The sequence below is a fragment of the Mustelus asterias genome, chromosome 15 (assembly GCF_964213995.1).
Source record: "Mustelus asterias chromosome 15, sMusAst1.hap1.1, whole genome shotgun sequence".
In the NCBI taxonomy this organism is placed as follows: Eukaryota; Metazoa; Chordata; class Chondrichthyes; order Carcharhiniformes; family Triakidae; genus Mustelus; species Mustelus asterias.
The window spans coordinates 36271391-36382569 of NC_135815.1; the positions used below are offsets into that span (position 1 = coordinate 36271391).

Here is a 111179-nt window from a genome sequence, read left to right on the forward strand (position 1 = left end):
TTCAGTTCACTGTAGATGTAGGTCACAAAACTGGCCTTGCTTTTCACAGTAATCTTTAGCCTAAAAGTCAATGTAAGATAGCAGCACAATCCAGATAGGTATGCTTTTTTAACATAAGCTGGTAAGGTCTTTGTCTCATGAGCACTATACACTATGAATCATAGAATCCCGACAGTGCAGAAAGAGGCCATTGGGCCCATCAAGGCTGCACGGACAACAATCCCACCCAGGCCCTATCCCACAACCCCACATGTTTACCCTGCCAATCTCCCTAACACTAAGAGGCAATTTAGTATAACCAATCATCCTAACCCCCACATCTTTGGGCTGTGGGAGAAAACCCACGCAGACACAGTCACCCAAGTCCAGGATTGAACCCAGGTCCCTGACACTGTGAGGCAGTAGTGCCACCGTGGGTTGTTGTAGCGTTGCTGTCCTTATACTGTTTTTCTGTCTATCGTGCAAATAGATACAGTGATAGGAGAGAAAGAATGGAAACTTATTTAGGTCCTATATACTAACGAATGGGCAGTTGGCTATCTCAAATCCAGATCAGCAGTGGGGTTATTTTCCATTGGTTGATTCACTCTATTGATTTCTGATCAGAATCAAAATTTTTATATTTGAAATCTTGACACATAAACACACAAACACGCACATCCAGTCCAAGCTGAAGCATTTGGCAAGGGTACCCTTTTGAAAAAAAAAATCATATAAGTTGACGCCCATTGCAGGGCAATTGAATAGTTGGACTACTGTTCTACCTTTCTTCATCAATTAGTAGGATTATATTTAACTTTAGAAAGTACGTTTTTGCTTGAGGTGGTATTAAAGACTATTCTTAATCAGCTTTGGCGCAATTGAAGAATTCTTGAGTGAATGACAAATATCATTGAATTATCCCAAACTTAGATTCAACACTCGAAAAAGAATTGAACATTTGAGAATGCACGGTGAGATATTGTACCTAGTTGACAGGTGCTACCATCTAATAGTAATAGTTGGTAAGGCCACTGTCTACCTCAAAGCCATTGCCTTGAATACTGGTTAATGGATAAAGGAAAATGTCAATGTGGTCAATTGCTTATAAAAATGGTCAGTTCCGTTGATCAGTTGGATGAGTTAGAACATCTTTCATCTTGTGGGCAAGATCTGTCTTAGTCTGCAATGGCTTGCATGTTGGTTCATATTGTTTAAGCATCTACTTATCTTCTCCAGTTAGAAGTTCAAAAACATGCCTATTATTTCATCTGGGGGGGAAAGATGGACTAAACTGCAGACTTCTCACAGTCTCCAAGAAACATTCAATAACTTGCTACTACACTGAGCTAGTATCTAATCACTTGTGAAATGGAATATCTTGCTTTCACGCTGCACTTCCATCTAGTGGTCTAGCTGAGAAGGGACAACATTCATGAAACTAATGGCCCCAACTCAAAACTGTGGCTGGGTTTTGGATGGGTGGCTGGTGGGGTGACCATACAGCTCATCCACTTTCCCAGAAAATAGGTCAGGCCTATTTTCACTACTGGGGCTCGTTGGAATCGCATGGGTGAGTTTCTGAACTGAATTACCAGAAAGCCCACCCAGTTTGAATTTCCAATCGGTCAGCTTTTCTTAAAATGAGGCTGCCTTGCCTTCCAGCTTCTGGATAAATATTGCTACACAAGGGAGGGGAACACCATCAATGTGGCGAAAATAAACCTCAAGTTCACTAAAATCTTCCTGAAGGTTCTATGTGTGAAGAGGTTAGAGTCAAGCACGAAGTTCTCTTTCCAACCGGGATCCTGACAAACCAAACATACTATGGAGAGAGGTCAATAAGAGTGTTCCCCACTCAATCCAGTGCAAGAAGAGCTTTGTTGACCACTTAAGAATAGCAAAGTGAGTACAGCTCTTCATTTCTCCATCTCTCAACAGCATGTTGCAACAAGCCTTCACCCTTCCCATGCCAACCTCAACAACTCCCTTAGAACAAAATATTACCCTATATCTCCTCATGTTTTTTCATTATAAGCACCCACTTACCTCGTGCTTGCTCCCTTTGCAGCTGCCATGAACACAGTTCTCTCTTCACTTCGTTGCCTTTGCAGAATCACTGACTTCTCTCATGGTCCCTTCCTCACCACACTCAAACCTTTTCATTCAACACTTCTCCCTCCTGTTGTCCCTTTCTTCTTCTTCCTCTCGACAATTACACTACACACTCCCTCTAACTCTCCCCCTCACTCACTCTGCAGGACAACGCGAAAGGAGGGAGCAAGGCAGAAAGAGGACCAGCCAACCCCATGCACATCTCTGACCTAGAGACACAAGGGCTGAGTGAGAGTTGGGTCCTTTTTGAGTGTCAGGGTCGGAGGTTTTGGGACCAAACTTTTTTGGAACAACATTTATGGCTATTTCTTTCAGGTCTTTGTGCATGTTCCAGGAATTCACAATCATACAGCTTGACTGCATCTAGCTGCATTAGTGTACCCTTCATCTCCACAGTCCCCCTCTCAGTGCCATCCTAACTCTTCACCATTTTCGTTTTCCTCCAGGACCTTTCCTTTAGCTGTCAGCCTGTGGAAACACTCATCTCTGGGACAGGACATTGCTGGGGCAAGTGCCACTCCAGACACTCCAGCTGACACTGCAAGGCTGCACTGAGAGAGTGTGGCCCTATCAGAGGTGTTGCATTTCGAATGAAAAGTTAAATTGAGGCCTCAACTGCCCCCTCAAGCGGACATAAGGTATCCCACCACACAATTTGAAAATAAATCAGGGGAGTTTGATCCTCTTATCCTGGCCAGACTGATTATCAGCTTATTATTTTCAAACTTATTTTTCTGAGACCTGGTTGAATTGGCTGTGGCATTTCTTAATGCAGTGACTGCATCTCAAAAATATTTCACTGGTTGGGAGTGCTTTGGGAGGTGCTGTCATCTAGAAAGGTGGTTTGCAAAAATGAATCCCTTCTTTCACTTTGCAACAACTAAAGCCCATTAAAGAAAATAGAAGAAAATTCTTTTGATGGGACTCTTTCATGCATTCCATCAGTCTGAAGTGCCAGGAGAGATTGATTAGTTTGGGCCTCTACTCATTGGAGCTCAGAAGAATGAGAGGCAACCTCATTGAAACATATAAGATTCTAACTTTGTATGGGCCATAATGTCGGGAATTCTCAATGCAGAGAATCATAGATCCCTACAGTGCAGAAGGAGGCCATTCGGCCCATCGAGTGCGCAAACTCATTCACAGGCTTACCCCGTAACCCCACATATTTACCTTGCTAATCCCTTTAACCTATATATCTTGGGGCAATTTAGCATGGCCAATCAACCTAACCTGCACATCTTTGGACTGTGGGAGAAAACAGGAGAACCCAGAGGAAACCCACATAGACATGGGGAGAATGTACAAACTCCACACAGTCACCCAAGGCCAGAATTGAATCCGGGTCCCTGGCGCTGTGAGGCAGCAATGCTGACCACTGTGCCACCATGCTGCCCAATCAAGACATTGGGCTTTTAATTCAATAGGGCAGTGGTACAGTTAATAATTGGCATTAGCTCTCAGTTGCAGATGGATGATAACACATAAACCATGTTTGTAGGGGAGAGTTATCCCTCCAAACCAGGCAGCAGCAAGACATTGACTGTCCTGGACTGGGTGGAAAAGTGTACAGGTGGAAGAAGACATCATGCCAGCAGCTGGTAAGACTGACACAAACTTACATTGTCCTACTGTGGTGATCAGACACCAGTAAAAGAGAAACATAGAAACTAGAAACGGGAGTAGGCCATTCGGTGCTTTGAGCCTGCTTCGAGCCTGCTCCGCCATTCATTCTGATTATGGCTGATCATCAAATTCAATATCCTCATCCCCCCTTTCCCCATATCCCTTGATCCCTTTAGCCCTTAGAGCTATATCTAATTTCTTCTGGAAATTAGATAACGTTTTGGCCTCAACTACATTCTGTGGTAGTGAATTCCATACATTCGCCACCCTCTGGGTGAAGAAATTTCTCCTCACCTCAGTTCTAAAAGGTTTACCCCTTATATGACCCCTAGTTCTGGACTCCCCCACCATTGGGAACATTCTTTCTGAATCTACCCTGTCTCACCCTGTTTGAATTTTATAAGTTTCTATGAGATCCCCTCTCACTCTTCTAAACTCCAGTGAATACAATCCTAACTGACTTAATCTCTCCTCATGTGACAGACCTGCCATCCCAGGAATCAGTCTGGTAAACCTTTGCTGTACTCTGTCGCTAGCAAGGACATCCTTCCTCAGATAAGGACACCAGAACTGTACACAGTACTCTAGGTGTGGCCTCACTAATGCCCTATACAATTGCACCAAAACATCCCTATCCCTATACTCAAATCCTCTTGAAGGCCAACATACCATTTGCATTTTTTACTGCCTGCTGTACCTGCGTGCTTACTATCAGCGATTGATGCACGCGGAGAGCAAGGTCTCACTGAGTATTCACTTCTCTCAATTTAGACCCATTCAGGTAATAATCTGTCTTCCTATTATTGCTACCAAAGTGGATAACCTCACATTTGTCCACATCATACTGCATCTGCCATGCATATGCCCACACACTCAGCCTTTCCAAATCATGCTGAAGTATCTCTGCATCCTCCTCATAGCTCACCCTCCCACCCAACTTTGTATCATCTGCAAATTTGTAGATAATACATTCAGTTCCCTCTTCCAAATCATTAATATATAATGTGAACAGTTGTGGTCCTAGCACAGAGCCCTGCGGAACCCTACTAGTTACTGACTGCCAATCAGAAAAAGACCCATTTATGCCAACTCTTCGCTTCCTATCTGCTAACCAACTTTCTAGCCATCTCAAGACATTATCTGCAATCCCATGTGCTTTAACTTTACATAGTAGTCTGTTATGTGAGACCTTGTCGAAAGCCTTCTGAAAGTCTAAATAAACCACATCCACTGGTTCTCCTTGGTCAACTCTACTAGTTACATTCTCAAAGAATTCCAATAGAATCATCAAACATGATTTCCCTTTTGTAAATCCATGCTGACTTTGTCTGATTACACTACTGCCTTCCAAATGCTGAGTTATGAAATCCTTGATAATGGACTCTCGCAACTTCCTCAGTACTGATGTTAGGCTCACCGGTCTATAGTTCCCTGTTTTCTCTCTACCTCCCTTTTTGAATAGGGGGCTTATATTAACTACCCTCCAATCTGTAGGAACCAGTCTGGAGGGCAAGGAATTTTGGAAAATAACCACCAATGGATCAACTATTTCCAGGGCCACTTCTTTAAGTACTCTGGAATGATGATTATCAGGATCTGGAGATCTATCCACCTTCAATCCCATCAATTTCCCCAAAACCATTTCTCTGCTAATGCTGATTTTCTTCAGCTCCTCACTAAAACTTGTTGCACTCAGAACTTCTGATACATTATTTATGTCTTCCTTTGTGAAGACTGAAGCAAAGTATGAATTTAATTCTTCGGCCATTTCTTTATTCCCCATTATGAATTCTCCTGTTTCTGACTGTAAGGGGGCTACATTCGTTTTTGTCAATCTCTTTCTCTTTACATTCCTATAGAAACTTTTACAGTCAGTTTTTATGTTCCCCACCATCTTACATTCATACTCTATTTTCCCTTCTTAATTAGTCCCTTGGTTCTCCTATGCCTCAGGCCTATTGCTTTTTCTTGACTACTTCTTCCTTGAATCTGATAATATTTCTAACTTCCCTTGTAAGCCATGGTTTGGCCACAATTCCCTTACCACTCTTGCGCCAAACAAGAATAAACAACTTTTGGAGTTCACCGATTTGTTCTTTAAATGCCTGCCATTGTCTGTTCACTCTCTCTCCTTTCAGTAATGTTTCCCAGTCCATCATGACCAATTCATGCATCATACCATCATAGTTACCTTTATTGAGATTCAGGACCCTGGTCTCAGAATCAACTACATCTCTACACACCTTGTCAAAGAAATCTAACAAGACTTCTCTCACAACGAGATTGCCAACTAATCCAGTGCAATATGGCCTGCTCCCTTGTTGGTTCCTCAACGTATTGCTCCAGAAAAACATCCTGTATGCACTCCAGAAATTCCTCCTCTATTGTACTGTGACTAATTTGATTCTTCCAATCTATATGCAGATTAAAGTCACCCATGAACACATGTTCCTTTAACATATGCATCTCTGATTTCCTGTCTAATGCTTTTCCCAACATTATCACTGCAGTTTGGTGGTCTGTATATCACCCCCACCAATGTTTTTTGCCCCTTGTTGTTTCTTAATTCAACCCATACAGATTCCACATCATCTGTGCTAATATCTTTCCTCAATATTGTATCAATATCATCTTTGATCAACAATGCAACTCTCCACCACCTTTTCCTTTCTGTCTGTCCTTCCTAAACACTGAATAGCCCTCAATGTTTGGTTCCCATCCTCGGTCATCTTGGAGCCATGTCTCCGTAATACCAACTATATCATACTCCTTTACATCTACCTGTGTAATTAATTCATCCATTTTATTTTGAATGCTCTGAGCATTCAGGTACAAAACCTTAAGGTGAGCACACTTAACATTTCTTTTCCCTTTCCCACTATTTTTTACTTGGTTCTTATCTGACTCTGGTCCTTGAATTCTCTGCCTATCACTTTCTTTATTCTCTTTACTGTCTTTTCCTCTTGTTCTTAATTCCCCTTGCTCTGAATCCTTGCAAAAGTTCCCATTCCCCTGCCATATTAGTTTAAACCCTCCCCAACCACTCTAGCTAGTAACCCAAGGACATCAGTCCCGATCCTGCCCAGGTGTAACACGTCCAGTTTGTACAGGTCCCACCTCCTCCAGAACTGGTCCCAATGCCCTAGAAATCTGAAACACTCCCCCTCACACCATCTTTTCAGCCACGTATTCATCCTATGTACCCTGCTATTTCTACTCTGACGAGCACATGGCACAGGTAGTAATCCTGAGATCACTACCTTTGAGGTCATACTTTTCACCTTGCTTCTAGTTCCCTATATTCTGCTTTAAGGACCTTATCTCTTTTTTACCGATGTCCTTTGAAAAGTGTGTAATACGGCCACTAGCTGTTCATCCTCCCCCTTCAGAATGTCCTGCAACCGCTCCAAGACATCCTTGACCCTAGCACCAGGGAGGCAACATACCATCCTGGAGTCTTGTTTGTGGCCACAGAAATGCCTATCTATTCCCCTTACAATCGACTCCCCTACAACTATTCCATTCCCACACGTTTTACTCCTCCCCTGTACAGCAGAACCAACCGTGGAGCAACGGAGTTGGCTGTTGCTGTTTTCCCCTGAAAGGCCATTCCCCTCAACAGTATCCAAAAGGGTAGTAGTTGATGGAGCGTTTTGCAGGGGAATAGCCACAGGAGATTCCTGCACTGCCTGCCTAGCTCTCGTGCTCTGCCTGGTGGTCACCCTATCCCTTCCTGCCTGTGGTGTGACCACTTCTCTATACGTGCTATCCATGACACTCTCCACCTCACGGATGCTCCACAGTGTCCCCATTCCCTGCTCCAGCTCCAAAATGCGAGCTTCCAGGAGCTGCAGCTGGAGACACTTCCTGCACACATGCTGGCCCCGGGCACTGGAAACGTTCCCGGCCTCCCACATGGAGCATGAAGAGCAGACCGCAGCTTGGAGATCACCTGTCACGTCTTACCCCTTTAAATTAAACTTTAGAAAGATGTTTTGTTTCAGATTATATCCAATTCTCTGGAGCACAGGCTTGGAGGGCCGAAGGGCCTGTTTCCTGTGCTGTACTGTTCTTTGTTCACTTATTTCCTGCTCCTTGTTACTACCGGATATAAGTTTTACAAATTATAAACCATAGTAGTAATTGATGGAGTGGAGGCCCTTTGCTTTCACACTGGCTCACCTTCTGGTGCTCTGGTAGCTACATGACTATGATACTCTGGACATGAGGAAAGCTAATATTGCTGTTAATCCCATTGTTCTCTCAATATGGCTGGGGGTATCAATCATTAAGACAATGTATCAGTTTGCTCTGGCAAGGGAGGTATTGGTGACCTGCTTGATGCAATTGTGCATTGCAGGCTGTGAGATGCATGTGATAGCTGCTGTAATGGATGAAACCTGTGGCAAAGTAATTAAAGGTAGGTTGGCTTTGACAGCTACTGGCAAAAGATGACACACTGGACATATTGCATAGTTCAGCAAAAGTGTGCCTGCAGAAGTGCAACTCACTTGCCTCTAAGAAATATGCAAAAACTCCAGTCTTGGCTTGTAGAATCTGCAAACAGGACCCTTCACCTACTGTCTTCTAACAGATGCATCTCACTTGTCCTGGTTGATCGAACCACTCTTTCTCCAACTGTTAAACCATCCAAAGTTGTGAGGGTTTATAAGGCAGAGTCCGGGATCAGTAAGAAACAAAACTGAGCTGCCTTGGAATTACACTCCTATTGACAATAGTGTACATAGCTTGTGTGCCCACAAGTCAGTGCTCCTTTACATTCAGCTTTTAGTTATTTCAATAAGTTTGTCAATGCCGTTTATTCAGCAGGTTGGTCATTGGATGGGAACTCTGATCCACCCAGCTCAGCATCATGGGACCCTATCTGAATGTATTCTCAATGCTCCTGCATTGGGTCCTCAGTCAGGTACTTAGTCAACTAATGCACAATGGGTTTCCTGTAGTAAGCTGGTTAGACGATTTGAACTGCTCGCTTGTTAAAATGAGGTCCAGTATATTCAGGTATGAGTACAGGTCAGTCCTGAAGGAAAATGGATTCCGCTCCAATGATGTCCTTCTGGTTAAAAGGAAACTTGCTGCTGATTGTTACCTTCATTAGTACGAATTGTGTATCATAAGCAATAGTATTGTAATGACTATCAGGAAATTCGGCATATCCGCGATGACTCTCACCAACTTTTACAGATGCATCATAGAAAGCATCCTTTCCAGTTGTATCACAGCTTGGTATGGCTTGGTATGGCACCTGCTGTGACCAAGACCACAAGAAACTACAAAGGCTTGCGAATGTAGCCCAGTCCATCATGCAAACCAGCCTACCATCCATTGACTCTGTCTACACTTCCCGCTGCCTCAGAAAAACAGCCAGCATAATCAAGGAACCCTCGCACCCCGGACATACTCTCTTTCACTTTCTTCCATCTGGGAAAAAATACAAAAGTCTGAGAACGCATACCAACCGACTCAAGAACAGCTTCTTCCCTGCTGCCATCAGACTTTTGAATGGACCTACCATATATTAAGTTGATCTTTGTCTACACCCTATCTGTAACTGCAACACCACACTCTGCACCCTCTCCTTTCCTTTCCCCCTATGTACTTTATGAATGGTGTGTTTTGTCTGTATAGCACATAGAAAACAATATTTTTCATTGTATCCCAATACATGCGACAATAATAAATCAAATCATTTTGCAATAAATTGGAACAAAATTCCCCATGAATCCTTAAAGCATTACTTAAAATGTCCATGCCCTGGGCACACGAAGGTCCTCCTCATTTATTAGATCAGACAACACAAATGGCTGAAGCAGCCTGGTCCTCACTGAAATGAAGGGTTCTCCTGTTGCTGTACTAATTCTAATTACAGAACAATCCACAGTGTTTGATTGGATCCTGCTTCGATAACCTGAATTTGTTGCTATTGGCAGTGTTCATGTTTCCTGCTGTCACTCAGGTTAGCAGAATGCATGCAGTATGAATCCTGGCACTGGAAGCAGTCAGCCTCACTGTTTACTGCTTCTGACAGTGTCTGCATTTTGCAAGTTTGACTGAAAGTGAAAAATGCGGCATTGGTTGACACTGGCAAAGGCAAACCTCGCCAAGTCCCAATTTGCACAGATGACAATGCTCAGAACAAAAATACACATTGTTTGTTGAAAACTGAATTACTCCAATGTCCACAAAAATATTGCCCCTAAATCTGATTTTCAGTATAACACTCAGTGAAAGCTACAGCACTGCATTTAAAATGAGTTTTACTTGTCCTGCTGTAAATGTAAGAATAGCTGGCACAGACAGTGTTACAAAGCAGTAACATAGACAAATGACGCAAAGAAACATCTACCCCATATCCCTGGCTGTTTCTATTGGTGTAGACAAAGTAGTTCAGCGATGAATTTCACTGGTACTTAGGTGGGGGTGGGGGGATTTATTTTTGTATTTATTCGTGGGACATGGGCAGCGCTGGCTGGCCAGCATTTATTGTCCATCTCTAGGGCGGCACGGTGGCACAGTGGTTAGCACTCCTGCCTCCAGTGCCAGGGACCTGGGTCCGATTCCCGGCTTGGGTCACTGTCTGCGTGGAGTTTGCATGTTCTCCCCATGTCTGTGTGGGTTTCCTCCGGGTGCTCCAGTTTCCTCCCACAGTCTGAAAGATGTGCTGGTTAGATGCATTGACCAGAACAGGTGCTGAAATGTGGCGATTAGGGGAATTTCACAGTAACTTCATTGCCGTGTTAATGGAAGCCTTACCTGTGACTAATAAATAAACTTTAACTTCAGTTGTTCTTGAACTGAGTGGCTTACTAGGCCATTTCAGAGGGCAGTTTAGAATCAACTACATTGCAGTGGCTCTGGAGTCACATGTAAGCCAGACCAGGTAAGGGTGGCAGATTTCCTTCCCTAAAGGACATTAGTAAACCAGATGGGTTTTTCTGACAATTGACAATGATTTCATGGTCAACAGTAGATCCTTCATACCAGATTTTTTTTATTGAATTTAAATTCTACCATCTGCTGTAGCAGGATTTGAACCCCGGTCCCCAGAACATTAGCTTAGTTTCTGGATTAATAGTCTAGTCATAATACCACTACCCAGATTGGAGGTGGTGGCTGGGGAGGGGGGGGCGGGGTGGTCTCAGGGAGGGGGTGGTCTATCCATATAAGATGTAGTATATTTCCATCTAGAAAGTTTGTCCCTGCTGAATCCTTGTGTCTGGTCAGAATTGTTTTTAACATCTGACATTTCGACCATCCAAATTCTAGATGGGAAGGGAGAGAATGAATAAGGCACATCTATATGCAACAATGTATATTAATATGCACACACATATAAAACACTGCTGTGTTTTACCCCTAAACTGCTGTTTTTTACCCCTTATGTGAATACTGCTGCATACTGATAATATGAATAATCAATATTATTTTAAAATGCTGATCATTGTTTCATCTGAAGTCCTTTGTTTTTCTAAGTGATATTAATTTAGGTTGTCAACAAATGCCAGTTGTGTGTTCTGAAAGTTTTCCATTGGAGTGCTCTGTCCAAGTTTGTGGTATCTTAAAACAGAAAAATAAACCATGATTAAATGTAAACCCATGCTATTTTTACCCTGCATTCATCACTCATGAGCGAAAGTGGCTTAAAAGAGCATTGTCTTAAAAGAAAAAGCGACTGGCACGCTTCAAACAAAACACGAAGAGCCATGTGTTCTGATCTGACTTAAATTAAAATGTTGTATGTTTGGAATCAACTGAAAGAAACATTTCCAAAAGATGATACTCTGTGTCACAAACATGAAAAAGGCATATTTTATTAATCACCATTTCAAGACACGAAGACAAGGCAGATAGAAGTGGAAAGTTTGGATTGCAGGGATAGTGGCATGATACATGGTCCTTTGGAAGCCCAAGTACATTTGATATACGTCGGGCTTGTAAAGGAGTCAAAAGCAGATGTGCCTGAATCAGGCAGGTAGGGGGCCTTTAAATGTAAATCACGGGCTTCTATACTCTGCCCTTTTGTACCAGGGAAGTGGCCTAACCGGCAGTCCCTGGGACAGTCAATGTTTTGCTTTTATTGTGCTGGACTTTGGTAAACAGCAGCTGAATGAGCAGTTCTTTCTTATGCCAGGTTGCTTCCACTGCTTCGCTGGTGAAATCATGAATGGACTCTTTGTTTGGTTGGCTGTGCTATTGCAATAAAATGTCAAATCTCCAGCCTCGAATTTTGCAAAATGAAGAATGCCGGCATTGGGAAGTTTACCGGTGCCGCCATAATGCACTCCCTGGTGACTCCCCTCTTAGCCCAGAAACGTACCTCATTTCCAGCTTCAGAAAATCATCCAGCACTCACCAGTGTGAAGTTTCCATTTCCAACACCAGCCTCACTATGGTCTTTTTAAAAAGGTTGCCAATTTGTGCCAATAAAGGATCGTATTGTGTTGATGGCCTATTTTCACTAAATACTGAGCTAAGGCAGGCTGATCTTATTTCAACTTAGATCCTCACAGCTAGAAAATGGAGGCTTTCATGCTCAGATCCTAAGGTAAAAAATTGGATGCTAAACCAATCCACCAATCCACCAACCTATTTACATTCATTTTTTGGAAACTAAGATAATAAGCCAATGCATCGAGTCTCTGTAGTATAAGGGTCTGACACATAAAATCATAGAATCCCTACAATACAGAAGGAGGCCATTTGGCCCATTGCATCTGTACTGACCACAATCTTACCCAGGCCCTATTCTTGTAACCCCGCACATTTACCCTGGTAACCTCCCTGACACTTGGGTCAATTTAGCATGGCCAATCCACCTAACCTGAACATCTTTGGACTGTGGGAGGAAACCCACGCAGCTACGAGGAGAAAGTGCAAACTCCACGCAGACAGTGAACCTGAGGCTGGAATTGAACCTGGGTCCCTGACGCTGTGAGGCAGTAGGGCTAACCACTGTGCCACCGCGCCGCCCATGTAAGGTTAATGTGGAACTGAGTACAGTAGCATCCACACCCACACATGTAAGACAGCACATGACCCACACCCAGGATCAGTCGAATGTTGGACAGAGCCGTGTGTCCCAAGAAGCATGGAGATAGCTCCTAGCCTCGACTCCTTACTGTATATTTGTACGTAGTTCCAAGCTACCGAATGTTGGACATCAGCCGAATGTCCAACACTCGACTGATCCTGGGTGTGGGTCATGTGTTCTCTTACATGTGTGGGTGTGGGTGCTACTGCACTCAGTCCCACATTAACCTTACATGGGCGGCACGGTGGCACAGTGGTTAGCCCTACTGCCTCACAGCGTCAGGGACCCAGGTTCAATTCCGGCCTCATGTCAATAAAGACTTACAGGGTTAACCTACGTATGACTATGAAGGCTTTGTCAACAGACCTACTGAACTGAAACCAAGACCCTACAACAAAGCAGAAGTTTGTGGAAAAACCCACGACCTCCCACAAAATGCAGAGGAAAACTAAAATGCTGGAAGACTGAAAACATTTTCAGCAGAGCAGTCTGACCTGAAAAGAAGCTCGAGAAGCAGAAGTGCAGAGGAAAATCATTACCAAAAAAACTCCAATGAAAGGCTTGGAAGCTGAAGGTAGAAATTTAAAATTCCTTACTGCAGCAGAAGACTCCATTGAATTTCCTTTGGAAATCCAGCTTCAAATCCCAGAGTGCAGAATCAGCAGTTGTATCGAGGTGAGCTAAGCCTTTTAAAACTCCAGGCTATATCAAGTCCTGCAAAATCAGAGGTAGAAGTGCAGTTTGAAAAAAACCCATTGCTAAAACCCAATTCCCAAGTCAGTGCCTGAACACGTGGCATCCAGGCTCAAAATGGAAAAAATAAACTGGGAGAATCGCGACTCCGAAACTCAAAGAAAGCAAAAGGCAAGGTTTGACAAATTTGAGACTTTAAAGTAAAACGCTGAGCAAGAGAACTCTACGGGCAGTCGATCGAGGCAGCCATTGCTGATTTTTTTTTCAAGCTGTGCGTGATTGGCATTGTAGCAGAGCCTGTCTAAACGGACAAGTAAGAAGTCTCACAACACCAGGTTAAAGTCCAACAGGTTTATTTGGTAGCAAATACCATAGGTTTTCGGAGCGCTGCTCCTTCGTCAGATGGAGTGGAAATGTGCTCTCAAACAGTGCACAGAGACACAACATCAAGTTACAGAATACTGATTAGAATGCGAATCCCTAAAGCCAGCCAGGTCTTAAAGGTACAGACAATGTGGGTGGAGGGAGCATTAAACACAGGTTAAAGAGATGTGTATTGTCTCCAGACAGAACAGCTAGTGAGATTCTGCAAGCCCAGGAGGCAAGCTGTGGGGGTTACTGATAATGTGACATAAATCCAACATCCCGGTTTAGGCCGTCCTAAAAAAAAACTGAAACTGATAGCCAAGTTCCGCACACATGAGGACGGCCTAAACCGGATGTTGGATTTATGTCACATTATCAGTAACCCCCACAGCTTGCCTCCTGGGCTTGCAGAATCTCACTAGCTGTTCTGTCTGGAGACAATACACATCTCTTTAACCTGTGTTTAATGCTCCCTCCACCCACATTGTCTGTACCTTTAAGGCCTGGCTGGCTTTAGGGATTCACATTCCAATCAGTATTCTGTAACTTGATGTTGTGTCTCTGTGCACTGTTTGAGAGCACATTTCCACTCCATCTGACGAAGGAGCAGTGCTCCGAAAGCTTATGGTATTTGCTACCAAATAAACCTGTTGGACTTTAACCTGGTGTTGTGAGACTTCTTACTGTGTTCACCCCAGTCCAACGCCGGCATCTCCACATCATAAACTGACAAGCACAGGAGGAGATCTCTTTGTCTCCAACTAAACAGCAACACCATCTTGAAATCTTTAAAGTTTATTTATTAGTGTCACATGTAGGCTTATGTTAACACTGCAATGAAGTTACTGTGAAAATCCCCCAGTTGCCACAATCCAGCGCCTGTTCGGGTACACTGCGGGTGAATTTAGCATGGCCATTGCACCTAACCAGCACGTCTTTCGGACTGTGGGAGGAAATCGGAGCAGCTGGAGGAAACCCACACAGACACGGGGAGAATGTGCAAACTCCACACAGATAGTGACCCAAGCCGGGAATCGAACCCGCGTCACAGAACTTACACTTTTAACAATTGGACTTATCCAAAGGCCAAATATAATGGGAAACTGGGAACCAACTGGTTTTTCAGCTCTTTAAAGGCCACAATGTCTTTGGGTGCATTTTCTGCCTGCAGTTATATTTGGCTGTATTTCTGGTTGAGTTTTCCCAACTCCTGCTTTGATTTGCCAATGAATGAATTAAGAGTTGTTATTTTCTACTGGCACTCTTGTGACACCTCATAAAACTGTTTAATTTATCATGTGTTTTCAAAGGTGCTTCAAGTCTGCTTTGATGTGAACATTTTCCCAACTTTATTTCATTTTTCTTTTGCAGGGTTTGTGTATTTTTTACTCCTCCAGATAGCTTTCCTTCATTCACAGTCAGCTGCTTACTCTGCATTGCCTCTTATTGTCGCAGTTCAGGTAATGGGGTTTTTGTTGCTTCCGGAAAGTTCTTTTTACTCTCTGGCACCATCATGTGGTTTGCTTGGGTAATATCTTTTGTCCTTTTGTAGCTTTACTAGGGGTTTTCTATCCATTGTTCAAGTTCTGTGCACTCTGCAACTTGAATATTATATTTGTCAAAGGCTTTTAATATTTCATTGAAGCTGGTTGAGGATTCCTCAATGTAATGCATCAGGATTACTTCCTCTGTAAATTCACCAAACCAGCATAAAAAGGTATTAATCTGGTTTTCTTTTCTGACTTTCCACTTAAACTTGATGTACTCCAATAATTTAGAAACTCTCTTCTCTATTTGAAGCACCTTTGACAGCACGCAATAAACTAAAGTCCTCAATTATAAAAGGAAGTTTATAAAAGGAAAATGAGAACTGGTGAAAACACTGGAATGTCACCCAAACGAAGTAGAATATAAAACAGGACTTGAAATGGTTAAAAGGCTAAATCTTGTCGAAGCACATTCAACAACGATAGATCTTCAGTTAAAACTTGATGAAACTTCAGGCATCAGAAGGCTGTAGTAAGCATTGTGCAAAAAAATGCTTGGAATACGAGAAGAAATTGTTGATGAATCAGAACAGTTGCTTGAAAGCAGAATTAACAACCAACACTGATTACCTTCTTGGACTTTGGTCCAATCTGAACAACACAAAGGGTGGAATTCTCCAGCCACTCACGCTTGGAAACCGGAGAATCCCACTCGAGGTCAATGGACCTTTGCGTGTTCCGCACCCCCAGCCCCCTCAACCTACTACGCTTCCTGTGGCAGGCGGGACGGGAGAATTCCCCCCAAGGTTTGTGATAGGCAATATGGAAGAACAAATGCAGACTTTGAAAGCAGAAAGGAGAAATTAAACAGATTGAGGATCTAATGAGTGAATTGAAAGAGTCCATGGAGCAGTCAGTGACCAAGGGGACAAGATTCTGAACAGAATTGAACGCCCAAGTGAAGTTGTCAAACTTATGTAAGAGTTTCACAGATAATTCTGAAAGAAAGACAACACAACTTGCCAGAGTTGTTGCCAAATGAAAAGATTCATAAGCTCACTGCCGGCATGCATAAGCTTGGAAAACAACTGGTAAAGAAGCAAGTGCTCATAAATTTGGATAAAATTGTGAAACAAGTGGGAATGAGCATGCAGTTTGGGGTCAGGATCTACAGCTGTTCATATGCATAACACGTGGGCAGAGGATGTTACACCTCTACTGGACCCCATATACAAGGTTGATGAAGGCTCCCTTTGTGGAACATGGTGCTGTCTCCTGGGCAGCTATCGCCCCAATTGGACTTGGACAAGTGTTGGGGAGTGCTTGGAAGGCGTTAGAAAGGAGCATCCCACTGATTACAGAGATTAAGTTTTACCGCGGCGAGTGAATCAGAGACAAGTTGCCAGGAGCACGGTGTGAAACTTGTGAACATTTTTATTTTTAAAAGTGGCTGAATATGTGGTGATTTTTCTCACCAATGGTGCCAGTGGGATTCTCTCCGCTTTAGTCGCCAAGATCGACACTGAGAAAAGTATTGGAAAATTCCCCCCTATGATTCATTTTTTCATAGAATCCCTACAGTGCAGAATGAGGCCATTCAGCCCATCAAGTCTGCGCCAACTCTCCAACCCCACGTATTTATCCCACTAATCCTACACTTCTTTGGACACAAAGACGCAATTTAGCATGGCCAATCCACCTAACCTGCACATCTTTGGACTGTGGGAGGTGACCAGAGCACGTGGAGGAAACCCACACAGACACTGGGAGAATGTGCAAACTCCACACAGGCAGTCACCCAAAGTTGGAATTGAACCTATGTTAAGAACTGTAGTAAATTATGTGAAGGGGTGTAACAAGACCAAATATGTCCATATAATCAGGTTTGTGCATGACACTGAGGCAGACACAATTCTGATTGACAACAAATAATGCCAGCAGTTCAACTGGAAAAGCATCAATTTGCTTTATTTCCCTCTCCACATATGCTGCCTGACTGGCTGAGTTTTGTCCAGAACTCAGCTTTTATTGTGTATTATTCTGTAGGTAACAGCACTTCTGCAGATATTTCCTTTATAAATGGAGACAAGAAGCCTTAAAAATGGTTGCCAAAAACCATCTAACCTTTTGGTCAGGCTTCCGGAAAGCTCCGAGTGGATTGCAGTTGACACATCCAGAAACTTGAAGACATTTGAAATTCAATTCACATTTCCACCAGGATAAACAGAAACTCGTTGTGGCTTCCCTGGAGGTGTAAATAACTCTTTCTTATCTCAAACCGGGGAGAATGGGAACAATTAAGTTAATGGCTGAGACTATTAAAAGGTTAATTATCTCGGCTGAAAAGACATGGTTAGGACTGTGCACATACTAATCTAATGCTTAATTTGGAGGCATGATTCAAAGATTTGACGGTCTGGGCTAGCAGCCATTTTAAGTTTGGAACTGTATAAAATCTGGCTGCGAACAGCCATTTTGTGTGCAGAAGCAAGCATCTTGAACATCTTGAGACAAACCCTTGAAACACAAACTGCTTCTCAACAGGGAGAGACTGAAGAAGGTTTCCAGAAACAGCTATCGGACTGCTGCACTAAATCAAGCAACTGAGAGCCATCACCTGCAGTACTGCAAAAGTGAAAACAGGAACCTGCGCTCCCCGGATCTACTCCGCTTGTTGAGCCATTTGCAAAGGTTAACCCCAACTCTTCGACTGCAGAAGCCATCGCAGCTTCTGAGCTGAGCCTCAAGTTTCAGCCCTTTCACTTCAGAAAGAAGGAACTCAAGTGACTGGCCAGCAATCTCACAGGAACCGAATTGAGATCTCATCTTTAGTATCTTTCTTGAAATTATTTTTCTCCTTTTAATCCTTGCATCTGTATTTTATTCAACAACGTTATCGCTTTTTACCGAAGTAACTTGCAGCAGCAGTTTTTGCAATAAACTAACCTTTTACCTTGTCTAAGACTAAAGCTGGTCTGGTGGCTTCATTTTAAACTGAACCGCTCATAAATCAAAAAGAGGGCGACATGGAGACACACAAAATTCTTAGCTCACGGACTGCTTCTTTAAGGAAACGCCTTTTACACAAGGTCGCGGCAGCGGATTCGACTCCTTTTTTCATGTTTATTTCGTGGAACTGTTGACACCTGGCAGAATGACATTTTGACCTGCTGATCTGTAGCACTGACAACCTGCTTTACACCAGGAAAAAAAAATAAGGCCTAAGTTCAAAACACTTCAACACGAACAGACAAATGAAGTGGATGATACAGGCTGGAATATATTTCCTCCACACATGTGGTAATGCTTATGTGTATTATGTTTTTCTATGGCTCACAGATGATTGTACAACCCATAGCCTGCGTTGTGTTGCTGTGAGTTGATCTTGCGTGTAATTCAGTAGCACTCTTCGCCAGCATAGTGGTTGAATGGAATGAAATGTCTGTTTTCTCTTCTTACAAAACTACGTCCTGACTTGAAATGCAGGCTCAACCCTCTTTATCCCAGTGATTGAAATGATAATGAAAACCAAACTTACATCATGCTCATATCCGTGCAGGAAGGGTTTGATAAAATTCTTAAACTAAAATGTCATCAGTGGCCAGGAAATGATATCTGTTCAGAGCCACAGAGTAAACAATTTTTTGCACAGCCAACGCTGTTAGTAGTGACTCCTCGAAGCGGCTAAAGGTTGTGCCCGTGGATTTAAGTCGCTCGCCCTGGAGATTGTCCCAGCTCACAGATCTAAACAGGCTAGAGAGGGGTGGATAGGATTTTAAGCATTTATGACAAGTCAATTTTCTTTAATGTCATAAAAATTAAATGTGTCCCTCGATTTCCTGGAATTGAGAAGGGCGGGAAGCAACAGCTCTGCCTGTGAGGGGCCAGGGAATTGGGATAGAACCTATTGTGGCAGGATTCCTCCCCCATTCGCACTGGCCGGTTCGATTTGGTAGGAGGGCCTTGAGCAGGGTGCTCGCCAACGGGGCAGATCTGAGAAATTCCTGGAATTTTCAAGAACATTCTGTCCAATTCACCCTTAAAAGGCCTCGGCCTAAGCCCCAGAAACTTCTAACAGTAGGGTAATCAATCGGGGGCATAGAAAGGGAATGCCAGCCAACTTGTTTCTGAGGAATATAACATCCATAACGCACTGGTGGAGTGAGCCTCATGTGTTGTGAGGCCTTTCTGTTTCCGATTGGGTTATCTGATATGTTAATTTTATTTCCATGGGGTTATTTTTAAAATCAACCACTCATAAATCAAAAGAGAACACAAAATTAAGATGGCGCAGTGGCATAGTGGCTAGCACTGCTGCCTCACAGCACCAGGGACCTGGATTCGATTCCTGGCTTGGGTCACTGCCTGTGCGGATTCTGCACGTTCTCCCCGTGTCTGCATGAGTTTCGTCCGGGTGCTCCAGTTTCCTCCTACAGTCTGAAAGACTGCTGCTTAGGCCATGCTAAATTATCCCTCAGTGTACCCAAACAGGCACTGAAGTGTGGCAACTAGGGGATTTTCACAGTAACTTCATTGCAGTGTAAATGTAAGCCTACTTGTGACTAATAAATAAACTTGCTTACTTAAGTAAGGGAGACCGAAAATGTTGGTGTTTTACAGTGGCGGGAAAAGGACCATTTTCATTTATATTTAAATGGTTGTCTAATGACAATTGTCAATGAAGGAGGCATCTGCTTTGTAATCATTCTAGTCCAAGTATGTGAATTGTACAATGTATTTTACAGATGACTATTTATCCCATTGTAAAGGCACGCAGCAGACTTTGCAAAGGAGAAAAAAAGAAATGAAAATTAACTCAAAGTAATGCAAATGGAGGGAGAAGTGGATCGTGAAAAAAAAATGTTGAGTTGTATTTAAAAGAACATTAACATTTGGGTGCCAAAGAGTTTTCAGAATTTGGAGTTTGCCCTCAATACACATTAAGTTATCAACCTCAGACATGCCTGACAAGGGTCCAATACTGGCCTACAGACGGAAAGCGGAAATTCAATGAAGTCATCCAGGACGATACTTCTGCACCTCTTAGCAAACAAAGAACAGCTTCGGCAAAAGGCCTGGGGATAGGTCATCTGGCTAGGCCTGCCATGCGGATGAGTGAGCCAAATGTAAATGCTGTTAAAAAGCCAAAAAGAATTATGTAGATGCTTTCTGGAATATTCAGCAATGTTGTGTCAAATAGAAACAAATACCTCTGAAACAATAACAAGAAGTTGCATTTAAACAGCATCCTTCACTTGGCAAAACATCCATAAAATGCTTCGCAAGAGCATTATCAAAAGAAATTTGACGCTCAGCCACTTAATGAGATATTCAGGCAGATGACCAAAAGCTTTGTCAAAGAAATAGGTCTTAATGCTGCAGGAAAGGAGCAAGAGCATTGTAGACACACAAAATTAGGGCGGCACGGTGGCACTGTGGTTAGCATTGCTGTCTCACAGCACCAGGAGCCTGGGCTCAATTCCTCCCTTGGGTCACTGTGTGGAGTTTGCACGTTCTCCCCGTGTCTGCATGGATTTCCTCCAGGTGCTCCGATTTCCTCTCACAGTCCCAAAGACGTGCTGGTTAGGCCATGCTAAATTCTCCCTCAGTGTACCCAAACAGACGCTGGACTGTGGCGACTAGGGGATTTTCATAGTAACTTCATTGCAGTGTTAATGTCAGCCTACTTGTGACTGATAAATAAACATACTTACTGACCCAAGGCAGGAACTGAACCCAGGTCCCAGGTGCTGTGAGACAGCAGTGCAATGTTCCAAGAGCAAAGAGAGATACAGAGATGAAGCATAGCACAGTGGTTAGCACTGCTGCCTCACAGTGCCAGGAGCCTGGGCTCGATTCCTGGCTTGGGTCACTGTCTGTGTGGAGTTTGCACATTCTCCCCGTGTCTGCGTGTGTTTCCTCCCACAGTCTGAAAGACGTGCTGGTTAGGTGCATTGACCCGAACTGGTGCTGGAGAGTGGCATCTGGGGCAATTTCACAGTAACCTCATTGCAGTGTTAATGAAAGCCTTACTTGTGGCTAATAAATAAACTTTACTTTATTTTTACTTTAGGTTTAGGGGGGGAATCCAGAGCTTAGCGTTAGTCAGCTGACACCACAGCTATCAATGGTGGAGCCATTAAAATAGGAGTTGCTCAGGAGACCAGAGTTGGAGAAGCACAGATATCTCAGAGGGTTGTAGGGCTGGAGGAGATTACAGGGATAGAGAGACCTGAGGCCTTCAAGGGTTTGAAAACAAGCTTGCAAAGATTAACATTGTGGTTTTGTTCAACCGGGAGCCAGTGTACGTAAGCAAGCATAAGGGTGATAGGTTATCAGGGCTTGGTGCGAGTTGGATGCAGGTGGCCAAGTTTCAGATGAGTTTAAGTTTACGGAAGGCGAAAGATGTGTGGCTGGCTGCGTGTGATCCAGTCGGCCTTGCAGTCTGAGGAGCCATGCTGTCATCTCTTCCTGATGCTCGCGACTCAGTCTTTGCAGCTCCAGCAGCTGTGGGATGACTGGGCCCAAGGGCACATCACTGGCAAGGGGCTTAACAGCGTCCTGGCCTCCAGTATCCCTCTGAGTGCCAGTTCCCTGGGACATCCCTGTCTCCGTCTGCTGTGGATCTTCAGCTGTGATGTGCTCAACAGTGAGTGACAAAGAAGCCTGCCCACTTATTGAACCCACTGAGGTGTGAGTATCTGTGGTGGTGCCAGGTGTGGGTGATAGCTGTGACTCCTCTTCCATGGTGGGGTTGGAGAAGTCCCCCTCAGAGCTGCTGGAGTTACTAGGTTGATCCTGAGTATGGGCAGATTTTCTGATGAGGAGAAGTTGAGTATGTTGGACCTGTGCTCATTGGAGTTAGAAGAATGAGGGGTGACCTTGTTGAGACAAATAGGATTCTCAGGGGGGTTGACAGGGTAGATGCTAAGAGGTTGTTTCCCCTTGTGGGAGAGCCTAAGACCAGAGGACATAATCTCAGAGCAAGGGGTTGTCCATTTAAGACAGAGATGAGGAGGAATTTGTTCTCTCAGAGGGTAATGAATCTGTGGAATTAATTATAACAGAGGGCTGTAGAGGCTGATTCATTCATTATGTTCAGGGCTGAGATGGACAATTTTTAATCAGCAAGGGAATGAAAGATAATGAGGAAAAGGCAGGAAAGAGGAGTTGAGGATTATCACATCAGATCAATCATGATCTCACTGAATGCTGGAGCAGACTCGATGGGTCAAATAGCCTACTTCTACTTCTACGTCTTATGGTCTTATGGTTTCTTAGGCATTCCGTTAGTATTCTTGGGAAGTCAAAAGGGTTCCATGGCTGGAAAAGTTTTGTAAAACCTGGATTAGGGTTGCAACAACAGGTGAGCTGAGGCAGTGGAAGGGTTGGAATATGTTATGGAGATTGAAGTGAGTCGGAGACAGAACCGAGACATAGTCAGAAGCTCACCTTGGGTTCAATTGAGTACTAAACCAAGGTTGCAAACATCTGGTTTAGCCTCAGGCAGTTGGAGGGAGAGGGATGGAGTCAGTGGCTAGGGAAGGAGTTTATGGTGGCAATCGCAGACTGAATTTTCATGGGTGGATCACAATGCTGATGTCTGGCTGAATTCCAAGTTGGGAATCTGGAAGTGTCTGCAACTGAATGACCGATGTAACTTGCCCAAAGGCAATTAAGGAATCCCATCCAATTAGCTGTAATGGCTGGATTCCAGAAGTGGGAGGTCCATTCAGTGTTGCTCGTAGATAGGGCTACCAGCATCCTTCACAGCGTGGGCTACACCTGGCCATCAGCAGGAGACATAGAGGCAAAATGGAGAGCACTCAACTGAAAGAGAAGTAGCAACTATTGAAGCAGGACAAGCATTAACAGAGACATCAATCCCCATGAATTGGCTTCAAGAACATGCTTGGTGCCTGGAGTTAGATCTCCTTTGTGAATCATTGCTGTAAAAATAAACTTTAACCCTCAGCTTGGATTTCCCACTGCAAATCGACCTGCTGACCTACTTTCAGGCTTCTGACACAGCCCAATGTGCTATTGGGAAAATCTTTTGCAGCCTTAGGTGGATTCTTGCTATGACTGGGTGGGTGCTCTGAGGTAGAAATGAATCATAGAATCCCTCCAGTGCAGAAGAGGCTATTTGGCCCTTGAGTCTATACTGACTCTCTGACAGAGTATCTTATCCAGGCCCTCCCACCAGGCCTTATCTATGTAACCCCACATATTTCCCATGACCAATCCATCTAACCTACACATCTTGGGACACTAATGGGCAATTTAGCATGACCAATCCACCTAACCTGCACATCTTTGGACTGTGGGAGGAAACTCGAGCACCCGGAGGAAACCCATGCAGAGACGGGGTGAATACAGACAGTGACCCGAGACCGGAATTGAAGCCGGGTACCTGGAGCTGTGAGGCAGCAGTGCTAACCACTGTGCCACTGTGCCACCCAATGCTCGTTTTTCCAAATTTATTTGTACTCCTGATTCCAAATGTGTATCCATAGACATAGGAAAATCAGTCCAGGGATTCAGTCTTCCCCATATTTAGTTGCAGGAAATACTGGATGGTACACAAACAGTGTTACAAATGCAAGGCAGTGGAGGTGCTGACAAAGGTGGCAGTGAGGTACAGATGAGTGTGTCACCAGCGTACACGTGAAACTGACAGATTTGGATGATGCCACTGAGGGTAAGAATGTGGACATGTTGTAGAGTAACATCAGAACAAAATATATTGATCATTTTAGTTAGATGTTCAATATTTCCCTTCCTTCTTTAACATCATTATAATTTTTTAAGCAATCCAAATTGCATGTATTCTGGTCCAAGATATTTATGCAGGCAGGTGTGTGGGAGGAATTGGGTTATTTTCCACAATTTTAAGTTTCAGTTGGATTCATCAATATTCCGATCAAACGACCCCTACTCCTCAATATCCTGTTCGTCGATGCTTAATTCAGTTACCACCAGAAGCACTTGGCTCCAGTTCTCATCACAGTCTCGATTCAAATATGGGCACAAGAACTGATTGTCAAGGGAACAATAACTGCTGCTGACACTAATGCAGTGCTTTACACAAAATAGCACCAAGGGGCCCCCACAAAACTGAGGTATGGAAAATATAAGCAGGAGTAGGCCATTCAGCCCTTTGAGCCTGCTCCGCCATTCATTGTGACCATGGCTGATAATCAAATTCAATCCTGATCCTGCCTCTCCCCATCGCTTTGGCCCCAAGAGCTGTATCTAATTTCTTCATGAAATCAGACAAATCTTTGGCCTCAACTACATTCTGTGGTAGTGATTTCCACACATTCACCACCCTCTGGGTGAAGAAATTTCCCCTCACTTCAGTTCTAAAAGGTTTGCCCCTTATCCTCAAACTATGACCCGAGTTCTGGACTCCCCTACCATTGGGTACATTCTTTCTGAATCTACCCTGTATAACCCTGTTAGAATTTTATAAGTTTCTATGAGATCATCTCTCACTCTTCTAAAGTCCAATGAATATAATCCTAACCAATTTAACCTCTCCTCATATGACAGACTTGCCATCCCAGGAATCAGCTTTGCTGTGCTCCTTTCATAGCAAGGGCATCCTTCCTTTGGATAAGGACACCAAAACAACACACAATACTCCAGGTGTGGCCCTATACTATTGTAGTATAACATCCCTATCCCTATACTCAAATCCTCTTGCTATGAAGGCCAACATACCATTTGCATTCTTTACTGCCTGCTATACCTGCTCACTTACTTTCAGCGACTGATGCACGAGGACACCAAGGTCTCAATGAGTATCCACCTTTCTCAATTTACATCCAATTCAAATAATAATCTGTCTTCCTATTTCTGCTACCAAAATGGATAACCTCACATTTATCCACATTATGCTGTACCTGCCATGCATATACCCAGTACTCAGCCTGGTCAAATCACTCTGAAGCAGCTCTGCATCCTCCTCACAGCTCACCCTCACACCTGACTTTTTATCATATGCAAATTTGGAGAAAAAACATTCAGTTCACTCTTCCAAATCATTAATATATAGTGTGAACAGTTGGGGCCCTAGCACAGAACCCTGCGGAACCCCACTGATCGCTGACTGCCAATCAGAAAAAGACCCATTTATGCTGAGTCTTTGCTTCCTATCTGCTAAGCAGCTTTCTATCCATCGCAAGATACTATGTGCTTTAACTTTATATAGTAGTCTACTATGTGAGACTTTGTCAAAAGCCTTCCGAAAGTCTAAATAAAACACATCCACCAATTCTCCTTGGTCAACACTACTTGTTATATCCTCAAAGAATTCCAATAGATACTTGAAGCATGATTTCCCCATGCTGACTTTGTCTGATTATACCATTGCGTTCCAAATGCTGAGCTATGAAATCCTTGACAATGGACTCTAGCAACTTCCCCATTACTGACGTTAGGCTCACTGATCTATAGTTCTCTGTTTTCTCTCTACCTCCCTTTTTGAATAGCGGGCATACATTAGCTACCCTCCAATCTGTAGGAACCAGTCCAAAGTCCAAAGAATTTTGGAAAATGACCACCAATGGATCTACTATTTCCAGGATCACTTCTTTAAGTATTCTGGGATGAAGATTATCAGGCCCTCGAGACTTATCCACCTTCAATCCCATCAATTCCCCAAAACCATTTCTCTACTAACTGATTTCCTTCAGCTCCTCACTAAAACTTATTTCTCTCAGAACTTCTCGTACATTATTTGTCTTCCTCGATAAAGACAGAAGCAAAGTACGAATTTAGTTCCTCAGCCATTTCTTTGTTCCCTGTTATGAATTCTCCCGCTTCTAACTGTAAGGGGCCTACACTCGGTTTTGTCAATCTTTTTCTCCTTACATAAATATAGAAACTTTTACGGTCAGTTTTTCTGTTCCTTGCTGGCTTACTTTCATACTCTATTTTTCCTTCTTGATCAATTCCTTGGTCCTCCTTTGCTGAATTTTAAACTGCTCCCAATCCTCAGATCTATTTTTTTTTGCCTATTTGTATGCTTCTTATTTGAATTGAATATTATCTCTAATCCCCCTTGCAAACCATCGTTTGGCCACAATTCCCTTATCACTCTTGCGCCAAAACAGAAATAAGCAACATCTGGAGTTCACCTATTTGTTGCTTTAATGCCTGCCATTGCCTTTCCATTGCCCTCCCTTTCAGTAATGTTTCTCAGTCCATCATAGCCATAGGTCAATGAGATTAGAGAAAAACTCCTGGTTCACAAAGATAGTTTATGGTTTTTATAGCCCAATAATTGAAGTCCAAGGACATCACTGCCGGAGATCCTCAGGGTCGTTTCTTTAGCCCAGTTATCATTGGTTGCTTTATCAATGGCTTTCCTCCATTATATGGTCAGAAGTGAGGTTGAACACTAACAATTCCAAAGTGTTCAGCACCATCTGCGTTCCCTCTGATAATGAAGCAGCCCATACCAGCCTAGGATATGGATAACATTTGTGCTTGAGTGGACCAGTAACTTGTAACATTCTCAACATGTATTTTGGAAGTTGGAGAAATTTTGAAACAATTGTCATTTGAAAGGCTGATTTATTGTCAGATAATGAAACAGTAAAGATTTCAAAATTGGTGGAGGGGTAATAATAGTGCAATGGTATTTTCACTGGATGAGTAATCCAGAGACTCGGTAATGCTCTGGGGATCTGAGTTTGAATCCCACCATGGTAGATGGTGAAATTTTGAATTCAATAAAAATCTGGTATTAAAAGTTTAATCATGGAATCCCTACAGTGCAGGAGGAGGCCATTCGGCCCAACAAGCCTGCATTGATGACAGTCCCACCCAGGCCCTATCCCCATAACCCTCCGTATCTACCCTGCTAATCCACCTGACACTAAGGGTCAATTTACCATGGCCAATCAACCTAACCCACACATCTTTGGAGTGTGGGAGGAAACCGGAGCATCCGGAGGAAACCCACACAGACACGGGGAGAATGTGTAAACTCCACACAGACATTCACCCGAGGCCAGAATTAAACCTAGGTTCCTGATGCTGTGAGGCAGCAGTGCTAACCACTGTGACACCCTGCCACATGATGATGTCCATGAATTGATTGTCGCTAAAACACACCTGGAAGGAAATCTGCCATCCTTATCTGGTCTGGCCTACATGTGACCCAAGATTCACAGCAATATGGTTGACTCTTAAATGCCCTCTGAAGTGGCCTAGCAAGACACTCAGTTCAAGGGCAATCAGGAATGGGCAATAAATACTGGCCCAGCCAACAACGCTCACATCCAATGAATTTTTAAAAATGGATTACTTGTTTCTCAACTCTGAAGAGAGAGAGGCTACACATCAAGCAAATGGATTGGTCCTCCCAGCAGTAGGATGCATTCAACCGTGGCACATTAAAAATAGAAGCACAAAAGTCTGTTGACTTCAATTGTATGTAGTTGAGATCCATTACTAATATCGATACATATGTCAACTGTCTGTCTCACTTCATATGGCTCTGTTATTTCGATTAGTGTCATCTGTCAAATGTATTACACTGAAAATTCAAATAATTCTGCTGATCAGTAAAGGGCTAATCAATATAATTGGAATCAATCTAGCAGATATTAGGTTGAAAATGCCTGCTAGATTGAATTTGAAAGATTGCCTCATTTTAAAATTTGTATTAACTGTTGTTAATCAGTTACAGTGGCACAATAGTTAGCTCTGCTGCCTCAGAGCTCCAGGAACCTGGGTTCGATTTCGGCTTGGGTCACTATCTGTGAGGAGTTTGCTCTTTTTCCCTGTGTCAGCGTGGGTTTCCTCCGGGTGCTCCGGTTTCCTCCCACAGTCCAAAGATGTGCAAGTTAGGTGTATTGGCTGTGGTAAATTGCCCCTTAGTGTCCCGGGACGTGTAGGTTAGAGGGATTAGCGGGCTAAATATGTGGGGTTACGGGGATAGGGCCTGGGTGGGATTGTTGTCGGTGCAGACTCGATGGGCCAAATGGCCTCCTTCTGCACTGTAAAGATTCTATGTTATGCTTCTATGTTGTTAATCAGTTATAGAATAGCAATACTTTGGGGACTTTCCACAAATGCTCCAAAGATTCAAAGAAGACCTTCCTAAGTTTTCTTCCAAATTTCTATTGCTATGGTAATTAACTAATCAACCCATTTAGGGCAAAGCAGACACTAATGGTGATCTCTTACATTCAAATTAACTAATTTATTCATTAAGATGCAGCCCATTTGTTAATCCAATAATTTACATAATAAGTCTTAGTGAACTGAGATGAATGGCATTTAAACTAAGTGTTTTAAGCCAGTTTTCAGTCAATAGACACCTGGATTATGATCTCTCCAGTAATCTGAGTAAGAACATCTTGGACCTTAGGCTGTTGCACATCTGTAAAATACATTTTTTTTATAATAAGTCAAGGACTGCCAAAAAAAAGTAAAACTGAAATAATTTATTTAACCACTAGAGCACCACAAAATCTGCAGGCTTCACAGACATACCATGTGTTAAAATACATAGTAATTAGCCAACAAATATGTATGTTTGACCAAAATGTACGATTGGAAGATAAAAACGAGGAAAAAGCACCCACCCTCCCACCCAAGTGGTAAGATCATCAAATGTCCAACATTTACTAAGGATCAAGAAATAAGTGTACAGTTTTTAAAAACAATAGTTTCAAAAGACGTCAGCATTACAAGAGGAAGCTTTATACTAGTATCAGTGCAATCCTGAGGAAAAGAAACTTCATCCTAATGGGGGCAAAAAAAAGAACAGCAGAAGGAAATACTGAGCAAAATACAGAGATACGTTTTTTTTCTAAAAAAAAGCATTCAACATTTGGTTGCGTCCAGCGCAATCAAGTATAGTTTGACATTCTGGCATCCCATCTCCTTCTATTGGAGCTAAAAGACAAGTTAATATGCCATTCAGATATAGGATCCCAAACAATGAATGACACTCTTAAAGAGTTAAAGATAGGCTATCCCCGACAAAAGTGCTTACGACTGGCATTCCAGATGTCAGAAGCTATTTTCATGTATTTATCTACAAGGTATATATTGTGAATTTTCAAATGATGTTTAAAAGTGTTAGAGCTAAATTGAGGCCACTGTCTTCATGAAAACAGTATTTGGCAAACATTTTTTTTTCATTTCATCTGACACAATTACCTCATAGATGTAAATCCAGCCAAAATGTATCATGGTGTCATTTGCAGGCAATATTACAATGATGAAGATGATGCATGAGTCTTCTCCTTTGCCAAATTAAAAAAAAGTTGGCCAGTGACTTTTTTTTCTTGAAGGCAATGGCCCTTTAAAATGATTCACTCTTTATATCCCAAAGAACAATGAAAATCATATGGGAATTAGTTCAACAAATCAAAAAGATCTGAAATGAATAGACAGTATTATAAAATAGGTAACATGGTTTGATCATCGAGTATGATGAGCATCACAGAAGTAGGGGTTTCCAAATGGTTTTAAATGAATGTCCTATTCACATCAGTGAGTCATGAGAAGTAATAAAGGGGATCTGGATATTTATTTTATTTAGACAACTACATCAGCACATTTTCCACTGTATATCTTAAGAAAGCTGTCAAAGGTCACTGCTTGTTTCCATGAGTTAACTTGTGAAATTTTAGCACACAGTTTCTTGCATATTTTTCTAGTGACGTTTATGTTTACTTTCCACTTACCAAGTGAATGGAAGTAGTCACAACAGAGGGAGATTCCCATGGTTTAACATTGTAAGACTTCTTGACATTACTAATAAAATGACATCTGTATTAAAATGTTGGAAATAATAAAGGGACTATATCTGATCAAACTTGGCTTTTCGTAATTCCCCATGTAAGTAAGTCCTTCCACCCCCCCACCCCCCCCACCCCCCCCGTTCTTGTGTCCTTCTCAGCTGGGAGGTACAACCAACAGAGGCGATGTACATTGTTCCCCATCTATACCCGAAGTGCTGCTCCATAGTCAGCCATCAGGAACTGCAAGCACTAAAGCAATGTGTAAAACAGACTCTCTCCAGTAGTTTCCCACTGCCTCATACAGCCCAGAAGGAGGCATTCGGCCCAATGTGCCTATGTCAGCTCTTTGAAGGAGTTACCCAATTAGCCCCAGCCCCCAGTTCTTTTCCTTCCTTAACCCATGACGTTGACTGGGTTAGGCTTTCTGAGCCAACATTTCTAGTGAGGAGGCTAGGATTTCTAGCACGATTTACAGTCACTCTGCTGCCTCTTGTCTGGGATTGAAATTGAATGCCCTCCTGAGGAGACAGCATTTGTCTGTCTTGGCAGAAGGACTAGTTTGCACATGATAGGGAATATAGCTGAACAAAAAGTGTACCATTGTTTATACACCAGAACTGGAACATGGATCTCCTGTTCAAGACACAGTGCTTCAGTGTGAGGGGAAGGGGGAACATTTGTGGTCCACTGTCCTTTAATCTAAACCCTCAGCAAACATGCTTCATGGTTCGCCCTCCTGCAGAGTGTTTCCGGAAGATGTTCCTTCTCTTTCTATTGCTATGCAATCTGAGGAAGGTAGGAAACTTTCTTGGGACAGAGGATGCTCTCAGCATCCATAAAGCTATGAAAGGGCTCGATTAAAACTATAGGAGTTCTAACGTAGTTTCTGTGAAATTATGAATCATCTGGTTTTCTTTTGCTTTCCTGTGAGGAAATGCTTGGTCCCCACTTATAAAAAGGAGCTCACCAGATGAAGAATTGCTGCCAAAGACCCACATTCTCTCATTCCATGATGCAACATGTTACAACATCCCTAATACGGCCCTGGACCAAAAATGCAATGTCCTAGTACTGCACCTAACCTAAAAAAGGAACTCAAGTATTCTAATCAGATGAGTGTTACAGCTATGGGCTACCCCTTACAGATAAAATATTTCGCTTGGTGTAAACAGAAGCATCACTTTTGTATTGTTGTGCTATTTTCTTTATTTTTAACAATACTGTACACGTTTCATTTTTGTGTTTGCTAACTGTTCACTCATAAGTAACTGATAACAAAAACGCATCACACAAGTAGATTTAAAAAACAGAATAGTTGGGCTGATGCTCAATTTAGAGGAAGGATAACGCCAATATAATTTAGCAGATATCGTATCTGGCATTTGGGAGAAAGGGCTATTCCCTTAATTGCTCCTAAAGATGAAGGTTAAATATGGAAATCCAAAAGCAGCAAACATCAAAGGGCACAAGTCCCCGTATTTTGCCCTCTGCTTTTGTTTCCAAAAATTCATAAAATTATTAGCTCTGGGGTTGTAAGAGTTTGTTCTTGATGTGCTATCTAGCTCAGCAGGAGTTCAGATTGAAGACTTGGTGGAAAGGTCAGTGTGTCTGTGTTGCTGCATTTCTATTTTGTTGGATATTAAGACTAATGGCTAGAATATTATGAGCCCCACAAATTATGCATGCTGACCTCTGCACCTCGTTCTCCGCTCTTGGCTGAGGCAGAGTTTCACAATTTCCAGGCTACTGTCTGGAAACTCATGTACCAAACCAGTGCACAGTGGAAAATATCAGCAAAGGTGCTTTAGAAAGAAAGATTTGCCATTATGGAGCAAGTTCGACGAACTTCCAGTCATTGATTTTAACAGTTAGGAAATTAAATCAACCATTCCGACCTCCACAGATAATTCTCCAGTAAACACTTCTGTTGAATAAGACTGCACCAGGAGAAGAGTTTACAATTTCCAGGCTATTATGCTTATGAATTTGTTAGAGTTAATCCAGAGTGTAAAATATTTGGCATTTAGTGGAAAGGGCATTAAGTCTAACAAGCCTGTACTTTCTTTTGAAAAAAAAAATCAACCCCAACATTCAGCCTTCTTACCATATCACTCAATCTCTTCTCTCTCCAGGAATGCATCTACTTCATCTTAATTGGACACTTCTCCCACAAACATGCTAACCTTTGGGTTTTCAGTGTTCCGCCTGATGTTAATTCTTACTTGTAACATATTCATTTTTAGGCCCAAATTGTAATCGCTTGCATTCCCTAGACCAATACTTGTCTGATAGCAAGTACACACTTGTGTGTTGTTGACAAGTCTGTTATTGTCTCCTATCACTTCACCCAATAACACATCCCCTCAATGAACATATCAGCAATACATGTAACTTTGTTGGTGCCCTAGGAAAGGAGTATATAGGATGCCAATTGCATAACAATACACAAGATCAAGTAAGGCACGGGACCTGTACAGCATTTCCACTAAGTGGGACTCTTTTTATTTCACATATTAACACTTACAATTTTTCCAGTGTTTTTATTTAAATTTAAAGGTTCTGTGTCTCATCTATCACACTAAAATAGTAGGTGAAGGATAGGAATAAAGGCTTCAATGTACGTTTTTTTTTCCTTTTGCTTCTGTTGGTAGTTAAACGAAAACAAATGTTCCAAAATAGTTCAAACTAGTACCATGTATTGTTCTTTTACTTAACACTGATGAACCTGGGATTTTCAGGGGAGTTGTGTTCATTCTTAGCTGCATTTGCAAGACTTAACTACCATGTTCGAAAGGTGTTCAATTTTTGGAACTTTGCCAACAAAGTAGAGGATGGTGAGTGGCTCCAGGTCTTGAGAAACGCAGCAAGGGGAGGCAGAAGCTTCAGGGTTTATATTGTTGTACAGACTAAGTATCTGAAATAAAGAAAACACTGTTTAGTCTGCCAATAATCATTTAGAAAAACAGAGTCAGCTGCCCTCAGGTCATTCTGGTAGGAAGTTTATACATGACTGAAACAAAAGAGTAAATGGTCACTTGAGGAATAGCCTGGATAAATACTGCCACACTGGGACAAAGGCACTTTTGCAGCTTGACCACTGACCTATTGAGTAAGCAAAAGAGAATTGTTATGCAGTTTTCCTAACACCATAACATGTCCTATTCTGAAATATGATTTTATAGTAACATTCTACCATTAAGAGAGATACCACATACAGAGTATGTTTGCCTTTTAAAGAACACTCAGCCCTATTGATGGACACAGATGGCAGTGAAAATATTTAATATAAATCCATGGCAATGTGTGAAATGCTGAAGTAAATTTTGCCATTACTACAGTATGTCACCTTTTGGCATCTAGATATATTTTGACTGTCTCCCAGGGATAAAACAGGGCCTGTGTTATATCTCTAATTTCCTTACTTTTAGGAAAAATGGGGATTTTCTTTAAATAAGCTGAAAGCGATTCTAATGATTGGGCTCAAAATGTAGTTATTCAGGGCTTAATGTGTTCAAAGTGACTACCATAATATTGGTGGCTCAATGACGTTTACCACAATCAACCACAATCTACCCGTCACTACCCACAGAACAAAACCCAACACCTCAGATTTCCTGCCTATTAGCTTTTGTAAAACCGGTGCAAAATCAACCAAATAATAGACACGGTGCTGATAAAAATATTTTGGGAAGTGGGAAGAGTGTAAATTTAGGGGCACGACATTACAGGAACAAGTTGAAATAGAGATTTTCCTTAACAGAAATAGTTCAGATGGTGGAAACTTAGAAGAGCATTACAAAGTAGTGATATTGCTCTATTGGAACAAAGTGGAATAATGGTACTGCTCTACAGGAAAATGGATTGACTGCTATGTGGCAATGGTATGGAATAAATATACTGCTGAACAGGAACAATGCGAAGGGGCTTATCTGCTGTATAGAAACAGTGTGGGGTTAGTTGAGTGTTGGATGAGAACAGTGTAGGGTTGGCACACTGTGCATAGGAACAGAATGAAGTGGGTACACAGTTGTCCATTGACAACATGGAGTAAGAACATTGTTGTCTTGGAACCCTGTGAAATGGATACTTTGCTGTATCTGAACTTAGAATCATAGAATCGCTACAGTGCAGAAGGAGGCCATTTGGCCCATCGAGCCTGCACCGACTCTCTGACAACAATCCCACCCAGGCCTTATCCCCGTATCCCCACGCATTCACTCTGTCAATCCCTCCAACCTACACCTCTTGGAACACTAAAGGGCAACTTAGCATGGCCAATCAACCTAACCCGCATATCTTTGGAGTGTTGATTGGTTTAATTAAATTTCATACAACAGATAGGTTAAAAAGTCATCTTATCCTACCTTATACTAATGCTTGTCCTATTAACAGTCCTAATAATTGGTTTGCAGCCTTAGATATGTATGATGAGAAGACCAAGGACATGGATTTGACTTATTTTGTTGTTCTCCCACTTGGGTTGAATATACTGATTCTAAATGATTATATTATGTACCAGATTGCATTCTCAAGCATCCAGTTTTCCAACTGCATTGTGGTTTCCCACCAGTTGTTTTTTGAGTTCAGAACAGTTAAATTTACAGAGCACTACGCAAATGAAAAGTGATACTGTTCCCAAACCAACAAGACTTCCTGATTCTAGAAACTAATTTCTTAGAAATTGGGCCAAGGTGGACCAGGCCATAACCTTTTCCTCTTTCACAAACAAAGATCACATTTTTAGAAGATAAAGTTAATTAGTATTTCTATAGAATAATGTCCATTTTTACACATCTTTAATTTGAAGAGTGTAGAAAATACAAAGTGAGAACATATAGCTGTTTTCCTTGCAACAGCACAAAAATGAATCAAACTGCATGGCATAAATGCAACTTAACAGCATTGTAAAAGACCAAAAATGTTTAAACCATTCAATCTCATTGTGCAATTGCATCCATTCATTCACAAACAGTGCTTACCCTGCTGTGTTGAGTATCTGAGCTCCACAAGTAAGGACAAGCCCCAGCACAGAAGTTAGCCTGATAGCCCTTAGGTTCATGAATCCATTTCCACCCTAGGTCTCTCCGGAAGTCAATGTATAGTGGGCGGAGGCAGCAGTTGTCCTGCACATTTCTATTTAATAGACAAAAATTCACATTTAAGTGACAGGAAATTCTCTTTTTCAATTTCTACTCCTTTCTCCCCGTATCTCCTGAGATTTCTGACTTATGCAAGAGTACATCTGAAGCAGTTTTGCTTTAAATAGTTCTCAGGATGCGGGTGGGGCTAGAAAGGTTGACATTTATTGCCAAGCCCAAGTTGCCCTGAATCTGAGTGACTTACTGGACCATTCCAGAGGGCAGTTAAGATGATAGTGCGAGACTGGAGTCTCTGTTAATTACGAAATAAAAATACTTTAAAACTGTATGTTTTTTTCTAAATCTAGCAAGACTCATTGGATAATGTGCACCGGCTGTGGAAAGATTTATAAGGCTATCAGCCCAGCGCTTGGCTGGAATAAAAAAGGCAAACAAAGTCATGTTTTGCATTAACAAAGAGATAGAGTATGAATCAAAGGAGATTCTATCATTCCTGTACAAGGTGTTGGACAGTACCCATCTTGATTACTTTGCTGTGACCTTGCTGAGTGCATTTTGGCTGCCGTGTTTCCTACACTGTTACAGTGACTGCACTGAGGCAGCTGATTTGCGTGCATTCAGTCAGGAATGCAGTTCTAGTTCAGTAGTTTCCTAAATCTATTATTAAACATAATACTTTTGAGTTTAATGTAGGATCTCACTTGCACTCGCTGGTTCTCCTGTGGGCAACTACGTTACGTAAAAGGTGATGTTTCTGACTCATGTTTCCCAGCTTTGGTGGGACAGAAATGAATCTGCACAAATCAAATCTGTTCAGATGAAAGATAACAAATAATGACAGTAAAAGTATAGCCTGAAGCTGTCCCTAAGTATGCTTTGGAAAACCAAAACTATGCGCCTGCTGGAAAGGTATTTGTTTTCATTTATCACATTATCAGATCAATAAAATTAAACTTAAACAGGCCGGGGAAAGCTTGCAAAATATAAATATCAGTTTTGCAAGTTGAGGAAACAAAAAACACAGAGGCATTTCACACTTTTGGTCGTCTTTACTAATTTGAATGTGGAAAATGAGATTGATTATTTTGTGTTTCTAACAATGCCTACATTTTCAATAAAATTGCCAAAAATGTAAATTTCAAACACTTTCATACATAAAATCTCTCCTGCAGAAGGACATGCAGGTGAATGAGAGGTCCACATCCACTTCTGATACTTTCCAGCCTAACTGGTAGTAATTTGAAATGGAACTATTAAGTTTATTTGCAGAAGATTTTTCGTTATCTGACTATTCTTTGAAATTTTAATCATTACTATGTTGGCAACTTCCAGACAGAAAAACAGCTCACAAATGCTTTAAGCACAGAAAATATGAAGTCTTGTTGCAACATATTTTGTGGAAGACTTTGATGTTTATATCTTGGCTGGAAGTTTATGAAAAGCACGTAATGTGATGCCATCTGTTACTGCTCCAACTGGCTACACCAGTATAAGCTACAATATAGGTTGAGACTGCACAGTTCCCACAAACAGCCTCTCCAATCGCATCCAGCCCATGAGAGGAAGCCACAGCACAGAGGTTAGGCTTGTTGAATATCAAAGGAGAAGAAATTGCTGGTTGAGTCACTTGCTGGTAACTGGTTCAGCAGTGATATTAACAGAGACTTACCCAGTCCTTTGGCTAGAAAGTGAAGCATGTCACCTGGGAAATTAAAGGGCGGGATAAGTGCTTAAATATTTGGTATGGTGAGAAGATTGGCTTTCGAATCACAAAGACCCAATTTAGCAAAAGATTCTGTCCTTTTATTATGTAACTATTTTTCCTTGTGAAATACTTGTAACTTAAGTCATATAATGGCCGGAATTTTACCACCCCGCCCACCACAGGAATCGGAGTGGGTGAAGGGCAGACCATGAGAAGGTCCGTTGATTTTTGGTATCTTTGGGATTTTACGGTTTTGGAACAAGTGAGGCCATAAAATCCTGCCCAGTGAGTAAAAATGTAATTTTTTGGAGGTTGATCTTTACCTCTGAGGAATGCCCATTCCCCAAACACAAAAAGCCACTGCTTCATCCAATATTCCATCAGCATTCTTGTCAGACTTTGAGGGATGGGGTGGATAACTTACAGTTCAGAAGGAGGTCATTTGGCTCATCGTACCTGCACCGACAACAGGCCCGCCCAGGTTCTATCCCCATAACCCCACGGATTTACCCTGCAAATCTCCTGACGCCAAGGGGCAATTTTTATAGCATGGCTAATCCACCTAATCTGCACATCTTTGGAGTGTGGGAGAAAACCGGAACACCCAGAGGAAACCCATGCAGACACAGGGACAACATGCAAACTCCATACAGACAGTCACCAAAGGCTGGAATTGAACCCAGGCCCCTGGCGCTTTGAGGCAGCAGTGCTGACCACTGCGGCGCCAGAGATTTAATCTCTCTCTCATCCTTCAGCAATATTTTAAGTCTTTTGTTGAAGCAGTCTTTTTGTCTACTTGGCCAAAGATGTTCCTCTGTCGTGTCGGACAAAATTCCTGGACAAAACTGACATAAATGGCATTCATGCCTGGATTGTACTGAATGGCTATGAGACAAAACAAAGTAGCGCAGGGTAGGCAGTCAGAAGCAAAACCAACTCATTACCGGGGTAAAAATACTAAAACCAATGAGGACGGTCTGTTACTGTTCATCGAATCCTTACGGTACAGAAGGAGGCCATTTAGCCCATCGAGTCTGTTGGTGGATATCCGATAATTAAGAGAACTAGAAAGGCATTTTTTTCAACAAAACCTACAGTTCCAAACAGAATGTTACATTTCAGGTGGTAAGACACCAGCAGAGTGTGATCAGCCAAAAGTTGCAGTTCATGTCAGAACTAACAACATAGGAAAGAGTGTTTTTTTTCTGAGGAAATTTGAGGAAGTTAGGAGCTAACTAGAGTGAGTAATCAAGGATAGTATCGCGGGATTGCTCCATGCACTCAGGGACAGAAATGATACAGACATCAGAGTTTAGCTCAAGGAACGGTGCAGGAGTGAAAGTTTCAGATTCCAGGGCATGAGCAAATTCTTGGAAAGGTGAAAGATGTATGGAATGGATAGACTTCATTTGTCATTGCTGAGAGGGCTAATTAAATAGTCAAAGCAGATTTAAATCTGCAAGGAAGGGGGAGGGACACAGAAGGCTGACCAACTAAGGCATCTGGCGACCACCGAGACTTGCAAGAGGTTAGCTGTAGATAAAGGAGGCCTCAAAAGTATCACAGAGGAAGGGAAAAATAACACAAACCAGATAACACTAGAGAGGTTAGTGGCAATTGTGGTGAGATTTAGAGTAGGGGGACAAAAGGAGAAACAAAAGTACTAGCAATGAGAAAAAGAAAAGATTTAGCAACTAAAATAAGCAGTAAAATGCATGTAGACAGAAGTAATAAGGAATAAAACAAGGAAACCCCAGAGGAATATCGAACAAGTAGAGTGAGTTCAACTAAGAGGTTAAATCCAAAGGGATTTCTACAATACTGGCTGTACTTTTCAGAGCATCAAATTGTTTAAAACATAAAAAATGAAAGTTGCAGACAAGGGGATCTGTGGAAACAATAAGTAGATAATACTATATGAGTGGATAACCAGATTACCAGAATATGGGGGAGATGACAACATAGTGTAACGCCACTGGACTAGAAATCCAGTGGCCCAGGCTGAGACGTGAATTCAAATCCATGTCTGTTTATATAAGCACAAGTGAATCCCCAGTTAATGCCCACTAGCTGTACACACTTAAACATAATTAATATCAAATTAACAATAGATGAGCGGCAATTAGCGTGGGATAGAATACATGTGGTAGAATGTTGGGTAAGGTAGAGCTTTGGAGAATGGAATGTCAACAAGAAGAGCTTTGAGGTAATTGAGTGCAAGGTGACACTAGTCTGAGAGTCACAGAAGTGTAACAGCTGAGGTAGAAACAGAGAGCGGACAGCGTTACAGAGGTGGAAGCAGGCCATTGTACAGGAGAGGATATGATTTCAAAACTGAGCTTGGGGTAATCAGGACACCAAAGCAGGGAACAGCTTGACTCTGATTCAACGGCTGGAGTGGATGAGCTTGGGGTCAGTGACAAGAGCACAGGAGGGATAGCTGAGGGAGAAGACAAGTATGACTTTAATTTTTCCAGTATTTAGTTGACTTTCATGAACATAATATTCATCCCCCAACATTAGATGTCTGTGGAAGAAAGGCTAATAGTAGTTGTAACAACTAAGGTGATTGATAGGGCGATGCTCTCAATGATTACACTGAATGTAACACTTCAAACCTATAGGTGAGTTCACAAAGATATGTGGAGTGTATAACATTTGCAGTGACGTTACCTAAAACAAAATGCAGCATCCAATGCACGTTTCTTCCGCCGACTAGATTGTTGTGACTCGAGTCTGTAGGTTGGTAGTAGCATTAGGAGAAGATGTGCCGTTTTCTCGTTATAATGATTACTTTTTTGTTTTCTTATATCACCACTGGGATAATCTTTTGGAAAGTTGTCATAAATTCCTTCAAAAGTAACAACAGCTCCAGTTAGAAAAAGCAGCAATGCATACTCCTGCCTTCAGCACATTTCTTTATCTCAATATATCAAAAGGCCTTCTGAAAAATCAGACCAGACACCCAACGTCTGTGATGTCAATGACTGAAATGTTCCCATGTATTGAGTCCAGATTAGATGCTATAGTAACAAACATTTTATTACAAAGAACAATGAAGAGAACAGTACAGCACAGGAACAGACCCTTCGGTCCACCAAGCCTACACCGATCATGTTGTCCTATCTAGGCCAACCACCTGTATCCCTCTATACCCCGCCTGTTCATGTGCTTATCCAGGCAAGTCTTAAATGTCGCCAATGTATCTGCCTCAACCACCTCACTTGGCAGTGCATTCCAAGCCCCCACCATTCTCTGCGTAAAAAACTTCCCCTGCACATCTCTACTGAACTTTTCCCCCCTTACTTTGAACTTGTGCCTCCTTGTGTCTGTAATTTCTGCCCTGGAAAAAAGCTTCCAACTGTTCACCTTACCTATGCCCTTCATAATTTTATAAACTTCTATCATGTCGTCCCTCAACCTCCGTCTTTCCAGGCAGAACAATCCTAGTTTATTCAATCTTTCCTCATAGCTAATACCAGGCAACATCCTGGTAAATCTTTTCTGTACACTCTCCAAAACCACCGCGTCCTTCTGGTAGTGTGTGGACCAGAATTGGACACTGTATTCCAAATGTGGCCTAACTGATGTTTTATATAACTGTAACATGATTTGCCAACTTTTATATTCAATGCCCAGGCCGATGAAGGCAAGCTTGCCATATGCTTTCTTCACCATATGTTTAGTTGTGTTATCCAGAGTTTGAACTTGCCAATGCATACTGGGTGAATTCTGACCATTCCTGAATCTGCAGTTGCCATCTATACAATTAGCCCAATCCTGAATGCTGATGAAAAGTAAAAGTCTCCTGTTCCCAATGCCCCTAGTCATAAGCCGACATGCTGCATCTTGTCCCAGTGGTTAGGGGCAGATGGGGCACTTTTTGGCAGGATCAGCGTGAAATGAAAGACAGGAATTAGAACCGACAAGGTGAAAAGGTTCAAAGTCATCCTTGTGCAGATGATTATATTTCATTATTTGCTGACATCAAGTCAACATGAGTGAATGTCATGTGTCATATTGCTGTGTGATGGCTAATTCTGTCACCAGATATCTGGGAGACCTCCATTTCTCCAACTCTAATGGACTTGCATTCAGGTACTCCCCTGATCTCCACTGCATCCTCCTCTGCAGCAGTCAGAGAAGGTCACACCCGGTCCTCTGCCTCTCCCTGATATTCTGCTCCAACTGCTGTTGCAAGGGAAGAAAGTGGGATTATGAGTTCTCCCCCATCTGCGTGGGTTTCCTCCGGGTGCTCCGGTTTCCTCCCACAGTTCAAAGATGTATAGGTTAGGTGGATTGGCCATGCTAAATGCGCAGGTTACAGGGATAGGGTAGTGTGTGGGTTTGGGTAAGATGCTCTGTTGGAGAGTCAGTGCAGACTCAGTGGGCCGAATGGCCACCTTCTGCACTGTCACGATTCTTTGGTTCTATGAGTCTGAAATATTTTTTTTGATTGGATGGAAGGACAACATTTGTGAGAGATGTGTGTGGCATGGCAATCAGATCAGGGTGGCTGTTATATAGGTTTAATATATATATATTATAGGTTTAAGTTTATTTAATTTAATTTCAATTTAAGACATAGGTTTAAGGTGTGTGGGGAAAAGTTTACAGGAGATGTGTGAGGCAAATTTTTTACGCAGAGGGTGGTGAATGTCTGGAATGCGTTGCCCGGGGAGGTGGTGGGAGAAGGTATGATAGCAGCAATTAAGGGGCATCTAGACAAATACATTAATAGGATGGGAATGGAAGGATACGGACTCCATAAGTGCATACGGGTTTAGTTTAGGCAGGCATCATGATCGGTGCAAGCTTGTAGGACCGAAAGACCTGTTCCTGTGCTGTACTGTTCTTTGTTCTTTTTTAGTGGTAGCTTTCAGATGGAGATGTAAAGGGTTGCCTTGAAAGGGAGGGCTGGATGCAGCTGCGAAGTATGTTGGTCTGTGGAGCGCTGTGCCAGGGAAGGTTGGGGAAGTCAGAGTCAGAAGGTTGGCACTGGAATGTGGCATGTAACTCACCTTCTCCGTCCCTCATGAAATCACTGAATCTCTCAAGGCGCTGTATCTATGAGTGAGGGGCCACACTCCTGTTACTCACCTCCTCTGCCTGCTGGGTCTCAGAGGCTGGCCACTTTCTGGGAAGAATATTTCTTTTTGCGAGCCTTTACAGCCGCAGTATGATCCTCAGTGGTGCCTCCAAGGACCACAGTGGAGCCCTTCCTGCGTTGAGACTCCATCTGTATAGCTGCTGTCACTGTCCTGACAATTGTGGAATGGATCCACTTTAATGCCTGCCCAGGTCCCATTCAATATTGAGGTTTGAACAGTAAAGTGCAGATTGCCATCCTGCCAGCCTACTCAAATTGATTGAGAAACCTGCAAGCAGGATGCTTACGGATTGGCAAAGCCATAACAAAGCCCACTCTATGAACCTTTGGCTTCCCAACCCAACCCATTGCCAGCCGCCATGCAAGTGGGTCCAAAGATTAAAACTCTGCCTCAAGTTCTGTTCAAACTAAATGCAGTATAGAGGTGAAAAATGATGTTTGCACAAGAGAGATATTTCAGCTTGTGGCCAGGGAAATAATTATTATAGACAATAAAAAAGCAACATTTGCTGTCATATGTCAGACTGAGGACGCTCGTTGCTGTGAGCAGTGTTTCCCCACACTCCCTGGACCCCACCTCAACCCTTGAACTTAAGAGTTACTGAGGCCAATGTTACCGTCACAGGTGAGTCAAGCTAACTCAGTACAAACCAAGGATTGAACCTGAGAGTTTCTTAGCAACAGAAATCAAACACATACTGAACTGGGAACTGCATATTTTCCACTTGCCTGCTGATAGGCAATAGTATATTATTATTTGCTTTCTTATGAATTTGAATAAAATGAGCACTGTCCTGAGGTAACATCCAATCTGTAGATACAAAGATGGCAAGCCCATCATTTGCATGGTAATGAGGTGGAAGAAGATTCTCCCCCTTAATTCCCTGTGGTTGCACCCCAAGGGCTCTCATTTTCACTGGCATCCCAAGGAGTTGATAATTGACCTTGCATCTTAAACCTTTTCTGAGGGTGCCAAGCAGAAAGGTAAAATTGGGCAAATGGCAAGTAGCCTACCTATTATTCAATTCAATTTTCAGGTTTGCAGATCACTTGGCTGTTGTTTGCCAATGGAAGTTCCTAATGTCAGCAATTAATTTTGCAGCTACATAACCGTTTCTGCTCCTGTTTCCTGGTACATGATGCTGTCAGAGGATGGGCCTACACCAGAGGCATGGCCATCTCACTAATTACCACAGACTGCCACGTCCCTGAGCAAAAGGGCAGCCAAGAAAATCAGCCCCGTTGAGTTTGTGTGGACATGTCGCTTTATTTTCTTAAGAGGATGAATCACCCCAAATTTAAGGGGCCTTAAATGGATAAAATCTGACGTTAATGAAACAGTATGGTCAATGCTCACAATTCTCCAAAGAAGTGCCAACACAAGCATCAAAGCAAAAAACATGAAAGGCACTGAACCTGAGCTGAAAGGGTCATCGCTAATTTCTACTGTGATCCTTCAGTCCTGCCTCAAGACTCCCATTTAGGCACTGCTGTGGAAATCATTTCAATAATTGGTTGCACTAATTAAAGCCACAGAAATGCCTCAATTCAGGTCTCTTAAATTTTCACTTGGGTTTAAGTATTACCCCTAGTAACTGAAATGCTTTACTTAATTGTTAGAACTTAAAAGGTTCAATGTAACATTCTGTGAAATTCCATAAATATGACCTAACTAAGGTCTGCTAACTTAAGGAATCTCTGGAATGCTTACTGTTTCCAGTAGCAAGATCCATTTTTCCAGCAACTGTAATGTACGTTACTGCATCGCTGTACTAAATGTAGTGCTGCTCAAAGTCCTGAATTCCAATGGTGGTCCGAGCAACGATGGGGAGAGGTTATGTCAATAAGATGGAGTCTTGAAAAAGTATGAATGTAAATTAAAAATGGCTTTGCCCGAGTATGGACATCAAACAAAGAAAATCTTAATGAGTTTATATTTTGGCATGCAGTTGTTTCTTTTTAATACAGGAATATTTAAGCACTATTCCATATATACTGCTTTGGCACTAGTCCACTTTTGTTACCATTTTCTCACTGCGATTAAATAGCAAGTTTGATTCATTGGTTTGGCTTTGTTGGAATACTTATGTCACAAAGAGTTGGACAATTATTGTTTATCAAAGAAACAAGCCATATTAGAGCAACAGTAGTAAACTCACCAGTCAGACAAGTTATCCCCATTAATATGAACCTTTGACCCCCACTGTCACAAAATGGAAAAATATTTTTACAGTAATTATCTATTTCTTGTTTTAAGAAGTTGTTGTCACTGACATTGGAGAATGAATGTCCTCAACCCAAAACAGCTACAAGGAAAATATTTGGAGAACTTCATAAAAATTCTTGGCTGTACAAATGATCTGTTTCAAAATCTATGTAAATATTCAGGCCATTTATTTTTGATGTCGAGAGAGTTCCCTCCATGGGCCCTGACTGATCAGTATAAGATTAGGAAAGTCTTGGATGCATGATTTAAACTTAGTCCTTTTCCTTTAAACAATCTAAACAATGTTGATGAATGTCTATACAGGATATAGCTGCTGTTTTCTACCAACATCTCACAACCCAACAAGAAAGTAGGCTCGGCTTTAATACGTTATTAGTGGTGAGTGATGTATCATGATCTGTGTCGTCAGAATTGGCCAGAATTCTCCAATGCCCGCCACCAGCAAGAACAGAGAGTTTGGCGCTCAGCCAAGTCTTCATTCACTGCAACGGGATTGGAGAATCCCAGCCAGAGATGAGATCATAAAATTCCAGCCATTGTTTCTAAAGCTTCTGCATTGGCTACCTTCTTTCCCACAAGCTCGGGACTACACAATTCTTTCCCAGTCCTCTTCCCAGTGGTAGTGAGTGATCAACTGTGTCACACTCTTGCAGAGCAGGTTATGAATATTTTGCTACGAAGTCCATTCAAAATTATACTTGTAATAAAATTATAGCAGGTGGCATTGGGTTTGTTCCAACATCATTTTAACTGATACCATGGGGCGGGATTCTCTGGTCACGCATGCCCCAAGACCAGAAATTTCCACCTGAGTTCAACAGACCTTTGAATGGTCTGCCGAATTTTCTGTCTGGCCCGGTACGATTTACGCGGCGGACGAGACAGGAGAATTTCACCCCATTACTATAGCACTGTCGATGTATCAACTAACAAAACACACAATAGCCAAGGTAAATGTCAAGAAGCTGTGACAGACACAGGATCAAAGAAAATTTTATATGGACTTGCAACACAGATAATTGAAGCTGAAACCAAGGATATCCAGAGCCAAAAGAAGTGACATTACCCTTGATAAGAGTGCATGAAATATTATAAGAGTTGCTGTGTTATTTACCTGCAAATCTGGCTTCCAGCTCTTCACTCTTATTTGGTATAATATAATTATTAGAAGGCACAAATGTGCAACACGGGCAATGTAGACTTATCTTAAATCCAAGGTTTCTGTCTGCAAAACACAAAATATTGAACTATTTAATGGCCAGCATATATGATTTTGCAAAATCAAAAGCAAAACTCTCAAAATACACTTAGGACGCCATTGCCATCTAAGTAAAAGGTACAACTACAAACGTTTACCTCGATGGAGCAGCCATTCATTAACTGTGTCAGTCACATCAAAGGACAGCCATTCCCCTTCTGTTCTTGTTCGTACTACTTTACTGTCTATATACCGCTGGGATGGAGATGAAGGTTCTTTAGATTTTAGAATCTGAGAACAAGAACGTAATAATGGTAAATTTTTCTGGTCACATCAATGTTGATCAAAGGCCATGACTTTTTTTAACCAAGAATGCAACAGGTTTTTGCTATTCAATCAGAATTTCGATGTAATGGCAACAGATGGATGCTGGCAAACTGATAACCAGCATCACCTTAACGAGTTCATTGCAAAACACTTCTTCCAACAAAGGATGCCAGATATATCAGAAGGATGCAGTCAGGAAGCTGGTTGTGCACAGAAGGAAATCAAAAGGAACCTTTCTTGTAGAACTAAATCGAGGCACTCAGAGTAAGGGATCCAAGGCCTGCACTAGAATGGGCCCATAACTAACCTCATTTTGCCTTTTGGTATCAAATACCAAAAAAAACAAGGATGGGAAAGCAGGGCGGGGAATGAAATTGGGAGCCAATAATTGAAATCTTATCCAAAGAATAATTTTATTACAATGGGTAGTGGAAAACTGGAATGATCTCCATCGACTAAAAGGCTACAAATATCTGGCCAATTGAAATTTTAATGACTAGGATCATGATTTTCATTAGGTCTGATGGATACAGAGAAACGGTTGATAAATAGAACTGAGGTACAGGTCAGTCATGATCTAATTGAATGCTCCTGTTCTTCTTCCCCACCCACTACTACTGTACTTTTACTATCTGACTGAGCAAAAATTGAGCTTAGCAGTTCTGAATTTGATTAATATATTTATTAATTTATGAATGGGGGTGGATCATGAAGAGCATCGTGAAGGGGGACCCTTTGGAAGGGCCCAATGCTCAATGCCAGCTATTTTTGTTGGGGAGGGGGGTGGGGAAACATCCCTTCAATGAGGAAAGGGTGAGGGGTCGGCCCCAGCGTCCGTGGGTGGAGGAAGGGAGGTCCTCAATTTCAGTTTGAGATTGGGGCACCCTTTAAAAACGGTGCCTGATCTCTGTGAGGCCAGGCTTACCGGCATGTTTAGGCCCCATCTCTCTCAGAACCAGTGCGAAACTCACTACGCTCCTAAAACATGACTAAGGTGGAATTCTACCACCCTGCCTGCCATGAGAAGGGCGGACAATGGGAACCTCTGTTGACCTCGGGTGGGATTTTACGGTTTTGGGACAAATGTGGCTGTGAAATCCCGCCCTAAGTGTTGACACTTAACTAAGTATGTCCCATCCCGCCCACCGCAGGAATCATAGTGGGCAGATCAGAAAATTGGGTGGACCGTTTAAAAATCTGCTGACCTTAGGCAGGAATTTCTGGTCTTGGGTTGCAAGGTTGGAAAATCCTGCCTATGGTGATTTTTCTGGCAAAACTCCACCCTACATAAATCAGTATGAACAGTAACGTATTTCCCCTGTCACCTCCATGCATCGTTCAATGTTGAAGCACTCTTCACATGGGCGAAAAAGCTATGGCTGCCGACAACTGCAAAACAGAGTTGTCAGTTTCTTGTTTCAGATCTCTTCACTGCAGACTTTCCTGGACAATGTACAAACAGTAAAACAGAACCCAGCCACCAAATTACAAGCATTCAGCGCACCAAGCAGAAGAACTAAGGGCCAGCAGTATGATTGGATATTTTGCTTTTGGACTGGGCCAGCTCTTAGTCTGCAACTGATTGCACTATTTTACTCGGAAGGCAGAATAAGCAGGCACCAAGGATTGAAATTAATGTCTCTCCCGAAGATGAGTCTGGAGGCAGGGGGGCATTTAATGAGGCAAAGTGTGCTTGATGGAGACCCCATCGCCTTCCTCCCCTGCCTTGATTCGGACTCGGTGGGAGATGTCTTCCTACCCTGCCACCAATTGAATCTGCCCATTAGACGATCTTGTTCCACCGCCGCTGGTAATCAACCAACAGTGGGCAGAGCTGACACCAGACAGGAACCCCAGAAAGCAAACTCAGTCATGTTTGCTTGTGGGTTCCCAGCAGGGGTCCGTTGTTCCACAGCACTTAGGTTGCTTGACCTTGCCTTGGGAAGGGGGCCAACTGAGAGTCACCTCCCCCCAGCCTTTGTTTCAGCAGTTATTCTTGAAATATCTTTGAACCCTTCATTCTTCTCTCATCAGGGTCAGAATCCTTCTATGTCAATACTGTTTGTAAGTTATACTCCATTATTCTTTCTTTTGTCCCATGCAGTTTTCCATCAATGTGCACTTTCCATCCACCTGTCACTCTGAGATGCAGATGCCAAGAGGTCCCAGAAACCATGGCAATGGAGTTGTGATAGACAAGAAATTCACATTAATTGTGGTTGTCTTAAACTAGTCCATTTTCAGTGTTATCTTACATATGGGCCTGAATTTTATGGGGTCTCTAGGTACAGACTGGGAGGTTGAGGAGTGGGCTGTAAAATGGTGGGAGGTGGGGATGGAATGTCTAATGCCTTCCAAAGCCACAGAATTTTATCAGTGATGGTGATGGCGCAGGACCACTCTCTTGTCCAGAGGCCAACTGAGGCCATTAAATTGCTCATTAAGAACTTCTTCCCACTACTGTTGGCATGGTAACAGTGACTGGTGATCCCTGTGCTGTGTGGAGAGGCTGCATGGTAAATGCTGATGGTCTCCCTATGGGCTCAGAGGAGGTGGAGGAAGTAGCCCCATGAAGGACCCCTGCCCCACAATGGTAATGGGGACCTCCATGAAAACACCCCCATTTTCCCCCCACCAGCCAAACCCTTGCATCTTTGTTGGGGACTGCCTGACTTGCCCCAGTGATCCTGACCCCATTTAACATCTTCTGAGGTTGGTGAACATGCTGCATCTCCTGACTTGGTTCAATGAGTGCAGTTGAGTGTGCCTCCTCATTTGCTGCAGGGATGGAGGAGCTGCCAGATCTCCTTAAAGGGACTGGAGCCCCGACAACAGCTAATAACTGCCTGGCTGCCTCAGAATCCAGTCGGGCCTCCCCAAAAAAGGCCAAGACAGGGTTGCCCCCTGCTTTCCGGTCTGCCATAGGGGCTACTTTTGCCCAGACAAAATCCAGCCTATGGAACCAAGGCCAAATACAGTATTGTGAGGGTAAAGGTGGGGAGATAATTGGACTTAGGGGAAGGAGGAGGAGTGTTGGAAATGAGGAAGAAGGAAGACAGAGAAAGAGGTGAGTGAAGAACATGGGGAAAAGAGTAGGGGAAGAGGAGAGAGGAGGAGGATGTGAGAATAGGCAATGGAGAGGGTAGAGCGTGATGCAGGGCTGTATTGTGAGCAGAGATAGTAACATTGCTTCTTCAGATTATATCGATGGAGATGGAACAAAGGGAAAGGAATATTTGCAATTCACTTCACTAGATATTTAAAGGTTATGAGGGTAAAGATGAAGAGTATCCATTCATTGCTCAATGGATTTGGATGTTCACCTCAATGGCTATCAAATGCGATGAAGGGGAAGTACTGAATCAGTATAATTGTGCTCTGCTGTACTTGACGGGTCACATAACTTGACCTTCAGAGTGTCACCAGTAGGCCTGATACTAATATAATGCTACAATACCTCACCATTTGTAACGGTATTTAGATAAGTATATAACAGTATAAAATTCCTGTTGTATCGAATCTGGTTACAATTTAAAGTTTGGTGTCACCGCAAGATATGCCATAAATCAATGTTATTTATTTGGCGAATGCAAAGTCCCTAAGCCAAGCAATTTCATCTGATCCTGCTGCGTTGAGTGTGGATAGGCCTCTGCTGAGTCTGTGGATTGCACACTCTTCTCTGATGCGGTGCATAGTTTGCTCTCCCACAGGCACGTAGGGGGCTGGCACTAATGCCCCATTTTTGTGGAGATTGACCAAGCAGGGGCCTTGGCCGGTCCTTTCCCAGAGTTCTTCACTGTTAAATGGTCCAGGGATCAGCATATCTTTTCATGTGTCGCCTTATTCTTGTGTTTCATAAAGGTTCATATTTTGGACTGACGATGAAATGGGTTAAGAGCCAAGCATCGGTCACAATTGTGAACTTCCTAACATTTGAAAGTACTTTAACATCTCCTGGCTTTATTTTCTCCATGCAAATTAAATGAAGAGGACATTGTCACCGTGTCAACATCGTTCCACCGTCTCCTGACTGTGTTCACTGAGCATGATAATGCTGAATAACCACTGACACTAGAAATCCTGGGCTTTCCCGAGCTGTTATAAATGTCTGCTTGACCGCAGCAAGGCTGCTTTGAGGGCAGCATGGTGGCACAGTGGTTAGCACTGCTGCCTCACAGCGCCAGCGAGCCGGGTTCGATTCCCGGCTTGGGACACTGTGCGGAGTTTGCACATTCTCCCCGTGTCTGCGTGGGTTTCCTCCGGGTGCTCCGGTTTCCTCCCACAGTCCAAAGATGTGCGGGTTAGGTGGATTGGCCATGCTAAATTGCCCCTTTGTGTCAGGGGGACTAGCTAGGGTAAATACTTGGGGTTATGGGGATAGGGCCTGGGTGGGATTGTGGTCGGTGCAGACTCAATGGACCAAATGGCTTCCTTCTGCACTGTAGGATTCTGTGATTCTATGACCTTTAATGTGCATGGACATGGAACAAAAACACCAATGAATGTAAAGAGTTAATAGAGTGATTCCCAAGATCTCTTAATAGAAGAAAAAATGTGACTTCAGTGTAAGCCTGGTTTCTATTTCATCAGAAATGGCATTTGGTATATATCGGTAAACACCCTAAGTGCTGGTGTAGCAAGATTTATGTTGCCTGTACCTCCCCACGCCTGCCTCGCTTATCCTATTCTAAATGTTTCACCACTCAGTGCTATCTTCAGTTGTCTATGGAGAGAGAGGAAAAAAAATCCCTCTCTATTTTAAGCCTTCAGTCATTTTGAACTCTCCTTGTCTGTCCTGTTCTGGCTCTGTATTTTCCATTCCATTCCATTCTTCACACAGAGAGACGGAGAAGTATTCTGAAGCACACTTAACATGCAAGTTAAATAATGGAATATCCAACTAACATCTGATTCGGCATTTTTTTTGGAAATTGAGGAAAACATCTGGTGGGCAGACAATGTCTGCTGCAGGGCCAGTCCGACAAACCACGCTTCATCTTCTTATTCAAGAATGGTAAATAGAAAAGATCTGCACATACAGCTGATGACTAAAGCAACAGTTTTAAGGGAAGTGCAGAATTCTTTTCTGGTTCCAGTTTTTATTCCATTCACTTTTCTAGTTTCCATTTCCTCTCCCACAGTTGGTTCCAGTAACACAAAATGGATAAGTGCACACACATGCACATGGTTAAGTACCACGATTTTTTTCTTAAATGAGCCTCTCTATTTTTTAAATAACTTTGTGCAGGAAACCATGAAGAGCGGAAAAGGAAAGGAAGAAATAAATGCCACATAATTTTTTTTTAAAATCGTTCTTGGAAGAAGTAAGGTGATACTGCTGACGGTACGATAGCTTTTATCTTCAAATGCATTTTAGTCCATTTATTATACTTTCCATCACTGAATTTGTTCTCTGATCTGGAAACTATTCTGAACATCTCCTGCGAGACAGCAAAACAATGGAATGACACCGATATGTGGAGAATGTATGCGCAAAAAAAAAAACCTTTAATCCATCTCAGAGGCACAGGTGTTTGGTAACAGATTGTACATTTTTAAAGTTTATTTATCAGTGTCGCAACTAGGCTTACATTACCACTGCAATGAAGTTACTGTGAAAATCCCCTAGTCGCACATTCTGGCGCCTGTTCGGGTACACTGAGGGAGAGTTGAGCATGGCTAATGCCTAACCAGCACGTCTTTCGGACTGTGGGAGGAAACCGGAGCACCTGGAGGAAACCCACTCAGACACGGGGAGAACGTGCAGACTCTGCAGAGACAGTGACTCAAGCTGGGAGTCGAACCCGCGTCCCTGGCGCTGTGAGGCAGCAGTGCTAACCACTGTGCCACCATACCATCCCATTACATAATGTGACAGCTTTAACTGATAGTTCAAGAGGACAGCGATTGAGAAAGGGGATGTAGGATACAGGCTAGTAGCAATTATTAAAAAAGCTTGATTCCACCCAAGGAATGTAAACTTCAGTGGCAAAAAATTGGGGCTGAATTTCAGGAAAGGATTTAAGGTCCTGATGGCAGAGTGAAAGCAGAGTTCCAAGTCCCCATTTCCCACAGTGTAACCCACTGGGCCATTTTCCTAATTGGCTGTCAGTGGGCATGTCCTCCAATTATGGGTGACAGACCAACTCTTGATGCTGTCGGCTCAGTCAGCGGGGCTGATAGCTCTGAAGCCTCAGTCGCGCCGCTGAGGAAGGTGGTTACAGCTGAGGAATGCAAGACATCTCACGCCTACAGAAGGTCATTAAAAAGGGGAAAAAAAAGGGGTCTCTGTATCGGAGGGGAAATCTCTTTCGGGAAATCGTTAAGGGCCGCAGGAACTGCCTTCCCTGCCCGCAGCCCCATCTTTATTACCCAAGCTGCCACTGGAAGATCATCTCATTTAGCGAGCAACCAACTCATAAGTGTAGCATTATGAAATGGTCCCTAATTAAGCCTTTATGGAAACTGTCTGCCTGCTTCCTTAAAGCAGGCAGCCTCTTCACTTCTGCTCCGACTGTCAGTGAACTGCCCTGGTGGCAGAACCATGTCAGAGAGCCGATCTGATGCCGGGGGCCTGTAAAATCCTGGCCTTGCTGATTTGGAAAGTAGAAATCATCACTTTGTGGAAAAGGAGTCCTGCACCACTGGCTTAGAATGGGAAAATACAAGCATTTAAATGAACTAGACTGCTCCATAATACTGAGGATACACTTCTAAAAATATCTAAATGTCTTTCTTTGTAGGCTCCCTCTACTTGGAGAAAACATTCGCCACGCAAAGCATTCAGCTCTCTGTACTGCAGTTTTATTAATATAATTGAAACACCACACAGCACTGACTCACTCCCAGGTTACAGGGTACAATGTAGCAATGGAAGACCAAACAAAGGATCGAAAAGTGAAAGATAGATTTTTAGAACTTGCGGACATGTTGAGCTTAGAGGTGGACAGACTTCATTCATTTCATACATGCAGCAGTGCAGTGGCACAGTGATTAGCACTGCTGCCTCACGGTGCCAGGGACCTGGGTTCAATTCCCGGTTTAGGTCACTGTCTATATGGAGTCTGCACATTCCCCCTGTGTCTGCTTGGGTTTCCTCCAGGTACTCCGGTTTCCTCCCACAGCCTGGTTAGGTGCATTGACCATACTAAACTCTCCCTCAGTGTACTTGAACAGGCGCCGGAGTGTGGTGAATAGGGAATTTGCAGTGTTAATGTAAGCCTACTTGTGACACTAATAAATAAACTTAAATGAGAGATCCAGATTTGTAACTTTAAACAGACCCAAAAGAGAAATAACATAATGATGTACAGAAGTAGAAATTCAGGTATTTGGAGATGAAGAGAGACACCACAAACTATTATCTTAATTCATTACCACAGTGTTTAATATTTTTCTTTACAGTATTCATTTTTGTATTTAAAGGTCACATGTTTTTAAATTTACTAACTGCAAAAATGTTGTTATTGGCCTTTAGCTCTGTTACTTTTGGCAATAAGTCGACTATGGGAACAGGAAAGCGATATTACAGTATTAGAAAGGCTTGATGGTTGGTATTAAGACATAGCCTGCGTCGGGCTTTCCATTAAAGTCAATAGATTCTGAAGTAATCTTTGGAATTGCTTGTATTAAAAAAACAGCTCACACACAGACTGTTGCACAATTGTTTAAAGAAAATAGATAAAAAAAGCAGATATCATTTTCTGCAGACTATTACACAGTGGACAGTGCACATGTCAAGCATTTTATATGGAAAATGTCCCATAGATACCCCTAAAAGGCAATAAAACCATGAGGGATTTTCACCACAACTTCCACTCCCCCCCTCGCCCCCCTTAAAAATGCTGACTTAACTTGGAGCCCAGTTCCTGGGCACTAGTGCCACCCCAGGACATTACCCAGTTTTTTCTCCCCCCATGTTTCAATCTACATAGTGTCAGCAGGCTAAATCCCAAATCCCAATCCTGCTTTCATTTCGCTTGCAAAGCACATGCAACTTTTCAAATTGCACTGAAAGTACTTGCCTATGAAAAAGCAACTCATTCAGCTAAACAGGAGCAGAGAGCAGAGCTGGAAAGGATTCCAGCTGCGATGACAGTTGGTGTTTGCAGAAAGAGAAGAAAAGGAGTAGGGAGGAGAAGCCAACTCTTGATGATTACAAGTATGGTTGCAAAGTCATCCTGCAACCATACACTGCAGCGGCCCAGACCACACACACATTATAAACAAAACACTATCAGTGCTCGAGTACAAGTCATTCGTTACAAGATAATAGATGCCTGTAAGTGAATTATTAGGTACTCCTGCTCCTCCAAGTTCATCATTCTGCACACCCATCCTATTTTCTATATCTTACTGTCTGGAAATTATAACCCATCACACTTACCTCTAGCCTAACTCATTCTTTTCCAGGTATCAAACCTGTTGAACTTCTTACAACCCTTGATATTCCCTTCCTCTTTTGATCTACAACCTTTTCAAATCCAACCTTGATATCACCCACCTACTTTATCTGTATTTTTGCTCCATTTTGCAGCCTTGGTGCTGTCACACATTATGGGCCTGGCCTTGTTAAAGAAACAAAAAAATCTAATCCCAGAGTTTAGCTGGCATCCTAAGGACCTCACATCGTCATTAGAGTCCATTACAGTGAATACAGCACAAAAGGGGGTGATTCGACCAACTGAACCCATGCTGGCAAAAGATCTATGAAAGGGTTAATACCCAGAAGGGAAAACGTGTTTGGACTAATATTCTTAATTCCCAATTTTACTGGTGTTCCATTTTAAATTATACAAGACCAATATTCTTATTTGCCCCTTTTAATGCTTTTTTTCCCTTCTGGGTGGCCGACTTAAACCTGCTCACTGGTATTGGTTACATATAATACACACCGGAGTCTCTCTTCTTACCCCATCCCTCTCCTGAAGCAGTGATTCTGGGGCACATTCATGTGCAAATCTGGCAAGTGACTGTTGGTGGACTTTACAATGTTACTGCCGAACATGAACCTATCCCTGTGTTCACACGCAGGTACTTCCAGGAAGAGTCAGTGAGCAGAAATGGGATGGGCTTTTTCCCTTCTTTGTTGCAAGGTGCTGTTGCCAATTTTGGCATACCTGCTGTAAACTGGCTGATATCAGCTATCTCAAAATAATTCACTATCTTAGTGTATATGATTCAGATTTACCAGAAAACAGACTGAACTACTGAGCTATTAGAAAGCAGAACACCAACATGTATTATTATAATGTGTACAATATCATTGTACATTATATATTATACATTTTATATTATATCATATATTATAATATATTATGTTGATGTTTACAACAGGCACTATTTTAAAAATCATTGCTTATTTAAGTAGACGTCACTGATTCCCCTTGTATGACTTAGCATCCAACGGAAGCAGATCTTTAAAAAATAATTTCACAGGATGTGGACATCACTGGCTAGGCCAGCATTTACTGCCCATCCTTCAGAAGCTGGTGGCGAGCCATGCTCTTGAACCCCTGCAGTCCAAATGGTGTAGGCACACTGACAGAGCAGCCGGGAACAGAGTTCCAAGGTTTTGACCCAACGACATGAATGAACAGTGATATAGGCCGGGTTTTTCCAGTCCTGGCGCGAGTGGAAATGGAAAATTTGGAGAGGTGGCCATAAGTCCATTGACTTTCGACGGCACCAGAAAACCATGTCCAAGGGCAGGGCGGGAAAATCTCGGCCATAATTCCAATTCAGGGTGATGTGTGGCTTGAAGGGGAACTTGCAGGTGATGGTGTTCCTATGCATCTGCTGAGCCTATTCTTCTAGTTGCATTTTTTAAGGGAGGAACATACAATACACAGTAGGCATGATAAAAATAATCAAACTCATGCTGTCTATTAAGTATATACGTAACGTTCAACACAGGTACTATGATGGGATGACAGTGAATATTGAGGCGGGGGGGGGGTTTCTGGCTGTTCACACCCCGCTGCCCCTACAAGCTAGGACTGAGTATTTGGCGCTCAGCCAAATCTTCATTCACTTCAACAGGACCAAAGAATTTTGCTGGCCTGAAAATTCCAGCCCAGATTGTTCAAGTAAATAAACAGAATGGATAGAAATATTTTCCTTTTGAGGTGGATTTCCTGTGACAACACAATTCTATTTAACCTTCAATTGTATACTCCACTAACCAACCCCTGCACCAATTTGTACATTGGAGACAAATAACATTAATCACTCTTTGGGAAATCCCTGATGTGTAATTGAAATCGCTAAGAAGAATAAAGGGAAAGAAATTCAGATGTTAATTTTATTCCAAACTTTTGCGCTATAATAAATATCAACAAACTTCAATTCAGGACCTGGATTTTATAAACACATTTTTACTTCCAAATGGACAGCATATAGCTAATAGAAAGTGGGTTCAAAGGCTGTATATTCATTTTAAAATAAGAAAAGCATTGATTGAGAATTGTCTGGTGCAACTATTATCTCCAGAAACAATATTCAGATAGACCCGAGACTTGTGGGCTAAGTATCTCATATATGAAAATGATTAGGCAGCATGGTGGCATAGTGGTTAGCACTGCTGCCTCATGGTGCCAGGGATCCGTGTTCGATTCCAGACTCGGGTCACTGTCTGTGTGGAGTTTGCATGTTCTCCCTGTGTTTGAGTGGGTTTCCTCCGGGTGCTCCGGTTTCCTCCCACAGTCCCACAGTCCAAAGATGTGCGGGTTAGGTTGATTGGCCATGTTCAGTTGCCCGTTAGTGTCAGGGCGATTAGCAGTATAATACATTGGGTTACAGGGATAGGGCTAGGGTGGGATTATTGTCAGTGCAGGTCGATGGCCAAATGGCTTCTTATTGCACTGTTGGGATTCTATGATTCTTTGTATATCACTTCCTAATGACTATGGGCCTACAACACAAACTTAGCATTAATTACCAATTTATGTAGAAGAATCTACTAGAAATAGAAAACCGCATATTGGTGCAAAAGACAGTGCCCATTTGGGACAGACAGATTAGACAGAGTTTTCCCTTATATCTTGCTGTGGTTTAGTTGATTTGAGCATGCTTGATGCTGACACAGGGGGCAGTGTTTTCATCCCCAGATGGCGGGCAAGTATGGAAGAAGGCAAGTGTGAAAACTCATGCAGCTAGCCGACATACCAGTTTCCTGGCACCATTCTGCCCCTGGTCCATTTTCCAGAAGGTGGGATGGAGGCCATAAAGTTTATCCACCCACCGGCACCAGGTGGCCATTGAAAGGCCAATTAAGGCCAACAGAGACCAACTGGAACTACTTGCATTCCCTCACTTCGTTAAACAGTTTTAAACAAAGGTTTAGAAAAGTAGGTTTAGTAGAAAAATATACCATTATTTTTTACTCATAAAATGGACTGACAGATGAGTTAAAATGCTAAAAGTGCACTTTAAATGCTCCCTTTCCTCCTCAAAAATGACCTTTTAACCTTGCCTTTGAGCATTTCCCCTAAATCTTCTAACCCTGTGCATCCCACCATCAAATACCTTGGCAAATTCTGTTTCAAGTGTCATTTAAGTGCAGCATGCTGTTGTTTTAGCATGGGGAAAGCCAATTATTATCGTAAGTTTGGGCACTTGCATATATTTAAACGTGGTTGTGGTGTTTGCTTGTGCTAAAAAATATCTGTAAACAACACATCCACTACATGATTGTAGGACATACATACATTTCCTGATTTATAACATCCAGAAAGGAAATAGGCTTCTGTTAGTTCTAAGACGAAATGAATCTGGTGGAGCTCTGGGGTGGCGGGGGGAGTGCGCGGCGGGGGGTGGAGGGGGGTACTTATCTGGTTACTTATCAGGTTACATATCTGCTTTCTCAACTGGGGATGGTGCCAGTCATGAGCTTCACACTTTGTTCTTTCTCTCTGGATTCTCTCATTCTTGTGGCTGGGTATACTTTCTTCACTAAACCACATACTGGGGAGTGTGAATCTAAATTCTTTCACTGCTAGTAACAATAATTACATTTATTTAGACTTATCTCTTCAACCTTCCTGATTGCAGAACACCCAGCACGTTCTGAGGCTCGGAATACTACTTTTGTGCCAAAAAAAAAAGAATGCGTGTATTTACGCAAACAGTATTTTAAGTTAAGAATTTTCCCAGAATTCTAAATGTTTCTCTAATTCTATAATATACAGCTTTAGAAATGAAAGTCTTACTCCATTCATTAGTGAATGTTGAATACTCCAGCCCTTCGATAGTTAAATCATTTTGGCTTATTCACTCAAACAACATAGCCATGTATGAATATTTGTGGCCGCTTGAACATACAAAGAGTTTGCCTTCCGAGACCACAACGGAGCCAATTTTCTCCCCGATGTGAATGGCGTTCCTGATATTTCATTCTTACAACGCATAAGGATAAGGTCTCGCAAGAAAACAAACGCAGGCCCATTGAACTGAAAGCCACAACAAGAGGCAACTAGGTTTTCCTTCAGGAAAAGCCATCTTCCGACATTAACCTAGAAGGAAGTAGAGCATGCTTAAGGCACTCTTTTGCCTGACCTCCCTTCTGGTCCTACCCCATAAAAAGTGTCTCCAAATTAGAAATACGTAAACCGTCAAGGCCCTTTAACATTGCACTGGAGAATCTTCCTGGTGACAAGAGGAAAAATTTCAAATCATTCTGCTCATTAGAAGTGAAAGCATTTGATGAACCCGCTGGGAGTGGCTTTTTCGGCTATGATTCCTGGGGCTGGATCTTTAACCTCTGCCAGGGTCAAGAACAGATGGGCAGATATTAAAAATGGTGACATAAAATGGGGGGATCTCAGACACACATAGGGAAAACCCAGCTCCTGATGTTTGGAATTCGAAGCAACTATAAGTTACTGATACACAAAATTAAGACTTGAAAATATACAAAATCTACCAGCCTGTGGGACCAGCAGTTGTTGAATGTCTTTGGCCTATCAGTTGTTAATGTCTTGTCAATTACATTGTTTAGGTTAAAAGAAACGGGTGATCATAGAATCCCTACAGTGCAGAAAGAGGCCATTCAGCCCATCAAGCCTGCACCGACAACAATCCCACCCAGATTCTTTCCCCTAACCCCACATATTTATCCTGCTAATCCCCCTGACACTAAAGGTCAATTTAGCATGGCCAATCAACCTAACCCACACAACTTTGGAGTGTGGGAGGAAACTGGAGCACCCGCAGGAAACCCACAAAGACACAGGGAGAATGATGGGGTATTAATTGTCTTTGAACCCACATGAATGGGGGATATCACCTCTGGGAATGATAATTTGGTTTAGTTAGTTAAGTTTCCTTTGACATTTTGATTTTTCTTATAGTGCCCTACCAGGGGTTGTCACTCACAGTAAAAATTGAAGTTAAGATTCACAACTTACTTTCCTCACTGATATAACTATGACCTCAGAAGAAGAATACAAGAAGTCCCTAAATCACATTCCTTTAACTAAAACTGGTGTGAAACTGACAGGTTATTCCAATAACAGTACATGTGAAGTGCATGTTAGGGTGGAATAGGATGATATATTTTGTTACGTGTCATTAGTAGTAGCAGGAGGAAAGGAATTAGCTTAACAAAATCTGGTGAAACTGGACTGAGGTATTCATAGTAGGAATCAGTAAGAGTACATCTCTCATTGAAGAATTACTAAGAGAGCAAAAAGTGATCTTTCTGCAAGAAGGACCAAATGATAAAGTTAGCCAACATTATGATATTAAATATCACGTCAGCTGATCATGCAAATGCAGACAGTCATTGGAGGTTTCCTGTAAAAACTGATTCATTTCCAACCACTGAGTTACCTGTGAATTACATTGTATACACAAATTATATGCTAGTGTCTTCCAGCGAAACCAGTGAAGAAACTGGCAGGGATGTGGTGCTCAGCAAAGTGCTCAATTATGTCATAAATGGCTGGTCTAAAGAGTGTGGTGATCAGAAATTGCAGGAGAATTTTACACATAGAAGTACACTCAGTGTAGATCAAAGCTGTCTCCTTTGGTATTCAAGAGTTATTATTCCACCAAGGTTTACAGAGAGATTGTTAGAGGAGCTTCATCAAGAGCACAAGGGTCAGTCCAAATGAAAACAAGAGCACAATGTCATCCAAAGGTAGATAGAGCTTTGAAGATTTGGTGAAAAATTGTGAAGTGCTTCTCAGAATGAGAAAGGTCCAACCAAGGTGCCTTCCATTCCGCGGCCAAACAAAGGGTCAACATCAGATAGATGTTGATTCCTTTGAAGTGGAAGGGCAAGAGTACCTTGTTTTGATTGATAGCCACGGCAATATGCCTGAAACCACAAGTGCCAAAAATCTTAACGTTTTGAGAAGCTAGGTTACAATTAGGGCGGCATGGTGGCACAGTGGTTAACACTGCTGCCTCACAGCGCCAGGGACCTGGGTTCAATTCCGGCCTCGGGTCACTGTCTATGTGGAGTTTGCATGTTCTCCCCGTGTCTGTGTGGGTTTCCTCCGGGTGCTCCGGTTTCCTCCCACAATCCAAAAACGTGCGGGTTAGGTTGATTAGCCATGGTAAATTGCCCCATAATGTCAGAGGGACTAGCAAGGTAAAAATGTGGGGTCAAGGGGATAGGTCCTGGGTGGGATTGTGTGGTCGTTGCAGAACCGATGGGCCGAATGGCCTCCTTCTGCACCGTAGGGATTCTATGATGATTTTATAATCTATGGGTTGCCAGAAATGTTGGTGTCAGATAATGGTCCACAGTTTATTTCAGAAGAGTTTGAAATATTTATGAGTGAGAATGAAGTCAAACATTCTAATGTTACCACAACACCCAACGGCAAATGGTGCTGCAGAAAGAAGTGTAGGTGGTGAAGAAGACTTTGCAGAAGTATTTGCTCTGTGATAAGCTAGGCAGTAAATTCCATGTTTCTCCTTGACACAAACTAAACAATTTTCTGCTCTCTTACAGATTAACCCTCCAGTTTACAACAGGTTGCCCACCTATGAGTTAGTCATAAACATGCTCCTAGGACAATGCTTAGTTTGCTTAAGCTGGACGTCAAGAGCAAAGTAAAAGAAGGTAGGACAAATTTAAGATGAGTTATAATACATCAGGCTCGAAACTTAGCAAGTTCAGTGCTGGTTAGATGGCCACGTGAAAAACCACTAAGATAAGAAGTGTAAGATTGGAGTTGTATAAAGAGACTCAATGTGTTCACTCTACTGAAAATTGCAGTGAGACTCTATCAGTGTCTTTTCGATCATTTGCTTGAAAGGGGAAATCTGACAATGTGAGAGCATGAGAAACCTCTTTGAGTCCAAATTTCTCATATAGTCCAAAGTGAAAGTGAGAAAGAAAGTGGAAGTTGAGCCGGAAGTTTGAAAGTTTGCTGGTCAGAATTCACCGGTAGAGCAAAGTGAGTCTGGGCCTTTGATTAAGACAAATCAAAAATCAATCAATGTCACAGTTAACTGGCATTTGTAGTCCAAGTCAAAGTTTAGGTTTGATAGTCGGAGATGTTGAGAGAGCATAGTGAAGCTAATGGAAATGGAAGGAGATACCGAGATAGAAAAAACAGATGGGTTGATTGAAAGTATGAAGGAGGAAAAAACAAAGTTGTGCCTTTCATTATTTCTAGCCAAATGATGATTTTTTTTTCTTGTTAAATACATGCTGGTGCTAAGGAAAATCATTGTTTTAATACATAAATTACACTGGTAATTTTGGTCACATCTATGTTTTGGTTGTGATTACAGTAAAAACAAATCTGCAAACCAACCTGTTAAATTTCAGATATTGTCAATGTTAGTTTTGTCATATTGTATCCTGAGGGATTATGTGCATGCACCATTTTACATTTTAATTTATCTGTTGCTTTCAACTTGGGAGGGAGTGTAATATATTGCAAGATTGGAGCATTTTGTTATATTGCCCACTTTGCTGCCATCTCTGTTAGGGAGGTATAAATAAATTTAGTTCATTAATGGCTGCCTGAACAAAGAACAAAGCAAAGTACAACACGGGAACAGGCCCTTCAGCCCTCCAAGCCCAAGCTGATCATGATGCCCTAACTAAACTGAAAAAAACCCCCATCTGCCCGTACTCAGTCTGTATCCCTCAATTCCCTCTCTAATCACGCACCCATCCAGATGCCTCTTAAATGTTGCTAATGTGCCTGCTTCCACCATCTCCTCTGGCAGCGCGTTCCAGGCACCCACCACTCTCTGCGTGAAAAACTTCCTCCGCACTTCAAACGTCCCCCACCTGCTGGTGGGGTTTTTGCAATGAACAACAGCAATCCAACTTTCAGCAGAAATTGGCAATCGACTAAAAACAAATGTAAAAATGGATTGTGTAAAATTGTGCAGAACAGGCTGGACTTTATTTTCCATTCTGCATAAGTTATTCTAACAAAAACATAATCAATGTAAAAAAAAACCCTGTAGTTTAGTTCTACTGCGCTGAGCCAAAACTTCTGATCTTAATTGGTTACACTTAACGTCTGCCAGTCAATGAGACTAGTTTATATTCTCCAACATTCTTCTCCATTTGCTTCTCCTTTCCTGAAGGTGTCAACTCAGGTGGGGATTTCGTAGATGCCTGATGTCCTCCAGTACTTCACCAAAGTCACCATTCTTTAAGCTTAAACCCATGAAATAAGTGTCAGCCTGTTTTTCAAACCATGGAAGTATTAGCATTGAGCTTGATTCCACTGTCTGCATACAAATTTTCAAGTAGGACCACGCAACTGGGTGTGTGGATCCTGGCTGATTTTCGTCCTATTTAGCCTGAGACACTGGGTTGGATTTTTGTGGAGTCGAGAAGACCCTGTGGACCTTTAAAAATGGTGGTTGGTATTCAGATACAGAAGTCCCATCCCCATTTCCAATGGATCCAATTTTTCTCATTGGGGTCAGGGGAGATGAGCATTATTTACACTGGCAGGAAACCCAATTGAGCAGGGACATTTGAACTTAGTGATGAGTTCACGCATGCCCATTTTGGCTGTCCTTTTGTGGAACTTCCTAGTTTCTGCTGCTGATGTTGCCACCTATCTAGTGTTGGATTAGATAGTCTTGTTTCTGAGAGGGCTGTCCCGAAATATCTTAAGATGTAAATCAGACGTCAAAAGTCTGATTTTTAAAATATTAGTCTCTTCATTTTCTCATACATGTTTGCATCTCACAATGTGGAGATGTTAATTATTGAGGTTATGAGGGGCCTTTGCATCATCAACACACTAATGAATCTAAGAATTTAAACCATCGTCCCGAATGGGAGTCGCAAATTGATGAAGTAGATGTACGCGTTCGTGAAGGATGGATAAGGTCTGTTTAAATGTCATGATCTAAAGTTTAAATTCTCTGATCTTAAACATGAGAAAAACAGGCTGAAGCTGTCATTGAGAGTTACAAAGAGAACTCTCTGATGGGCTGCTTTGATTAACAGGCCATTTGGTGTAGGTTAGAAAAAAAGCATTACCGTCTGGTCATGCAGTTTCAATAGAGTCCTTTGTTGACATTTCCTCAATGACTATTATTATGTCATTATGAAAGTCTGGCTGAATTTCAGAAGAAAGGAGTCCTAATTTTGTGGCCTGACAGTTGAAAAGGCTATTATTATCTGTCCTAGATTTGGGGTCTGCCTAGAAGTTCATTTGTTTTTATAAGAGATTATCCACCTGAGGAGATTTAAGAGCTTTGAATTGGTTTCCTGAATGGGAGTTTTTTTCGCTATCAAATGGATTGTTAGATTATTAGCAGTTTATGTTTTTTTCATCTTCACATAGCCCCTGAGGTCAACCCATGGTGGATACTGGCTATGGCGAGGACATTGGGGGGTTTGAGATGGCATGGTAGTGGGCGGGACACATGAATTAGCATGAAGGTGGTATGAGGCTAATAATTGCATGAGGGTGGGGATGAGAGATAGAGGGCTAAATAGTCTCTGAAACAGTTGAACCGAGGTGGGTCTTCCAGCCAGCCCACCACGGCACCCGATCACCCCCTCCCCGCCCCCCCCCCCCAACCCCATCCCCGGAATGGCTGCCTAGGATCTGTTTCCGGGGTCAGACAGCCCAAAGCGTTCCCACTCCCCCTCCTTTATGGAGTGAAAACTCTGCCCATCAGGGCCCTTTAAACTGAAGTGACTCTGCTGAGTAAATCCCAACTCCTGCCACCCATTGCAGTAGCTAAAATCCAATCCACTAAGGCCATATGGAATGTACCAAAATGTTTTCATGGCAAACTAACTCAGCAGATCAGTGATTGAACCTCTGGCACTTAAGCTTTTATGGCTTTGTACCACTGTGTGGTGTATTAGAGATGAGACATGTTTAAATGATGCTGCATTTGAAATTAGCGCAGCTAAATTCGCTGAACTGAGAGGCCCCATAACAAAGGAGCCACTGGGAGATACAATGCCAATGAAATAGGATACGCATTTGGTTGATGATTAAATGTTTTCTTTTTCTGCCTCTTAGTTGGCTATTTCACTGGGATTTTAGTTTGAATATTTGTTTCTGACCCTTTGCTTTCCTTGTTTGTCTTATCTATAGAAAACATCTATCAAAGTCTCATCCATTTGTTCACATGTTTCTGATGTCTTTGGACAGGAAGTTGGTATCCGCAGCAGAAATCTAAATCAGGTACGCAGGGGCAGTAATGGTTAGAAATATCAGACCTGCAACTTGAACACTATCAACTAAATTATTCTAATATAAAGGCAAAATATTGTGGATGCTGGAATCTGAAACAAAAACAGAAAATGCTGGAAAATCGGAGCAGGTCTAACAGCATCTGTGGAGAGAGAATAGAGCCTATGCTTTGAGCCTGGAAGATCTAATGAAGGATCATCCAGACTCAAATGTGCTGGAAAATCTCAGCAGGTCTAACAGCATCTGTGGAGAGAGAATAGAGCCAATGTTTCGAGTCTGGAAGCTCTAATGAGGAATCATCCAGACATGCAGCTTTGGCTCAATTCTCTCTCCACAAGTGCTGTCAGACCTGCTGAGATTTTCCAGCATTTTCTTGTAATAAGTCCTCGGAGGCAGAAGTCCCTTCACCAAAATCCCTTTATTTAGAAGTCTGACAACAACATACAGAGTGCTTTCAGTTAGCAGCCTACACTAGGAGTCCCAGAGGAACTGACACTCCTGGTTAAATACAAAGCAAGAGGCTCCCTGATTGACCCATCAATTTGACCCGTAATCAGGAAGTTCATATTCTAACAGGCCCACCTCAATAGCCCGATTAAAGTCATTACATTCTGTTTTTGTGAACTGAATTATTCTATTTAGTTATTTGGTGCAATTGGCTTCCTTTTAGCAAGAGGCTAATGGTGTAAGGAAGCAGGCTCTCGTGGTGAATTTTAGACAAATGCAATTCATTTGGCCATCTTCTGCCAAGTTCCAAACCAGACAGGGGGTGGAATTGGGGCAGGAGACAGTGTGTGGGACCATGGCTTAAATTCTTAGATTCATTAATGTGTTGGTGATGACAAGACCCCTCATAACCTCAATAATTAACGTCTCCACATTATGAGACACAAACATGTATGGGAAAATAAAAGGGACTTATATTTTAAAAATCAGACTTTTGATGTCTGGTTTACATCTTAAGATATTTCCGGACAGCCCACTCAGAAACAAGACTGTCTAATCCAACACTGGACGGGTGGCAACAACGGCAGCAGGAACTAGGAAGTTCCACAAAAGGACAGCTGAGACCATTTGAGAAAAGAATGTTGTAATATTGTAGTACATTCCACAGGGAAGACAGCTGGAGCTGTGAAAATGAACCACGATTAAAACAAAAAAGAGGAAAGCACAGAATAATAGCAATTAAATGGTCTGCTAAGAAAATGGCAATGGGCTTGCTGCATGATCTGTACTATTGGCTTTCGTTCAACTCAGGGACAACTGGAAGGCTGAAGAGTTAAGAGTCTGGTCCTGCAATTGTTCAGCCAAGTGTTAGTATGGCGAGACAGGACACACATGCCTCCATTATACTTCTTCAAAGTTGGGATCAGTTCATGCCAATGTGCTGCACACATGCAATACCTTTTCCACTATGTGTTGGATGTGCGCGCCAGAACTGACTGTCTGGACCTATTTTAATCTTGGTAAATGATTGGCAACTGATTGAAGGGCCCAGAAAATGAATGTAAGCAGATATGTACACCTTCAGTAATTCAGTAAAAACAAGTGCTGCACTTATTTCAAACACCTTTCCAGTTGCTTCTCTACAAGCTTTATAATACATTGAGAAGCTAGTGGAACAACAATCCCAAGCAAAGCTACTTATAAACCTCCCCAATTAATGTGGCCGGAGCCATTGCAGAACATTGAAAAGAAGAAAGCAGAAAAGGCTTTACATTTTCATCGTGCCTTTCCCAGCATCAGCGCACCCCAACACACCAGTGAGGTGCTCCAGAAAAGTAGTCAGTGTTTTAATGTTGGAAAATTGACACCAAAGAGAGTGCATGTCTGAGTGCATGTTAGAGCATGTAAGCATGTGTAGTTGCATTTTTCTGGTCCAGCCATGGCAGAACCTGGAACAGGGGATGCAGTGGCCCAGCTAAAAGTCCATTGACTTTCGGTTAGACTGGATGATCTCAATGGCGGCAGCGCCAGAAAATTCTGCTGTTTCTGTACATCCGTGTGTGTGTGTGTCTCTATTTGTGTGTGTGTGCGTGTGCGTGCGTGAGTCTGTGCATGTGATTGCCTGTGTGTGAGCATCTGTGTATTTGTGCGTGTATGTGTGCATGTCTGAGTGTGCGTCAGCATCTTTGTGTGTCTCTGTGCATGTGCTTGTCTGTGTGTGAGCATGTATGTGTTTGTGTGTGCGTATGTCTGTGTGTGTGTCAGCATCTACATGTGTTTGTCTGAATGTGTTTGTGTGTGTTTGTATGTCTGAATGTGTATCAGCATCTGCATGTGTTTGTGTGTGTCTGTGTGCATGTGTTTGTCTGTGTGTGAGTATGTGTGTGTGCGTTTGTGTGTGTATATGTATGTCTGAGCGTGTGTCCGCATCTGCGTATGTCTGTGTGCATGTGTTTGCCTGTGTGTAACCATGTGTGTGTATGTCTGAACATGTGTCAGCATCTGCATGTGTTTGTCTGTGTGTGAGCATGAGTTTGTGTGTGTACATGTGTGTTTGTCTGTCTGAACATGTGTCAGCATCTGTGTGTGTCTAATGCCAGGCAGTCTGGCAGAAGCATGGAAGAAAATAGTGAAAGTTTTTAGGATGTCTGTCGGTTGACTATGACATGATTAATTTTCACACACATTTGGCAATAGCAGAATTTCATAACCCCTAGTCTAAATCAAAATCTAATATGGGCTAAATGCCCAGTCATTAACACTGTAAAATTGTTACCATTTTGTAGTGGATTTTTAAAGTAAACTAAAAAGCTTGCAATTGGCACCTTATGCACATGCTGGCTGTAATAGTGTACAAAGAACTGGAATTGTTTTGAAATACAATCCATAGAAAAATATTCTCAGAAATTTGGGATTTGAGTATAATTTGTATGAAGGACACAGCTGCACTATGAACCCGTAGCTAAAGGGAAAGACATTTGGTTGATATATCGAAGCTCAAAGACAGAGGGAACAAGCACGCAAGAGGGAAAGCAGGCAAAGTGAAAGGTATTAGATCCTCATAGAATTCCTGTGGCTTGGGCATATCTTCTGGAATTAGTAGACACGAGTTCTCCTTCCTGTTTCTCCGCAGAACACACACCTAGTCAGCTTACTACAAATAGTCAATCTGACTTCAATCAGTCTCTGACTGGAAGGCAACTTCCGCATTTTCAGGGTGGTCGTGAACAGAAACTGAATAGAGACCTTCATGAGTAAATGGGGCCAATTTTGAGGATCCGAAGGCCCTGTTTGTGGTCGCAGACAGAGCATCCTGGACTATGGAATCCACTGGAAGTCAGCTCTGCAGGTTTAACTTTTGCCCTGTCCTATTATAGAACTATGTCCGGACTGGGGTGGTGAAAATTCCCATCTGAAAACAGGTGGGAATTTCATTAAGGTTTTTAAACAGGGGGTGTAGGTCACAGCTTTGTTCTCCAGCTTGTGGGCGTGCTGGACACCAGATCCAACAACGCTGCCAGGGGTTCCAATGTTTCACCTCCTCCCCTTCAACAATTATTGAATAGAGCGCTATTTGCATTTGACGGCTTAGAAAGGATTAATACCAAATCTAAATCATTCCAAATTGACTTGGATGATAATCAGCCCCCAGTCCTTAGTACAGTCGGATTTAATTCAATCCCCCAACGCTCGGTATTTATATTGGAAGCAAGACAAATAAATATATCCATCATATATTCCTGCTTCCTCCTTCACTTGGGTTACAGTTTGACACCTGCTGTATAAAATCTGCAATGGAAAACTTCCTACCTATGAAAAGGGGTTACTTACAGCACAACTGGTGGGTCATCTTGCAATCAATAACCAAGTTTCTATGTGAATGCATGTGCACGTCAACAAGTCAGGTATTTGCTAACGTGACAACATTTAAATAAATGATCCGAATGACTCTAGAGGAGAGCTCAATATTGGCACTGGGATGATCTGATTAAATTCCTATGGATAATGACAACATGTGTGCTGCAATTAGGGAACAGTGGCGTGCCAGCTATTCAGCCACACAGGAAGTTAGAAACATTCAGAGGGCATGCTGAGCTTGTGACAATGGTGACATTTATATATAGTAGACCCTATTTGTATGTGAGTAAATTTACAATGGGTTAGAACAGTTTACTGGTTTTTATCTCTCATTCAATTAGTGTGTGCATGGTAACAGAATAAATAACAGAAGTATTTTCCCAGTAAACGCTCTCTGTTAGACCATAAGGAAAAAAAAAACTTGACCTGCGAGGAAGGTGATGAGAATGTCACCATAGCTTAACCACATACAAAGTTAATAAAGGTACTTTAATGCTATCTGGAACATCACACTAACACCATCTTCCTTTGAAATCGGCCATATTGTCACTCATGGGTAGGAAATTTTAAAAAGGACATTGCTTCTATACAAAGGGAGGGGAGGATTTCCTTCCTTCGCCATGACAGGGTTAACTCTCTGCAGAGCTTCTGCCCACCACCACCCCAACTCTGCCAGTTTCCTGTAGGGGATCATTAGATTTTCATCGCAAGATCCGGCAGGAAGTGCGAGCCTACCAGTGGTCGGCCAGGGAATTTAAGATTGTGTTGTAGCAGGACAGCTGTTGCAGCACAGGAAGAGGCGGGGGATACCACAGGACCCCGAAGACTGGCCCAACACATTTAAGATTGAGGCATTGAACAGATAAGCCACTGGAGGGAAAGGATACCATTACAAGGCCTTCTATCTCTTTTCAATCTAATGTGGATCTTTTCTACAGCTGACCCAAGCCATCTTTCCTAGGAAGCAGCAGAAAGAGACCCAGGTATCAGTAATATCCGTCTAAGATGCCCCTTCCTCCCACTCCCACCATGACCACTTGCATGTGGCAGGTGATGAAGGAGTTTTCAACTGAAGTTCTGTTGGGGTTAGAGGCAAGACAATTCAGTAATACATCAGTCGGCATCAATGCCCCATTCCTCTCAGTCTCTACTATTATCCCACCCCATTTCAAGGAGGATTACAGAGGAGATTCCAGTTTACACCATGTTAGCAACATAGCCTGCAGCAGCAACACAGCGAGGACCATTTTGCATGCTCTATCTGTGGAGCACCACCCTGCCACCAGAGATCAACTAGCTTACACAAATCTTCACATTCCATGCTTTTCCATTTTAGATGTATATATGTTTATCTTAAAGGGGCAGCACGGTGGCACAATAGTTAGCACCGTGGCCTCACAGCGCCAGTGACCCAGGTTCAATTCCAGCCTCGGGTGACTGTGTGGAGTTTGCACGTTCTCCCCATGTCTGCGTGGGTTTCCTTCGGGTGCTTCAGTTTCCTCCCGCACTCCAAAGATGTGCGGGTTAGGTGGATTGGCCATGCTAAATTGCACCTTGGTGTGGGGGATTAGCGTAGGAAATGCGTGGGGTTACGGGGATAGGGCATAGGTGGGATTGTTGTCAGTGCAGGCTCGATGGGCCGAATGGCCTCCTTCTGCACTGCAGGGATTCTATGAAATGAGCATTTTTACTGTCTAATTTTTGATGAATATATTTCCCCAACTAAGCCCCCATTTTCTCCTACCCTCTTGCCTATTCCACAGGATGGACTAGAATGACTTAGGCTGCAGGAGTTTTTAACAAAATGAACTGGCAAAGTATTTTCTACTAGGCCCCGCCTGAACTGAAGTGTGTGTGGAGCTTTTTATCTGATGGAACCCACCAACAACGAACAATATGCTCCCAAAGACAACAATCAGCTAAAGGGGCTCACCAAACCTTTCAGCCTTTTGATTTGGAGTCAAGAGCTTGGCTTCTTAAGATACTGGCTGGCTTCATACATTCCATATCTCAAGAAATAGCAAGGCTATCAGCTTTACTGCATGTGCTTTGGGAAATCATTACTTTTAAAGAGTAGATAAGGGTAGCAATGCCAAGCTAAGCAAAATGCTATTGCCTGCAGCTCAAGATAACTGTAGAATGTAGCTGTAAGCTAGTATCAATTCAAACTGGCCAACAGGCGCCTTTCTAGATTATATTCATGTTGTGACTATATATGATCCAATACAATGTAGTAGGTAGAAGCTTCTTCATTTCCCACAGTATAATGCTGCCGTGTCAGCAATTGCTCCCCCCTGCTATGGGAGAGCTAAAAGTTCAGATCTAACACGACCATTTAAGGCTGGGACTCTTGGGACAATATATTTTATTCCTGATCAAATTTTCAGAATGAAAATTACTACCACTTGCTCCCCTCCACCCCCCCCCCCCCCCACCCTCCCACAAAATACATTAGCGTTTTTATTTGATTTTATGAGGAGATTGTTTTGCGAAAACAAACTGAGAAGTGCGAAGAATGCTGCTGCTTCTGGGAGGCCATGGCCCACCCTCCTATCCCTCCCATTCTATCAGGTAGAAATCACCACTCTCAGGTGCTTTTCTCTTGCCATCAATAAAGGGGCGTTTATGAAGAGAGGTAATCTTTGAGTATTCTGGTACAGCTGTCGGTGGTATTATTTACATAATTCAATTTTGGCAGATTGAAGCAAATCTATCTTGCCTTCCCAAGAAAAGGACAGGGATGCTGCTTGCCTTGTATTTTGTGAAAATAATGGCCTTCTGGAAACATATAATTACAGAGACAAGCTATTTTCAAATACATAAGATTTTAGAATGAGACAGCACCATATTTATAGGTTGTTCAGGAGCATGTTCTGGGGAGAAACAAGTTAACCTCCACTAATCAGTGACTGACTGAATTGACATACTTGTTTGAATAGCAACTTCTAATTTATAGGTTAAATTTTACTCATGCAACCGCATTTACATAAGAGTCAATCGGTAAAGTTATGTTGATTTAAAAAATCTAGTTATTGCAATGCACTGTATTACAGCACATAAATAATGCTGTACTACTTCCACATATCTGGAACTCCATATTGCTTTATATTGACTGGAGTGCTAGAGATTAAAAATGGCAAACGTTGAAATGATTCTTCTCCCTGGCTTCCACTGGCGGTAGAACAATCCAGTCACTGGAGAAGTAGCCTGAAAGTCAGTCAGAAAATATCTAATTTGGATCAGAATCCCATATGTGTTCCTAATGTGGGGTGGGGGAGTTGGGGGTGGGGAGAGGGAGCGAAGAGAAATATTTTCTTGAACAAAGATTGGGCGGCACGGTGGCACAGTGGTTAGCCCTGCTGCCTCACAACGCCAGGGACCCGAGTTCGATTCCCGGCTTGGGTCACAGTCTGTGTGGAGTCTGCACGTTCTCCCCCTGTCTGTATGGGTTTCGTCTGGGTGCTCTGGTTTCCTCCCACAGTCTGAAAAATGTGTTGGTTAGGTGCATTGGCCATGCTAAATTCACCCTCAGTGTACCCAAACAGGCACCGGAGTGTGGCAACTCGTGGATTTTCACAGTAACTTCATTGCAGTGTTAATGTAAGCTTACTTGTGATACTAATAAATAAACTTCAACTTAAAAACGGGCAGGCTGCTGAAATATTGGCCTCGTCAGCGGAGCAGCAGCACTGAAGCCTCAGAGTCTGGTCAGGAAACATGGGCAGTGCCGAGGCAGGCAGTAAAACTCAGGAGTGCCTCAGCATGGAGGCTCCTTTAGACAGGTAATTTAAAAAAGAAGTTTAAAAAATACAGTTCTAACTGTTTTCTCGTTCAACTTAATATTTAGTAATTTAGTAGTGCATGTGTGTGGTGGTGGTGGGGGGGGGGGTGGGGGGCTGGAGGGCAGGGGGAGGGTGAGGGTGAGGGAGGAGGGGACAAGGGTGGTAGGAGGGGAAACTCCTCAGGAGGGGTTCATTGGGGCTGAGGGGGATTTCTTTCATGCTGGCAGCCCCTTTGTTGGGCCATGGAGCTTCCTGCCCAGGTGAGGAGGCTGTCTCCATGAAGCTGATGAGGCAGGGACGGCTTAGCCATCAGTGTAATACCAGCAGCCTGGCAACATGAACTGTAATTGAGGCCTTGATTCTGCAAATTGGATGCCTGAGTCCGGAGTGCGGGCAACCACCCCACACTCAGGCCCGCCGTCTGCTCGCCACTGGAAAATCTCCCCCAGAAGGAAAATACAACAGTAAAATGGGGAAATGGGAATACTGGTTTGCTTCTGGGCCCCGACTGTAGGATTGTTCTGACGGAGCTCCCCCGCCATTTTCTTGGCACCCCCGACTCTGTCCTCGCCACCAGGCCACCAGTAGAATTCCACCTGTTAACTTACACTTCTCTCTCTACAGATGCTGCCTGACCTGCTGAGCGTTTCCAGTATTTAAGGGGGAGGCGGTGATGTAGTGGTATAGTCACTGGACTAGTAATCCAGAGAACCAGGACAATGCTCTGGCAATCTGGGTTCGAATCCCACCAAGGCAGATGGTGAACTTTGAATTCGATAAATATCTGGAATTAAAAGTCTACTGATGACCATGAAACCATTGTCAATTGTTGTAAAAAAAAACCCCATCTGGTTCACCAATATCCTTTAGGGGGGGAAATCTGCCATCCTTACCTGGTCTGGCCTACATGTGACTCCAGGCCCACAGCAATGTGGTTGACTCGTAAATGTCCTCAGGGATGGGACCAGCTAGCGATGCCCACACCCCGTGAACAAGTAAATACAAATTTCCTGATTTTTTTTTTGGATTTCCAATATCTGCAGTATTTTGCTTCATAATATTTTTTGCTTCTTCGTGGGAATCTCTAACAATTCTTCTGGAGAGGGGAAGGGCAGGGAACTTGCTCCGAGCCATCTGTAAATGATTTCACTACAAACAACCCCTCAGTGCGACTCTCTTGTGGATACTCCTCCCCTCCTGTTGTGAAGTGTGTGGGCTATGTTCTCTATTTCCTCTTGATGGTCAGACTAAGTTCAGGAACTTGTTAAGCGAGAAATTGAAGCCATTGATCAAGTTGAGTGGTAGGACAGGCCCGAGGGGGTTGAGAGGCTTACTCTCCATTGCTTTCTTCCTATTTGTCTGCATCCTGTTATCCTGTGGCACTGTCTGCACTAACACCATGCCATGCCACCACTCTGCCATTGTGCCATCTTGGTGAATCCCTATAAAAGGATCTTGATGGCACAGAGTCCATCTGGCATTCAAACAAAGATTTAATTATATTCTCAACACCACCTCAGGAGATATTCCAATCTTCAACCTAAACATGGAGCTATGGTACTCCTGCACTGGCATAAGAACACAGTGAGAGTTTTAACAACACCAGGTTAAAGTCCAACAGGTTGGACTTTAACCTGGTGTTGTTAAAACTCTTACTGTGTTCACCCAGTCCAACGCCGGCATCTCCACATCCTAGCATAAGAAGACAGGGTTTACTTGAAACTATTAAACAGCTGCCCTAAGAAAATAACCAAACCCCACCACCTCTACCCATGGCTGATTTTCTTCAGGCATGAACAACCCACAATAAAATACAAGGACATTAATTTTTATATTTGCAAAACAAACCTTTCAAAGTTGCTTTGTGAGCTTGTCCTTCTTAAAGAGAGCATTCCTCGCAATATAAAGCACAAAGTTCAAGAAATACAATCTCCTGCAGCACAATGTTAGATTCCATAAACAGCAGAGAAAGCATGTGAAGCGTTCCCTCTCATACTCTATGGCTCCCTGTACAGTCATGAATGTATATAAAGCATGTCCTGTAAATTTCTATCAGAAAAACAGCATAATCAGTGTAACGCCAATTTTCAGTGTAAAAGTTCAAGGAAATTCAGGAATAAATCACTTGCCGTTGCTTTCGCCGATTTGCGTATTCAAAAGAACCTTGGCTGAAGATCTCTGTTGCTCAATAACCTTGCCCCACTCCCATGCCAGAGTGCAGCTTATACAAACTCCTGAATTTATGCCAGTTCTGAATGGGCAGTAAATCTACTCCTAACATTTCAGGCACAATGGCCCCTCAGGTTTTATTTCTGGTGTTTCGTGGCATTCTCAATGACGTTGTTTTAATCATTTCCTTTCAGTGAGGCATAAATATATGTTCTGTGTCTGTGACTGCATGTCCCAGGATCAGAATGATTTGCACCGAATATTAAAAAAAGCCCCACGCCTGTCAACTGCACATATCTGATGGTCTGATGATTTAAAGCATTAATGTTCAGGCATAAAGAGGAACTCCGAGAAGGAAGGTGGCCTTAGTTTGGTGGGTTCCTTGGCTCCTGATTGTTTTGTCTGAATTCCACTTGCTTTAAGTGTGTTTTTATGTTTCAGAGTGTGCTAATGAGGTTCTCAGCTGAAATCAGCCTAATTGTAGTGTGGCATTATTTTTCGGAACTGCCAGGCTGATATGTGGTTCTCTACCAATTAATAGCAATGTAGGGTTCCTCTCTCACGTTGCTGGCATGAATCTCCATAGTGCAGGTTGCTGTATCTGTTATTGTTCACTGGTGCTTTTCCACACAAAGTACCTGCAGTCTCACAGTGGATGTACAATGGAGGACTTTCTAGAAAATAACGATGTCCAGCTACAGGAATTTCAGAAGCTGAAGTGCCTCATCGACAGTTCTCTGGCCAGCCACATTCTTTCCTTTGAATTTTAATGAATCACCAAAGCACATATGCATGCGGGTACATGCTGTACATTGCTACTCCCTTCATTGTGGCTCTTTATATATACACAACAAATTCTTGGCAGGATATCTTCCATCAAGATGGAACCCATCAATGCAACTCAAAAAACTGCAGTGGGAACAAGGAGTCTAAAAGGAGCAGAAGCGTTACAAAGGTGGGAATAAAGGCTTCCGCTGGAGCCCCTGGTAAAAGATCTTCGGCAGCTGAATGTTTGGAGGGAGAGGAAACGATCCTCTCCCCCTACTGGTGTAAATGCTGAAGTGTCCTTTGCAACTGCTTCCTGGGACTTACAAGCCAGGATTTTACAGCCCCTCCTGCTGTGGTAGAACCATGAAATCCTGGCCACTGTCACCTTCCTGGCCTCCCTGGAAATGGAAGGCAGGAGGAAACCCTTCGCGTTCCTGGGCACCATTTTTTGATTATCATTTCATGTGGTAATGTCGCTGACATGGTAGGAACAGACTTTAACCTGGTGTTGTTAAAACTCTTACATGGTAGGAACAGCCAGTGGGGAACGAGTGGTGTTGTTGGGGGCAGTGGGGCTAGGCTTTCTGTTATTCTCTGTTTAGGGTGGAATCACAGAGAAATCCACACCTCCCACCACCAAAACCCCCATCCACCCCCTTCCTCTACATTTACTGTGCTGTTGTGTGTACATGGAATTATGAAGTTGGAAGAAATGCAGTGAACATTATTGGACTCATGTAAGAGATAGTTACTTGCCAGCTAATTATCGGAACAGTGGAACAGGGGTAGGCCATTCAGTCCCTCCATCCACCTGCCTTGCATCTCTAACCTGTTTTAAGTGTGAGATTGATAGATTTTTCTTAAGTAAGTGTTTCAAGGGATATGAAAACTTTCAAGACTGAGGTTGAAAGTTACAATTCTGGCATCCATAGACTTGAGGGTAAAAGAGTTCCAGTTTCTACCACGCTTTGTGCAAAGCTATGTTTCCTAATTTCACTGCTAAATGCCTTGGCTCTAATCTCATGTCCCTTTCTCATAGATTCTACCACAAGTGGAAATACATTCTCCTTTTCTAACCTTTCAAAATCTTTCATCATTTTAAACAAGCTTTTTATCCACCCTATCAAATTATTTTCATCATTTTAAGTCCCTTGATTAAGTCAACCCTCAATCTTCTACACTCAATGGGCAGAATCTTCCAGCAGATGGGATCTTCCAGTCTGGCTGAAGTCAATGGCATTTGGATGACTCGCCTTGTTTTACAGTCCTGGCCTGCAGGGACAGGAAATAAAATTCCGCCCAAGGAAATACAAACCCACGGCTGAATTTTCAGGCTGCACTGATATCAGGAATGGAAGCAATGGGGCGCAAAACTTATAAGGCCGGCCAGTACGCTGATGTCCTGACCTCATTCCCGACTTCATTTTGGCCAATGTGGGCTTGGCGCCTGGGAAGGCCATCCACCTCCATGAGGCGGGATGGGAATTAGGTTCATTCACAAAGATTGGAGGTGTAGTGGACAGTGAGGAAGGTTTTCAAAGCTTGCAGAGGGATTTGGACCAACTAGAAAAATGGGCTGAAAAATGGCAAATGGAATTTAACACAGACAAGTGTGAGATATTGCACTTTGGAAGGACAAACCAAAGAAGAACGTACGGGGTAAATGGTAGGACTTTGAAGAGTGCAGTTGAACAGAGGGATCTGGGAATACAGGTACAGAATTCCCTAAAAGTGACGTCACAGGTGGATAGGGTCGTAAAGAGTGCCTTTGGTACATTGGCATTTATAAATCGGAGCATCGAGTATAAAAGTTGGAGTGTTATGGTAAGGTTATATAAGGCATTGGTGTGGCCGAATTTGGAGTATTGTGTACAGTTTTGGTCACCTAGTTACAGGAAGGATGTAAATAAGATTGAAAGAGTGCAGAGAAGGTTCACAAGGATGTTGCCGGGACTTGAGAAGCTGAGTTACAGAGAGAGATTGAATAGGTTGGGACTTTATTCCCTGGAGCGTAGAAGATTGAGGGGAGATTTGATAGAGGTGTATAAGATTTTGATGGGTATGGATAGAGTGAATGCAAGCAGGCATTTTCCGCTGAGGCTAGGAGAGAAAAAAACCAGAGGGCATGGGTTAAGGGTGAAAGGAGAAAAGTTTAAAGGGAATATTAGGGGGGGCTTCTTCACGCAGAGAGTGGTGGGAGTGTGGAATGAGCTGCCGGATAAAGTGGTAAATGCGGGGTCACTTTTAACATTTAAGAAAAACTTGGACGGGTTCATGGATGAGAGGGGTGTGGAGGGATATGGTCCAAGTGCAGGTCAGTGGGACAAGGCATAAAATGGTTCGGCACAGACAAGAAGGGCCAAAAGGCCTGTTTCTGAGCTGTAATTTTCTATGGTTCTATGGTTCTATGGCTCAGTTTTGTTGGGCAAGCTTTAAGGAGGCTGACTGGGATTTCCCAGTTTCCTGCTTCCCAACATGTCAGGGGCAGATCAGCTGCCTGGAGGCTGGCACCCTGCCGCAGGTCAGAGTGTCAGTCTGCCTGGCAAGCCTAAAGGCCCTCTCTGCCTGCATGAGGCAGTCAAAGGCTGCCCTGTAGTGCATTCCCTCAGTACATAGTCCTGGACTTCGGTTGTCAACAACTCTTTGCACCAGAAGACCAGAAAAAAGGCGGCCTTCTCTCCACTGCCTACGGGTCTGAAATTTTAGAGAGGTGAGGGAGGCACTGGACCCCCGTCCACCCTTGGGCCCATTGAGGCCCTGAAGTGACCAATCAATGCCTGCTTAAGGGCTTCACACCACCACTGCTGATATCTTACCAGTGGTGGGGGGAGATCCGTGCCATGTGGGAAGACTGGCAACTTTAGCAGCGTGGGCTGATGTTGGGCAACGGGGGGTGGCCCTCCTGGGCCTATCGGAGGTTACACACACGCCCGCCCTCAACAAAGGTCATCTGCCTCTTTATCTCCCCCCACTGGTCTCTTGAATCCAACCCCCAACCCCGAGAGGCTAACAGGCTTCAGTGAGACCCCTGATCCTAGACTCCTCTCTGTGATAGGACTGCCTATATTTCCAGCAGCGGCCACTACTCCGAGAATTTCCTCCCAGGAAAGGGGTGAAAGTCTCGACTTAAAGCAATTGACGCTGCTCCCAGCACTAAATTCCTGCGCAGTAGCTGTCGGGATTGTAGGTAGGCCTCTCCAACTCGCCAGGGCACCCCTAAAATCCAACCCTCCATGTCTCTTTTCAACTCCCAGCTCCCATGTGCACTGCTGAGTATATTCTGAATTACTTTCACTGTTAGCCTTGACATTCCTTTCAAGTTCCTTTCACCGATCTTCCTGCAACTCATGGTCTTTGTTTCCTGCACACTCCACTGCTCTCCTGGCCAACCCTCAATTAACTTGAGCTCATCTATAACTCTGCTGTTGTATCTCAACGCACCAAGTCTCTGACACCCATCATGCCTGTGCTCACTGACCTATTGGCTCCTGGTAAGGCAATGGATAGATTTTAAAGTGCTAATTCTTGCTTTCAAACCGCACCATAGCCTTGCACCTCCCCAACTCTGTAACTTGCTCAAGATTTCTGTGGTCCTTCAATTCTGGCCTCTGACACCCTGATTGTCATCATTTCATTATCATGGAGTCATAGAGGTTTACAGCATGGAAATAGGCCCTTCGGCCCAACTTGTCCATGCTGTCCAGTTTTTACCATTAAGCTAGTCCCAATTGCCCACCTTTGGCCCATATCCCTCTATACCAACCTTACTCATGTTACTGTCTAAATGCTTTTTAAAAGACAAAATTGTACCTAGCCCTACTACTACCTCTGGCAACTCGTTCCAGAGATTCGCAACCCTCTGTGTGAAAAAATTGCCCTTCTGGACACTTTTGTATCTCTCCCCTCTCACCTTAAACCTATGCCCTGTAGTTTTATACTCCCTACCTTTGGGAAAAGATGTTGATTATCTAGCTGATCTTTGCCCCTCATTATTTCATAGACCTCTATAAGATCACCCCTAAGTCTCCTATGCTCCAGGGAAAAAAGTCCCAGTCTATCCAGCCTCTTCCTATAACTCAAAACATCAAGTCCTGGTAGCATCAATCGTGCATTCAACTTCTTCAGCCCTGGATTCTGGAATTCCCTCTCTACATTGCTCTATCGCACTGCTCAATCTCTCTTCCCTCTTTAAAGATGTGCCTTAAAACCTACCTGTGATCACCTGTGCTAACACCTTACGTAGCTCAGTGCGAATAATGCTTCTGGAAAGCAGCTTTTTAAAAAATTATATTAATGGTGTTACATAAAGTCAAGTTGTTGATGATATTGTTGTTCGTATCCCTTAGTTGTTTTGATAGCTCTTCCAATCTGTAGCTTGCTTTGTGTTTGTTTAAAGCTTTTTTAATTTGATATTGTAGCTTCCTTATTCCTTGATTTTCTGCATTGACCCATGAAAATGGGCTTACGCTGATAGTAGCAACAACAACTTGCATTTATGTAGTACCTTTTGTATTATGGTGTCACTGCTGAGCAACATGTTTTATTATTGGTGTGTTTGATGTCTCAATTATGAGATCCTGAGATTTGTATGTTTAAACATGAACCATTTACTGTTAATCATTAACTATGTACAGATCCTAGTTACTGCTGCCGGGCATGGTGCTGCTCCAAGCAACCTGGTTCATTATAGACTATTCTACCTGTCTATTACCGTGTGACTCTATATATCATACCATGGGCAGTGCTATTCTCCAGTCCCATGTTAACCCTTGCTCTACTGAGCACCTTTACCTTACAATGGCATGCAGGCATGTACAATATCATACAACAATACCTTAAACACAAAGACATTTTTGCAAGGCTCTTCAAGGAAGCTTCATCAGACAAATAAAAATATGCATTGATTGTATCAGCTACACCGATACAATCAATGACATCAAAACATGCCACCATTTCAGATATGTTCAGCTTTATGTTCGACAGAAATGGACATAATTCAAATCCATCATAGTACTAATATTCTACTAATCTTCTCACTTGAAACACCAAAGGTGGGAGCAATACCGACAGCCTATTTTCAGATAATAGTATAGCACCTACAACCATAGAAAATTTAATGTAGCTAAAATTCAAGTGTGATAGGAGTATCATAAAGAAACCATTCAAAATATTCCTCTCCCTTGGGCAGTTACAGTTCCCCTTCTAATAGAGAAATTACACTCTCAATATCATATTCGTCACGGCTTACAACCTAATAGGAAAATCATATTTAACAGACTTAATGTAACTCGCTCTTTCTGCTGAGTAAATTGTTTAATACTGTAGTGAAACCATATTAAATTGGTTAAATGACAGCATCCCACGAACATAGATACTGATCTAGAAAACTCAGAAATGTTGAATTTATAATAAATGTAATGAATAAAATTCATAAACTTAGGAAAGCTGACACAGCCCCATCAGCTGAAAGTACATGTAAAAATCAAGAACAAGAAAGAACCTGGGATACAGGCTTATAGCCAGCACTATTGCTTTACAATCTTTAAATCATTCTTGTTTTAGAGCATTTGATTTCAGCATTTTTAACAATGTTTTCTGCAGCCACATTTTATCATTCAGATCCTTTATCCATGAAGACAAAACCTTGAGGGGGTGATCTTACCTTCTCGTTCTGCTGGTTGATGGGTGGAACGAGCTGGTGAGATCACATGAGAGGTGAAAAATTGGGTTCGTGCCCATTTTCTTGCCTCTCGCCATCTTATCTGGCCTGGATTTTCCACGGGATATTATTTAAATCCATTTAAATTTGGATTTAAATATTATTAGCGAGCCTGAGATGCAACCATCCGGGTTCACATGTCTTAGCGGCCTTACCGGTGAAAGTCCTCACCGGTGAGGATCATGTATGGTCACCATCAATGGGGACCTGTCGTGATGGCCTCACCAGTCGGACTGGAGGTCATTGAGGCCCCCCGGGAGGTTGGGGGCAGGGGCATGATACCCCTTGGGCAGTGCCAGCCTGGCACTGCCAGCCTGGGATTCTGGCAGTGCCCAATGGGCACTGGGTAGTGCCAAGGGATGGGGGCCGAGGAGGCCGGGCCTAAGGGGAGGGGTGTGGGATGGAGGGGGCAGGGCCGAAGGGGAGGCAAGCAGAGGGAAGCTGCATACTCTGCAATGGGGATTGGCATGGGCGGGGGAAGCTGCACAATCTGTAACAGGTGATTGGTAGGGGCCGGCGATCAGCCGGGTTGGGAGAGGGGGTGATCGACCTGGATGGGTGGTGGAGGAAGCGACTGGGTGGGGGGGGTGAGATTGACTGGGCCAGGGAGGTTGCAATCGAATGAGGGTGGGTGGGGGGATGGGTGGGTTGATATCCAGGGAGGTGGGGGGGGCGTTGATTGGCCAAGGAGGCCACTCAACACGGTGGGAGGGAGGCAGGTGATATCTGGGGGGTAGGGAGGGGGGGAGGGGAGGGAGTCTGACTGATCTCTCTGTTCTGTTGCACAAAACAGAGAGATCTGCGCATGCGCGATTGCGCACTCTACTGTGAGCAGCCAGCTTTCAGGCGAGCTTAGGCCCTATCCCCTCCCCCTACTGGTGGGGAACAGATTGTGTTTCATTCTTTGCTCAGAGTGGCGTAAGATTGGACTTACAACCTCACCGGAAAAACGGATCTGAAATTCTCCCGTTTTCACACTCGTTCAGGCCTTTGAATTTTTTTGGTAAGATCGCTCCCAAATACTTTTGTCTATGGCATAAAAACAATCGATCGTACTGAGAATGCTATGAGACCTAAGCTTGTTGTAACTTAAGCTGCTGGTCTACCCAATATATTCACCACTTGTCATGTAGAGAAAAACTGAAGCACACAAAAATGCATTTTGTATATTGGTGAAACAAAAGGTTTTGTGACGTGTGGATACTTACTTAGCTCTGGGAGCAAAGTCTCCCCCTCTTCCCCCCCCCCACCCCCAAACAAATGTTTCAGTTTTTGTCATTCTGTTCCTTTATTTTGAACTGGAATCTAATTCAGCCTTTGAAGACAAAACTAACTTATTCTTGAAAGGTTACAAGTATTTTAAGCATTCCAAGTTACAACTGTCTCTTCATGTTTGAGTATAACACAGCAGATTACTGACTCACATTAACACCAGAATGACTTTTCCCACAAGAAGAGCAGATCATGAAAATAGAACCGGCACTGAAATGCTGAAAATGCGACGAATTCTAAGCTCGTAGAACCTGGATCACTAATTGAAAAGAAATGTCGAGTCCATGCTAATCCCCTCTCCTGTCAGCTACCAAGTGTTGTGCTGAACAATCTTGGGATCCCCGTGTTCTCCCAAACTCTGCACGTGGTGCATATTTTTAGCGCTGTTAGGATGTTCTGGTTTGATTGTGCCAAAATACCTATAACACTTAAACATGAAATTTCGATGTTTGACATGCATGTTTGTAAAGCACAGCGTTCCTCAATTAAGAACCCTCCCCTTATGTAAACACTTACATCATAGAGCCCATTCATCATAGAATCCCTACAGTGCAGAAGGAGGCCATTTGGCCCATCGAGTCTGCACTGACCACAATCCCACCCCCGGGCCCCATTCCCGTAACCCCATATATTTACCCTGCTAATCCCGTGACACTAGGGTCAATTTAACATGGCCAATCTATCTAACCCACGCATCTTCGGACTGTGGGAGCAAACCGGAGCACCCAGATGAAACCCACGCAAACACGGGGAGAATGTGCAGACTCCACACAGACTGTGACCCAAGGCCAGAATCGAACCCGGGTCCCTGGCGCTGTGAGGCAGCAGTGCTAACCACCGTGCCGCCACATCGCTCTTAAAGATTATATAATAAATGAAATGGTTCATTATACCCATGTCTAGCAATTACTGAACATTTAAGTTAGCAGCAAATAAAAAGAACATTAAGTGCAATAACCCTTTTTGAAAAATGAAAAACTACCTGATAAAGTTCTATCCGTTGTTCCTCTACTTTTGCCTTTGGGTTCTGTGAACGAAACACTCTGAACTCTGCCTTCACCAGGTTCGAAACATTTTTCTCCATTGAAGTGACGTCTAAGTACACACGTCTGAAGTATGGGTTATATTGTTGGGATGGGATGACATCTACATGGAAATGTACAGAGCAATAATGACAAGTCAGTATATCGGCCAAGATCAGCAAGCATAGTAGTAAAAACAACTGAAGCCAGTGTGTAAATTAATAGATTCAGTCAGTGTTCCCCAGACAGCCCCATATAAATATAATGAAGTCTATGACCCCTGCTCCAAGATTTCATAAGCAATTAGTTTAAGTGTAAATCATTAAGTTATGATATTTTCCACATTCCCTAAGCCTGGCATTATTCGATAACAATTTATTTCAGAGGATAATAAAGCTTCAGGTTTCTATGCTCTGATGAAGGGTCATCTAGATTCGAAACGTTGGATCTATTCTCTCCCCACGGATGCTGTCAGACCTGCTGAGATTTTCCAGCATTATCTGTTCTTGCTTCCGGTTTCTATGTAGGGTAAGCATTCTATTTGTCTGCACTTTGGAGCTGTAAGATGAAGTGTTACTATGACAATACTTTGTAACTGAAGTGCTGACACACTCTACTCCTCACAATTTTGCTTTAGAATTTCTAAATGACTCTCTTATTTTGCCCTTCTGGGGCACACTCAGCAAGATTTTGCAGGCAATGTACCATAATAACTAGCGAGGATATTAATAAAACATTTGCTTTGATGAAACTGGCAAATGAATAATTTACTTTAACAGTACAGACACAAAAAACTTCCACCAAATGTATCCACATTCTGCATTAGCCTTTAGTTTATTGCCTTTGGGTTCTGTGAACGAAACACTCTGAACTCTGCCTTCACCAGGTTCGAAACATTTTTCTCCATTGAAGTGACGTCTAAGTACACACGTCTGAAGTATGGGTTATATTGTTGGGATGGGATGACATCTAGGCATTAGCATAAGAGCTCATTAAAGAAAATATTATGTCACAGATAATATGGATGAAATGAAGTAAAAGGCTGTAACTTAACCTCAGGGGTTCAGCTGAGGTCTCCGAACACCTCAAGATCCTAAAGTGTTCTTGCTACTTATGCTGTTACCTGGGTTCTTCAATTAAATAACCACCTTGTTACAACCATGCATTATCCTACATACATATATTCAGTGACACAGTGGTTAGCAATGTTGACTCAAAGCGCCAAGATCCTGGGTTCGATTCCTGGCTTGGGTCACTGTCTGTGTGGAGTTTGCACATTCTCCCTGTGTCTGTGTGGGTTTCCTCCAGTTGCTCCAGTTTCCTCCCACAGTCCAAAGATGTGTGGGCTAGGTGGATTGGCCATGCTAAATTGCCCCTTAATGTCAGAGGGGCTAGCTAGGGTAAATATATATGGGGTTATGGGGATAGAGCCTGGGTGGGATTGGGGTCAGTGCAGACTCAATGGGCCAAAAGGCCTCATTCTGCACTGCAGGATTCTATGTTCTCTTTTTCCTTTACAAAATGGTTTGAATTAAAATTCATAGCATTAGTTTCATGGCTTCTTCCAGTCAGTCTTGCAAGTTAATTCCATTTCCTTTTAGAAAAGACTTCAATATGTGGATGCGGAAAAGCTTCCCTGTGAGCCAAACTTGTCCCACCATCTGATTAGTGCTGATTTGTAATGATCACTGCAGTACTTGAATTATTTAATCATTAAGATCTCCTGGCAATTTTCAAAGGATACATGCATTAGAGATCTAAACAGCTCCAGTAATAGCAGATGTCTGTAAACATTTTTTTTAAAAAGTCAGCTACTCTTTGGGGTTGGATGGTGCATTCATTCTTAATGTTATTCCTCTGGCTCTGGAGTTCAAAATCAGGCCGACCGGCTTCCCAGAGGTTCAGCAAGTACATTGAGAAGTTGAGCAATTCAGGCTTGGAAAGTCCCAGACCTGATTGCCAGAATTTTACCGCCTCCCTTGCCCAAGGCTCATGAGATCCCGTCCAAGGCCAAAGGAGAATGCCATTCTGCGAGCCTCACCCGCCCCGATTCTGGGGCGAGGTGTGCCAGTAAAATTCCGGCAGATGTGTTCTGAATGACCTGTTCTCTGCTGAGATGAGGGTAAAGGTGGTAGAATTAGTATCAACACCCATAGGTTAGGTAAACTAGGGCTCACAAATTATCCAGTGGCCCATATGTGTGCGTGTGTAAATATTAGTTGTAAATATTAGCTGAGGACAGGATCAGGCTTGGTTATGACACCTCTGATGTTTACTAAGCCCTTAACACTCAATGTCAAAGGTAATACATGAATAACCATCATTTGGGGCACGTTATTGAAAGATGATTGGAATTCATGGAACTGTACACAGTAGGGAGCCAATGCCTTTTCGAGAGAAGGGGATAGGAAGAAATTGAGAGTAAATACAACCCCAGGCTTGACTACTCTCCCTGATAGTTGTAGAACTATCACCTAAACTATGTTTGTGCAGTCTCAACATACGTCCCAAAAAATACACATGAACAGAACTTCCCACACTTCAGCACAACGCAATGCTGAATTGCCAGCTTCATTCAGAATCAAGAATTATGCAATCTTGCGACAAAGATGTGTATCACATTGGTGGCATAGGCAGTGCTGCTCTGAAGATAATGTTAGAGCAAGATTACAATTTACTTATAGATGAGGAAGACCATCCTACCTCTTTTAAATCAATCCATTCTGAACAACCATACCCTCCCAGTGGCTGCATCTGGTTATTTCTTAAATCATTCCAAGGTTTCTACTCACACTCCTCCACCAGAATCCCATTTCAAGATGTCCGTTACCCTTGAATTGGTTTGAACACGTGTGCTATTCCCACCATTTACTTTAAATTAGCATTCCAAAATAATCTTTCTATGCTCTCGTACATATCTCTATAATATTCCCCTTCAAATGCCTTCCTTTTAGGCAGAAAAGCCCCAGTGTCGTCAATTTTATTTCATAGTTCAGATCCATGAGGCTACAGATCAGCCTGCTGGCTCTTCCTTGCTTTCCAGGAATTCAATGGGGGGGATTTTCCCATCCCAGCCACCATGGGAGTCGTAGCGGGTGGGGGGTGGACCATGCAAAGATCCGTTGACCTCAGGCAGAATTTTCTGGTTTTGGGGCGAGTGCAGCTGGAAAATCCCGACCAATATCTTCCTCATTTATCAGTACTGATGACTGTACTCAAGATGTGATCTGATCACAACGCTGTATGGTTTGTTCATGACTTCTTCTGATTTCTATTCTATTGTCTTGGGTGTGTCGTTCGATTTCCAGCTTGGCTTTTGTGAATTTTTACTCGTACAAATTGAACACTAAATCTACTAATACTTGGGTTTCTTTCAGTTTCATCCTTAGCTACTTACACACCATTGATGAAGTATGTAAATCATCTATTTTCCTCCCTCTGTGCAACATTTTGTATTTGCCTCCATTACATTTTATCTGCTTTTGTTTAATCTACCCATATTAGTTTGTTTAACTCATCCCAAAGTTTCTGGGTTTCATCACTGATTCCACTTCCCTTCTTATTTTGGTATTGTCTTGAAGCTTGAGCAGCTTATAGTAGAATTTCTGAATTCAAGTCATTGGTGTACATTAAGAACAGTCCTAACCCCACTGCTGAGTCTTGAGACTCTCCACTTAATGCGTACCCCTATTACCCTGATAGGGCCCCTTTAAATAATACTTAAACATTTCTACTCCTCATCTGATTTCTCCTCCACATTCACGTTTTCTCCTAAATCCCCACTGCATAGAGTTTAATTACCACGAGATTTATCAATGACCTTTTGGAATTCATAAAGATTCATTTGGAGGTTGTCACTTTGAAAAGAAATCAAGGGATTCAATCAGGCAGGATCTTGCTATGTTTCCTGCTGTTAACTAGGTTAATTGGATGCAGATAATCCTCAAGTCTGTTCCTGATAATTGTCCCATTATTTTGCATGTGCAGGAAATAAGATTAATATACTATCATTCCCTGCATCTGTTTTACCACTGCTTTTGAAAATAGGTATTTTCCAATGAACTGATATCTTCAGTGTCCAATCACTCCGCCTGATTATTGGTGCCTTTCAGATCTTCTCCCTTGTCTCTCTCAACATTCTGAAATAAGTATCAACTATCCCTGGGAATCTATTTGTTTTAAGCCCTTTGACCTTGTCCAAAACTTCCATCTCCGTTGTACTGAAAGTCCTGAATATTCTTTCTCTGAAGAGGCAATCTTGTTCCAAGTCTTTCTCTGTGAATATTTGGATCATTGCATCCAGACTTTTTACCCCTGGTTTAATGTAAAAAATTGACTTTAAAATCACAGTTACCAGTTATATACTGATGTGGCTGTTGCACTTGCTACATCTCCCAAAGCCATTTCCTTAATAAGTAGCTGAATGGTCAAGTAGCTATTGCCATCTTCAATATAATAGTTGCCATTGACAAAGTGCCCCAGAAATGTTACAACATCAACCTATCTACTCACTGGAATAAACCTAATGTCTTATTTCACCTGTGCACTGCAAATCATTTTGCATCCTACCAATGTACATGTACAGAGGTGCTCTACATTTTGGAGAAAATTGGGGCACTTAGGTGAGGCAACAATTTTGATACACTTCATTTAATAGCAGTTTTGCACTTGACCTGGAAGTACATGATGCACCATCGCGTGTGAGAAAAGCAGAAAAATGGCCCCTTCTCAGAAGTAAAAGTCACAAGATCCAACTGTCCATCAGATGCATGAAGCTGATCTGTGAATTGTTGAATCTTGAATATTTTAAGTTAGAGATAAGAGAATAGTTGAAACCACTGTGTCATCATCTTTACCACGGTCTCTGAATTATATCCCTTAATGAGTTGACAGTCATCACATTGCCCCAATCAAACTGAATGGATACTACACTGTAGAGTAAAATAAATTACCAGTGCTACCGTGCTGCCCTACCAGTGCTGGGGTGGCATGGTGGCACAGTGGTTAGCACTGCTACCTCATAGCGCCAGGGACCCGGGTTCAATTCCCGGCTTGGGCCACTGTCTGTGTGGAGTCTGCATGTTCTCCCTGTGTCTGCGTGGGTTTCCTCTGGGTGTTCCGGTTTCCTCCCACAGTCCAAAAGAGGTGCGGGTTAGGTGCATTGGCCATGCTAAATTCTCCCTCGGTGTACCCGAACAGGCGCTGGAGTGTGGCGACTCGGGGATTTTCACAGTAACTTCATTGCAGTGTTAGTGTAAGCCTACTTGTGACTAATAAATAAACTTTACTTTTATTGATTGAGTCTGCAATGCTGGCAGGGGAGGTGGGGGGTGGGGTGGGCACGAAGGAGTTGCTGGAATTCTTTCCTCCTAAAAGCTACTAAGACTAGGCCAACTGAAATTCTCAAAGATGGGATCGAAAGATTTCTTCAGGAATATCTATGGGCCGAACTGTATTAAGGGAGAAGAAACAAATGGAGTTGGGGATAAATGAGGTTAAGATACAGATCAGCCATGATCTAATTGAATAATGGAACAGAGTTGAGGAACTGAATGCCCTACTCCTGCTCCTATGTTCTGGTTTTAGTCCAGGTCAGGAATATAAGACTTGGATTGGAGTCATTCTTTACATTGATGGAATAATTTTTTTTTTCGCTCCTGGCTGTAGATGCTGGTAGCCAGACAATGGAAGCCCCATCAGCAGCAATCTTTTCAAATGTGGGCTTTGAAATGCTTCCACACAAATCTTGGCACTGCCTACATTCTGGATCGTTTTCCATCATCAACAGAGTCCAGGTGACCTCAAAAGAAACTGGCCAATAAAAACAGCTGCAAGTGGCCAGGATTGCAAGTTTATCCAACCTCCATGAAATATGTTTTTGGATAAAGAGGTCACCATGGCAACACCTTTGGCTGACAGATGGTTTGGCTTGTTTTTACTAAATTGAAATTTAAAGCTACTTTTTGTTTCCAATACAGAGGGACACACACTTAACCCTTTCAGGGTGGAACTTCAACATTCACTACTAAATTAGCTCTTTTTCTGCTTAAAATTATATTTTGTTATTGAAAGTTCCGCAGATAGTTAGAGTTTAGGCGGATCAGGAGTAAAAGTGAAATACTTCCACTTCCAGCTGAATGCCTTTAGCTTCCTGCCTCTTATGGGCGGCATGGTGGCACAGTGGTTAGCACTGCTGCCTCACAGCGCCAGGGACCCTGGTTCGAATCCTAGCTTGAGTCACTTTCTGTGTGGAGTTTGCACGTTCTCCCCGTGTCTGCATGGGTTTCCTCCGGGTGCTCTGGTTTCCTCCCACATTCTGAAAGACATGCTGGTTAGGTACATTGACCCGAACAGGCACCGGACTGTGGCAACTAAGGGAATTTCACGGTAACTTCATTGCAGTGTTAATGTAAGCCTTACTTGTGACTAATAAATAAACTTTACTTTCTTAGTCAGAAGATGCAGTGTTTGACGTTCCCTCCTGTGTGTCCTGGTGGTATTAGCTCAAACACTGGCTCTGAATTCTAAGGTTAGTGTCCAGTGGGATGTATGGGTCTGGTGAATGTAAAGCCCTCCCAGATCAAATGGGCCTAGGGAATCCATGAAGCCCTCCTGCCTCATGGGATGAGTCACCATATCAGCTGGCATAAAGGAAGCTTCTACAAAACCATTTGGGACCTCTTAATCACTCTGCAAATCCTTTCACAATTTTGCACCATTCTCCGCGGACAGAATGTACAAGAACAACTTTTAGTTAGATGAGCCACTAGTTCATTGTACCTGGTGACCAACCAAACGCAAAACATGAATTCCATCACCACATGCAACATTATTCATTTCCATGCTCTCAGGTTGTGTTGTTGTGCTTCTGAAACTAGCTATAAGTACATGGGGGGAAAATGTTAGCATTACAGTTCATCTTTCATAACTAATGTCTTCATTCAAAGGTGAATTGGGTGGATTTCTATCCCAATATTTTGGCATTTGTCAGATGAGTGAATTGAGACATCCGGCCATGCAGCTTAGGAGGAACATGTAACTCTTGATCAATGGCTTGCAGAATTTTCTACCGTTACTGATTTTCCTCACCTCTTGCCTGGGCCCATTGCAGATTGATTGATAAGAGATTATTTGTCATGATCAGTCAAAGTTTCTGTTTTGCTGTATCGGACAACTATTGAGATAATATGATGTGAACTAGATGGATTTCGGTCTTTTATATCCAGTAATTCCTATGTTCCAATGTTTGGATTTACTGCAAACATCAGACTCCTCCCCACATGATCAGCATATTGGTTACCAATGTAGTGACATTGTTTTGCAGCTAAGCAGGGTTTCTATTATGGTGAACTTTAGCAACAATGCGATTATTGTGGGACTGCCTGCCTGCTGTTAATTTCAATCCCTGCTTTGGAATTTTGAGTTTTATCCTGGTTTATTTCATCGGAAAAAATGGAAAGTTGTAACTTCATGTTTATATTGTGGACGTGGTGCACAAAGGCATGGATTCACCTTGAACGGGTTAAAGGAAGTTTGCTGCTATGGTGGTGTGGTGTATTGATGCTCCAATGTGCTGTATCCCGTGGTGGAGGACACTGCCACTGTATTATGCAGTGTTCCACGGACCACGTGCTGAGTTCCAAACATCGTCATGCTCCGAAGAGTATGATATTATCAAAATCAGGCATTTTATTCTCTGCTAAACTGAGCGAAAAATTAAAGAGAAAATCATGCCGCGTCACTCATGCACTCAACGGGCATTGGGCATCAGAGGGGCTGCAGGTAAGTGAAGGGAAGCACGGTGGCACAGTGTTAGCACTGCTGCCTCACAGCTCCAGGGACCCGGGTTTGATTCCAGCATTGGGTACCTGTCTGTATGCAGATTGCACATTCTCTCCTTGTCTGTGTGGATTTTCTCCAGGTACTTCTGTTTCTTCCCACAGTCCAAAGATGTATGGGTTAGGTGGATTGGCCATGGTAAATGCACAGAGTTTCAGGGATAGGGCAGGGGGGTGGGTAAAATGCTCTGTCAAAGAGTCGGTGCAGACTCTGTGGGCCAAATGGCCTCCTCCTGCACTGTAGGGATTCTGTGATTCTATGAAGGGAGTAAAGTAGGACACCAACGCAAACATACTTTAAAAAATCTAAAATGCTTATAGCATTTTTGTTGTACCAAATATCCACAGCCACAGTTGCACATCCTTATCTGCTATCACAGACTCTGTGAATCAAAGCTATCAAATGTTAGACCTACAGAACTTTGTACGGTGGCACAGTGGTTAGCACTGCTGCCTCACAGCGCCAGGGACCCTGGTTCGATTCCAGCCTCTGATCACTGTCTGTATGGAGTTTGCACATTCTGCCCGTGTCTGTGTGGGTTTCCTCCATATGATCCGGTTTCCTCCATGTGCAGGTTAGGTGGACTGGCCATTCTAAATTGCTACTTAGTGTCCCAAGATGTGTACATAGGGGGATTAGTTGGGTAAATATGTGGGGGTTACAGGGATAGGGCAAGGGTAAAATGCTCTGTGGGAAAGTCAGTGTGGACTCGATGGGCCAAATGGCCTCCTTCTGCACTGTTGAGAGTCTATAGTTTTACTATTTATCTTCTCAAGAATTTCTGGATTGTTTCAATCAACAATTAGGGTAGGATTTTCCATCTGGTCTCGCCGGCGGAATTATCCGGTCCTGCCAACGCGGCCTCCTCCCACTTTGTGGATTCCCCAGTGCTGGAGGGTGCGAAAACAATGGGAAGCTCCATTGACAGCGGCGGGACTGGAAGCAGTTGATGCTACTTCATTGAATGTTTTAAAGGCAAGGATACATACATTTTTGAACAGTAAAGGAATTAAGGGTTATGATAAGCGGGCGGGTAAGTGGATCTGAGTCCACGATAAGATCAGCTATGATCTTATTGAATGGCGGAGCGGGCTTGAGGGGCCAGATGGCCTACTCCTGCTCCTAGTTCTTATGTTCTTATTCTGGGCTCGTGACGAATTCAGTGGAGTTTGAACCACTCGCCGCATTTTCTGGTGCAACGGAGCCGTAAACTTCCACTCTTAATGTGAACAGTGGAAAGTAATTTTACCAAATCTCAAATGGACAGAACTGCTTCCTGCTGTCAATCTGACTGAAGAAATATTTCAGAAATCATAATTAAATTAAATAAACTGGAGGAGGGTGCAGAATATTGCATGGCGTTTATTTTGGAAAACTGCACTTAAAAATATTATTTTTCATTTACTTTGCTCATAAAAGCTTTAATTTTTTTATAGTCCATCGTAAAGGGTGGAAGCAATTTGCAATTCCCGCTGTTCAGGAAAGTAAACACTTTGAAATAATCGCAAAAGTAAATTCTTTGTGGCGTTGCACAAAACATTCGAACTGCCCTTGGAGACAGGAATGATTCTCCTTAGTCCAGAAACTGCAGCCAAGGTGCCAATATTGCTTTTGCTTCAGTGTGGTGGAACTGTGCTGGTTCCACACTGCTCATATTTCTATTGCAGGGAGGCGGGAGGGTGTAAAATGGGGAGTTGATTCTGCTATCACCAGTTTCCATGCAGCACTGAATGCGAAAAATCACCCCTCTGTGTTTGAAATACAAAGCCTTCGTTGTTAATAGTCTCACCTCTGTTACCAATCGTGAGGAACTGCTCTGAATCCAGTGCAGCTTTGCCTGCAGTGAATAAAGGCAGTCTCCCGAAACTGGGCTCAGGTAAATCATCTCCTTACCGCAAAGGTTTCTGCTGCTTTCCAAGAAAGCTCACTCCACAGGAATTAATTTTCCTCGCAGTAACATTTTCAGTAACATGGAGGCTACTTTGGCTGGGCAATTTCTCAAACTTGCTCCTGCTTAACTCTTTTTTGAGGGATCTGACATGATGGGATTTACGGCACATTTCGGGAAAAATGTTTATTGCGATGCAAGGAAGCTCCAAGGAACTTCCTGGTCTCTGGAAACCATTTCATACCATTAGCTCATGTTGGATTGTCAAAAATGTTGCTGCTGTCAATCCAGTTCCTAGCATGGAAAATGTCCACACTAAACAGCCCAGTACAAATGAGCACATATTCGCAATCCTATGTGGAGGGGCCACAGGATGTTGGGTGTGGGTAATGAAAAGTGTATCAGTGATTCAATTCAAGCTACCCAGGATGGGCCTGAAGTGAAACATTGAGCAGAGCAGAAAAAGTTTCATCTAACCATGCTGCACCCAGCTTCCGAAAGCTTGGTGCTGGCACCAAGTTGGAACTCGGGAATCAGGGGGTGGTGGCAGCAAAAATGGTGCTGCTGGCAGTTTTCTAGCTCCATCTTGCTCCATCCCGCTCCCAGACCATTTTCACGAAGGTAGATGGGTGGTGGGCAGCAGGGTTATCCGCCTGCGTGCATGTTTTCCAACTGGCTGCCCGATTCCTGCTGGTGCAGTCTAACTGACAGACCAAGGCGGGAGGCAGTATTCCTGACAGATCCTCTCTGCCCGCCTGGGTAAAGCAGCAACTGCAGTGCACCCTGTAGAAGGATTCCCCAGCATCGTTCATGGCGGTGGCCTGGCTTTGAAAGCTATTTTTTACTTCAAATATAAAAAAGTCATCTTTGCAACAACTACTGCAACCAAACCAGTGCCAAACATAGTGATTTGCGTACCTTTGGGCTCAAGCAAAGAGGTTGAGAAGGGGGCCTCAGGCCAGGATCTCCATATATTTTGCACAGGCTTGTGCCAGAGGGGGGACACTCCAGTTCCACTGCAGAGCTGCAGAGTGTTAACACAACACGGGTGATAGCCCGACTTCACTGGCATAGAGAACTATGGGCTGTCTCCAATGGTAAGAGGGAGCATCATATTCCACAGCTCAGCCAATGCCCACTTCAAGTTGGCCATGCACACAAGACAGTTGTGATCAACATGGAACTTGATAGGCTGAACATTGACATTGACTCCCTACAAGAGACTGGGTTCGCTGAGAGCGGATTACTGAAAGAAAAACATTACTTGTTCATCTGGCAGAGGAAATGATTGAACAAGGTGTAGGCTTCACTGTAAAGAGTCTGTTATTTTTAAAGATAGAACTCCCTCCACAATTGGTTCAAATGTATTCTCTCCATCTGCCTTCTCAATTCAAACAGAGCCAGTTAACCTCAAGACTATCTCTACTCTAACATTATACTCCACTGCTGAGGTGAATGACACTGCTATCAACAGAATCCGTAGATCAGAACTTCTTTACCTGCTGACTGATTTCAGTGCGAGAGTGGACACCGACTATGAGGCGTGGTCCTCATGCCTCAGACACCATGGCTTGGAAAAGATAAATGAGAACGGGCAGAGACTACTTAAGCTTTGCTGCTACCACAAGCTTTGTGTAAGTAACACCTTCTTTCAGAACAAGGCGTCCTGGAGGCATCCAAGATCAAGGCATTGGCGCTAGCTGGATCTGAGCATCACCAGAGGTGACTCTCTGAACAGCGTCCTGAACACACACACCCACCACAGTGCTGACCATGATACAGATCGCTCCCTGGTGCGCACCAGGATTAGAATGCAACCGCTGAAGTTTTCCATTCAAAACTGAAATGCTGCCCTCATATCAATGTCAGCCATACTGCCTACCCGGGTAAAAACCAACCGTTCCTCAACTCAGTGCTCCCCAGCATTTCCACACTGAGTGCTGAAGCAAAATGGAACATACTTCAAGACACCATTGGCAATACTGCACTCACAACAATAACAGAAGAAAAATTCTGACTGGTTCAAGGCTAACAACACTGTCATGGAACCTGTCATTGAAGCCAAATGGTCCACTCTCATTAATTACAAGAGAGACTCTGAATGCACTAAGCCGCTTGAAGTGAAGTCCAACAGACTGCTAGGCCGTGCGCCAATGACTACTGGTTACAACTTTGCCAGAATATCCAGATGTCCTTCAACACAGGGAATGCTCAGGACATGAATGAAGAGATCAACAAGACAACAGATCAACAAGACAAGAGAAAATCAGTTCTATTGAAAACAAGGGTAGGGGAGGTCATCACTGATTGCACTAAACATTTGGAGAGATGGGGGAAACATTACCTTGAGTTGTACTGTGTTTGAGGAAGCTCTAGACGCCATAGAAAGACTGCCTGTGATGATACAGCTGGATATCCAACCCACAGTGGAGGAGCTTAGCAAAGCTAATGAGCGGGATTTTATGGCCTATATCGAGAGAGACCGGAAATTCCTACCCGAGGTCAACGGACGATTCCATGACAGGCGATTGAGTCAGTTGCCATGGACTAAGCTCCCGGTGCTACTCCTAAAACTGCCTGAACTCATCAAGTACGAGAAACTGGCACTTCTGCAGCCTCTGCACAAATGTCTGTCTCTGTTAGAGGGAGGGAGCAGTGCCACAGGATAGGTGTGATACAAGGATTTCGACCTTGTACAAGAACAACGGTGACCATAGCAATTTTAACAACTATTCAGGCATCACCCTGCTGAGCATCATGGGAAAACTATTTGCTCATTTTGCCCTTGTCAGACTGCAGGGCCTAGTTGAACATTGCTACCCTGAATCCTAGCATGGTTTCAGAGCAGGAAGATCTCCAATAACATGATCATCTCAGTCCGGCAACTGCAAGAGGTGCCGAGGACAAAGCAAACCACAGACATTGCCATCTTCAATCTCACCAAAGCATTCGACCACATGGGCAGAGGCGCTCTATTTAAGTTGCTGGAGAGAACTAGCTGTCCACCGAAGCTATGCAGTGCGATCGTCTCTTTCCATGGCAACATGAGGGTAAAGATTTAAAAGGGACCAGGGGGCAGCAGAGGGTGGTGTGTATATGGAAGGAGCTGCCAGGGAAAGTGGTTGAGGCAGGTACAATAGCAACATTTAAAAAGCATTCGGATAAGCAAATAGATGGGAAAGGATTAGAGGGATATATGCTAAACACAGGCAACTGGGACTAGCTGGGAGGGCACCATGGTTTCTGTGCTGTATTGCTCTATGACCCTATGATGGGTACATAGAATCATCGAAACCCTACAGTGCAGAAAGAGGCCATTTGGCCCATCGGGTCTGCACCGACCACAATCCCACCCAGGCCCTACCCCCATATCCCAACATATTTACCCGCTAATCCCTCTAACCTACGCATCTCAAAACACTAAGGGGCAATTTTAGCATGGCCAACCAACCTAACCCGCACATCTTTGGACTGCGGGAGGAAACCGGAGCACCTGGAGGAAACCACGCGGAAACGAGGAGAATGTGCAAACTCCACACAGACAGTGACCCGAGCCGGGAATCGAACCCAGGTTCCTGGAGCTGTGAAGCAGCAGTGCTAACCACTGTGCTACCGTGCCGCCCTTTAGGTTAGCTATGACAGGGCAACTTCGGAACCCTTTGAGATCCGCAGTGGGGTCAAATAGGGTTGTGTTCCGGCACTGACATTCTTTGGTATACTCTTCTCTTTGCTGCTGTCATATGTTTTCACATCATCCACTGAAGGAGTCTAGTTGCAGAGCAGAACTGATGGAAAGCCTTGCCTTTCTGGGAGCCCAGACAAAGATGCACCATGTCCTCAGCTCTATGCTGATAAGGCTGCACTAGCATTTTATACCCAGGATCATCTTCAGCGGCAAGTGGACAGACCCTCTCACAGCTGTAAAGAGTTTCATTTGACCATCAGCATCAGGATGAAAAATGCCATGATCCAGGATGTTGCCATAATGCCATCTATCAGCATTAACACTGTCATGGAACCTGTCATTGGCGCTGGAGGTTGTTGATAGCTTCACATATCTTTGTTCCACAATCACCAACAATCTGTCACATGATACTGAAATCTACACACACATTGCAAAGGCTGAAGCTGTTATATCCAAGCTGAGTGAGTGAGTGTGTAACAACAGCAACCTGACTGAGAACACCAAACTGTGAGTCTACTTAGCCTGAACCTTCAGCACACTTTCGAACAGTGATTAGACTTGGACACCTGCAGGAGAAAAGGCTGAACAGCTTCTACCTTTGCTGTCTCAGATGTATCCTTTGCAGGACGCGGTCACCAACTAGACGTCCTGAAGCATGCTAATTCCATTAGCGCACACTCATTCCTAAGCCAACAGCGACTGCATTGGCTCAGCCACATCCATTTCACAAATGGCAACCATAAACCCAAAGAACTTCTGCAAGGCGAACTGGTCATTGGGTCATTACCTCTTGGGTGCCCAAAATTCCACTACAATAACACCTGCAAGTAAGCTAAGCCCTTCCACTGTGGGTTTGATACCCAGCACTGCCATAACAAGCAGGCTTTCTGTAGCGTCTAGCGCTTCCTCACTGACAGTTCTCCCTTGAGTCCAACTCAAGGTGCTTCACCCATCTCTCAAACTGTTCATTGCAATCAGTGAAGATGCTAGACATGGTCAGTGACAATTGGGAGACAGTCACTGATGGCTGTGACCTCTGGAAGCTGACAGTTTGGAAGGGCATTGGAAGAGGTTAGCAGAAACAAAAAGCTCTGAGCATATAGGCCAGAAAAAACAGAGGCCAACAAACTGTGCACCTTCACAGCCCACTGTCTCTGCAACAAATGCAGCAGTGGCTGCCATGCCAGAGTGGGGTTCCTGAGGCATCAGGACAGCATGGTGGTACACTGGTTAGCCTCACAGCACCAGGGACCCGGGTTCAATTATTGCCTTGGGTGACCGCCAGTGTGGAGTTTGTACGTTCTCCCCCTATCTGTGTGTGTTTCCTCCAGGTGCTCTGATTTCCTCCCACACTCCAAAGGTGTGCAGGTAAGGTCGATTGGCCATGCTAAATTTCCTCTTAGTGTCTAAAGATATCTAGGTTAAGTGGATTAGCCAGAGTAAATGCACGCGGTTGTGGGAATAGGACGGGGATCAGACAGGGAGTGGTGAAGGAGGGTGGACCTTGGTGATGTTCTTTTGGAGAGTCATTTATGACTCAATGGGCTGAATGGCCTCCTTCTGTACTGTAGGGATTCTATGTGTGCAGGATTGTCAGATAACTTGCAATTGGTCGATAGTACACAGACGTCAATGGTGATCGACATGGAACTTGATAGGCTGAGCATTCAGATGGCAGTATGGTAACATCCTGAGCCACACCAGGCGATGCGTAACACAGATTTCCCTACCACAGCACAAACCATCATCTTACGAGACAGAAGGCTGCCAGAAAGAAAATGTTGAAGGGTGGGGGTGCCTCCATTTGAAGTGTCCTCTTCCTCACTTACCTTCAATTCTGCTGCTTTCAGGCTGGAATACAGAGGGGATTGGCTCCCCAATTTCAGGAGCCTGCCCAGCATCCTTCATTGGATGGTGAGCCCACCCTCTGGCTGCTCTGGGGAAAATCACAGTGAGTGACTGTTTCAAACTGTGCAAGCTTCTGAACCCTGATGGCCACAGGGAAACTCCTGCCCTTTTATAACAGACATGGCAAGTGTTCCATTCCTTCATGTTTTGTTTTTCCATTCTAAAAGTTACAAAGCCAATGCTCAGCGTGGACGGGGCAAATCCAAATCCATTCCCTGCATTCTTCCAAAACCAAATTCAAATTCCAATTGAATCCAATTCATGATCCCCACAAGAGAGACAAACAAGATCCAAGCCGGCAAGAAAAGCCATTGCACCTGATCTTGGGCTTGATCTGATGTTTGATCTTAGCCAAAAGGCCTCCTTAATGTTAACATTTATTACCGTGATGAGTACAGAAACTACACTACATAGAAAGGACCAAGCTTACGAAAGAGAACATTAAATACACATTCTTATCAGACTAACTTTTGCTTAGATTATATTATAATACTGTCTATATTTACTCAGTTAAAGTTAAATCTGCTTCACAGACGCACTGTAACTATTATAACCTCATGACATTCCTGCCCTGTAAGAAAAAGGGGGAAATTATTATTTATTTCGATAACACAGAACAAACACAAAAATTAAAGGGAGAGATTATTAAGAGCTCTGACATATATCCACCTGCTGCATATATTGGTCACGTTAATTTAAAATGTTTTCTTGGAGATAAAAACGTGTCATTTAACTTATCTCAACAGTAAGACAGACAAGATGTTTATTCCAACTGTCAGATTGCACTGGAACTGGCTATTTGGGAATACTCTACATTATTTGCCTTGCTCCACATCTAATCTTCCTAATGAAGGAACAAAGAAAATGCCTAAAATAAGCAACCATCTTGTAAAATGTGCAACAAAAACTAGAAACCATAAGACCATAGGATATAGGAGCAGAATTAGGCCACTCGGCCCATCGAGTCCGCTCCGCCATTCAATCATGGCTGATATTTTTCTCATCCCCATTCTCCTGCCTTTTCCCGATAACCCCCTGATCGCCTTATTAATCAAGAACCTATCTATCTCTGTCTTAAAGACACTCAATGACCTGGCCTCCACAGCCTTCTGTGGCAAAGAGTTCCACAGATTCACCACTCTCTGGCTGGAGAAATTCTTCCTCAGCTCGAAACATGAATAGTGATGCCATACTTCAATCATTTTACCCAAAACAAACTGATTATTTTTTGAATGAGGAACATGATCCAATGTACTGTACTATTTTTATCTAATTTAGTTTGTGTTACCTCACCTTCAATTCTTTTCAGTTTTCTCGTGTTCGATACTGACTAGTGGATGCCCCCAACCTTTAGCAATGCCACTTGACCTATCACGCTAGTCAGTGTGCGACACTACTTTGAAATGACCCACCCGCCATCTTTCCTTCCTTACTGCGGAAAAGATGTCTGACTACTGCACTGCCCCTTCTTGACACAGTTAAAGTATAACCCACTCAGGAGAGAATTGCATATCCGCTGTGCCGTACTGAACCCATCAATCATTAACTGCACACTCTCAGCACCTTAGCTTTTTTCTTCGTACACGGGCAGGCCTTTGCTACACACTTACCAAAGATGGAGAAAGTACAGCTAAGTGCTCCGAGCAAGAGTCTCTGAGGACTAAAGGCTGCAGACTGGCAGAGGTGGCATTCTGAAAAGTGCGTTTGAAAGACTGTGGCCTGGACCTGGTAGGGATAAAAGCAATGAAGGTGCAAGGAAGATTGTCCTGAAGCTGATAAATGGAAACATCGAAACCTCTGTACTAGAGGAGCACCCTGAAAGCCGCCGAGGGGAGGGGGAGTGATGTTGGGGGGAGGATAGTAGTGAGTTGGTTCAAACTGTCTCTCTGAGGAACAAGAGACTGGGGCTTTGGGGGATTGAATGGGGCTATCAATGGGATAACACTACAACTGAGAGCGGCACCTGGCTGCACTATCAGCAAGTTGAGAATGTCTGAAGTCCATGTTATCCATGCAGGCAGCACTGCACATTGCAAGTAATGATCGAAAGACTGATATGTGTCAATTAATGAATGTGAATGATTGCACTTTACTGCGGGCTCAGCCTGATTGTTTTATGCTGAAACTGATATGCATCATGACTCAGTGAAGATCACTCTTCCAGGTGCAATGGTTATCAGCACATTGATATACATTTGCCTATTTTGTTCTGCACTTTCAGCATTGTTTCAGTACAGGCTCGTTGTGCCAGGGTAACATCTATCAGCAGTGAACTTGTATTTATTTTGAGCTTTGTATCTTTAATATTTGTACAAATATTTTTTCACTGAATCTCAGATTGAATGTAATGGTAAGATTCATAGAACCATAGAATCTACAGTGCAGAAGGAGGCCATTTAGCCCATCGAGTCTGCACCGACAACAATCCCATCCAGGTCCTATCCCCGTAACCTCACATATTTACCCTCCTAGTCCCCCTGACACTAAGCGGCAATTTGTCATGGGCAATCAGCCTAACCTGCACATCTTTGGACTGTGGAAGGAAACCGGAGCACCCGGAGTAAACCCACGCAGACATGGGGAGAACGTGCAAACTCCACACAGACAGTGACTCAAGCTGGAAATCGAACCCGGGTCTCTGGCGCTGGGAGGCAGCAGTGCCAACCACTGAGCCAACGTGCCACCCTAGAACATACATACTTGAATAGGAATTAGGAGCCAGAGTAGGCCATTTGGCCCCTCAATCTGCTCTGCCATTTAATAATATCATGGCTGATCTGACTGCGGCATCAACTCCGCAGTCTACCAATCCTTGATAACCTTTGACTCCCTTGTTATTCAAGAATCTATCTACCTCCACCTTAAAAATATTCATGGACCCTGTCTCCACTGCTCTCTGGGAAAGAGAATTCTGAAAATTCGTGGCCTTCTGAGAGAAAAAGTCTCTTCTCATCTCCATCCAAAGTGGGAGCGCCCTTATTTTTGCTCTGACAATTCCCCTAAAGCTGATCAATGTTGTCAGTGATGTAACAGACACCGATATTAAGGAGACTCTTAGATAGAGATTTGTATCTGCCTGGAGCTAGCTTATCCAAGATCACCTTAAATGTCAGGATGATGTTACATAAACCAAACTGGCATGTCAGTAACAGCATGTGATAAATCTGTGGATGATTAATAATCTCCCTGAATAGAAAACTTTTCAGTTGGAGCCACTGGCCTTTCCAAATTAACTTGGTTAAAGAGGTACATTTTAAAGTGACTTTTGTGGAAATGCACATTTAAACCTGTGTGAAACTTAGCTTCCAGCAGCCACCGCTCCTTCAGTAAGCCTTCTCTGAAACTATCTTCCTATCTAAGGTCCATAACTTTAGACTGTAATGCAGCCAGCAATATTCAACTTATATATTGGACTGCGCGTGGCTGGAAATGATAATCTGTCCAACAGGAAGGAGCATTGTTCGTGTGCACTTCCGCACAGGCATAGAGCTCCACTCGCTGGTGTTTTTTTTAATGTTAGGAGAGTGGGCTTAAGTGTCCACTTTCTCACAACATTAGAAAGACTCAATGCCAAGGTTACAAGGCACCCAGGAGTCACAACAGACCACTTTAACACTTTTTAAACCCAGACACCAATTGTGCGCCTTCAATTTACAAGCCTAAGAGATAAGGACTGCTAGAGCAGTCCCAACCTTCCAGTCAGATAAAAGTTTTAGTCCCAGGACCATAAAATATTTCAGACAATTATTTGACTTTGTCAGAATACAACCTTTTTTTTTCTCATAAGGATTCCTTGGTGGGGTGGGGAAATGTTTTGTTTGAAGCGCTCCATCATGTTTCCTAACAGTAAATGCATGGATCTTTTAGTGTCACTGAAGTGAAGTTTGGGATTTCTATTTGTTCTTAAGGTGACTTCCAAAATACATAAATCCAAAGATAGTAGTTGCATATTCTCATAACGGACAGCGATAATCAGAAAAATTATGTTTTCTGCCCAAAGTAACCACTGCAAAATCAAATTATTTAATAACATGGCATTCATAAATTGGATCAAAGTCAGCTTCCTCAGCCAGCAAATATTTTCACTGCTCCTATCAACTGTGTCATACTGCCCTTTTTTAACAAAGAAAGCTGAGAAAGAAAGCCACACAACATTGCGATCCCACAACTGTGCATTGAAAATTGCATTCTATTGTAAATCCAGCTCTTGTTTAGTTTATTTTTCTGACTGTATTTTAGTTACGGGCTGGCCCATTTATTAACTGTGATTGGATGGGGTCAAGTTCTATTTTTTTTAATTAGGTGGGATTCCAGGGGCTTTTATCTATATTTTTAAAATTTGAATTCAGCACTGTGTCCATTTATAACTGGGCTGACTTGTCTGCAAAGCTTGCAGTCATATTCTGTTTCTATCACATGAGATTCTGGGAATTGTACCAGAATTTTAGGATATTTCACAAATCCTTCTGTCAAAACCACAATCCAAGTGGCATTTTAGGAATTTACACCAGAGTTAGAGAAATGATATCCTAAACAAGAAGCACAATACCGTAGCATTTTATTTAAAAGTGTCTGAGAAATGATTTGGCATTGCGATTACAAATATATGATAAATGATTAGGGTTAATAGCAGTATCCGTAGAACAGTAAATGCTCTATATCTTATGCAAAGCTGGAAGCTGCTGAGCACAACTGTTGACCAAAAATGTTTAAAAAAATCTCTCCAGAGCCAAATAATAAAGGGGAAAAAAAGTGCGAGGAAAATTAGTTGGGAAAAGGTTCACAGGATGGAATGATGGCCTGGAATTTCCTGGAAAGTTTCAGTGAAATTATACTGTAAGGTTGGAGTTGTGCCAGCTTTTTCCAAGAAAATTTGCACATAGCTGATTAGCGCCAGTCGAACACTGATACATTGCAATGTGCAAATTGCCTCAATTATCTGCACCACTTCTGAGCGACAGCCGCCAAAACCCTCAGCTGCTTCTTTACATAGCCCCCTCCCATGCAAAAGGCCAGGTCCCATATTAAGTGACAGAGTTAGAATGGCACACAAGACTGCCATTTGGCCCATCAAATCCATACTAGCTCTCTATAGATCAATCCAGTCAGTCTTAATGCCCTATTCCATCTAGTACACCTTTAAATTTACTTCCCTGAAGTGCACATCCCATTTTTCTTTTGAAAGGATTTATCGTCTCTGTTTCCACCAACTACATATGCAGCACAGTGGTCAGCATTGCTGCCGGGGCCCAGGTTCGATTCCGGCCCTGGGTGACTGTCTGTGTGGTGTTTGCATGTTCTCCTCGTGTCTACGTGGGTTTCCTCCGGGTGCTCCGGTTTCCTTCCACACTCCAAAGATGTGCAGGTTAGGTGGATTGGTCATGCTAAATTCATAGAATCGTAGCATCCTACAGTGCAGGAAGCCATTTGGCCCATCGAGTCTGCACCGACCACAATCTCACCCAGGCCCTATCCCCATAACCCCATGGATTTACCCTAGCTAGTCTCCCTGACACTAATTAGCATGGCCAATCCACCTAACCCACACATCTTTGGACTGTGGGAGGAAACCGGAGTAACTGGAGGAAACCCATATGGACACAGGGAGAATGTGCAAACTCCCCAGAGAGAGTGATCCAAGCCAGAAATTGAACCCGGGTCCCTGGGGCTGTGAAGCAGCAGTGCTAACCACTGTGCCACCGTGCCTCTCCTGAGGATCAGGGGGATTAGCAGGGCAGATACGTGAGGTTATGGGGAAAGGGCCTGGGTGGGATTGTTATCAGTGCAGACATGATGGACCGAATGGCCTCCTTCTTCACTGTATGGATTCTATGATTCTATGAATTATAGGTCATTACCAGGCACTGCAGAATAAAAGTTCTTCCTCACATTTCTGCCTTGCACTTTTTGCCCAAAATCTGCGTGTCCTTTGCTTCTTGTACTGCCAGCTAATGGAAACAACCTTTCTTTGTCTGCTTTACCCAAAGCTGTCATAAACTTGCACACCTCTGTCAGACCTCCCCTCAATGTCCGTTGCTCTGAGGAGGACACCCCAGCTTCTCAAGTCTAACCTTGTAGCTAAAATCCTTCCTCCCTGGAACCATTCAGGTAAATCTCCTCTGCACCCTTTAAAGGGCCCTCACGTTTCCTCAATTAATGGTGGGGTGGGGGGTGGGTGGGGGGATGCCCAGGAATAGATTAATGGGCCAATACTGAGGGCAGGTACTGCACAGAGGCACCTGATATCCGCATCAGTGGGAGTACTAGAGCTTTATCATCAGTTTTGTTTATTTATTAGTGTCACAAGTAGGCTTACATTAACACTGCAATGAAGTTACTGTGAAAATCCCCTCGTCGCCACATTCCGGCACCTGTTCGGGTACACTGAGGGAGAGCATGGCCAATGCACCTAACCAGATTTTCATAGAATCATTGAATCTCTACAATACAGAAGGAGGCCATTCAGCCCATCGAGTCTGCACTGACAACAATCCCACCCTATCCCCACAACCCCACATATTTACTCTGCTAATCTCCCCAAAACTAGGGTCAATTCAGCATGGCCAATCAACCTAACCCGCACATCTTTGGACTGTGGGAGGAAACCGGAGCACTCCGAGGATACCCATGCAGACACGGGGAGAATGTGCAAACTCCACACAGACAGTGACTAGTTTCTTCATAATACAGAAAGCAATCTTACAGAGAGGGCGCATTATAGTTAAGCAAAGTGCTGTCAGCCTCAGTACGCCTGATACACTTTTGTTCCCCCTCCCATGCACTGAAGGACTAGGCAGTTGGAAAGGTCTTCCCCAATGGGACCCACGTTCTGCACAATTGTAGAAGCTATAGAGGAGCAGAGAGAGACAAAGAGCTGTGAGGATGAGGTGTTGTGGCAGGAGGTAACCATTGATGGTGTTGCTTCTGCGCTTGTTATCTGCTGCTTCCTAAACTCTGGCATCAGTTGAGGTGCAAGGTGCAGGAAATCCCAGCGTTTCAGGAAAGCGAACCAGTTGGTTGCATATTGACTCGGAAGTGACGGGGTTCTGAAACTCAATGCAGCATTTATAAATCAAATCTGCTTTCCAGGAGAATCCTCTAACTGGTTTCTGGCAGTGCCTACTGACATCAAATGCCGCCCTGGAGAGGCGTCATTGGAGGGAGATCTCTGAAATACCGGTCTGCAGGCGTGTTGTTGTCTTTTAAATAGAGAAACTTGTTGAAATGTATTTTCAGAGAGGCGCACACTGCAACTAATGCGATGTCCAAGAACTGGTGCCAAATACAGTTTATGATTGTGGCCAATGGTGGGGAGAAGTAAATACTGAAAACACTTCCAAAATCTGTGGCTCACAAAGTTCGGCCCTGAGGCTGGGGGGTGCGAGTAAGGGCATAGCAGCAACTTGCTGCTTTTTAATGTTAGGGAACTGGTATCTGAGCTTCTCACAGTCCTGCCTTGTAGAAGACATTCCACGTTTGCCCGCTTCTTGTGGAGCTATGCCTGACATGGACTAACCTCCCGATCATCTTTAAACATCTGCACCATCGTTTCATTCTGCAGAAATTGTTGCGAGGTACTAGCTCACTCCCTCTCCAGTCCCTGTCTGTCAATGCTGATGTACATCTGTCTGACAGTTCCTCACTGCGGCCAGCGCACACTGCCCTGACTCAGGACCCGAGTGGCTGAAATCTGTTCATTCAGATACATAGAAGCAGCAAGATGAGAGAGGCTGCAGCAGCAGCCAGATGGAGGGGATAGAGAGCGCCTAGCCTTGGATTAGGAGCCTGCAACTCAGTGTCAGAATCCGAATGGTGCATCGTTGGAGTTATTAACTAAACACACACACAGACAGAACACTGCAGGTTGGTGGTTGGAATCTGTCCTTTACGCACGGACAGAGAGTTTTGGCTAAACACAAGTCATCGGCCTTTTGTCTTAAGTGTCAGACCAAGCTTAGGATCAGGTGCAATGCCTGTTCTTGTCAGCTTGCATCTCTTATCTCTCTTATGCGGACCATGAATTGTCTTCAATCTGAATTGGAGTTGGTTTCAGGGTGGATTAAGGGCTTGCCCTGTTCACTGCGAATTGAACTTCAAGAATGGAATAAAATGATAAAAAGGCACGAGTCTCAGAGGCAGAGACCATTAATCTGGGCTCTGGGGATTTGAACCAGGGACACAGAGCGTACAATTCAGAGCAAGATGTTCGGAGTTTAGTCACCATTAGCGCCAAATTATGTCGACATACAGGAAAAGAGCCGCGTTTATATAACACTTCTCGGCACCTCACGCCACTCCAGAAGGTTTTCCAGCTTCCAGCCAAGGAGGCGATTTCATTCTGCCCCCGCCCCCGTTATTATATTGTCATGATTCCAAACTTAATCCCCCTACACACTCACAAAGACGCAAACAATTTCATTATGCACAATCAGATCTCGCCCTCCCCGCAGACTGGGTTTGAAAATATTCACCAGAGTCGCCACACGCCCACAAACTTAACTGAGGAAATTCTGCGTGAACGCTTCAGAGTGGTTCAGAGCACACGGATTTGAAATTTGCTTCCCAGGCGATTACAAGAATATTACTGAGGATTTATGTCATTGCAGAGCCTGGACTTCTAGTTAAAGAGAAATCTATCCCAATCACCCTTCCCCTTTCTCTGCACTCATCTTCAGAACCCACCAACTATTGGGGCACTTTATATTTTGCAAGCACGGATAGTTCACCGAGTCAAACTGCGGTAATTTCGGATTGGTTGGCAAAACTATTTGGTTTTTAAAAAAAACTTAGAAGGTGCAGTTGGGAGATTCGATTCCCAGTGAATTATAGAAAATGCAAGTTCTCCCGTCACTCCCCTGAAAGTAGAATAAGTTGCTTCAGGCCAATAAATGCGAGCAGGGAAACTTTTCCTTCTTTTTTTAATGTCTAAATTGCTCTGATATCATAATTGGTATCTCATCCCTATCCTTCTGGCCCACTCCTGGTACGTAATGAGGTTGGCGTTGAGCCCAGGCTGGAGTTTGACGGTATTTTTGTTACGGCCAGGGATAGCACTGTATGTGAAACTGTACACCCAGGGATTGCGAGGCGGGGTGTTTCTCTGCAATTAACCTGGTTACAGAGTGACTGAGCGTGCACGTGTTCCGGACAGAAATAGCCGGATAGCTCGCCACTGGGAGGGGAAAGGGGGTAGAGTGGGGAGCTTTGTTGTGAAGAGCTGTTGTCTGAACTCAACACACAACTGGCACTGGACTGACTCTCAGTTGTTGGAATTGAACAGCCATGGCTCTGAACTGTGGAGATGCTTTGACACCCGTCTAATAGTTTGCTGTTTAACACATTTAAATACGATCAAAAAAAAAGTAATCGCGTCTAAAGAAAATTAAATCACAGAGTCACACAGTGCAGAAGGGGCACTTCGGCCCATCGAGTCTGCACCGCATCGATAGAAAGATCCCATGTTTCAAATACCCCCCCAAAGTTTATCGTGCGTGCCTCCCTTGAGAAATCCCCCAATGACTTAAGAAGCAGATCTTAAAGATCACAAATTATAGATTTCCTTTGTTCACATTATGAGGTTTGCAACAATGTTTATGAGGGGTTTTTTTGCAAGTTATTATAGTTTATCTGAAAAAAAACCTGGTTGGGTTTTTTTTTTAAGATGTACCAATCCCCACATTCTCCAATGTCAGAAAAGCGCGATGCACCAGCCACGTTTATTCTGCGCGAAAGAATCTAAAGCGAGCAGTTTGGAAAGCAGCGCCAGGGCGGGTAGTTCAGCACGGAGTGGGTTAAACGGTCGCCGGAGATCAGAATATTTATCCCTTTGCCTGACTGCCGTGTTTGTTTACACAGCACCTGTCTTGGAATGTCAGCATTTCCACTGAAGACAGCAGGTTCGGAGATTGTGTGATGAATATTTTAGATTTGATTTGCACGGGATACTGTCCCAGAACCGGTTTCGCGGCCAGGCCACTGTGCACACTTGCCCACCACCCAAGTTACCGCTACAAAAATAAGCAAGCTCACCACCGCCCCCCGCCCCCCACAAAAAAAATGCCATTGCTATATTTCCCCAGTCGTGTCACTTGGTAAACTGCAAGTGTACAGACAGGCGAATGCTGAACTTTCTGTACACAAACACACATATATAACATATTACATAAAAATAGCGCGAAAGCCAACCGAACTTCTTCGCAAAACTGTGCATGCAAACCCCGTTTTAGCCTTAAAGAGGAACTGCATCCCTTCTTGCAGACACAGGTAGGGTATTAAAACTACCAGACTGATTTTAAATGATGTATTGCTAATGGTACATCTTTAGCCAAACTTGGGGGGGGGGGGGGGGGGTATTTGAAATATTTTAGGGACTTGATTGCTAAATATATTACAGTCTCTGCGGCAAAAAGGGGATGCAATCTCTTTAATGTGCTGCCCATGGCTTACTTTCAGGATAGCTAAATGGGTTCATGTCAATCTTGTAAACTTCTTTGGCATAATATTCCTCCTCGCTCCTCTCCCTCTCGCAAGTGGCAGCCCTCTCGTTCGCTTTCTCCAGTAGCAAATCCCTGGTGCTGTTGTAAATCGCGATCACGTCGGTCGAGACCTCCTCGGGCTCCGGGTAGTGTTCCGGGGGGTTGGTGAGTTTGAGTTTGCTGAGGATTTGCCCTCGGATGGCCTCGATCCTCTTCTTCATGAACTGCTCCATGTCGAGGGTGTTGCAGGTCGACAGGCAAGCGGCGATCATTGCGAAATCCAGCGTGAGAAAAACAGTGAAAATGGAGCTGTGCATTTTCAAAGCTGGGCAGCTGGTAAGTTGGAGAGAGAGAGAGAGAGGGGGGAGAGAGAGTGGGTGGTGTGGCAGGGTAGGTGGGGGAAAGCAGAAAAAAAATTCAGCTGCAGATCGTCAGGCGAAAACAAAACAAGTTAAATATTTACAAGAAAACAGGGCAAAAAGAAAATAAAATAAAGAGGAGAGGCACGTTTATTGTTGCTATTGTTTAACCTTGATTTCCCAAGTTCTGTGCACTATTCAGTGACTTTGCCAAGTGCTGGCTTCTCCCTGAAGTTGCAGTCCAGGCGCTAACGTTGCTTTCTGTCGAAGATAAACACACCTTCTTCACTTCATCGCAGTCCAGAGGAAATCTTTTAACTTCTCCCAAACTTCCCTCTCCCCCCACTCTCTCCAAAAAAAAATCTTTTTGCTTTTTTTTTCCAGTTATAAAGTTGCCAGCTTTATTCCACCGGGCTCCTGAACTCTCCTGATTCGCCTGGAGTCCAGAGTGAAGTTAAAAAGGGAGAGAATCTTATGCACAAAAAAAAACACACACCCAATTAATTTGGCAAAAGCGAAGCTCGATTTTCCTTTTCCCAAAAACGAAAAAGAGGGGAAAGAGGTTGGGTTAAAAAAAAAGTTTTGTATCTAAACCTGAAGTTGGGAGCCTCACGTCATTGGCGAACCGTTACTTTCGCTGTTTCATCCTAGTCTGGGAGCCCAGGCTGGGAGTGAGAGAGAGTGAGAGAGAGAGAGAGAGACAGCCTGTACAGTGTGCGTGTTACAGAGCAAGTTGCCAGCAGATAACATCAGGCTGCACAGGGAGACCTTTATAAAGTCTCACTTTACCACGTGTTGCCTCCCTGCAATGACGTGGGGGTCCGACCGATGGAAGATTCCTCTGCCTTCGTTAACAGGCTGCCCACTGACAGGCAGCTGCCGCCCCCCCCCCCCCCCCCCCTTGCTCTATTCTAGCGCCCACCCAAACCCCCGCTGCTGACTGCGCTCAGACGCAACTCCAGGCGGACTCTCAGAATTGGCATTTTAAAACGCCAGCTTTCTGAAAAATGTAACACGGGCTGGTATCCAATGTTTCGAAGGGGATTTGCTCCCCAACTGTACGACTGGATAATATTAAACACTAACTATCTAGCATTTATTTACCAGCGCCCTTCGGGGGTGGGCTGGAATAGACGCAGTGGGCAAAATTCCACAATAGACAGAATTTTTTTTGCAAGATAGTATTAAGATTTATTTCACTCATCTTAAGTTTAACTCTATTTATTAGCGTCACAAGTAGGCTTATATTAACACTGCAATGAAGTTACTGTGAAAATCCCCTTATCAGCGGTGGCAGAAATATTCAAAGTGGCGCTGGTGAACTTGTAGCATTAGTAAACTTGGCAACAGCCGAGTCGCCACTTTGTATCCCTATCAAAGTACACCCTCTTCCTTTGAAGACATCTTGGATTCTGCGACCACCTTAAACTACACAGCACAAAGCTGTTCAGGCGATCACAGACCATCTTAAAACATGAAACTGTACTGAAACTATTTAACACGTGTGGCATCAGAGAGCACCAGCACCGGTCTCTGTTTACTCCGATTCCTGCTTGATTTCTCAATAGGCAAAAAGCCGCACCGTGGAGGAAAATACAAGGCTCTGACTGGGGAAAGCACAGGATCAAAGAGACTCGCACACAGTGAGGATGAACTCTTGCTTCGAGTTGTTGTGAGTCACTGCGAGATGAGGTCTCTTGTCAAGAAGACCTGGCGTTTCTCTCATCTGTAACGTTTCCATTCAGGGATTTACTGCACACTCGAACTGTGCTTTGTGGAGTTATTCAACTTCAGTTCAATGCTTTCAGTATAACAATATTAAAGGGGACGGGGCCCCGTTGTTTCCTTCACAGCTTTTCTACTTGTCATTAAACATCCTGTTAAAAAAGACATAGTTTTAACTCACTTCAGATTTTTTTTAAAAATGGGACTTTTGTAAGGATCAAAATAATATTGGGAGTGGAAAGGGGCGCTAGGGCCCAGGGGGCGCCGCACTGGCCATATCCACAGAATGGTGCTCTCTGCATTACATTGTCTCAGTGACAGGGCAATCCTCACCGTTTGAGAAATCGTCCACCTACGTG

The 111179-nt window shown here is 43.3% G+C and overlaps 1 protein-coding gene across 3 annotated transcripts; it reads right to left on the reverse strand.

The window, feature by feature from the left end:
* Window positions 1–32556: 32556 nt before the first annotated feature.
* Window positions 32557–109905, reverse strand: tgfb2 (transforming growth factor, beta 2). Of its 3 annotated transcripts, none has more exons than XM_078229767.1 (8): window positions 109267–109905; window positions 108708–109069; window positions 82902–83065; window positions 45587–45719; window positions 45345–45455; window positions 39567–39744; window positions 35069–35222; window positions 32557–33003 (listed from the first exon to the last, which is right to left on the reverse strand). In XM_078229767.1, exons 2-8 carry the CDS (start codon window positions 109051–109053, stop codon window positions 32845–32847), a joined length of 1245 nt encoding a protein of 414 aa, XP_078085893.1. In that variant the 5' UTR covers window positions 109054–109069; window positions 109267–109905; the 3' UTR covers window positions 32557–32844. The 3 variants fall into 3 exon arrangements, with proteins under 3 accessions (XP_078085893.1, XP_078085892.1, XP_078085895.1); XM_078229766.1 differs by having other exon boundaries at window positions 109709–109840; XM_078229769.1 differs by having other exon boundaries at window positions 109690–109840.
* Between the last annotated feature and the right edge of the window lie 1274 nt (window positions 109906–111179).

Excerpts from the sequence above, each read along its gene's own strand:
- tgfb2 (XM_078229766.1), bottom strand. Across the intron at positions 45,456-45,586 it reads TGAATGGCTGCTCCATCGAG|ACAGAAACCTTGGATTTAAG; the intron begins GTAAACGTTTGT and ends TGTGTTTTGCAG. Across the intron at positions 35,223-39,566 it reads GATGCTGCATTTTGTTTTAG|AAATGTGCAGGACAACTGCT; the intron begins GTAACGTCACTG and ends TCTATTAAATAG.